The sequence below is a fragment of the Capra hircus genome, chromosome 2 (genome assembly GCF_001704415.2).
Source record: "Capra hircus breed San Clemente chromosome 2, ASM170441v1, whole genome shotgun sequence".
Taxonomy (NCBI): Eukaryota; Metazoa; Chordata; class Mammalia; order Artiodactyla; family Bovidae; genus Capra; species Capra hircus.
Window position 1 is genome coordinate 131,967,289 of NC_030809.1, and position 144,179 is coordinate 132,111,467.

The 144,179-nt window shown below is 42.1% G+C and overlaps 1 protein-coding gene across 7 annotated transcripts; it reads right to left on the reverse strand.

Moving 5' to 3' along the window:
• SAP130 (Sin3A associated protein 130) lies at positions 29,141 to 104,157 on the reverse strand. 7 transcript variants are annotated; one of them, XM_018065901.1, is made up of 21 exons: positions 103,976 to 104,157; positions 102,226 to 102,343; positions 95,062 to 95,297; positions 94,196 to 94,354; positions 92,890 to 93,001; positions 91,763 to 91,887; positions 90,092 to 90,216; positions 81,993 to 82,140; positions 81,739 to 81,829; positions 81,442 to 81,546; positions 77,692 to 77,833; positions 75,422 to 75,543; positions 69,608 to 69,910; positions 68,621 to 68,795; positions 62,361 to 62,465; positions 48,541 to 48,899; positions 41,830 to 42,078; positions 41,520 to 41,645; positions 31,519 to 31,622; positions 30,304 to 30,417; positions 29,141 to 30,078 (listed from the first exon to the last, which is right to left on the reverse strand). In XM_018065901.1, exons 2-21 carry the CDS (start codon positions 102,335 to 102,337, stop codon positions 29,920 to 29,922), a joined length of 3,171 nt encoding a protein of 1,056 aa, XP_017921390.1. In that variant the 5' UTR covers positions 102,338 to 102,343; positions 103,976 to 104,157; the 3' UTR covers positions 29,141 to 29,919. The 7 variants fall into 7 exon arrangements, with proteins under 7 accessions (XP_017921390.1, XP_017921380.1, XP_017921397.1 ...); XM_018065891.1 differs by having other exon boundaries at positions 68,621 to 68,798; XM_018065908.1 differs by having other exon boundaries at positions 41,830 to 42,075; positions 68,621 to 68,798; positions 103,976 to 104,118.

Consider the following 144,179-nt stretch of genomic DNA (forward strand, 5'->3'; position numbering starts at 1 on the left):
TGTTCTGGGCCCCACTCAAAGCCAGAATCTTTGGGGTCACTCAGTAAATGGGTTAGAGGAAAAGACCCTGATGCTGGGAAAGATTGAAGGCAAAAGGAGAAGAGGGAGACAGAGGAAGAGATGGTTAGATATTATCACCAACTCAATGCACATGAATTTGAGCAAACTCTGGGAGATGGTGGAGGACAGAGGATTCTGGCATGCTACAGTTCATGGGGTCACAAAGAGTCAGACATGACTTAGTGACTAATCATCAAAAACAACAAACCTGTGCATATGGAACCTTCTCCAGGATAGATCACATCCTAGGCCATAAATATAACCTTGATAAATTCAAAAAAATTGAAATCATTCCAAGCATCTTTTCTGACCACAATGCAGTAAGATTAGATCTCAATTACAGGAAAACAAAACTATTAAAAATTCCAACATATGGAAGCTGAACAACACACTGCTGAATAACCAACAAATCAGAGAAGAAATCAAAAAAGAAATCAAATATGCATAGAAATGAATGAAAATGAAAACACAACAACCCAAAACCTGTGGGATACTGTAAAAGCAGTGCTAAGGGGAAAGCTCATAGCAATTAGGCATACCTCAAGAAACAAGAAAAAAGTCAAATAAATAATCTAACTCAACACCTAAAGCAACTAGAAAAGGAAAAAATGAAGAACCCCAGGTTTAGTAGAAGGAAATAAATCTTAAAAATTAGGGCAGAAATAAATGCAAAAGAAACAAAAGAGACCACAGCAAAAATCAACAAAGCCAAAAGCTGGTTCTTTGAAAGGATAAATAAAATTGACAAACCATTAGCCAGACTCATCAAGAAACAAAGGGAGAAAAATCAAATCAATAAAATTAGAAATGTAAATGGAGAGGTCACAACAGACAACACAGAAATACAAAGGATCATAAGAGACTACTATCAGCAATTATATGCCAATAAAATGGACAACCTGGAAGAAATGGACAAATTCTTAGAAAAGTACAACTTTCCAAAACTGAACCAGGAAGAAATAGAAAATCTCAACAGACCCGTCACAAGCACGGAAATTGAAACTGTAATCAGAAATCTTCCAGCAAACAAAAGCCCAGGTCCAGACGGCTTCACAGCTGAATTCTACCAAAAATTTAGAGAAGAGCTAACACCTATCCTACTCAAACTCTCCAGAAAATTGTAGAGGAAGGTAAACTTCCAAACTCATTCTATGAGGCCACCATCACCCTAATACCAAAACTTGACAAAGATGCCACAAAAAAAGAAAACTACAGGCCAATATCACTGATGAACATAGATGTAAAATCCTTAACAAAATCCTAGCAATCAGAATCCAACAACACATTAAAAAGATCATACACCATGACCAAGTGGGCTTTATCCCAGGGATGAAAGTATTCTTCAATATCCACAAATCAATCAATGTGATATACCACCTTAACAAATTGAAAAATAAAATCCATATGATTATCTCAATAGATGCAGAGAAAGCCTTTGACAAAATTCAACATCCATTTATGATAAAAACTCTCCAGAAAGCAGGAATAGAAGGAACATACCTCAACATAATAAAAGCTATATATGACAAACCCACAGCAAACATTATCCTAAATGGTGAAAAACTGAAAGCATTTCCCCTAAAGTCAGGAACAAGACAAGGGTGCCCACTTTCACCACTACTATTCAACATAGTTCTGGAAGTTTTGGCCACAGCAATCAGAGCAGAAAAAGAAATAAAAGGAATCCAAATTGGAAAAGAAGAAGTAAAACTCTCACTGTTTGCAGATGACATGATCCTCAACATAGAAAACCCTAAAGACTCCACCAGAAAATTACTAGAGCTAATCAATGAATATAGTAAAGTTGCAGGATATAAAATCCACACACAGAAATCCCTTGCATCCCTATACACTAATAATGAGAAAATAGAGAAATTAAGGAAACAATTCCATTCACCTTTGCAACGAAAAGAATAAAATACTTTGGAACATATCTACCTAAAGAAACTAAAGACCTATATATAGAAAACTATAAAACACTGGTGAAAGAAATCAAAGAGGACACTAATAGTTGGAGAAATATACCATGTTTATGGATCAGAAGAATCAATATAGTGAAAATGAGTATACTACCCAAAGCAATCTATAGATTCAATGCAATCCCTATCATGCTACCAGTGATATTTTTCACAGAGCTAGAACAAATAATTTCACAATTTGTATGGAAATACAAAAAACCTCGAATAGCCAAAGCAATCTTGAGAAAGAAGAATGGAACTGGAGGAATCAACCTGCCTGACTTCAGGCTCTACTACAAAGCCACAGTCATCAAGACAGTATGGTACTGGCACAAAGACAGAAATATAGATCAATGGAACAAAATAGAAAGCCCAGAGATAAATCCACACACCTATGGACACCTTATCTTTGACAAAGGAGGCAAGAATATACAATGGAGAAAAGACAATCTCTTTAACAAGTGGTGCTGGGAAAACTGGTCAACCACTTGTAAAAGAATGAAATTAGAACACTTTCTAACACCATACACAAAAATAAACTCAAAATGGATTAAAGATCTAAACGTAAGACCAGAAACTATAAAACTCCTAAAGGAGAACATAGGCAAAACACTATCCGAAATATATCACAGCAGGATCCTCTATGACCCACCTCCCAGAATATTGGAAATAAAAGCAAAAATAAACAAATGGGACCTAATTAAACTTAAAAGCTTCTGCACAACAAAGGAAACTATAAGCAAGGTGAAAAGACAGCATTCAGAATGGGAGAAAATAATAGCAAATGAAGCAACTGACAAACAACTAATCTCAAAAATATACAAGCAACTCCTGCAGCTCAATTCCAGAAAAATAAACGACCCAATAAAAGAAATGGGCCAAAGAACTAAATAGACATTTCTCCAAAGAAGACATACAGATGGCTAACAGACACATGAAAAGATGCTTGACATCACACATTATCAGAGAAATGCAAATCAAAACCACAATTGAGGTACCATTTTACACCAGTCAGAATGGCTGTGATCCAAAAGTCTACAAGCGATAAATGCTGGAGAGGGTGTGGAGAAAAGGGAACCCTCTTACACTGTTGGTGGGAATGCAAACTGGTACAGCCGCTATGGAGAACAGTGTGGAGATTTCTTAAAAACTGCAAATATAACTGCCTTATGACCCAGCAATCCCACTGCTGGGCATACACACTGAGGAAACCAGAATTGAAAGAGACACATGCACCCCAATGTTCCTTGCAGCACTGTTTATGATAGCCAGGACATGGAAACAACCTAGATGTCCATCAGCAGATGAATGGATAAGAAAGCTGTGGTACATATACACAATGGAGTGTTACTCAGCCATTAAAAAGAATACATTTGAATCCATTCTAATGAGGTGGATGAAACTGGAGCCTATTATACAGAGTGAAGTAAGCCAGAAAGAAAAACACCAATACAGTAAACTAACACATATATATGGAATTTAGGAAGATGGTAACGATAACCCTGTATAGGAAAGTCGGTCAGTCGTGTCTGACTCTTTGCGACCCCATGGACTGTAGCCTACCAGGCTTCTCAGTCCATGGGATTTTTCAGGCAAGAGTACTGGAGTGGGTTGCCATTTCCTTCGCCAGGGGATCTTCCCGAGAGACACAGATGTATAGAACAGTCTTTTGAACTCTGTGGGAGAGGGAGAAGGAGAGGGTGGGATGATTTAGGAGAATAGCGTTGAAACATGTATAATATCATATATGAAACGAATCACCAGTCTAGGTTCGAATCATGATACTGGATGCTTGGGGCTGGTGCACTGGGATGACCCAGAGGGATGGTATGGGGAAGGAGGTGGGAGGGGGCTTCAGGATGGGGAATACGTGTATACCTGTGGCAGATTCATGTTGATGTGTGGCAAAACCAATACAATATTGTAAAGTAATTAACCACCTCCAATTAAAATAAATAAATTTATATTAAAAACAAAACACAACAACAAACCCCAATGAGAACTACGTTGCCTCCAGAGGGTAACTGGGCATTGCCTCTTTCTTGGTTATAGGAGAGGCCTTATTCTTTAACGTAGAAAGGGTATCTTGACAGTCTGCATGCAACTGGACTCCTAGCAATGTCACTGAGGCAGAAGGATCCTGGTTTTAATTGGCTACATTTATCCGCTGACACATGTCTTACCAATAGGCCCAGAGTAGTGCCTACACTTGTGCATGTGTTCTCAGTTGTGCCCAACTCTTTGCAACCCCATGGACTGTAGCCTGCCAGGCTCCTCTGTCCAGGGGAATCCCCAGGCAAAAATATTGGAGTGGGTTGCCATTTCTTCCTCCAGGAAATCTTCCCAACTGAAGGACTGAACCCATGTCTCATGTGTTACAGGAGGATTCTTTACCACTGAGCCACCTGAGAAGTCTGAATAGTGCCTACTTCCTACTTACTAGGTCTAATCAGCACAATGTTGTCAATGTAATGGCCCAGTGTGATATCATGTGGAAGGGAAAGGTGATCAAGATCCCTTGGACTAAACTGTGACACAGGGCAAAGAATTGATATACCCCTGAGGTAGGACAGTGGAGGCTGAAAGCAAGCTGCTCTGACAAGTCTTATGGACAGAGGGAGAGAAAAAGGCATCTGCCAGGCCACAAGTTGCATATCAGGTACCAAGGTACATGTTAATTTGTCCAAGCAATGTGACCATATCCACTATGCAGCTTCCGTTTGAGTCATCACTTAGTTAAGCTTGTGATAATCCTCTTTCATTCACCAAGACACATCTGTCTTCTGCACAGGCCACATGGGAGAATTTGAGTGACTGAACTGAACTGAACTGAACTGATAGTGGGAATCATCATCCCTTCAACTTTCAAGTCCTTAGTCATGGTACAGATCTCTGCAATCTCTGCTTGGATGTGGCGTTGTTTTAATTTACTATTTTCTTAGGATGAAAGTGAAAGTTGCTCAGTCATGTCCGACTCTTTGTGACTCCATGGACTATACGGTCCATGGGATTCTCCAGGTCAGAATATTGGAGTGGGTAGCCTTTCCCTTCTCCAGAGGATCTTCCCAACCCAGGGATAGAACCCAGGTCTCCCACATTACAGGCAGATTCTTTAGCAGCTGAGCCACAAGGGAAGCTTCCTATGATGAGGCAGTTCTAATTTGGCCTTTCCCACTATAATAGCTCTCACTCTGAAGGTCAGGGAACCAAAGTGGGGATTCTGCCAGCTGCTAAGTATGTCTATTCCGATTCTACATTCTGGAGCTGAGTAAGTAACGACAGGATGGGCTTAAGGACTTACCTGGCCCACGGTGAGATGGACCTGAGTTAAAACTCCATTGATGTCCAGAACCCCATAAACTTCTAATTTGGCTGGAGGGCACATGACATTTTGGGTCTCTTGAAATCAATGCCTATTCACAGCCAGTGTCCATGAAAGGTCTGATTATTTCCCTTTCGTCAATGCATAGATGATCTGCTAAAAGGCTGTATGTCCCTTTGGGAAAGCTGGGAATAAGATTAACAGTATATGTTTTTGGTGGTGTACTGGGGTTCTTCCTCAAGGGGTCTTGTGTCACCTCCATTCAAAAGATTCTGGGTCTGTCAACTGGCTCAAGTTTGGGAATTGATTAAGTGGGTGTGACTCTACTTTATGACTTGAGCTAGATCTTTATTCACCTGACCTAGAACTTTTCTTTTTAATTAAAAATTTTATTTTTGGCTGTGCTAGGTCTTTGTTGCTGTACACAGGCTTCCTCTAGTTGCAGTGAATGGGCTTCTCATTACGGTGGTATCTCTTGTTGCTGAGCATGGGCTCGAGGGCACTAGGGTTTCAAGCAGTACACAGGCTCAGTGGTTGCAGCTTGAAGGCTCTAGAACGCGGGCTCAGTAGTTGTAGCAGTCAGCTTTGCTGCTCAGCAACATGTGGGATGTGTCCCCTGCATTGGCAGGTGTATTTCTAACCACTGGACCACCAGGGAAGTCCAGAACTTTTCTGCTTATACAGATCAATTAAGAATTTAGTAGGTTTCCTACCTATTTCAATGTTTAGTAACCCCATGATTAACAAGCAAATGCCACAGGTTTGTGCACCAGAGTGAGTCAAACTATAGACTGTTGCTTTGTCTCTGCTGTCTACTGCGGTAACTATGCCTACCCTGGCTTCTGGAGTTATGAGGCCAGAAAAGCCCGCCTTTGGGGCAAACCATCATGAGTTCAGTAGAAAATGAATTATACCAAAAAACCACATGAGACTGAAAGAGGGCTCAGATGATATCCTACCCCTGGTGGATACCATGACTGCAGCCTCATGAGGCCCTAACCAGGGCTGCAGCTATATACTCTGCTGGGTCCCTGAGCATGGACACTGAAATAATACTGCTTTTAAATGTTTGTGGCAACTTATCATGAGCCATGAAAAACTATGAAAATGTGCACAAATGTAATGAGAGGAAAAAGCAGGGATGATTCACATCCTGAATGCAATAACTGTAGCACCCTGATAGCCACACATCCCTGAGAGCGCTTTAAAAGCAGCAATCACATGCTATTAAAATGGTAGAAATTAACTGATAAGTAAGCCTTTTAAAACACTTTTATGCTAGTTTGAATGAAAAGATTATATACACTTTCCTTGTAAAGTTTCCATTTACCCTTTATAAAACAAAAAGGCAAGCTGTATGTGAATCAAGAATTTTATTAAAATCAGTCAGACTGACAGTCAATCACAAAAGGTGTGGACAAAATTACTGATATACACAAAACTGAAGGAATATTGTACCTTGAGTCCTTCTTGAGGAACTCATTAGAGAACAAGTTTCAGACAACAAAATGAAAAAAAGACATTGGCATAAGGACTGGAGGTAGGCACTAAATGTATAGTTGCTGAACTAATACTGACTGAAGTTTACAGGGAGAGTGTAGTATGCCCCCTGCTGTTGATGTGCTCTGACAAAGCAGGAAGAGCACAGCTATTTAAAAAATGAGGGGAGACCCCTCAAGGAGCTGGAGCTTAGTCCCTCATCCCTTGAAGCGGGCTATACTTAGGGACTTGTTTCCAGAGTGGCTAATGAAAAGGAGGTGGGGCTAACTTTACAATTACACACTACACATAAAACATGTGTTTGTAACACCTGTCTATTTAAACACCTGTCTACTTAAAAAGTCCTAAAGACAATCACACACTCAATAGCAATAATCACCCCACTGCCTAGATTGTGATGTTTAAGCACCATTTTCCAGAAACTGAAACCAGGGACTCAGAGAAATGGCCAGTTTGAGAAGCAGAAAATATACAAGATGTGTTGGGAATATTTCGCTATACCAGAGAGCAAAATGATAACAAGAGTTAGGAGTCAACTTGAAGATACTTCTACTGCCTGCTAACATTATAAAAAGAGATAAAATCAGGCAGTAAGTAACTCCTATGGAGCGGAGAAGGCAATGGCACCCCACTCCAGTACTCTTGTCTGGAAAATCCCATGGATGGAGGAGCCTGGAAGGCTGCAGTCCATGGGGTTGCTAAGAGTCGGACACGACTGAGAAACTTCACTTTCACTTTTCACTTTCATGCGTTGGAGAAGGAAATGGCAACCCACTCTGGTGTTCTTGCCTGGAGAATCCCAGGGACAGAGGAGCCTAGTGGGCTGCTGTCTATGGGGTCTCACAGAGTCAGACATGACTGAAGTGACTTAGCAGTAGCAGTAGTAACTCCTATGGAGAGAATACAACACTGCACATAGTCCTACCAAAGTAAAAAATCAAATATGAAGTGACCAAGATTCTGGATCCAGAAAATAGAGAATCATGTCTTACTATACTATTAAGTATAATCGGCAAAAATTAGACTATGGGAAACTAAAAATTAAAAAATTGAGTCCCTTAAACAAATTGTAAGAAAAAAAGAACAGAAAGGCTATCTATAAAGATTTAAAAGGCATATCAAAGACAATAAGAATATAGGCAAGATAAACTGTAATGTTTAGATAGACAAAGTTTGTTATTAAAACCATAAACAAATGCAAAATTGTGATTAGTATAAATGTCAAGATAGAGGAGTCCAGTAATAGCAGAGTTGATTTACTAAGATAAATCACATTCTGGGCCATAAAATACATGTTAGCAAATGCAATAGAACAGAAATCATATGAAGAACATTTTCAGACTACAGTGAAATTAAAACAGAAATCAATAACAAAAAGTGAAAGTCACTCAGTCGTGTCTGACTCTGTGACCCCATGGACTATACAGTCCACGGAATACTCTAGGCCAGAATACTGGAGTGGGTAGCCTTTCCCTTCTCCAGGGCATCTTCCCAACCCAGGGATCAAACCCAGGTCTCCCGCACTGCAGGATTCTTTACCAGCTGAGCCACAAAGGAAGCCCAAGAATACTGAAAATTCCAAAATATTTTGAGATTAAACAATGTATTTCTAAATAACACATGGGTCAAAGAAATTTCAAGAGAAGTTAAATATTTCTGAACTAAATGAAAACGAAATACAAATTTTCAAAATTTCATCGCAGCACTGTTTATAATAGCCAGGACATGGAAGCAACCTAGATGTCCATCAGCAGATGAACGGATAAGAAAGCTGTAGTAAATATACACAATGGAGTATTACTCAGCCATTAAAAAGAAGACATTTGAATCCATTCTAATGAGGTGGATGAAACTGGAGCCTATTATACAGAGTGAAGTAAACCAGAAAGAAAAACACCAATACAGTATACTAATGCATATATATGGAATTTAGAAAGATAGTAACGATAACCCTGTATGCGAGACAGCAAGAGAGACAGATACATACAACAGTTTTTTGGACTCCGTGGGAGAGGGAGAGGGTGGGATGATTTGGGAGAATGGTGTTGAAACATGTATAATATCATATATGAAATGAATCGCCAGTCTAGGTTCGATGAATGATACTGGATGCTCGGGGCTGGTGCACTGGGATGACCCAGAGAGATGGTATGGGGAGGGAGGAGGGAGGGGGGTTCAGGATTGGGAATATGTGTATACCTGTGGCAGATTCATGTTGATGTATGCAAAACCAATACAATATTGTAAAGTAATTAATCTCCAATTAAAATAAATAAATTTATATTAAAAAATGTTAAGGAAGAATAAATAAAAGTCCTTTACAAATTCTTCCAAAAGGAAGGAGAGCAGGGAACACTTCCCAACTCATTCTGAGGCCTCTATTTCCCTGATACCAAAATAGACAAACACAAAAAAAGTACAGAACAGCATCTTTAATAAATATATAATAAAAACCTTAAAAATTAATAAATCACATCATGATCATCTCAATAGATGTAGAAAGAGAATTTTACAAAATGTAACACCCTTTCATGATTTTTATAAAAAAGCTCAACAAACTTAGAAGGGAACTTAATCTTTTAAATGCCATCTATGAAAAACCCACATCAAACACCATATGTAATGGTGACAAACACTTTACCCCTAAGATCAGGAACAAGACAAGGATGTTCTCTCTCACCACATTTATTCAATAGTTATGAAAGTTATAGCTAGGACAATTAGACCAAAAAAAAAAAAAAGAAAGAAAGAAAGAAAGGTGTCCATATTGGAAAAGGAAGAAGGAAAAGGAAAATGATCTTTCTTTGGATATGACATGATCTTGTATATATAAAATCCTAAGGAAACCAATTGTTTCCTTAGGAAAAAAATTGTTAGGACAAATAAGTTTAGCAAGTTTGCAGGACACAAGATCAATGTACAAACTGTATATAGATAAATACTAATTGTGTTGTGGGTGATATTCAGGAAGATGGCAGAGTAGGAAGCTCTAGGAATCTATCCCTCCACTGACCCAACCATCAAATTGCCAGGAACTGTCTGAAGCAACTCCTTTATACAGTTGCTGCAAGTAGAGCACTTGCAGCATCCAAGAGAGAGCTGGATGAAGAGGATGGTAGTTTTTGTCAATTTCAGCTTTAATGACATGGTGGCTACTATTGCTCATTCTTAAGCCCTGGAGCAGGCAGTGATGGAAAATAGCAGCCCATCCAAACTCCTCCTATGGCTTGCTGGACCCAAAGTGGGTAATAAGGGCTTTGTCCTCCAAAACTTGGAGTTGTCGGTTCTGCCTGCTGTTTTTGATCAGTGATTGGCAGCCATGGAGGGTGAACGTTGCTTCAACCCTCAGGCTGAAGTGCCTCCCAGACATGAGAGAATCTGAAGAAACATTTTCTCTCTCTCTCTCTCTGAGAGTCATTTAAGGTAATCTTTGTCAGGACACTGGCTGACTGTATAGACAACAGAAGGGAAACTTCAGTGAACACACACAACAAAGGATATATACTTTGCAAAATATAGTATGGAAAAGCTACAAAAGGATGGCTCCATCCATGAATGAAGAAAACTCCAGCAATCACTGATGAGTGGGAAAATCAGATTTCCAGAAAGTTACCACAGCATGATGCTCAGAGTACATACTTCTCAGCAAAAACTAGAAAAACATATGAAGAAATAGATCAGTATGTTCCAGTCATGGGAAATAAAGAGTTTGACAGAAACTATTCCTGGCGAAGTCCAGATATTAGAATTATTAGTCAAAGATGTCACAGTGTCTGTCTTAAATGTTAATCAGCTAAAGGAAACCATGAACAAAGAACCAAAGGAAATTAATAAGGTGATATCTGAACAAAATGAGGGTATGGATAAAGAGATGGAAACTATGAAGGGGAGTCGAAAAGAAATTCTGTAGCTGAAAATACAATAAGTGAAAAACTCACAGAGGGATTCAACAGTAAATCTGAGCAAGTAAAAGAAAGAATCAATGAATTTCAAGGTTAGACATTAAGAAATTACCTAATCTGAGGAGAAGAAAGAAAAAAAGGAATGAAGAAAAGTGAACAGAGTCTAAGGGACCTATGGATACTAGCAACAGAACAATATATACATTATAGGAATTCCAGAAAGAGAAGATACAAATGGGCAGAAAAAATATTTGAAGAAATAATGGCCAAAACTTCCTAAATCTGATGAAAGACATGAATACATACATCCAAGAAGCTCAACAAACCCCAAACAGGGTAAATTTAATGAGATCTGTATCTTTGTAAGGGATACAGTATAGTCAAATTGCTAAAACTCAAAAACAAAGAGATAATCTTGAAAGCAGCAAGACAGAAGTGACTCCTCATGTACAAATGATCTTCAATAAGCTTAACAGCAGATTTCTCACCTGAAGTCATAAAGATCAAAAGGCAATGAGAAGACATTCTTTAAGTGCTGAAATAAAAACCTGTCACCTAAGAATTCTATATCTGGCAAAACTATCCTTCAAGAATGAGGGAGAAAATAAGGCATTATCAGATTTTAAAAAAAGCTGAGGATGTTCATTACCAGTAATTTGCCCTACAAGAAATTCTAAAATGAATTATTCAGACCGAAATGAAAGCACACTAGACAGTAACTCAAAGACATAAGAAAATATTTAAAAACACTAGTGAAGGTAAAACTTCATAGGTAAAGAAAACAAGCCAGCGTTATTGTACTTTCAGTTTAGTTTATATTTACAGTGTCTCTATTTTCATGTGATTTAAAAGAAACATGCATAAACTAATTATAAATACATGATAATGGGTATATAATATATAAAGATGTAATCTGTGACAACAGCAACATAGCAACACAGAGAGGGAGGAGAGGAGATGTACAGGAGCATAGTGTATAGTATTATAATAGAACTATTATTCAAAACATATTATAATTTCAGGTTGTTAATTGTAATCCCCATGGCAATTCCTAAGAAAATAACTTTAACAATATGCAGAAAAAGAAAGAAGGGAATCAAAATGGTACACTGAAAAAAATTAACTTACAAAAAAGGCAGTAATGGAGGGAATGAGGAACAAAAAACATAGAAGAAACACAGAAAACAGTAAACCCTTTATATCAGTAATCATATTAAATGTAAGAGCTTTTGATTGAATGTTTGTGTCCTCCCCAAAATTGTATGTTGAAATTCTACCTCCTAATGTGATGGTATCAGGAGGTAGAGCCTTTCAGAGGTGATCATAAAGTGGAGTCCTCATGAATGGGATTAGTGTCCTTATCTCGATGAGAGGGCTTGCTTCCTCTCTCTCTGCTTCCTCCATGTGAGGATAGAACAAGAAGTCATCGGCAAGCCAGGAAGAGTGGTCTCACCAAGACATTAGGCATGCTGGCACCCTGATCTTGGACTCAGCCTTCAGAACTATGAGAAATAAAAGTTTGTTGTTTAGGCCATCCATGTGGAAAATTCACAGATAACATCAGTCTCAACTGGATGTGTTATAGCAACCCAAATTAAGATAGCATGTATGTGGTGAGGAGATTGAATTAGTAATGAAAAACCTCACAACAAAGAAAATCCCAGAAACAGATGACTTTACTGGTGAATTATACCAAATGTTTAAAGAAGACTCAATATCGATTATTCACAAATTCTTCAAACAAACTGAAGAAGAGGAAACATTTCTGAAACTCACTCTATGAGGCTAGCATTACTTTGATACTAAACCTATACAGCGGCACTACAGGAAAGAAACAACAGATGAAAATCTTTATGAATACAGATGCAAATATCCAACAAAATACTAGCAAGCCAAATCCAGCGGCATTTGAGAAGGGTCATCCCATGATCAAGTGGAATTTATTTCTGAAATGAAAGTATGGTTTGATATATTAAAACTAAACAATACAGTAAATCACATTATTAGAAAGAAGGAACAAACCCACATGATCATCCTGGTTGTTGAAGAAATAGCATTTAGCAAAACCTGGCTAAAGCTGAAGCTCCAGTACTTTGGCCACCTCATGTGAAGAGTTGACTCATTGGAAAAGACTCTGATGCTGGGAGGGATTGAGGGCAGGAGGAGAAGGGGACGACCAAGGATGAGATGGCTGGATGGCATCACTGACTCGATGGATGTGAGTCTGAGTGAACTCCGGGAGTTGGTGATGGACAGGGAGGCCTGGTGTGCTGTGATTCATGGGGTCGCAAAGAGTCGGACACAACTGAGCGACTGAACTGAACTGAACTGAATGTAAAAACAATAAACGAGGAATAGTAGGGAAATTCCTCAACATGATAAAAGCCATATGTGGAAAACTCACAGATAACATCATACTCAACTGTGAAAGACTGAGAGCTTTCCCTCCAAGATCAGGAACAAAGCAACAGTGCCAAGTTTCACCACTTTGATTCAACATAGTTCTGGAAGTTCAAACCAGAACAATTAGTCAAGAAAAACAAATAAAAGGTATGGAAAGGATGAAGTAAAGTTCTCTCTGTATGCAAATGACATGATCTGACATATTGAAAAACCTAACGATTTCACAAAAAACTGTTATAGCTAATATTAATAAATTAAGCAAATCTGCAGATATAAAACCAACACACAGAAATCAGTTTTATTTCTATATACTTGCAATGAACAAGTCAAAAAATTGTAAAAGCAATTCAATTTACAATAGCTTCAAAAAGAATAAAATATTAGTTAATAATGTAAAATGATACAGTCACTATGGAAACTAGTTTAGTGGTTCCTCAGAAAGCTAATGACAGAATCAACATACAATTCATAAATTCCTCTCCTAAACAAATATCGAGGAACTGCAACCAGGCATTGAACAGAGACTTATACATCAATTTTCATTACAGCATTATTTATAATAGGCAAAATTTGTAAATGATTCAAGTGTTCACCAATAGACAAGTGGACAGAATAAAATGTGTTATGTATATTTAACAGAATATTATTCAGACATAAAAAGGAATGAACTTCTGATGCCTGCTACAACCTTGATGACCTTTGAAAAACTCATGTTAAACAAAATAATGCAGACACAAAAAGACAAATATTTTACAATTCCATTTATATGATGGCTTCCCCAGTGGCTTAGGGATAAAGACTGCCTGCCAATACAGGAGACACAGGAGATGTGGGTTCAATCCCTGGGTCAGGAAGATCATGTGGGGGAGGAAATGGCAACCCACTCCAGTATTCTTGTCTGGAAAATCTCAAGGACAGACGAGCCTGGAGGACGCTATGGGGTCACAAAGAGTCAGATACGACTGAGCATACAAGCACACACTTAAAACAGGAAAAACCATAAAGACAGAAAATACTTTAGGGATTACCAGGGGCTGGGGAAAGGGGACTGAAGAGTTATCACTTAATGCTGACAAAAGGGTAGAGAAAATATTTTGGAAATAGGGGTGAAGTTTGCATAACATTGTGAATGTAATTAATGCCACTGAATTGTATCTTAAAATGGCAAATTTTATGCTATATATTTCTTACTATAATTTAAAAATTAATAATTTAAGATATAAACAATGAATTATACACTGAGTGAATTGTATGGTATGTGAATTATATTTGTCAGGCTGTTCCAAACTAAATAAATAATATGTACAATATCTAAAAATCAATTGTATCTGTATAGCAGCAATGAGCAATCAAAAAGTGAAATTAAGAAAGCGGTTCTAACTATTCCCATTTACAACAACATGGATGGACTTGGAGGGTATCATGTGTCGTGAAATATGCCAGACAGAGAAAGATAAAAACTGTATGATACAACTTATATGTGGAACCTAAAAATTAAAACTAGTAAATATGACCACAAAAAAGACACACTCACAGATATAGAGAACAAGATAGTGGTTACCACTGGGGAGAGCGAAGAAGAGGCAAGATAGAAGTAGGGGGTTAGGAAACAGAAACTATTATTTATAAAATAAATAAGTTACCAGGATATATCGTACAACACAGGGAATACAATAAATTAAGAATAACCTCTAAAACTGTGAATCAAAATACAGTATACCTAAAACATATAATATTGTAAATCAACTATCAGTTCAGTTCAGTTCAGTCGCTCAGTCGTGTCCGACTCTTTACCTAAATAAAAATGATAAAATAAAAAAATGTTGTTGTTGTTGTTGTTCAGTCACTCAGTTGTGTCCAACTTTTTGTGACCCAATGGACTGTAACAAGCCAGGCTTCCCTATCCTTCACCATCTCTGGGACCTTGCTCAAACTCATGTTGATTGAGTCGGTGATGCCATCCAACCATCTCATCCTCTGTAATCCCCTTCATCTCCTGCCTTCAATCTTTCCCAGCATCAGGGTCTTTTCAAATGAGTCAGTTCTTTGCATCAGGTGGCCAAAGTACTGGAGCTTCAGCTTCAGCATCAGTCCTTCCGATAAATATTCAGGACTGATTTCCTTTAGAATGGACTGGTTGGATCTCCTTGCAGTCCAAGGGACTCTCAAGAGTCTTCTCCCACAACACAGTTCAAAAACATCAATTGTTCAGTACTCAGCTTTCTTTATAGTCCAACTCTCACATCCATAACATGACCACTGGAAAAACCATTGCTTTGACTAGTTGGACATTTGTTGGCAAAGTAATGTCTCTGCTTTTTAATATGCTGTCTAGGTTTGTCACAGCTTTCCTTCTAAAGAACGAGTCTTTTAATTTCACGGCTCCAATCATCATCTGCAGTGATTTTGGAGCCCAAGAAAATAAAGTCTGTCACTGTTTTTATTGTTTCCCCATCTATTTGCCATGAAGTGATGGGACCGGATGCCATGATCTTCCTCTTTAACGTTGAGTTTTAAACCAGCTTTTTCACTCTCCTCTTTCACCTTCATCAAGAGGCTCTTTAGTTCCTCTTCAGTTTCTGCCATAAGGGTGGTGTCATATGCATATGAGTTAATTGATATTACTCACAGCAATCTTGATTCCAGCTCGTGTTTCATCCAGCTGGTGTTTTTCATGATGTACTCTGCACATAAGTTAAACGAGCAGGGTGACATTACACAGTCTTGACATACTCCTTTCCCATTTTGGAACCAATCCTTTTTTCCATGTCTAACTGTTACTGCTTGACGTGCATAGATTTCTCAGGAGGCAAGTAAGGTGATCTGGTATTCTCATCTCTTTAAGAATTTTCCACAGTTTGTTGTGATCCACACAGTCAAAGGCTTTAGCATAGTCAATGAGGCAGAAGTAGAGGTTTTACTGGAATTCTCTTGCTTTTTCTATGATCCAACGGATGCTGGCAATTTGATCTCTGGTTCCTCTGCCTTTTCTACTCCACCATCTTTAAGTCATAAAATAAAAAAATAAAACTAATTAAAGGGGCCTGCCACAAATATTTTTTCTATATGGAACAGATCACATTTTCCCTATACTTACTGATGTCAGCAATTATATGTCAATGGCAGGAAGCTGCAATGACATGAAGTCTCCTATGAAAAGGATTGTATCTTAGACTATAATTCCATCTGAATGTGTTAAATGAGTTGTGTAATAAATAGCTAACATAAAAAAAAGCTATTCCATTTAGAGTAGCATGAAAATAATATGTTAGGAATGAGTTTGACAACTGAAAAACTTTTACTCTGAATGTTATAGAACTGAAAGAAATTAAATTAGAACTAAATAAATGGAAAAACAGTCCATGTTCACAGATTGAAAGGCTTAATATGAAGGGGGAAATTTTTCCAAATTTATCTATAGATTCAACACAATACCTATCAAAATCCTAGATGATTTCCTTGTAGAAACTGACAGTCTGTTTCTAAATTCACCTGGAAATTCAAGGGACTCAGGACAGCCAGGACAATCTTTAAAAATAATTACAAAATGTAGAACTCACACTTTCCGATTTCAAAACTTATTGTAAAGTTTTAGTAAGTAAGACACATGTGGTAGTGGCCTAAGGCTAGATCAATGGAATAGACTCAAGTATCAAGAAATAAGCCTTTACAAATACAACTCACTTACCTTTGACATATTTCCAGGACAATTCAAAGAAGTTCAGTTCAGTTCAGCCACTCAGTTGTGTCCATCTCTTTGTGATCCCATGGACTACAACATGCAAAGCTTCCCAGTCCGTCACCAACTTTCAGAGCTCGCTCTAACTTCTGTCCATCGAGACGGTGATGCCATCCAACCATCTCATCCTCTCTCATCCCCTTTTCCTCCTGCCTTCAGTCTATCCCAGCATCAGGGTCATTTTCAATGAGTCAGTTATTCTCATCAGGTGACCAAAATATTGGAGCTTCAGCTTCAGCGTCTGTCCTTCCAATGAATATTCAGGACTGATTTCCTTTAGGATAGACTGGTTTGATCTTGTAGTCCAAGGGACTCTCAAGAGTCTTCTCCAACATCACAGTTCAAAAGCATCAATTCTTCAGAACTCAGCTTTCTTTATGGTCCAACTCTCACATCCATACATGACCACTGGAAAAACCATAGCTTTAACTAGATGGACCTTTGTCAGCAAAGTAATGTCTGTTTTTTGTCATGCTATCTAGGTTTGTCATAGATTTTCTTCCAAGGAGCAAGTGTCTTTTAATTTCATGGCTGCAGTCACCATCTGCAGTGATTTTGCCCATGAAAATAAAGTCTGTCACTTTTTCCTTTGTTTCCCATCTATTTGCCGTGAAATGATGGGACCAGATGCCATCATCTTATTTTATTTATTTCTAAAATAATAAATGCTGCATGATTTCTTTATTAGAGGAGCCACATAAATGTGGCAGCTTCAACTTTAAAAAAAATTTAATTGGAGGCTAATTACTTTACAATATTGTATTGGTTTTGCCATACATCAACATGAATCTGCCATGGGTGTACACATGCTCCCCATCCTGAACCCCCCTCCCACCTCCCTCCCCGTACCATCCCTCTGGGTCATCCCAGTGCACCAGCCCCGAGCATCCTGTATCCTGCATCGAACCTGGACTGGCGATTCGTTTCTTATATGATACTATACATGTTTCAATGCCATTCTCCCAAATCATCCCACCCTCTCCCTCCCCCATGGAATCCAAAAGACTGTTCTATACATCTGTGTCTCTTTTGCTGTCCATTACCATCTTTCTAAATTCCATATATATGTGTTAGCATACTGTATTGGTGTTTTTCTTTCTGGCTTACTTCACTCTGTATAATAGGCTCCAGTTTTATCCACCTTATTAGAACGGATTCAAATATATTCTTTTTAATGGCTGAGTAATACTCCATTGTGTATATGTACCACAGCTTTATTTATTTTAATGTTGAGTTTTAAACCAGCTTTTTCACTCTCCTCTTTCATCAAGAGGCTCTTTAGTTTTTCTTCACTTTCTTCCATAAGGGTGGTGTCATCTGCATATCTGAGGTTATTGATATTTCTCCCAGCAATCTGGATTGCAGCTTGTGCTCATCCAGCCCAGTATTTCTCATGATGTACTCTGCATATAAGCTAAATAAGCAGGGTGACAATATATGTCCTTGATGTATTCCTTTCCCAATTATGAACCAGTCTGTCGTTCCATATCCAGTTCTAACTGTTGCTTCCTGACCTGCATACAGACTTCTCAGGAGGCAAGTAAGGTGCTCTGGTATTCTCACCTCTAAGAATTTTCCACAGTGTGATCACAGTCAAAGGCTTTGGCATAGTCAATAAAGCAGAAGTAGATGTTTTTCTGGAACTCTCTTGCTTTTTCAATGATCCAACAGATGTTGGCAATTTGATTTCTGGTTCCTCTGTCTGTTTAAAATCCAGCTTGAACATCTGGAAGATCTCAGTTCACGTACTGTTGAAGCCTAGCTTGGAGAATTTTGAGCATTACTTTGCTAGCGTGTGAGATGAGTGCAATTGTGCAGTAATTTGAACATTCTTTGGCATTGCCTTTCTTTGGGATTGGAATGAAAACTGAACTGTTCCAGTCCTGTGGCCACTGCTGAGTTTTCCAAATTTGCTGGCATACTGAGTGCAGCACTTTCACAGCATCATCTTTTAGAATTTGAAAGAGCTCAACTGGAATTCCATCACCTCTACTAGCTTTGTTCATAGTGATGCTTCCTAAGGACCACTTGACTTTGCATTCCAGGATGTCTGGCTCTAGGTGAGTGATCACAGCCTCATGGTTATCTGAGTCATGAAGATCTTTTTTGTCTAGTCCTTCTGTGTATTCTTGCCACCTCTTCTTAATATCTTCTGCTTCTGTTAAATCCATACCATCTCTGTCCTTTATGAGCCCATCTTTGCATGAAACGTTCCCTTGGTATCTCTAATTTTCTTGCAGAGATCTTTAGTGTTTCCCATTCTGTTGTTTTCCTCTATTTCTCTGCATTGATCATCGAGGAAGGCTTTCTTGTCTCTTTTTGTTCTTTGGAACTGCATTTAAATGGGTATTCCTTTCCTTTTCTCCTTTGCCTTTCATTTCTCTTCTTTTCTCAGCTATTTGTAAGCCCTCCTCAGAGATCCATTTTGCCTTCTTGCATTTCTTTTTCTTGGGGATGGTTTTGATTATCATCTCCTGTACAATGTCACAAACCTCTGTCCATAGTTCTTTAGGCACTCTGTCTATCAGATCTAATCCCTTGAATCTATGTGTCACTTCCACTGTATAATCATAAGGGATTTGATTTAGGTCATACCTGAATGGTCTAGTGGTCTTCCCTACTTTCTTCAATTTCAGTCTGAATTTGGCAATGAGTTCATGATCTGAGCCACAGTCAGCTTCTGGTCTTGTTTTTGCTGATTGTACAGAGCTTCTCCATCTTCAGCTACAAAGAATATAATCAATCTGATTTCAGTATTGACCATCTGGTAATGTCCACGTGTAGTCTTCTCTTGTGTTGTTGGAAGAGGGTGTTTGCTATGACCAGTGTCCAAACTCTGTTAGCCTTTGTCCTGCTTCATTTTGTACTCCAAGGAAAACTTGCCTGTTACTCCAGGTGTTTCTTGACTTCCTACTTTTGCATTCCAGTCCCCTATAATGAAAAGGACATCTTTCTTTGGTGTTAGTTCCAGAAGGTCTTGCAGGTTTTCATAGAACCATTCAACGTCAGCTTCTTCCACATTAGTAGTTGGGGCATAGACTTGCATTACTGTGATATTGAATGGTTTGCCTTGGAAACGAATAGAGATCATTCTGCGGTTTTGGAGATGGCACTCAAGCACTGCATTTTGGACTCAAAAACTGTGAGGGCTAATCCATTTCTTCTAAGGGATTCCTGCCTGCAGTAGTAGATATAATGGTCATCTGAATTAAAATTCTCCCATTCCAGTCCATTTTAGTTTGCGGATTCCTAAAATGTTGATGTTCACTCTTGACATCTGTTTGACCACTTCCAATTTACCTTGATTCATGGATGTTGCATTCCAGGTTCCTATGCAAGATTGTTCTTTACAGCATCTGACTTTACTTCCATCACCAGTCACATCCACAACTGGGTGTTGTTTTCACTTTGGCTCTGTCTCTTCATTCTTTCTGGAGTTATTTCTCCACTCCAGTAGCATATTGGGCACCTACCGACCTGTGGAGTTCATCTTTCAGTGTCATATCTTTTTGCCTTTTCATACTGTTCATGGGGTTCTCAAGGCAAGAATACTGAAGTGGTCTCTCATTGCCTTCTCCAGTGGACCATGTTTTGTCTGAACTCTCTAATGGTGAATGAATAGTCTTTTTGGAGGGTGGGGGAGGGATAAATAGGGAGACTGGGATTGACATATGCACACTAATAAATAAAATAGATAACTAATTAGAACCTATGGTATAGCATAGGGAATTCTTCTCAATTCTCTGTAATGACCTCTATGGACAGGGAAATAAGGAAAGGAATCTAAGACAGAGTGAAAGGATTTTCCTGATGGTTCAGTAGTTAAGATTCTGCACTTCCACTGCTGGGGGCACAAGTTCGAACCCTGGTTGGAGAACTAAGTTCCCACATGCCACATGGTGTGACCAAAACAAACAAACAAACAATAAAGAGTGGATATAGGTATATAGAGAACTGACTCACTTTAGTGTACAGCAGAAAGTAACACAACATTACAAATCAATTATACTCCAATAAAAAGTTAAAATATGACAAATAAATCCTCCATAAATTAACCTAAAAGGAAAAAAAGAATAGTCTTTTCAACAAATGGTAGTGGGACAACTGGCTGGGTACGTGCAAAAGAATAAAGTTCAATAAAATCCCTAGAAGAGAACACATGTAAAACATTCTTAGGTCAGTCTTTGAAGGCAACAGAAATAAAAGCAAAAATAAACCAATAAGATCTAATCAAACTTACAAGCTTTTGCACAGCAAAAGAAACCATAAACAAAATGAAAAGACAACCTATGGACGAGGAGAAAATATCTGTGAATGAAGCCACTGACAAGGACTTAATTTCCAAAATATACAAACAGCTCATACAACTGAATAAAAAAACAAAACAAAACTCCATCAAAAAATGGGCAAAAGACCTAAATAGGCATTTCTCCAAAGCAGACATACAGATGGCCATTAGGCGCATAAAAAGATGCTCAACATTGCTAATTATTGTGTGCGTGCCAAGTCACTTCAGTAGTGTCTGACTCTTGGCAACCTTTATAGACTGTCGGTGTGATTCTCCAGGCAAGAATAGTGGAGTGGGTTGCCGTGCCCTCCTCCAGGGGATCCGCCTGACCTGGAGATCAAACCAGTGTCTCTTATGTCTTCTGTATTGGCAAGTGAGTTCTTTACCACTAGCACCACCTGGGAAGCCCCACTAATTATTAAAGAGATTAAAATCGAAACTATTATGAGGTACCACCTCACACTGCTCAGAATGGCCATCATTAAAAAGTCTACAAATAACAAATACTGGAAAGGATGTGGAGGGTGTAGGTGGGTACACTGTTGGGAGAGAATGTAAATTGGTATAGCCACTATGGAAAATAATATGGAGGTCCTCAAAAAAGTAGTCACCATATGATCCTGAAATCCCATGCCTGGGCATACATCTGGAGGAAACTATAATTCAAAAAGATATATACACTACAGTGTTCACAGCAGCACTGTTTACAAAATCTGAGACATGGCAATGATCTAAATGTCTACTGAGAGATGAATGGATCAAAATAATTTGGTATACATATACAATGGAATGGACTTCTCTGGTGGCTCAGATGGTAGAGTCTGCCTGCAGTACAGGAGATCTGGATTCAATACTTGGGTCAGGAAGATCCCTTGCAGAAAGGAATGGCAACGCACTCCAGTATTCTTGCCAGGAGAATTCCATGGAAAGACGGGCCTGGTGGGTTATAGCGCATGGAGTTGCAAAGGATCGGTCACAACCGAGCAATTTTCACTCATACAGTGGAATATTCCTCAGCCCTCAAAAAGAATGAAATAATGTCATTTGCAGCAACATGGATAGACATAGACATTATCATACTAAGTCAGAACGAGAAAGCCAAATACCATATGACATCACTTATATGTGGAATCTAAAATGTGACACAAATGAACTTATCTATGAAACAGAAGCAGATTCACAGCCATAGAGAACAGAACTGTGGCTGCCAAGGGGGAGGGTGTTGGAGAAAAATTAATTGGCAGTTTGGGGATTAGCAGATGCAAATTATTATATACAGTATAATATACAGTATACTTGGATAAACAAGTCCTCCAGTAAAACACAGGGAACTGTATTCAGTATTCTGTGACAGGAATATGAAAAAGAGTATGTATAACTGAATCACTTTCCTCTACAGAAGAAATTAACATATCATTGTAACATTAACATAACACTGTAAATCAACTATACTTCAATTTAAAAAAAAAGAATGAAGTTGGACCCTCTACTTCATATCATACATAAAAATTAACTCCAAACAGATTAAACACCTCAGTAGGAGTAATGGTTACAGGCTTCAGGGCTTGTTTGGGGGGCAATGAAAATATTCTAAAACTGATTATGGTGATGCTTGCACAACTCTGTGAATATAGTAAAAGCCACTGAATTTCACACTTCAAGTAGGTGAATTGTATGTTATGTGAGTTTTATCTTAATACACATTTTAAAAAATGAAACAAAAGATTATCACTACTATTCCCACAGACAAGGGAAGAATAATTAAGGAATACCAGGAACACCTTTATGCTCACAAATTTAATAACTTAGATGCAATGCTCCAACTCCTGGAAAGATAGATAGGAACTACCAAAGCTCACACAAGGAGAGACGATCTGAATAGGCCTATGTCTATTTTAAAAATTGGATCAATAATTAACAAATTCCCCCGAAAGAGAGTATACCAGGGCCAGATGCTTTCACTGCTGAGTTAGACCAAACATTTGAGGAAGAAATTGTATCAATTCTTTGCAATCCTCTCCTGAAAACAGGAGAACATTCCTGAACTCATTCTATTACCAAGACATTGATATAAGACTAAGACATGTACAAAAAAGAAGCACAAACCAGTCCTTCTCATGAACACAGATGCAACGAATTGATGGCAAGTTGAATCTAACTATGTGTAAAAAGAATTATACACCATAACCAAGTGGGATTTATTTCAAGTATGCCAGTTTGGCTGGTTCAATAGTAAAAAATTAATTAATGTAATCGAAGATACCAACATGATAAAGAAGATAAGTCATGCGATCATATTAGTGATGCAGGAAAGAATGACAAAATCCATAATTGAAAACTTTCAGCAAACTGGGAACAGGGAGTGACTTCAACTTGATAAAGAACATCTACTAAAAAACCCTACAGCCAATCTTACACTTAGTGGTGAGAAACTGGACCTTTACCCTATGACTGAGAACAAGGCACGCATATCCCCTTTTACCACTCCTACTCAAGACCTTACTGGAAGACCTCCGGGAAGGAGGGCATGGCAACCCACCCAGTATTCTTGTCTAGAGAATCCCCATGAACAGAGGAGCCTGGCAGGTTCATAGGGTCACAAAGAGTCGGACATGACTGAAGTGAACTAGCACAGCACAGCACAAGGAAATAAAAACTATACAGAGAAAGAAGAAATAAAACTGTATTTGTTCAGAGACGGAATCACTGTTTATGTAGAAAGTTCTGAAGAACCAACAAAAAAACTGTGAATATAGCAATATCACAGCACACAAGGTTAATAGTAGATAAATGGGGACCGCTCTCACACACACCACAAAAGAACAATTAGAATTTGAAATAGAGAATTCCCTGGAGGCCAAGTGTTTAGGACTCTGTGCTTTTACTGCCGAGGGCCTGGGTTCAATCCCAAGCCGGGGAACTAACATCCTACAAGCCATCCCACTGACATCCCACAAGTGTGGCATAGCGCCCTCCCACCAAAAAAAAAAAAGTGAAATAAAAAATACAGCACCATTTACAAAAGCACACACACAAACGAAATACTTAGGTATAAATCTAATGAAATATGTACAGGCTGTACATGAGGAAAACTACAAAACTGATTAAAGAAATCAAAGATCTAAATAAACGAGATAGTCCAAGTTCACGGACTACAACACTCAACATTAATTATTAAGATGGCAATTCCTTCCCAACTTGATCTATAGAGTCATGTAATACTAGTCACAATTTCAGCAAGCTTTTTGTAGGTATTAACAGAGTCTAAGGTTTATATGAAAAAACAAAAGACCTAGAATAGCCAACGTAATACTGAAGAACAAAGTGGGAGAACTGATATTTCCAACTTTAAAACTGTAAAGCTACAGTAATCAAAACAAAGTGGTACTGGCAAAGGAACAGACAAGTAGGTCAATGGGACAGAATACAGAACCCAGGAAAAAACCTCCACAATTACAGTCAACTGACCTCTGGCAAAGGAACAAAGGCAATTTAATTAAGAATAGTCTTTTCAAGAAATGGTTATGGAACAATTGGTCATCCATGTGCACCCTCCCATACCCAAACCAAAAAACTCCACACAGATGTTACAAATTTCACAAAAATTATCTCAAAATGGATCATGACAGCCTAAAGGTAGAACACAAAACTATAAAACTACTGTATCAAAACACAGGAGAAGATCTAGGTGACCGTGGGTTTGGCAGAGTCTAGATATAACCCCAAAACACAGTTCATAAAAGAAAAAACTGATGTTGTATGCATTAAAATTTAAAACTGCTCTTCAAAAGGTACTATTAAGTAAATGGCAACCTAAGCCACAGACAGGGAGAAATACTTGCAAAACACTTACCTGAAAGAGGACTGGTATCCAAAATACACAAAAAAACCCTTAAAACTCCATCAGAAAACAGAGAAGCTAATTAAAATACAGGCAAAAATGTGAACAAACACTTCATCAAAAATGATATAAAGGTGGAAAATGAGCATTTGAAAAAAATGCTCAACTTCATGTCACGAGAAATCACTACACACCTGTTCGAATGGCTAAAATCCAAACACTGACAACACTAAACGCTGGTGAGGATGTGAAACAGCAGCAACTCTTATTCTGCTGGTGGGAATGTAAAGTGGCACAGCTGCTTTGGAAGACAGTTTGGCAGTTTCTTATAAAACTAAACCTAGTTTTACTTTATGACCCAGCAATCACATTTCTAGGTTTTTACCCAACTGATTTGAACACTTGTTTCCACATGAGAACCTGAATTTGAATGCTCACAGCAGCTTTACTCATAACAGTCAAGAGCTCGAAGCAGCAAGACGTCCTTCAGTGGGATGACAGGTAAACAGACTGTGGCATAGTCACACAGCAAAACAACTCAGGATACACTTAGCAGATGGAAGAATCTCAAATTATGTGGATCAAAATAGCCAGATACAAACAAGTACATGCTCTCTGCTTCTATTTACATGAAGTTCCAGAACAGACAGAAGCAATGAATGATAAGGGGGAGCAGATCAGTGTTTACCTTAGGGGTCGAGGGTGGGTGCAAAAGTGTATGGACTACAAAGGAGCACTCTTTCTAGGGTTATATAGTAATGCCATGGCTCTTTATTTGGATCTTAGCCATGGTTGTATGTATGTGTCAAAATACACGAAACTAAATTTAAGATGTGGGTATTTAACTCTGTAATTGTATCACAATAAAATTGATTATTTTGGAGTAAAAGTTAAGATGGTTATTTTAGAGGGAAGAAGAGGGCTGGGATTGGGATATAGCAGTTTGTGACTAGCAAAGTTATATTTCTTACCCTGGGGGATCATTTCAAAGTTGTTCTTTTAAGAACTTACAAGGCTATATATTTGTTTCCTGTACTTTTATCTGTGCTGTGAAAGTGAAAGTGAAGTCTCTCAGTCGTGTCTGAATCTTTGCGACCCCATGGACTGCAGCCAACCAGGCTCCTCTGTCCATGGGATTTTCCAGGCAAGAATACTGGAGTGGATTGCCATTTCCTTCTCCAGGGGATCTTCCTGACCCAGGGATTGAACCCGGCTCTCCTGCCTTATAGGCAGATGCTTTAATGTCAGCCACCAGGGCGAATTTTATAATAAAAAAGTACATCCTTTCAAAGGTGTCCCTTTCATCACAGGTTAGGTTGGACTATATAACCTCTAAAATAACTTTAAACTCTCAAACTGTGACTTTTAATTACTATGATAAAGAAAAAAAGGTATTTTCTAGTTAATGATCTTTTGTAATATCCAGGTTTTAAAAAATAATATGATAAACTTGTGAGTAATAGTTTTCTGGACCAGGAGCCACTGGGTGTCTGGACTTCTCAGCACCATCTCCTGGTCATAAATCCCTAAAAAATACAACTAAGATAAAATCACCAGTTAAGTTGTATACCAACATTTGTTCATACATCTGTAATAACAAAAATCTGACAACGAAAATCTGTGGACAGAGAAGCAACTTGTGGAAGGAACACACATATTCAGATGACAAAATGCTTGCCCTTTAGCAATAAAAAGCATTGAACCATTAAAATAAGCCATAGGAATAAATTTCAGCATAAATTTCCACTATACTGAGTAAAAGAAGCCAGACTCCCTCCCTCAAAACATAATATAATGTATGATTTCATTCATATGAAATCACAGAAAATGGAAACTAGAGTGGCAGAAAGCAGATTAATGTTTGCCTGGAGATGGGTGGAGGGGCAGGTAGGGGTGAGAGGCAAGATGTCACAGAGGCAACAAGGAATCTTTTGGGTCTGATTTCTTCCCTCTCTGGATTGTGGTGAATGTTTCACAGGTATTTACATAGGTTAAATCTTATCAAATTGTATACTTTAAGGTGCTCAGTATGTCAATCCGTGCTCCATAAAGCTGTTTTAAAATAAGTGTATACACAGATGATTCACTCCCTCCTCCATCCCCTCCCACCTTCTGATCACATTGTTCTCATAAGGTGAGGGAAGACAGAAAACACCACTGTTCTCACCTGCCCTGACATCAAAGCTTACACTGACAAGCTTCTTTTGACCAGGGTTATCGAACTGCCGAAGTTTTGTTTAAACAGAGGTAACATTGCAGCCATGAAATTAAAAGATACTCCTTGGAAGGAAAGTTATGACCAACCTAGATAGCATATTCAAAAGCAGAGACATTACTTTGCCAACAAAGGTCCGTCTAGTCAAGGCTATGGTTTTTCCAATGGTCATGTATCGATGTGAGAGTTGGACTGTGAAGAAGGCTGAGTGCTGAAGAATTGATGCTTTTGAATTATGGTGTTGGAAAAGACTCTTGAGAGTCCCTTGGACTGCAAGGAGATCCAACCAGTCCATCCTAAAGGAGACCAGTCCTGGGTGTTAAGGACTGAGGCTGAGGTTGAAACTCCAATACTTTGGCCACCTCATGCGAAGAGTCGACTCATTGGAAAAGACCCTTATGCTAGGAGGGATTGGGGGCAGGAGGGGAAGGGGACGACAGAGGATGAGATGGCTGGATGGCATCACTGACTCGATGCACATGAGTTTGGGTGAACTTTGGGAGTTGGTGATGGACAGGGAGGCCTGGCGTGCTGCGATTCATGGGGTTGCAAAGAGTCGGATACGACTGAGCGACTGAACTGAACTGAACAAGTCCTTGGGGTGGCAAGGAGTCACACACAACTGAGTGACTGAGCACACACACAATACTTGTAGAGAGACCAGGTCTCTGATGTAGGATCCCAAATACCCGGGTCCTGTCCTTCACAAGCCAGCGCACCATGCATCGCTAGGCAACATGTACCATGAGAAACAGAGGCAAAGGAGCCCTGTTCTAACATCATTACTGGATTGCACAGAACACTATACTGGAGTCTAGTGCACAGTCAGCAATGGCTTCGGGTCAGAACACTCTAGTGAAGCAGCCTTAACTGTTCTGAGGACCTCATTAGCCTAGACTATGCAGGCCATGCGGCCACATTGGAAGAAGACAGAAAGCCTGCTTCGTTTCTCTTCCCCGGTCCCATTTGAGATGAGTTTACCACTCCAGTTCAAGGAAGGCTGTCTCAGGGGAGCGAGACTCTAGTTGTGGTGCACAGGCTTAGTTGCCCTGTGACAGGTGGGATCTTAGTTCCCCTGCCAGGGTTCTAGAGATCCGGCATCTCAATGAAGATCCCCTGTGCTACAACTAAGACCCGACTCAGCCAAAAAAAAGGAAGCAAGCAAGCCTAGGCTAACCTTCCCACTCCAGCGAGGTCACAGAAGGTAACCTCGGAAAGAAAACCCCCTCTCCTGGAAGTCCTTCCCCCATTACTGCAGCCTTAACTCCTATAACATGCCCAATTTATCACAGTGGTTCCAAAGACTGGATCAGATTTGGCACCGACTCTCAAGATTTGTTGAGGACAAGGCAAAAAGCCAGCCTGGGGACTTTACTGGTGGTCTAGTGATTAGGAGTCCACCTTCCCCTGCAGGGGATGCCGGTCAGGTCCCTGGCTGGGGAACTAAGATCCCACACGCCACAGGGCAACTAAGCCTGTGCACCACAACTAGAGATCCCACATAACAGAGATCCCCTGTACTACAACCAAGACCCAACGCGCAGCCAAAAAAAGAGAAAGCAAGCCTAGGACACCTTCCCATGCCAGCGAGGTCACAGAACGTAACCTCACAAAGAAAATCCCCTCTCCTGGAAGTCCTTCCCCGATTACCGCAGCCTTATTTTTTGTACTATAAAATGACCAATTTATATTTACAATGAGGTACAATGTAGTCTCATATTTAAGATAATCAAAAGCCCACAGGCTTCACCATCTGCGACATCTTCAAGATACCAAGGTAAGTGGAACTCTGTGTGGAGCAACCAAACTTTGTCAGGGTAGACTCAACCACGTGAGAGAAACGCCAGAAGGGTGACCACTCCAGTGATGTGCAGTACAGCACTGATGAGCTTCATAAAAAGATGCAAACTGCTTATGTACAAAACCTCTTTGAGTCCTTTATTAACATTTGGAGATGTGCCATATGTATAATTAACAGCATCACACCAGCTACAGAAGTACAGATAACCAAGAATGTACTTCGGAACAAGGATCTAAGAGCAACTTATGGTGTTGCCTGCTCTGCACCTCCACAAAAACCCAACTCTGACACACGCAGGACAGACAGTATAACAATTTCACTTTGAAATGGTTCTTTAGAAAATGACAAGAATTGGCAGTTCAAACCCTTTAGAGTGAGACGTGGCAGTCTCTCAAGTGCCATGGCACTGCTTTAGAAGGCCAGCGTGGGCATCTGAAGGTCAGACAGAGTAAGAACCGACCAGGGCGAGGGCAAGAGGTTTGATTTTCAGTGTAGAGAGAGAACAGATGGTCCAAGTGGATACTTTCCGTTCAGGCTCAGTAAGGGTCCTGCAGGAATCCATCAGATAAATAGTTTATCAACTGGAAGGCTGAAAAATGCCAGCCTGTCACTTGTGTCACTGACTCCAACCAGGAGACCCTGTGGCAACAGGAGTCGGGCACAACACAGTCAGCACAGGAGGGAGACGCCTGAAAGAAAGACTGGAGTTCCCCGTCAGGTCAGTTCTGACCCTTCCATATCACTGGGTGTTCCGGGTCCCTCTGCTTTCACGCGTGAACTAAGGAACGCTTTCCTTTATCTCATTGTTCCACTTTGAAAATAACCAATCCCTTCCCCCACCCCCAGCATCATTCTCCATAAATTCTTTTTTCAAAGTCCTGATTCGGGGTCTAGACTTTTTCCTTTCGCTTCAATTTTGACACCTTCTTGACAGTCCCATTCTTGTTTAGAAGCTTCAGGACACGATCTTTATGATCTAAAACTTTAAGCATGGAGTCTCTGGCCTCACTGATTTGATCCATCACAAGTTTACACCTCTGCATATTTCCCTGAAACAAAAGACATGACATCATCCATCAGCAATCTTCAAGACAGTGTGGCTTTTAAAGAGCTTCTCACCTTTGAACTGAGCCATTTTGAGGCTTTCACATAGGAAAAAAACACTTTACTGTTTCTGGATAATGCAGGCTGAAGAAAATAATTAGTTTTTGCCAAAGATATTAATGGAGAGAGGGGAAGGGAGAAATAAGGGGAGGGAAAGGGCTCCTTCAAACCTGTATTAGTTCATTTATTCGGTGTAAATCATCATCAGTTGCTGCTTTTTTCTTTGGGATAATCCCTTCCTGCAGGTTGGTGAGTCTTTCGTAAACATCATGTTCTAGATTCGTCTGCGACAAACAAGAAGGAGGGAATCATGACCTCAGAAATACTTTTCTTCATCAAACTCAGGCAAAACACCCACCTTGAATCACCTATGTAAACTGGTATCAGGTCTGTTCGGGTGATAAACTAGTTTCTCCCAATGACTAAGATGCAGTACAGTAAGGAAAGTTAATCAACAATTTACATCACAATTTGCTGTAATTCAGAGTATCTTCTAGGATAACTTTTTTTTTAGCTGCACCACGCAGCATGTGGGATCTTAGTTCCCTAAGATATCCAACCTGATCTCCTTGCAGTGGAAGCTCAGAGTCTTAACCACTGCACCACCATGGAAGTCCAAGGATAGCTTTTAAATTCTCCTCTAAATTCCCAATTTCTCTGAAAAGCAAGTCTATAAGTTCCATAAAAATATACTTTTATGCTAAATTTAAACCTAGCCATGGCACTACTTAAAAAAAAACAAACCACTCATAAAAAGACAATGTTCTTCAGATCATGACTACTCCAAAGACAGAAAGACTTTGTGAGATTATTTTGATCGGCTCCTCTTTATTTTGCTGAAGGAAGGAGTCTTGCCCAGGGGTTATGGAAAGGGCTGAACACAGAACGCACTGGACAGATGAGATCAACAGCAGTTTACTAGTCAGTATACTTGCGGCCCAGGGGAGGAGGGCACTGCACGTCACGCCGAACCACAGAGCGGGTGCCCTCCATGACAGAGAGAGCAAAGAGGGAACCGGTAGGGGCTGAAGGAGGCAGGCTCTGTAGTGTAAGAGGGCGTGGCGCCCCCTGGTGCCCCCAGGAGGACATCACTGGCTTATCTGAGTATCTCAAGCTGGAGGAAAACTGAAGTCCACTACTCAGGGAGAAGTGCGAACTAAGCCTTACTCCCACAGTGAGGAGCAGTGAGAATGTGTTGACAGGCCCCCTGAGGCCCCCTCTGTTTCAGATGTCACAGCAACACATAATATGAACCTTAACTGTAGGTCTTGACACATTAAAAACTCCACCATGACCCATGTTAACTGGGAGCGCTTCAGAAAGAAAATGCTCTATGAACTCAGGTGTCCTCAGCGGGACATCACAACTGCTAGAGCGCCACCTACCAGCTGCAGCAACTGGGCTGCACAGAGGTGAACCTTCCAGCCTTGGGCTCGACACGAGACTCCTTTCTGATTAGCTATTTCCTGCAGCATAGCTTTCTTCTCCTCTGGAACCAGAAAAAAAAAAAAAGTCACTGAGAATGTAAGTCACAATATGAATAAAAGCTCTTTTGGTTCACTCCAGCAAAATAAGACTTACTTTGCTAATCTAATGAGTTCAAAAGAGAGTAAGCTAATACTCTAAAGTTTTAAGTGAGGTAAACAGTCTTTAGTGGGTTGGAGCCTTGCTCATGTGTGATGTCTGCAAGCACGTGGAGAGTCTGGGCACGAAGCTTAGAAGCTCTGTGGTGTTATCTAGATCTTGGAAGAAATCTTAGGGCTCCAACTTGAGTAACATTTAAATTCAGGTGGAAAAGTCCATGAATCAGCACTGTAGTAAAATAAATACGAACTTTATCATTTGGACTGGGGAAAGACAAACTAGGATTGAGGAGTACCTGTCAGAGGTGAGTTTAGATATATCTGTGAAGTTTTAATATTACTGCTCACCAGGACTTACAATGGATTTACACATTACATGGATAATCAAAAACTATTAAAAAAAAATCTTCTTATTGAAACAATTAATATTTTTTCTGTTTAGAACTTTGGCCGCACTGGGCCTTTGCTGTGGCACTCAGGCTTTCTCTAGTTGCAGAGCATGGGCTCTAGAATGCGTGGGCTCAGTTGCTGTGCTATGTGGGATCTCAGTCCCCCACTAGGGACTGCACCCTCATCCCCTGCACTGGAAAGTAGATTCTTGACCGCTGGTCCACCAGGGAAGTCGCTAAAAAATTAATCTTGAAAAAAATTCTATCTATATATTTGTTGAAACTGATATAATGCATAAGACCAAGACTGAACCTTAATGTAAATGATAAACTCTGGGTGATGATTATTTCAGTGTAGGCTCACCAAATGTGCCACTGTGGTGAGGGACGCTGAGAGTGAGGGAGGCTGTGCATGTGTGGGGACAGGGGATGGGGGGCAGACACGGGAAATCTCTTTACCTCCTGTTTAATTCTGTTGTGAACCTAAAACTGATCAACTTTACTTCCTAGAACAATTAACAACAACACAAAACCCCCAAACTTATCTGGTAGGCAAATATTAGCAAGAAAGTAATTTAAAAATCTTAAACTTTTTGAGATAATTACTGATTCATATGCAATTGTAAGAAATAATACAGAGAGGTCCCAAGTATTCTTTATCCAGTTCCCCTCAGTGGTAGTATCTGGCAAAACCACAGTGTAACATCACAACCATGCTACTGACAAAGTCCACTGACTCTCTTCAGCTTTCATCAGTTTTATGTGGTCTTGTGTCTGTCGTTACGAGCATTATAAAAAGACTTTTCAGCTCAAAATAATTACAGAGTCACAGAAGCGGCAAAGATAGTATAGAGATATATCTGGCAAGAGACCTGTCTGTAGAGTGTGGGAAGAATTCTCACCACTAGACAATAAAGACAAACGAATTAAAAAGGGCAAAATATCTAAACACACATTTTTCCAAAAAACATATACAAATTGCCAACAAACATGAAGATATTCAACATCATTAGGCATTGCTGCTGCTGCTGCTAAGCTGCTTCATTCGTGTCCGACTCTGTGTGACCCCATAGATGGCAGCCCATCAGGCTCCCCTGTCCCTGGGATTCTCCAGGCAAGAACACTGGAGTGGTTGCCATTTCCTTCCCCAATGCATGAAAGTGAAAAGTGAAAGTGAAGTTGCTCAGTCGTGTCTGACTCTTTACGACCCCATGGACTGCAGCCTACCAGGCTCCTCCTTCCATGGGATTTTCCAGGCAAGAGTACTGGAGTGGGTTGCCATCACCTTCTCCGTCATTAGGCATTAGGGAAATGCAAATAAAAACTGCAGTAAGTACCATTTCAAACCCCGTAAGATGCCATGATAATAATAAAAAAAGAGTAAGTATTGGTGAGGATGTGGAAAAATCAGAAGTTGTATGCATTCCTGGTGGGAAAGTAAAATGTATTTGGTTTGGGAAATATTCTCAGAGTTCCTAGAATGTTAAATAGTTACCAAATAACCCAGAAATTCCATTCTTAGGTGTATGTACAAGAGAAATGAAAACAAATGTTCCCACAAAAATGATGATAGGAACATTACTCATAATACCAAAGTGGAAACAACCCAAATGCCCATTGAGTGATGAATGGATAAATAATATGTGTTATACATCCATAAAATAGAGTATTATTTGGCAGGAAAATCGACTGAAGTCCTGATACATGCCATACGGATGACTCTTGAAGACATTAAGTGAAATAAACCTGTCACAGAAGACCGCATGGTATATGCTTCTGTTTGTAGCAAATGTCCAGCAATGGGAAATTTAAAGAGATGGCAAGTAGATAAAAGAGGTTGCCTAGGGTTGGGCGTAGGGAGGAGTGAAGATGGCAGGACTGGTGACGATAGCTAAGGGTTGTACTTGTTGGGCTAATGAAAATGTTTTAAAACTAAATGTAGAGATTAAACACGCAACTTTGTGAGTACACCAAGAATCACTGAGTTGTACGTTTTAATAGGTTAATTGCATGCTACATGAATTATAGCTCACTAAAGCTTTTGTTGGGGAAAGAATAAAAAGACAGTAACGAGAGGTCCAGTATCTCCCTTCACCCAGTTTCCCCTCACTGCTTGCATCTCAGTAACTGCAGTACAGCCATCACACCCAGGAGACTGCCACTGATGTAAAGTGAGTGCATGTCATCGGATCACATGCAAGTTTGTGTGACCGCTGTGCCGGTCGAGGTTTAGAGGCGCTCATCACCGTGAGAGGCCGCCTGCGCCACACCTTTACGGTCACACCACCCCTTCCGCACGATTAACCCTTCATCAGCTCACTTCTTCTCTCTGTGTATAACTTTGTCACTTTGAGATTATATGAACAGAACTGCACGGCATGTGTCTTTTTTCTGGGGAGGGAGGGGGTGCGTGTTTTGAAAATTGATTTCCCCGTAAGCCTAAGCACAATGCCTAAGCTGTTACATAATCAATAGTTCTTTCCTGTCCATTGCTGACAGGAGTCAACGGCTCATTTGTTTAACCATTTGATGCCATCTGTGTTGCTTCCAGCTCTTGACTATTATCAAAGACGCTGCTATGAACACTTCTATTCAGATTTCTGTGTGGACAGAGGGTTTTCATTTTTCTGGGATAAATGCCCAGGAGGGCAACTGTCGGGTCACATGGTAAGTATATGTTTAGTTTTTATGAAACTACCCAACTGTTTTCCAGAGTAGCTCAGTAATGTGTGAAAGACAGCTGAATTGTGATATGCCAGTGTTCTGCTAAGCAGTTTCCTCAGTGGAACTGGAGAAATTAAAAAAAAAACCCTCTAAACCTCTGGGAAAAGGTCCTAATGGTTAACAGCACGGCAGAAACATCTATTCAAACAAATCTACTAAAAGGTGAAAGACCAGTAAGTCTGTGGCATTTGAACCAAGACTGATCCCTTTCTGCTTCTCACTCTAGCTTGGAAGGTGGAGACTCTGTTCCAGATTGCTGTAGCCTACAGGGTTCCCTCTCCTCCAGTTCCCAGAGGGAGCAAGGCATTTCTGCATCCTGCTCCCTGTTGCTGAGGCTGTCTCAGGCCCTGAGTCTAGTCGACATGTGGGGGCTCCCTCCTTTTGCTCAATCGCCACTTGTAGAAGGGAGACTGTACCTTAGGCAAGGTGAGCTGAAAACACTGGGGCCCAGGAGCCCCTCTCCTGGCTTGTGAAGTGGTGGCATCACCCTAGGAGAGGCAGGCCAAGTGGAAGACAGGCTGCTCACCCCACCTCCCTTCCAATGAGCACTCTTGTCATTGGCCCACCCCCACCTCCAGAGCCCCAGGCTCAGAGATTCTGCCTGGAGAAAAAAACAGGCCATAAAACAGGAAATTTCTAATCTCTTTCCAAAGGAGTTGGCTCCAATTTCAACAGAGTGTGAAGTTCAAACCTAAAGGCGCTCCCGAGAGCAGTGGAGGGTGTAGGTGAGGAAATGTGCAGACACAGTGAAGACACAGCCTAGACTGTGGGCTGACCCATTTGCAGGAGAGAACAAGGAGCAAGAGAGCTGGCAGGAGCTCTCCTTGGGGGCAGAATGATTATCAAACACTGACCTCAGAAACCATTCTGGCAAGGAGCTACAATACAACTGGATTAGTCTGCAGAGGAATTTGTGTTTAAGGGCAATCCAGTACTGTGTTTTTAACAGATCAAACGGCAAGCAGTAAGTGGGGTTTATCAGTTGGACGTGGTCAGGGAAACAGGAGGAGAGAGGCCTGCCCATGCCACTGTCCTCCCACGGTGGCTGTGGGCACACTCAAAGCTATGTCTCCCCAAGGAGTAACATCAGAGGCTTCCCACTTGGCGGTGCTGGTGGGATGGAGCTGATCAGACTTCACTAAAAGAATCCAGCCCGTAACTGAACAGCTGAAAATGCAAATCACTACAGCAGGTCTTTGAGGAGGCAGTGAGACCAGTGCCTGGAGTCGCTGCGTTGCCTGAAATGTCCAGTTTCCAACAAAAATCATGAGGCATTCGAACAAACAGGGAAATATGACCCACACAAGGGGAAAAAGAAATAGGCACCAGAAAATGCTTGACAAGAGTGACCAGATGTCAGATTTAACAGAAAAAGATTTCAAAGTAGCCATTCTGAATAAATTCACGGAATGAAAAGCAAGTATGAGTGAAGAAGTAAAAGAAAGGATGATGATCATGTCACATTAAACAGAGTATCAACATAGAGACAGAAATTGTACACCATTAGGGGCACCAATGCATGTATAATGGCGTACCAAAAGGAAAAGAGATGAAGCAGAAGAAATACTCAGAAAAAATGACTTAAGATTTCTCACATTTACTGAAAAACAGTAAAGTATGTATCAGGAAGCTCAAGGCTAACTCCAAAGAAGATAAATGTATACAGACAGACGTATCATAGTAAAAATGTTGAAAGTCAAAGCTGAAAATATCTTCAAAGAAGTAAGATAAAACATGATGCATCACTTACAATATAATCCCACTAAAATCAACAGCTGACTTCTCAGGAGAATGGCGTCTAGAAGGCAGTCGGATAACAATCAAAATGCTCCAAGGAATATATGAGAATCTGGTGTCTCTACATCCTCAGCAGCATGTGGCGTTCTTAGTGTTTCTAATACTGCATTTCCTTACTGATTTCGCCTGGATGCTCGGTCCACTGATGACGGTGGAGCGTTAAGGTCCCCCACTATGACTGTGTTACTGTCAATTCCTCCCTTTACAGCTGTTCGTATTTGCCTTGCATATTGAGGTGTTCCTGTGTTGGGTGCATGTATTATTTACGATTGTCACACCTTCTTGGGTTGATCCTTTGATCATTACGTAGCGTCCTTTGTGTCTGTAAGTCTAATTTTGCCTGGTATGAGTACTGGTCCTCCAGCTTTCTTTTGATTTCCATCTGCACAGAATACCTTTTTCCGTTCTTTCACTTTCAGTCTGTGTGCACCCCTAGATCTGAAGTGGTTCTCTTACAGACAGCGTACTTAGGGGCCTTGTTTTTGTATCCATTCGCCAGTCTATGTCTTTTGCTTGAAGCATTTAATCGATTTACATTTAAGGTAACCATTGATATGTATGTCTTACTGCCATGTTATTGTTTTGGATTGTTTCCATCGGTCTTTTTTCTTCCCAGGTCTTCTTTTGTTCTCTTGTCATTTAATGACTAACTTTAGTGCTGTGTTTAGATCCCTCTTCTAAGTGTTTATCTGCTGTCAACTTTGTGGCTACCACGAGGTTTTGACACAGCAGTCTATAAAATAGACGAGATTGTTAATAAGCTACTGGTTTTTAAATTTCAAATGCATTTCCAATATCCTACATTTGTGGTCTCCTCACAACTGCTGGTTGTGATATCATATTTGTGTGGATATGACTTCCTACCTTTACTGAACATTTGCCTTTGCCAGTGAACTTTTCCATTTGCAATTTTCTTGTTTTTAGTTGTGGTCTTTTCCGCTTAGAGAAGTCCTTTAGAATTCGTTGCAAAGCTGGTCTGGTGGTGCTGAGTTTTCTCAGCTTTTACTTGTCTGTAAAGCTTTTGGTTTCTCCATTGAATCTGAATGAAAGCCTTGCTGGGTAGAGTATTCTTGGTTATAGGTTCTTTCCTTCCATCACTGTACATATATTGCACCATTCCCTTCTGGCCTGCAAAGCTTCTGCTGAGAAATCAGCTGATAACCTTATGGGAATTCCCATATATGTTACCTGTCCCTTGTTGCTTTTAATGTTTTATTTTTGTCTTTTTGAAAAAAATTACTGTCTTGGCGTGTTCCTCCTTGGGGTTTTCCTGCCTGCCACTCTGCTTTCTGGAGTCGGGTGACTGTTTCCCTTACCATGTTAGGGCAGTTCTCAGCTATTATGTCTTTAAGCATTTTCTCAGGTCCTCTCTCTCTCTCCTCTGGGACCCCTTTAATGTGAATGCTGGTACATTTAATGTTGTCTCAGAGGTCTCTCAGATTGTTTTAATTTCTTTTCATTCTGTTTTCTTTATTCTGCTTCATGGCAGTGATCCCACCGTTCTGTCTTCTACATCACTCATACACTTTCCTGCTTCAGTTGTTCTGCTATTGCTTCCTTCTAGTGTAGTTTTCATTTTAATTACTGTGCTGTTCACCTCTGTTCTTTAGTTCTTCCAGGTCTTTGTGAAACATCTCTTGTATCTTCGTGATCTATGCCTCTGTATTTTTCCTGTGCTGGATCTTCTTTACTATCATCATCTCACTCTTTTCCTGGTAGGCCGCCTGTCTCCACTTGGCTGTTGTCCTGGCGTTTTGTCTTGTTCCTCCGCCTGGGACATGTTCCTCTGCTGTCTCATTTTGTCTAGCTTCCTGTGATTGTGGTTTCCATTCTGCAGGCTGCAGTACTGTAGTTGTTGCTTCTGCTCTCTGCTCTCTGGGGGATGAGGCCGTCTAAGAGGTTTGTGCAGATTTCCTAATGGGAGGGACTGGCTCCTGCCCTCCCATTAGGGGTGGGTGGAGCTGGGTTCTGTCTCTGGTGGTCAAGGCAGTGCTCAGGAAGACTTACGCTGTCTGCTGGATGGCACTAGTGGTAAAGAACCCGCCTGCCAATGCAGAAGATGCAAGGGAGGCAGGTTTGATTCCTGGGTCAGGAAGATCCTCTGGAGTAGGAAATGGCAACCAAATCCAGCATTCTTGCCTTGAGAATCCCATGGACAGAGGAGCTTGGAGGGCTATACTCCACCAGATCACAGAGTCAGACAGGACTGAAGTGACTTAGCACAAGCATGAGCTGGTGGGTGGGGCTGTTTTCCTGCCCTGTTGGTTATTTGGCTTGAGGCATTCCAGCACTGGAGCCTAGAGGTTGTTGAGGGGAGCTAATGGCAGCTTCTGGGAGGGCTATACCAATGAGTACTCCCCAGAACTGCTGCCGCCAGTATCTTTGTCCCTGTAGTGAACCACGGCCATCCCATGTTTAATTTCCATGGGCTGGAGGTTTTTCTGTTATGTGTCATTGGTTTCTAGTTTGAGTCTATCATGGCCAATGAAGATACTCTACATGATTTCAACTCTCCCCCAATTGTTGAGGTTTATGATCCTAAATAAGGTCTATGTGCATCTTGAGAGAATATGTATTCTGCTGCAGCTCAAGTGCCCTATAAATGTCTACTAAATGTTGGTTTGTGGTATTCACTTCTTGCATATTCTTGCTGATTCTCTATCAAGTGCTTCTATCAATTGCTGAGACGAGTATGTTGATGTTCTAACCATAACTACATATTTGCCTACTATTTCTTTCAGCTGTTTTTGCTTCATATTTCTGAAGCTCTTGGTTTTTGTTGACTATTTTTTAAATCAGTATGTAATACCTTTCTTCATTTCTGGTTATTTTCTTTCCTCTGAAGTCTATTTTATTTGATATTAATATAGCCACTCTTTTAAAATTAATTTTTGCAGTGTTTGGTCTTCCATCCTTTTCCTGTCATTCTACTGATACACTGTATCTGAAGTTTCTTACAGATAGAATATGGCTGGATCTTCTTTTCATTCTCTCTGCCGATCTGTGTGTTAATTGATATGTTAGATTATTAACACTTAAGACAATTACTGATATGTAAGGCTAAGTCTGCCAGGTTATTATTTGTTTTCTGTGCTTCTTTGCCATTTCTTTTTTCTTTTCTTCAAGTGAATTATCTGTTTTCAGTATTCTGTCTTTACTTGTTTATATGAATATGACTTTACAGTTTAGGCAAAACAATTCAATTAAAGTTTAACAGTCAAGAGACTTGGCACAAAGTGATTAATACATGCATATTTGAACAGAAGATTTAAGAATCATCATTATTTTCAGCTGTCAAATTACCTTTCTTGAGATAGCTTATGAAGAGTGAATTCCAATAAGCAGTAAGTATTTTCTTATAAGGCTTAAAATGTTACCAGGGAAACTGTAAATATTTTCCTGCTACAATATGGAATTCTGTGGTGTGAAGAAATGTTTGGTGGCTCATATCCTACTTTCACCAAAGGCCCACATCCTCTGATTTCTCTTTGGAAGTCTCACCCTCTTTTCTAAACTCAGGGTACACTCATGAGGAAGAAAAGCTGGGCAGTGCAGCCACCTCTGTGCTCCCATTCAGAGACTGAACCGTCAGGATCTTCACTCCCGCTCATGGGCTTTAGTCCGCACCATCTAACTTGGACTCATCTTGAGGCTTCAAGGGAACCCTTGGAGAAGCTTCCAAATACAATTTATTTGAAGGAATAGGAAATATGGCCAATTCTCTGAAAACTCACACTTCTCTATGAAATGATTATATTTGAGATTCAGTTCAGTTCAGTTGCTCAGTCGTGTCTGACTCTTTGCGACCCCATGAATTGCAGCACGCCAGGCCTCCCTGTCCATCACCAACTCCCAGAGTTCACTCAAACTCACGGCCATTGAGTCGGTGATGCCATCCAGCCATCTCATCCTCTGTCATCCCCTTCTCCTCCTGTCCCCAATCCCTCCCAGAGTCAGAGTCTTTTCCAAGGAGTCAACTCTTCGCATGAGGTGGCCAAAGTACTGAAGTTTCAGCTTTCCAGGACTGATCTCCTTTAGGATGGACTGGTTGGATCTCCTTGCAGTCGAAGGGACTCTCAAGAGTCTTCTCCAACACCACAGTTCAATAGCATCAATTCTTCGGTGCTCAGCCTTCTTCACAGTCCAGCTCTCACATCCATACGTGACTACTGGAAAAACCATAGCCTTGACTAGATGGACCTTTGTTGGCAAAGTAATGTCTCTGCTTTTGAATATGCTGTCTAGATTGGTCATAACTTTATTTGAGATTAATAACACTTAAAATCTATCCACAGAAATATTTGCTGATTCAAGCAAACTGCTATCAGCCATTTTCACTATAAGTGTGTTTATTAGAATGTTATTCTCAAGTTCAACAACCACAAAAACATTTACTGTGTGCTCATGCTAGATCATCCCACATAGGTTTGAACAAATGTTGAACAAAAGATCTTTTGTTTCACACATGTTAAACAAAAGGCCTTTTGGAAAATACACTTTCTAGGGCTCCTACTGAATGCACATCTGAGCATCCTGCGACTACTGTGGTCTATGTCGCATAACAATCTAGTATAGCTCCTCCTCAGCTACTTTAGGGGCTAAGGAGGTCATCTGTCACTACTTGGGGAGGTGGCAACACAGGCAGTCTTATTCATTAGACTGTGTTTCCAGTAAAGTACATATAGCTTTCTAAGGCAAAGGATAATTCTCCAAATTTTATGCTCAACTGTATATTATGCTTAAGAGTAAACAATAAATTTATAACAAAACTGACAGGGTTCTTTTTGAAGCAGGAAAACTATGATTCTGTCTTTTCATTCTACTGTGACTTTAACAAGCTGAGTGAAAGACCAACTGCATGAGTCAACACTAACCATTTCTGGTAAAACTGACCTTTGACCCGGACATCACTGTACCGCTGAAAGTGGTGGTAAGCAGCTTTCCAGGGGTTCCGATAGTGACGGAGCAAAGTAATGGGAGGTCTTGGACGAACTGGGACATACCTTACACCTTCTTCATCTATTTAAATGAGAAGAAAAAGAAAACATTATATAGCTTACTATATATTTGCAACAATATTCCTGGTATAATTTCTGCAGATGAGCTGTAAGTGAAATCTAGCTATTGTAAACAGCCTCAGGGATAAACTCCTAGCTTAAGTGGGAAGCTTTCCATGACAAAAGTTAACTCAAGTGAGCGTTACCAATATACTCCTTGGGAGGAGACTTGCGCTTCTCTGCCTTCACCAGAAGACTCTTGGCAGTGGACTTCTCGTCATCAGTGCTGTTTGTTTCCATCATATCCCCTTCTTCTGTTGAAATCACATGCTGCTGCTTCCGAGGCTTTTTCCTTGGCGAAGCACCAGGGGGTAAGTCACTTGTAGGCATGGACAGGTTGTTAGCCAGCAATGCAAGAGATGGAGACGCGGTGTTGGCAGCCAGAGGAGGAACTGCTATCATAGGAAACAGGGTGTACATGTATGAGAACCCAAACACGGTGGAGTGTCCGCTGACTTCCATCAGGGAGAGTTAACAAAGATAGAAAGAGAGCCGGCATTACTAGGGCTCTCTACAGGGCATTACTACAGGACAGTGCTAAAGCACGCTAACTGCGGCAGAGGTTGCCCACTGCTGACACCTCACACCTTCATCTCCCTTAGTCCAAGTACTCCTCACCCTGAAATGGGCACATTGCCACTCAGCTCAAAGACCGTATACTAGTTTCCCTTGTACGGTATGGCTATTTGAAATGAAAATCCTAGGGCTTTGCAGAAATTTTAAGAACTTTCCTTAAAAGAAAGAAGGCCTTACCCACTCTGTGTCTTCTTCCTGTGACCCTAGAACTCAGATGGGATAGCTGGAGTTCCAGCAGCTATCTTGAATCAAGAGCATTAGGGTCAAATGCTAGGGGTGGTAGAAGCCTGGATCCCTAAAGATTTAATGTAATCCACATACCATGCCTGGACTGTCTGCCTCAGGATTCACTTCAAGGGAAACAATAAAAACTTACATGTTCAAGCCACTATATTTCAAGTCTTTCAGCAGTGAATTCTAGGCGATAACCCATCACCTCAATAATAAACTTCAATAATAATCTGAGTAAGTGGACAGTATTGCCCCTGAACTTAACAATGGGAAAATGCAGCACACATCACACAGAGAGCGATGGAGAGCTGGGCACTGAGAGAGGCGGTCTGGCTTCAGAGCACAGCCAGTCAGTGCCTCTAGACAAAGAGCATGCTAAGCACAAAGGCAACAGCGTTTGTTTGGGCTTGTATGGGTCATACACCTGGTGGCTTGCAATTCATGATGAAAGTGCACCTCAACTCTCCTACTGCATCCTTGGTTCGTCCTTTCCTTCTACCATTCCTCAGCCATCCATTCCCAACATTCACAGCCTCAACTCTGCCATCAAATCTCAATTTCTGACATCTGACCTTCCAGTCAAAAGCAACTCTCTTCCCAGGTCACTTCTCTTGGCAACTCACCTCCAATCCCTGTACACCGTTAACAACTATTTCCCACCAATCACAGTAGTTTTTTGCTGTCATTCATCCCTCTAATATCTCCTCACTCCTATCACTGGGTTTTAGCTCTCCTATCAATTTTATCCACTTACTGTCCCTTCTCATGCTGTACTGCACTCACTGAACAAAAAGTACAGCAGGTTAAACCCAACTCTCCAACCAAGTCTACACCTATGCAGCTGAGGGCAGCCAGAGGAAAACACACAGCAATGAAACAGGCATCCTGATAGCATGCTTGCTAAGCTCAAGCAGGCCGGCACCGCTGCTGGGAGGCCCTCCTGCCTCTGCCAAGTCCATCTGCCCTCCACAGTTCCCATACTGCCCTTTCCCTCAGCTAACGCCTACGCTTCCTATTTGACAGAAAGACACAGACACCCTCAGAAGGAAACGCCCACAAATCCCCACCACATATACCCACTCACCTGCACGGTGGCCCGGCACTTCCTTTCTCTCTGCGCTGTCAGGAAAGGCAGACTCCCTCACATTCAAGGTAGGGCCCACCCACTCTCACCTCCTCAGACATCGCCGCAAGAATTCACCTTTTTCCTGCATCATCAGTTGTCTCCTCTTCATTGGCTCACTCCCACTAACATACCAAACTCATCTGTCCTGTCCTAAAAATAGCTTTTGGGACTTCCCTGGTGGTGCAGTGGTTAAGAATCCACCTGCCAATGCAGGGGACATGAATTCGATCCCTGGTCGGGGAAAATCCCACCTGCCACAACTCCTGAAGCATACATGCTTAGAGCCCGTGCTCCAGAAGAGAGAGCACCACAATGAGAAGCCTGTGCACCACAACGAAGAACAGCACCCAGAGAAAGCCCGTGTGCAGCAACGAAGACCCAGTGCAGCCAAAAAGAACACTCTCTTGGTATCAGTTCCCTTCAGATACTGGCCCTCCTTTTTCTGGTGCTTTGCAACAAGTCCCTCCAGGGCTGTTTATACTCAGTGTCTCTCACAGTTACCTCCCAGCGTTCTCCTGAACCCACACCCACCGTGCTGTGGCCCAATATGACTACATGGCAGCTGCTCTTCTCAAGATCCGCATGACCTTCACGTTGTTATACCCAACGGTCGCTGCTCAGTGCTTTCCTCACTCGATCTCTCAGCAGCTGTGACCCTTGTCCTGGCTTTCCAGGACATCACACACGCCACGTTTTATTCCTGTCACTGCAGCCTGTCCATTTAGTCTCCTTTGCTGGTTTCGGACTCTTCTTCCTTCTCAAAATGGTGCAGTGCCCCAGGGCTCGGTTTACAACTGCTTCTGTTTCTTACCAGCACTCACTCCTCAGAGGATCCTATCCATTACCCAGCCAGGCTCATGGCTTTATACATAACTCATACATACAATGGCAACTCCCCAATTTACAGCGGCAACCTAATTTTCTTCCAAAAGCTAGGCTTACAGATCAGACTACTTGATGTCCACGTGAAAGTCTAACTCAAACTCACCCGAGCAAAAGCTAACTCCTAATCTCTCCCCACAATGGAGTCCCTCTGCTGTACTGAAGACGAGGGTTTCCAGTTTTGTGTTTGTACTTGGTCGCTCAGTCATGTCTGACTCTTTTGAGACTCCACGGAATGTAGACTGCCAGGCTCCTTTGACCATGGAATTTTCCACACAAGGATACTGGAGTGGGTGCCATTTCCTACTCTAGGGGATCTTCCTGACCCAGGGATCGAACCTGTGTCTCTTGCTCCTCCTGCGGTGGCACGTGGATTCTTTACCACTTTGCCACCAGGGAAGTCCTATGCTTCCAGTTACTAAGATCAAAACGTTTAGTTTCCTCTGATGCTGTTCCTCACGCACAATATCCCTCTTTAAAGAAATCTTCTCAGTTCCTCAATAAAATATCTACACTCTCACCACTTCACACCACTGGTACTACTATCTTGGCTGAAGCCTTCACTGGTCCCTGCTGTTTAAGCAGTAGCCTCTAAACACATCTCCGTAATTCTAATCTTGTTCCCAGTTCTTTTTTCTACAGTCACCAGAGTGGTCTATTAAAAACAGAAGTGGCTCAAGTTCCTCCTCTACTCAGATCCCTCTCATAGCTCCCAGCTCCCTCAGCAAAGTCAAAGTCCTTCCAGAGGCTCCTAAGCTCTCACAGTCCCGACCCGTGTCTCTGGCCGTCTCTCCCACTCCCCTCGTCTACTCAGCTCCATCTGTCAACGCCTCTGTGCTATGTGTTGAGCACAAGAGGCACGTCCCTGTCTTAGGCTTTCACATTCGCTGCTCTCTTAGTCTGAAATGTCTTTTTCTAGATACTCTCGTGGCCAGCACCTCATCTCTTTAATGTCTCTTACTCAAAGATCAGTTCTTTGATACAGCTTTCCCTTTAAAATTCTTACAAAAAATCACATCTCCAGCCATAACTTTCCCTTACATTTTGTCTTTTATTTTACTGTTTACTACAATAAACTGTGGAAAATTCTGAAAAGAGATGAGAATATCAGACCACCTGACCTGCCTCTTGAGAAACCTGTATACAGGTCAGGAAGCAACAGTTAGAACTGGACATGGAACAACAGACTGGTTCCAAATAGGAAAAGGAGTAGGTCAAGGCTGTATATTGTCACCCTGCTTATTTAACTTCTATGCAGAGTGCTGCTGCTAAGTCGCTTCAGTTGTGTCTGACTCTGTGCGACCCATAGATGGTAGCCACCAGGCTCCCCTGTCCCTGGGATCCTCCAGGCAAAAACACTGGAATGGGTTGCCATTTCCTACATCATGAGAAATGCTGGGCTGGGTGAAGCACAAGCTGGAATCAAGATTGCTGGGAGAAATATCAATAACCTCAGATATGCAGATGACACCACCCTTATGGCAGAAAGTGAAGAGGAAGTAAAAAGCCTCTTGATGAAAGTGAAAGTGGAGAGTGAAAAAGTTGGCTTAAAGCTCAATATTCAAAAAACTAAGATCATGGCATCCGGTCCCATCACTCCCTGGCAGATAGATGGGGAAACAGTGGAAACAGTGGCTGACTATCTTTCTGGGCTCCAAAATAACTGCGGATAGTGATTGCAGCCATGAAATTAAAAGACGCTTACTCCTTGAAAGGAAAGTTATGACCAACCTAGATAGCATATTCAAAAGCAGAGACATTACTTTGCCAACAAAGGTCCGTCTAGTCAAGGCTATGGTTTTTCCAGTGGTCATGTATGACTGTGAGAGTTGGACTATAAAGAAAGCTGAGCGCAGAAGAACTGATGCTTCTGAACTGTGGTGTTGGAGAAGACTATTGAGAGTCCCTTGGACTGCAAGGAGATCCAACCAGTCCACAATAAAGGAGATCAGTCCTGGGTGTTCACTGGAGGGACTGATGTTGAAGCTGAAACTCCAATACTTTGGCCACCTCATGTGGAGAGCTGACTCATTTGAAAAGACCCTGATGCTGGGAAAGATTTGACGGCAGGAGGAGAAGGGGACGACAGAGGATGAGATGCTGGATGGCATCACTGACATGATGGACAGGAGTTTGAGTAAACTCCGGGAGTTGGTGACGGACAGGGAGGCCTGGTGCGCTGCAGTTCATGGGGTCGCAAAGAGTCGGCCACGACTGAGCGACTGAACTGAACTCTTGCCAGAATGTAATCTCCAAGAAGATGGGAGGTGTGCATGATCTGTACAAAGTGCTTGGTGAAGAGCCTGACAGAATCAAGGCTGGTGCTGAGCCCTGCAAGTTGAGGAAGAACTAGGGTCAGGCCCCTAGTATGGAAAGGTAAGAGGAACTGTCTAGAAGGGTGGCAGAGCAGATGAACAGCATTTCATCTCCTCTCCAGGGTGACCCATAGCATCTTTCAACAGAAGTGCTGAGGTATCACAGGGTGTTACCATAGGATGTTTCATGGCATTATACATGAAAATAAATAAGCAAATAAATACACAGCAGATTTACAGACTGTAGGCACAGCATGACTACACCACTTAACTGAATGAATGTTATGGGAGGTGGGGCCTTCATGCCCCTCGAAATGGAAGAGGGTAATACTAGGTAACTACAGCACAAAATGACTTGTTTTTCACTTTGGCTTTGTCTGTATTATATAAATTCATACACTGAATGTTACTTTTATAGTCAGGAAAAGTAAGACTCCACAATAAATTATGAAAAAACCCAGAAAACAGGGACTTCCCTGGTGGTCCAGTGGTTAAGAACCTGCCTTCCAATGCAGGGGACTGGGTTTGGTTCCCTTGGCAGGGAACTAAGACCCCACATATCGTGGGGCACCTAGGCCATGTGCTGCAGTGAGAGATGTGGCAGGCAACAACGAAGATCCTGAGTGCCTAAACAAGGACCATAGCCAAAAAAATGCCCCAAAACAACAAAAACCAAACAAGCAAACGAATGCCCAGAAAACCAAGCAAACAGAAAGAAAGCCTCTCAAGTGACCTGCTTTTTCACAAATGGAAGTTTAGAGTTGAAAAGAAAAGAAAAAGGGATAGTGGTACTTTCGAGATTTTACTAATCATAAATACGTTTATCAAGAGACTATTTTTTTAATGCAAATCTTACTTTATTGCATAAACAAGGCAAAAAATGCTGGCAGGAAATAAATCATAAATTAATCAGTACTTAGCTATAATCACATTGAGAAATGGAGTATTACCTGCCATATCAATCAGCAAGGATGTCACACTCACCTAGCTCTCCAAGATAACCAGGAAGGAGAACTATATCTGTGCTTTAGCAGCCGTCAGGCTGCAGCCACTACCTGCGGTGAGCACTGAGGGAAAATGAAGGATCCTGGCCACAGAGAGCTGAGATACGTATGAAAGCAACGACTTCAGTGAGCCGGACTCTCTCATCTTCCTACATACAGAAAAGTGCTGAATTCCTTAACTTGACATATCTGGTTTTCTTCAATTCACAAAAATATCTTCACAGTTCAGACTACCTGTCCCATGTTACAAACTTCTATATAACCCGACTCCTCCCCCTGCCTCCTCAGAGCAGTTCTTGAAGGGTCACTTGAGATGCTGTCTCCCAGGCTAAAAGTCCTAAAAATTTCCACTGAATAAAACATAACTCTTAACTTTTAGATTATGACTATTTTTTAAGTCGACAGTATGGTGATCCTCTTCATATGGTAATACTTCCTTAATGAATGTAAGAAGCTATGTTTAAAAATACTCTTGGGGAAACAATCTTTTCATTGATTTGGGTGAGAAATAAAATTAGTTACAAAAATGGCAGCAATATGGTTTTAGTTTTAAAAAGGATGCTTTCTTCTATTTATTAAAAACTAATGAAATGGAAATTTCAAATGGGCATCTAGGAGTCAGGCTTCCAGACTGAGGGGCATACAAGAGTTTGGACTCTTGAGGAGAGTAAGAAAAGGGGAAGAAGCAATTGCCAGCAAAGAGTACCCTACAAATGGACTTACCAGAAACTGGCCTCATGATGTCCATTGGTTCCACTTCTTCTTTAACTTTTATCTCTGGTACAGGAGGGCCCAAAACAGAAGAGAGACTGCCACCCACAGCTGCTGACGGCGGAGGGGCAGCAGCAATGGTAGTGATGGGTGGAGTGATGGGAACTGCTCCAGGAATGGCTGGAAGGGCAACCGCTGGTTGTGACGGGGGGCTAGCTGCTGCAATCATAGTTGGAATGGCTGGTGGAGGCTGCTGAGTGGTGGGTGGGACTGCAATGGTGGGCTGATCACTGTTTTGACTCGACATGGTCTCCATAGACACAGTGACTGGAGTGGCCATTGACACGTGGATTTCTGACTTGGGTTTGGCACTGAAAAACAAAAGCAAAGATGACGTAGCAAACAACAGGAACTTTACTTAACCTGGATCGTCTCAGACGTGAATATTTGTCCACCACACAGTACAACTAAAACTCTATTCCTTGATTTTAGAAGCTGAACTTAAAGGTCACTTTTACAGGGAATTCAAGTTTTAGAACCACTGCCATCAAGTTTTTATAGGCAGTAACGAAAATTAACTTAGAAAACAAAGGGCAGCTTAAGCAAATCGCTGAAAGTCACTTCACTGAAAGGCAGGCAGTCTTCATCAAGCTAGTGTATTTTCTCCCCAAGAATCTGTTACTGTGCACGTTGCCTTGGGAGCTTTAAAACCTGAGTAGATGCAAAACAATACAAACTGAGAATAACTTCCCTCCACTTTGCATACCCAGCCCTCTACCCACAGGCACCACTCTTATAACTTTCCAGTATATGTTTCATCAGAGATACTTCGGACATCTACAAATATAGTGTTCAAAAATGTATTGATTTTTGTCAGTTTTATATGACAAAATTAATGTCCTTACAAATTCTTCTCATTTTTTAAGTCAAATATTTCATTTAACAGCTGTAAAAGTTTGCCTATTTATATCACTACTACTGAAAATCCAAAAGTATCAAAAGCAACACAAGATAATACCCCTCAAGCTCAAGGCCAAAAACAACTGGACTTGTATAGGCAAAAAATTCAATATTGACTGAGACCTCAGAAAATGAACTAAACAGGAATCAGAAATCTAAATGCAAAAATGTAAAACCGTGAAACTTTTATGATCAGAGTTCTTTAGACATGATACTAAAAGCATAATCTATAGAAGAAAAAAAAAGCCAGATAAATTGGGCATCATCAAAATTCAAAAATTCTGCTATGCTAAAGACCATTACAAGAGGTTGAAAAGACTAGGCCTAGATTGGAAAAAAAAACCCAAAAAACCATCTGAGGGGTGCATCTCAGGACAGGGTACTAAGTAAAATAAGCCAATCACGAAGACAAAGAGAGCTGGCACTCTATAAACCTGGCAGGCTCCACATCTGCGGATTCAACCAGCAGGAAATGGAAAATATTCAGGGAAAAAAAATTCCAGAAAGTTCCAAAAAGCAAAACTTGAACTTGCTGCTTACTCGCTAAGACATACACAGCAATGACACTGTATGTATTGTTAGTAATCCAGAGATACATAGGTTACATGCAAATACTGTGCCATTTTATATAAGGGGCTTGAGCTTCTATGGATTTTGGTATGTGCAGTGGTGTGGGTTATGGAAGCAATGCCCCAGGGATATTGAGGGGTGATTGTTCTGTAGGACTCCATTTATACAAGGTACCTAGAGTAGTCAAATTCATTGTAAAAGAAAGCAGAATGGTGATTTCCAAATGTGCACTCATCTCCTGTGGGAACACCAAAATCACAACCAGCTGCTGAACAACCACTGACAAGACGATGTTTGAACCAAAAAAACGATACCCCATGTCCAAGGACAAAGGAGAAGCTGCAACGAGATGACAGGAGGGGCGCAATCATGTTAAAATCAAATCCCATACCTGCTGGGTGGGTGACTGGAGACCCAGAATACCAAAGAAGTTCTCCCACTGCAAAGGATCTATGCCCCACATCAGACTTCCCAACCTGGGAATTTGGCAAAGGGATGGGAATCCCCAGGGAATCCGACTTTGAAGGACAGCGGGATTTGATGACAGAACTTTCACAGGAGTGGTGAAAACAGAGATGCTTGTAGGGCACAAACAAAGCAATGTGCGCACCAGGACCCAGGAGAAAGGAGCAGTGACCCCATAGGAGACTTGAGTCAGACCTGCCTGTGAGTATCTGAGGGTCTCTGGTCTGCCACAGGGACAGGGGCACCGGCAGCAGCAGTCCCGGGAGGTGCATGTTGGCACAGACTATTCTGAAGGTAGCCGTTAGCCTTACCATAGAACCTGTAGGACTCCGGGACTGGGCTGCCTCAGGCCAGACAAATAACAGGGAGAGAGCACAGCCCCACCCACTAGCAGACACTGGATTAAAGATTTAATGAACACTGTCTTGTTGAACATTAAGACCTATAGGACCTTTTAGAACTAACAACCAAAAAAGATGTCCTTTTCATTCTGGGGGACTAGAATGCACAAGTAGGAAGTCAAGAAACACCTGGAGTAACAGGCAAATTTGGCCTTGGAATGCGGAATGAAGCAGAGCAAAGGCTAGCAGAGTTTTGCCAAGAGAACGCACTGGTCATAGTAAACATCTTCTACAAACAACACAAGAGAAGACTCTACACATGGACATCACCAGATGGTCAACACCGAAATCAGACTGATTATATTCTTTGCAGCCAAAGATGGAGAAGCTCTATAGTCAGCAAAAACAAGATCGGGAGCTGACTGTGGCTCAGATCATGAGCTCCTTATTGCCAAATTCAGACTTAAATAGAAGAAAGTAGGGAAAACCACTAGACCATTCAGGTATGACCTAAATCAAATCCCTTATGATTATACAGTGGAAGTGAGAAATAGATTTAAGGGTCTACATCTGATAGATAGAGTGCCTAGTGAACTATGGACGGAGGTTCATGACACTGTACAGGAGACAGGGATCAAGACCATCCCCATGGAAAAGAAATGCAAACAAGCAAAATGGCTGTCTGGGGAGGCCTTACAAATAGCTGTGAAAAGAAGAGAAGTGAAAAGCAAAGGAGAAAAGGAAAGATATAAGCATCTGAATGCAGAGTTCCAAAGAATAGCAAGGAGAGATAAGAAAGCCTTCTTCAGTGATCAACGCAAAAAAATAGAGGAAAACAACAGAATGGGGAAGACTAGAGATCTCTTCAAGAAAATTAGAGATACCAAGGGAACATTTCATGCAAAGATAGGCTTGATAAAGGACAGAAATGGTATGGACCTAACAGAAGCAGAAGAGATTAAGAAGAGGTGGCAAGAATACACGGAAGAATTGTACAAAAAAGATCTTCACGACCAAGATAATCACAATGGTGTGATCACTCACCTAGAGCCAGACATCCTGGAATGTGAAGTCAAGTGGGCCTTAGGAAGCATCACTATGAACAAAGCTAGTGGAGGTGATGGAATTCCAGTAGAGCTATTTCAAATCCTGAAAGATGATGCTGTGAAAGTGCTGCACTCAATATGCCAGCACATTTGGAAAACTCAGCAGTGGCCACAGGACTGGAAAAGGTCAGTTTTCATTCCAATCCCAAAGAAAGGCAATGCCAAAGAATGCTCAAACTACCGCACAATTGCACTCATCTCACACACTAGTCAAGTAATGCTCAAAATTCTCCAAGCCAGGCTTTAGCAATACATGAACCGTCAACTTCCAGATGTTCAAGCTGGTTTTAGAAAAGGCAGAGAAACATCAAATTGCCAACATCCGCTGGATCATGTGAAAACCAAGAGTTCCAGAAAAACATCTATTTCTGCTTTATTAACTATGCCAAAGCCTTTGACTGTGTGGATCACAATAAACTGTGGAAAAGAAAGAGATGGGAATACCAGACCACCTGACCTGCCTCGTGAGAAACCTATATGCAGGTCAGGAAGTAACACTTAGAACTGGACATGGAACAACAGACTGGTTCCAAAGAGGAAAAGGAGTACATCAAGGCTGTATATTGTCACCCTGCTTATTTAACTTCTATGCAGAGTACATCATGAGAAATGCTGGGCTGGAAGAAGCACAAGCTGGAATCAAGATTGCCGGGAGAAATATCAATAACCTCAGATATGCAGATGATACCGCCCTTATGGCAGAAAGTGAAGAGGAGCTAAAAAGCCTCTTGATAAAAGTGAATGAGGAGAATGAAAAAGTTGGCTTAAAGCTCAACATTCAGAAAACTAAGATCATGGCATCCAGTCCCATAACTTCCTGGGAAATAGATGGGGAAACAGCAGAAACAGTGTCAGACTTGATTTTGTGGGGCTCCAAAATCACTGCAGATAGTGACTGCAGCCATGAAATTAAAAGACACTTACTCCTTGGAAGGAAAGTTATGACCAACCTGGATAGCATATCCAAAAGCAGAGACATTACTTTGCCAGCTAAGGTCCGTCTAGTCAAGGCTATGGTTTTTCCTGTGGTCATGTATGGATGTGAGAGTTGGACTGTGAAGAAAGCTGAGCACCGAAGAATTGATGCTTTTGAACTGTGGTGTTGGAGAAGACTCTTAAGAGTCCCTTGGACTGCAAGGAGATCCAACCAGTCCATTCTAAAGGAGATCAGTCCTTGGTGTTCTTTGGAAGGAGGGATGCTAAAGCTGAAGCTCCAGTACTTTGGCCACCTCATGTGGACAGTTGACTCCTTGGAAAAAGACTCTGATGCTGGGAGGGATTGGGGGCAGGAGGAGAAGGGGACAACAGAGGATGAGATGCTGGATGGCATCACGGACTCGATGGACGTGAGTCTGAGTGAACTCTGGGAGATGGTGATGGACAGGGAGGCCTGGCGTGCTGCAGTTCATGGGGTCGCAGAGTCGGACATGACTGAGTGACTGAACTGAACTGAACTGTCTTGCCCATCTGAGTAAGACCTAGTTTTCAGGATGGTTGCACAAGCCTCTTATCCTTATCCATCAGAGGGCAGACAGAAGAATCAGTGCTACAATAGCACACCCTCCAGAACAAAAACCACATCGCAAAAAGCTAACAAAAATGATCACAAGGATCAGAGCCTTGTCTAACCCAATGAAGCTAAGAGCCACGACATCTATGCAGGGCCGACCAAGGTGGACAGGTCATGGTGGAAAGTTCTGACAAAGCCTAGTCCACTGGAGAAGGCAACAGCCAACTACCTCAGTATTCTTGTTTCAAGAACCCAGTGAAGAGTATGCAAAGGCAAAAAGATTGACACAGGAAGAAGAGTGTATATATACATACACACCCCAGGTTGGCAGGTGTCCAGTATGCTACTGGCGAAGAGCAGAGAAACAGCTCCAAAAAGAATGAAGAGGCTCGGCCAAAAGAGAAATGCCACTCAGCTGTGGATGTGTTTGGTGGTGAAAGTAAAGTCTGATGCTGTAAAGAACAATACTGTATGGGAACCTGGAATGTCAGGGTCATAAATCAAGGTAAACTGGAGATGTCAAGCAGGAGATGGACCAGAGTGGGCAAATTTAATTCAGATGACCATGATATCTGTTACTGTGGGCAAGAATCCCTTAGAAGAAATGGAATAGCCCTCTTAGTCAATAAAAGAGTCTGAAATACAGTACTTGGGTGCAATCTCAAAAGTGACAGAATGATCTTTGCTCGTTACCAAGGTAAAGCATTCAGCATCACAGTAATCCAAGTCTATGCCCCAAATACTAATGCTGAAGAAGTGAAGCTGCACAGTTCTACAAAGACCTACAAGACCTTTTAGAACTAACACCCCCAAAAATGTCCTTTTCATTGTAGGGGATTTGAATGCAAAAGGAGGAAGCCAAGAGATACCTGGAATAACAGGCAAGTTTGGCCCTGGAGTACAAAATGAAGCAGGGCAAAGGCTAACAGAGTTTTGCCAAGAAAAAAACACTGGTCATAACAAACACCCTCTCCCATCAACACAAGAGATGACTACACATGGACATCACCAGATGGTCAATACTGAAATTAGACTGATCATATTCTTTGCAGTCAAAGATGGAGAAACTCTATACACTCAGCATAAACAAGACACAGAGCTGTCTGTGGTTCCAATCATGAGCTCCTTATTAAACAATTCAGGTTTGAATTGAAGAAAGTAGGCAAAAACCACTAAACCATTCAGGTATGACCTAAATCAAATCCCTTATGATTATACAACAGAGGTGACAAAGAGATTCAAGGGATGAGACCTGCCAGACAGACTGCCTGAAGAACTAAAGATGGAGGTTTGTAACAAGGTACAAGAGGTGGTGACCAAACCATCCCAAAGAAAAAGAAGTGCAAGAAGGCACACTGGTTGAGGTCCTATAAGTAGCTGAAAATAGAAGAGAAGTGGTAAAGGGGAAAGGGAAAGATACACCCAACTGAGCGCAGAGTTCCAGAGAACAGCAAGGAGAGAGAAGAAAGCCTTAAATGAACAATGCAAAGCAACAGAGGAAAACAACAGAATGGGAAAGACCAGAAATCTCTTCAAGAAAATTAGAGATAGCAAGGGAACATTTTATATAAAAATGGGTACAATAAAGGAGAGAAAGGCAAGGACCTAACAGAAGCAGAAGAGATTAAGAAGAGGTGGCACAAATACACAGAAGAACTATACAAAGAGGTCTTTAATGACCTGGGTAACCATGATGGTGTGATCACTCACCTAGACCTAGGCATCCTGAAGTTTGAAGTCAAGTGAGTCTTAGGAAGCATTACTATGAGCAAAGCTAGTCAGGTGATGAAATTTCAGCTGAGCTATTTCAAACCCTAAAATATCATGCTGTTAAAAAGTGTTGCACTCAATATACCAGCAGATGTGGAAAACTCAGCAGTGGCCACAGGACTGGAAAAGATCACTTTTCATTCTAATCCCAAAGAAAGAAAATGCCAAAAATGTTCAAACCACCATATAATTGCACTCATTTCACGCACTAGCAAAGTAATGCTCAAAATCCTTCAAGCTAGGCGTCAACAGCACATAAATCAAGAACTTCCAGATGTACAAGCTAGATTTAGAAAAGATAGAGGAACCAGAGATCAAATTGGCAGCATATGCTAGATCACAGAAAATGCAAGGGAACTCCAAAATAAAACGTACTTCTGCTTCACTGACTTTGCTAAAGCCCTTGGCTGTGTGGATCACAACAGACTATGGAAAATTCTGAAAGAATACCAGACCACTTCACCGGTCTCCTGAGAAACTTGTTTGCAGGTCAAGAAGCAACACTTAGCAATGGACATGGAACAATGGACTGGTTCAAATTTGGGAAATGAGTACATCAAGGATATATAATGTCACCCTGCTATTTAATTTACAGGCAGAGTACATCATGCAAAATGCTGGGCTGGATGAATACCAAGCTGGAATCAAGATCGCTGGGAGAATTACCTCAGATATGCAGATAATATCACTCCAATGGCAGAAAGTAAAGAACTAAAGACCTTCTTGATGGAGGTGAAAGAAGAGAGTGAAAGAGCTGGCTTAAAACTCAACATTCAAAATATTAAGATCATGGCATCAGGTCCCATCACCTCATGGCAAACAGATGGGGAGAAAGTAGAAATAGTGGCACAGTTTATTTTCCTGGGCTCCAAAATCACTGAGGACAGTGACTGCAGCCAAGAAATTTAAAGACACTTGTTCCTTAGAAGGACAGCTGTGACAAACCTAGACAGTATATTAAAAAGCAAAGGCATCACTTTGCCGACAAAGGTCAGTGTAGGCAAAGCTATGGTTTTTCCAGTAGTTATGTATGGATGCAAGAGTTGGACCATACAGAAGGCTGACACCGAAGAACTGATGCCTTGAAACTGTGGTGCTGGAGAAGATTCCTGAGAGTTCCTTGAACTGCAAGGAGATCAAACCAGTGAATCCTAAAGGAAATCAACTCTGAATATTCATTGGAGGGACTGGTGCTGACGCTGAAGCTCCAATGCTTTGGCCACCTGATGAGAAGAACTGACTCATTTGAAAAGACCCTGATGCTGGGAAAGATTGAAGGTGGGAGGAGAAGGGGACAATAGAGGATGAGATGGTTGGATGGCATCACAGACTCAATGGACATGAATTTGAGTAAACTCTGGGAGGTGGTGATGGACAGGGAGGCCTGGAATGTTGCATTCATGGTGTTTCAAGAAGTCAGACAAGACTTAGCTACTGAACCAACAACAGAATCATATAAATTAATAATTGCCTTTGAGTAAATGGATTAAATGCACCAATCAAAAGACAAAGACTGGTTGGGCGAAAATAAAAACAAGACCCACGTGAGACCTAGGGACACTTACAGACTGAAATTAAGGAGATGGCAGAAAGTATTTCATGCAAATGGCAATCATAAGAAAGGTGGAGTAATAATATCTGTATCAGACAAACTTTAAAACAAATATTGTTATAAGAGAAAAAGAAGGACACTGCATAATGCTCAAGGGTTCAGTCCAAGAAGACAATATAACAACTATAAATATACATGAACTCAACATACGAATACCTCAGTATGCAAGGCAAATACCAACCACCATAACGGGATAAATCGACAGTAACACAACAATAGTGGGGTAGGTTGGCACCCCACTTTCAACAACGGACAGATGATCTGGTAGAAAATTAAAGAGGAAACTCAGGCTTTAAATGACACGTTAGACCAGATGGATTTAATTAATATTCATAGAGCATTCCAACCAAAAGCAGCAGACTACATATTCTTTTCAAGTGCACGTGGAACATTCTCCAGGATTGACCACTTGTTGGATCACAAGGTGAGCCTTGGTAAATTTATGAAAACTGAAATCATATCAAACATCTTTTCTGATCACAATTGCTATGAAATCAGAAATAAAGTACAAGAAAATAACTATAAAAAACACAAACACATGGCAGCTAAACATTATGCTACTAAACAAGCAATCGAATCACTGAATAAATTTAGAGAAAATAAAATAATACTTAGAGACAAATGAAACTAAAGCACAATGGTGCAAAACTTATCGGATGCAGCAAAGGGAGCTCTAAGAGGGAAGTTTATAGCAGTACAATGTAACCTCACGAAAAAAGAATAATCGCAAATAAACTACATAACCTTACACCTAAAACCCCTAGAGAAAGAACAACAAACAAAATCTAAAGTTAGCAGAAGGAAAGAAATCACAAAGATCATAGCAGAAATAAATGAAATAGAGACAAAACAATCGCAAACATCAATGAAATTCAAAGTTGGTTCTTTGAAAAGATAAAATTGATAAACTTTTAGTTGGACTCATGAAGAAAAAAAGGGAGAGGACTTACACCAATAAAATTAGAAATGAAAAAGGAGACATTACAACTGACTCCACAGAAATACCAAGAATCATGAGACTACTATGAGCAACAATATGCCAACAAAATGGGCAACCTGGAAGAAAAGGACAAACCAATCAAAAGCAGCGAAATTGAAACTGTGATTAAAAACCCCCCAATAAACGAAAGTTCAGGACCTGACTGCTTCACAGGCAAATTTAATCAAACATTTAGAGAAAAGTTGGCATCTATTCTTCTGAAACTGTTTCAAAAAACTGCAGAGGAAGGAACACTTTCAAACTCATTTTTGAGGTCACCATCACCCTGATACCAAAACCAAAAAGTGGGCAAAAAGGGTACATATCTTAACATAATAAAAGCCATATATGACAAACCTACAGCTAGCATCATATTCAATGGTGAAAAGCTGAAAGCATTCCCTCTAAAACCAGGAATAAGACAAGGATTCTACTCTCACCTCTTTTATTCAACATAATTTTGGGAGTCTTAGCTACAGCAATCAGGAAAGAAAACAAAGTAAAGGGAATCTAAATTGGAAAAGAAGTTGTTAAACTGTCACTGTTGACAAAATGACATGATACTAAACACAGAAGATCCTAAAGATGCTACCAGAAAACTCCAAGAACTCATCAATGAATCTGGTAAAGTTGCAGGTTACAAAATTAACATGTAGCAATCTGTTGCATTTCTATATATTAACAACAAAAGATCAGAAAGAGAAAATTCAGGAAACAATTCCATTTACCACCACCTCATAGAGAATGAAATACCTATGAATAAACCTACCTAAGGAAACAAAAGTATAAGTACTCGGAAAAGTATAAGATGTTGATGAACTACTCTAGGCAATTTACAGATTATCAGTGCAATCCCTATCAAATTACCAATGGCATTTTTCACAGAACCAGAACAAAAATCTCAAAATTTGTTTCGAGACACAAAAGACCCCGAATAGCCAAAGCAATCTTGAGAAAGAAAATAGAGCCAGAGTAATCAAACTCCCTGACTTCAGATTACACTACAAAACTACAGTCATCCAAACAGTAAGGTCCTGGCACAAAAACAGAATTACAGATCAATGGATCAGGACAGAAACCCAAAAATAAGATCACGCACCTGTGGTCAATTAATCTATGACAAAGGAGGCAAGACTGCACAACGTTGGAAAGACAGTCTCTTCAATAAATGGTGCTGGGAAAACTGGACAGCTACATACAAGTTTAAAAAAATGAAATTAGATCATTCCTTAACTTCATACACAAAAATAAGCTCAAAATAGATTAAAGACCTAAATGGGAAACTGGACACTATGTAACTCCTAGAGGAAAACAGAGGCAGAACACTCTCTGACATAAATCACAGCATTATCTTATTTGTCTCCCACAGTAATGGAAATAAAAACAAAAATAAACAAATAAACAAATGGGACCTACTTAAACCCAAAAGTTTCTGCACAGCAAGGGAGACAACAAACAAAATGAAAAGACAACCCTCAGATTGGGAGAAAATATTTGCAAATGATACGACTGATAAATTGCAAAATTTACTAACAGCTCACAACACCTAACAGCCTAAACACACATTTCTCCAAAGAGAAATCTTTATCTGCACTAGCAAGGATAAAGACGCTGCTATGAAATGTGCACACTGACTCCAAGGATTAGTTAAGGTAGATAAGCTGTCCCTGCAAGTGATACTGGCAGAAACCTCACATTAAAGGAACTCTTAGAGAAAATTTACAATATTGAAAATACAAAAGATAAAATGTCAGGGCAGATCCAAATTTAGAAAGCAATATGACAATGCACTAAAGCATAGAAGGACTCTTGCACAAATTATATAATATGGATAAGGCAAGCACTGTTCCAACTACCGTTGCCCCTTGGTACTCATCCCCTAGGGGATACGAAAATACAGATACCAAAACCTGTGGATGCTCACCATGTGTTTAAACCCTCGGACAGAGAGGGTGAACTCTTGATGAGTTTTTAGAAAGAAATAAAACATTTTAATGTTTTAATGTCTCAGTGCGTCTGATGTTCAAATTACAGCGTACTAAGTAAATTTTAGGTTTTTTTTTTCCACTTCCCTATATATTATGGGCTTCTCTGGTGGCTCAGATGGTAAAGAAGCTGCCTGCAGTGCAAGAGACCTGGGTTTGATCCCTAGGCCAGAGAGATTCCCTAGAGAAATAGGAAGAGCGTTTTCAATATTTTCACAAATGTTTTTAAGGTCACAAAAAAATTATAAGTAACCATGTACAGTTTCTGATTACATGGTTATTTGTACATTTTTGCACTAATGTACAAAGTGGTGACCGCAAGTACTCCAACATCAAAGTCCAGGTCCCTGCTCTTTCCTCTGCCCAAAACAGTCTTACATCAGGGAACACGTGGCTCTTAAAACCTGTGCTCAGAGAAACCTTCCTGGAAGTCATCACCTCTTCTCCCATCACTTATATTCCTTTTACACTGGTTTCTTTTTCTTCACATATTTATTATTTCTCTACATTCACTAGACAGTACGCTTAAGGAATGGACCCTTTGTTTCAGTCACTTTTATTTCCCTGGATTCTGAAATGATAGTTAGTACACATATGGCATTCATAATTTTTTGAATGAAGTTTTATGAAGTTCAGTTCTATTCAGTCACTCAGTCGTGTCTGACTCTTTGCGACCCCATGAACTGCAGCACGCCAGGCCTCCCTGTCCATCACCAACTCCTGGAGTTCACTCAGACTTACATCCATTGAGTCAGTGATGCCATCCAGCCATCTCATCCTCTGTCATCCCCTTCTCCTCCTGCCCTCAATCCCTCCCAGCATCGGGGTCTTTTCCAATGAGTCAACTCTTCGTATGAGGTGGCCAAAGTATTGGAGTTTCAGCTTCAGCATCATTCCTTCCAAAGAACATCCAGGGTTGATCTCCTTCAGAATGGACTGGTTGGATCTCCTTGCAGTCCAAGGGACTCTCAAGAGTCTTCTCCAACACTACAGTTCAAAAGCATCAATTCTTCGGCACTCAGCTTTCTTCACAGTCCAACTCTCACATCCATACATGACTACTGGAAAAATCATAGCCTTGACTAGGTGGACCTTTGTTGGCAAAGTAATGTCTCTGCTTTTGAATATGCTATCTAGGTTGGTCATAACTTTCCTTTCAAGGAGTAAGGAAATTAATTTCCTTTTAATTTCATGGCTGCAGTCACCATCTGCAGTGATTTTGGAGCCTCCAAAAATCAAGTCTGACACTGTTTCTGCTGTTTCCCCATCTACTTCCCATGAAGTGATGGGACCAGATACCATGATCTTAGTTTTCTGAATGTTGAGCTTTAAGCCAACTTTTTCACTCTCCTCTTTCACTTTCATCAAGAGGCTCTTTAGTTCTTCTTCCCTTTCTGCCATAAGGGCGGTGTCATCTGCATATCTGAGGTTATTGATATTTCTCCCAGCAATCTTGATTCCAGCTGTGCCTCTTCCAGTCCAGCATGTCTCATGATGTGCTCTGCATATAAGTTAAATAAGCAGGGTGACAATATACAGCCTTGACATACTCCTCTTCCTCTTTGGAACCAGTCTGTTGTTCCATGTCCAGTTCTAACTGTTGCTTCCTGACCTGCATATAGGTTTCTGAAGAGGCAGGTCAGGTGGTCTGGTATTCCCATCTCTTTCAGAGTTTTCCACAGTTTATTGTGACCCATACAGTCAAAGGCTTTGACACAGTCAATAAAGCAGAAATTTATGAATAAGTAGATCTAAATATGTTAACACAGTAAGCTATTACTGACATAAGTAAAAAATGCCATATAATAAACAATCAATAAAGTCTTATTTCTAAGAATGTATCAGCCTATCTACATATGTATGTGGAAAAAGATGTGGAAAGATACTTAACAAAACTTTAACCAATTAATATTACTCTGGGGGTGCTTTCCAAGTGGTTCAGTGTTAAAGAATCTGCCTGCCAATGCAGGAGATGCAGGTTCAATCCCTGGGATGGGAAGATCCCCTGGAGAAGGCAATGGCAACCCACTCCACTATTCCTGCCTGGAAAATGCCATGGACAGAGGAGCCTGGCAAGATACATAATCCATGGGGTTAACAAAGACTCAGAGGCTAAAACAGTAACAAATTACTCTGGGGAGGGGGACTAGAGAGGTGAGTGGAGAATGGCACAAAGATTTTTACATTATACTTTTTATATTGTCTCATTTTCTTTTCCAAAACACTATTTTTAGAATTAAGAAGATGAATAAAATAGCATGTATTAACTGTCATCATGCCATTTTTGACAGCAACAGGAACTGGGTGTTCACTATAGGCAGGCTCTATTCTGAGTGCTATGAATACACAGGAATCCTATGAGGAAGATGTTACAAGTATGCCCATTTCAAAAATAAGGAAATTAAGAACCAGAGAGGTCGAGAGATGTGTCCAGATCACACAGCTTAGAAAATGGGTTTTCAGATGCACACAAACAAATTATGTGAAGTTTGTCTCATGTTACTAGACTTTCCTGTCCTCAATTATGTGCTCACCCTGCAGGCCTGGGCGACCCAGACGTACTCCGCATAGAGCTCTCCACGCGAGGGCTGGCCACGTCAGGAGGCTGAGGGGGAATGAGGGTTTTCCGCACTGCCATTCTAGAAGAGACAAGAGACAAACCCAGAATACAAGAGTCTGTGGGCATTCCAAGGGTAAGAACAACACATCTGCTACGTGGATCTACGGTGAAATTAAAGCACCATGTTGCCAGGTGCTTTTTAATGCATTGAAAAGTTTTGTCAATGTAATAAAGGCACATTATTTAAAAAGTCAAATAGTACTAAAGAGCTTTTAACAAAACACAGCCGATCTCTTTCCCATCCTTCATCACTTCCTGCCTGTCTCTCGTCAGGAAGCAACCATTTTGACTCTTATCTGCTTCTTCTACTTTCTACCTACACATTTCCTTTGTACTTAAAATTTAAATTCGTTTAGTATTCATAGTCATTATTACACCTATGTATTCATATTGACCTAAGCAAGTTAATGGAAGCTGAGTGAAAAAAGTCGATTAAGACAGCTAGCTAGTGATCAAATATGTCATGTAGTAGAGAGGCCACCTGCGGCTCAGACCAGAGCTTAGTGATGTGGAAATCATAAATGATCCCGATGTGTAATTTTGGCAGAGTGGCAGAAGCAAATACTAGAAGAGAACTGGTTTGAGAGAAAATGTCTAGAATGAGAACACACCATTCTGCAATGCAATGAATTCAGATACTGATCATCAAGCCTGTTAATATCTCAAAAAAGGGTGACCAGCAGACAGCATATTTCTCCTAGTATAATACTAAAATCAGGCTTCTCAGGCGGCCCGCGATGAAGATCCACCTGCCAGTGCAGGATATGTGGGTTTGATTCCTGGGTAGGGAAGATCCTCTGGAGAAGGAAACGGCAACCTATTCCAGTATTTTTGCCTAGGAAAATGCATGGACAGAAGAGCCTGGTGGGCAACAGTCCACTGGGTCACAAAAATAGTTGGATGTGACTTAGCAACTAAACAACAAAACACTAAACTGCAAACTTATGAAGGGATTTTGCTAAAAGGGGAAAAGAATCAAGCCTTTAGATTAAAGTAACAACTTGGAAAATGTGGAGGAGAGAGTAAGTGAAACTAGGTGGCGGGAGACAGGGGCATGGATTGTGTTCCCTAAAATGAGCCACTGGGGTCCTAATTCCCGGTGCTTGTGAATGCCAAAACAGAGGGTCTCTGCAAATGTAACTAAGGTAAGGGTCTTGACGTAAGATAATTCTAGATTTAGAGTCTTTTAGAAAAGACCCTGATGCTGGGGTAAGACTGTAGGTAAAAGGAGAAGGGGGAACAGAGGATGAGATGGTTAGATGGCATCACCTACTCAACGGATATGAATTTGAGCAAACTCCGGGAGACAGCGGACGTCAGAGGAGTCTTGCGTGCTTCAGTCCACAGGGTCACAAAGAGTAGGATACAACTTGGTGTCTGAACAACAACATAAAAGTTACAGGGCAGGTCCTAAATCCAATGGCTGATGCAACAGAAAGGAGATGGAGATCTGAGACAGGCCGAGGCAAGGGCATGTGAATACGGAAACAGAGAGTGGGGCGGTGCATCCACAGGCAAAGCAGCTCCAAGGCCTGCCAACTGCCACCAGGTACTGGGAGAGAGGCACAGAGCGCTCTCCCTGAGGAGGGACGCCTAGTCATCGTACTGTGAGAATAAACTCGTGCTGCTTCAGACCACCAAACTTGTGATAATTTATCATAGCAGCCCTAAGGAAACTAATACAATGGGGCTACAACTGAATTCAGGGAAAGAGATGGCGGGGGAAGGGAAAACTCCAAGGGACAAAAGAGCCGGTAAAAAAAGGGAGTGGATAGGCATACAGATAAAACATGAACTAAGTTAATAACTGAAGTTGGATTATGGGAATAAATTCTTATGTTCAAATTTGTATTATGTTTAAACTTTCCACATTAAAAATGAAAAAGCAAGACCAACTCCACTCACCCCAGAAAACAAACCACCCCCCCCAAACCCATAAAGAGATATACTATAAATGTACAGAATGACCAAACCTACAAAGAGTGCCAAATAACAAGTGTTGGTGACGACAGAGGCAATGATTCCACCGCCAGTGAGCGTGCAAATGGGTGTGACACCTGAACAAATTGCTGGCGTTACCTGTTAGGTCTGAACATGAGCACAGACCACATCCCAGCAAATCCCTTCTGGGGCACTACATTATGGACACATCAAAGGTGATGTACAAAGATGTTGGGATAACATTACAGCCCCAAACTGGAAAAAACCCACAGATCCATGGATAAATGATGCTATTCTTTTATAAGGGTATTTTAAACAACAACTGAAAAGTTACAATCACATGTAGTAACATGGATGAACTGTCCAAAACCAAGTGAAAGATGACAGAGTCACAAAAATATATATATGATTCTATCAGAAAGAGGCAAAAGAGGGTAAGAAGAGAAACTGGTCAGTAACCTTTGGGAGGAAGTACTGGTAATCACACAGATGTACACTGGGTTCCCTTTGTGCTAACTCATTATACTGTACCTACATTATCTGCACAGGCAAAGAGATAACTCCTTTATTTCCATTGCAAACAGGAGAAATAAAATGGGGTAGAGAATGGAGGAAAGTGGCTTAATAGAAGAATTTTTTTTTAAGATGGAAGAACTGACAGCAAGATTATACTTTTTATGTGAATAACCCACTTATAAGAAAAAACTGATGAAGGAGGAGAGAGAGAGAAGAACTGGAGCTGGAGTGGGTAAAGAAGGTTGTGATCAGAGCTCTGAAGAGGCTTCCCTGGAGCTCACCTATACTGGGAAATGGAGGTGGAGTGGGGAAAGAGGCTGGTAGGTAGCATGAGTAAGAAAAAACTGATGGAGGAGGAGAGAGAGAGAAGAGCTGGAGCTGGAGTAGGTGAGAAAGGTTGTGATGGGAGCTCTGAAGAGGCTCCCCTGGAGCCCACCTGTACTGGGAAATGGAGGTGGAGCAGGGAAAAGAGGCTGGCAGGTAGGATGTGACAGCTAGTTTGTGAAGTTCTCTTGTGCTTGTTGCCATTTTCTCAAGAAAGTAGGTGGCACTTTCATTAGCTACTAGTGAATGTGGAGAGAAGCTGTGGAAGCCTGGAAAAGAACAGAGGCACCTGGTTGTCTGGACGGGTGGTGGAAGCAAGCAGACAGTGCTGGTCCACCATGATACCCCAGTGGAGGTGTGTGAGGTTAAGCAGGACCAGGCAGTGTGGTGCTCCCTAACACTGCTGCACATATGCAGGCAGCGTAACACAAATTAGGATTTAACTCTGGTTTTGACAAAGCGAAGAGGAGGGTAAGGAACCTGAGGACGGAGGCAAGGAAATGATCACAAAGGACCACAGACTCTGAACCAGGGAAAGCAGACAAAGATGTCAGGAAAGCAGTTAGAAGAGTGAAAAGGTGGTTAAGGACCAAGAGACTGCAGGCTTCCAGCGGGGTCTTGATGAGTCACAGTTCTGCTGCCAGGGGCGTGGAAGGAGGCAGGCTGTGGGCCACTGGGGTACAGAAAATGCTGCTAAACTTCTGAGCTGTGGAATGCTTGTGCTCCTGGGGGTGTGCTGCTACGGGAGGGTGGATGCAAGGGACACATTCAAGCAACTGAGAGGCCACAGAGCTGGGAAATGTCAAATTTCTCTTTACCTTAAAGATAGTATGACAGCCAGCCACTGTGTACCTTCTTAAGGACACACACAGTCTCCAAATCAAACCTGACTCTGTCCCAACAAGGTGGCTGCCAGTCACATGGGGCCACTAAACACTCGAAAGGCAGCAAATGCAAGTGACCAGCAGGACTTTTAAGAAAGTTTCATTAGGGGCTCCCCTGGTGGCTCAGACGGTAAAGAATGTTTCACTGAAGTTAATTTGAATTTAAAAGCTAGTATTTGACTAGAACAGTCAGATTCACAGAGTTAGAAAGTACACTGGTAATGCCAGGGGCCAGGGGGTGAAGGCACTGTAAGGTGAAGGGACGGGGGAATGGGGAGTTAGTATTTAATGGAGACAGAGCTTCAGTTTAAGAAGGTGGAAAACCTGGGAGGTGATGACGGTGAGAGCTGCACAACAATGTGAATGTATTTAATGTCACTGAAATGTACGTTAAATATGGTTGAAATAGTATGTTTTATATTATGTGACTTTTACCATAATAAGAAAAAACATTTGAGGAGGAGTGGATGAAAGTGGTGATGAGGCACCAAGAGGACGGTCACCCCATCTCCGGGCACAGCGACAGGGAGGGATGGGGAAGAGAGCCACCACTCTGGGGAGAGTCGAGGAAAAGGCCACTGAGACCCCAAGAAGAGCTAGGACCCAATTAGAGCAAAAAGCCACGCTCAGAGAAGTCAGGCCCCAGAGGGCCTGGATGGTAACAGGTCATCACAGAAGGTGAGCAGAAGGGCCTTTGTACACGACAAAGCACGGGAAAAAGGCAGGTCTTGCTGCGTCCCGTGTTGTGAAGTCTCAAAATATTTTATCCTGGCACCAGTGTGTGTCCACTGCACCTACTGTGCCAAGCATTTTGTGGTTTGTTAAATCAGGGAACTCTTACTCTTCAGTTTTGGTAATTTACTATGATCCCTCCTCTTCCAAGGCAGGACTCTCTTGAACTGGTACTTTTTTCTCCCCTTTTGTCTTTTTGCTCTACTGGGAGATTTCCTGTTTTACCTTTCAACTCCTCTACTGAATTTTCAGTTTCTGCTCCCACACTTTTAACTTCAGGACAGACTCTTGTTCTCTGACTGTTCCCTTTGAGAATCATGGCCTTCCCGTCTGATAGATGCAGATTTCTTTGGTCCTTTGAAGATGGCACTGACGGTGTCTGTCTCTGTTCATGCTTTCTTAGGTTTTGTTTTTAGTTTTATTCTCTTTGCCTAGCCTTTGCATCTTCCAAACTGCCTTTTGCAGTGGTTCCTGTCTTGTACTGTTAGAATCCCCAGCAGGCACCTGATATGCTGGGCTGCATGCTCCTGATGAAGGAGGACTAAAAAGCTGATGGGATGCTCTGAGCGTGTGGCAGGGTTTGTCTACCTTAAGGGTGATGTGATCCCTGTCTGAAGGGTCCTTCAACGCCCAGTGTAGGTATTTTTAGATCTTTCCCATTGGGCTGATGGGCCCTAGGAGATTAGAGTCCTCTTCTCGATTTCTCTTCTCAAATGGGAGAAGTGGACAGGCAGTCTCAACACGCCACGCTGGCCAGGCCACCTAGTCTGCCTTTGGTACAGCGCCCTGTCCTCTGCAGTGCTGGCTGCTCCCAGTGGGCCGCCTGCAGAGTGCCCCGGGGCTGGGAGGCGCAGCACAGATCCACCGTGTGGGCAGACAAGGCAGGGCCCTAATCACTTTTCAGACAGATTTCAGCCAAGCTTCCTTTCACCCTCAGTTCTTCCTGTTTCCGGTTCTTCTGAAGATTTACAATTTAAATGAGGATGGTTCTCAATTGTTCTCTGCAGACTTAACATCCACCATTCTCACTGCTAAGGGAGTGAGTGCTTGCCTATCTGCTTTCTAGCCTTCAAGTCTTGTTGCTTTTGAGTCCTCTCTTATTCTCCCCATCCTTGCGTATTTATGATCTTTTAAAAAAGCCTCTTTACTAAAAGTTCAGTAAGGTTTTGACAGGAGGAGAAATTAAGAAGAGCGTGTTCAATCTGCCATCTTCATTACAAGCTCTGCCTTGCGTTTTCCTTGACAAGGTTACTTTGTCATGAACCGACTTAGTGTTAAAAGACAGAGACTTGGATCTCTGTGTCACAGCAGAGCACCTATCTTCTCGCCGATGACCCACCAACTCAGAAGCTTCTATGACAACATGGAACATCATCCGCTACTAAATGTGACCCTTAATACACCTGGAGCACTGCTTGCCTGAAGCAACAGTTCATTTAGGATAGCGAGGAAAAGACAGACAGCACACGTTACTGTGCCTAACTAGATAAGCCTGAAAAACTCAGTACAAGCTAGGGGTTCCAGCATTAAACTCTCAGAACCACAGAGAACTCTCCAAGTAATTAATATGCAACAGATGTTTACAAACTGACACCCAACTGAATCCTGGATTCTTACTGTCTTACAGTCTGAACTCAGCAAGGTTCTACTGAACAACCTGTTCGGCAAGTTATTTTGGCAGAAATTGAGTTTGCTACAGCACTGGATTAGTGCCTACTGTTTATACCAATGATATCCAGAACTAGAGGCGTCATTTGACACTTCTGGGTCTACTCACCCATCTGTGGCAGGTTTCTTTCGGAGTATACTTGGCCGTGGGGATGAGCCCTGGGCTGGAGCATTGGTGCTCACACTCTGGCTGTGAGTCTGCACCACAGTTGTTGCTGCTGGAGCAGCACTGAATGGGTTGTTGATAGGGTTGGCTACAATTGTGGCTCCATCCGCCAACACCACTGCTAGAGGACATGGAGGGGACAGGAGAGAACAACGAGAAGAAGGAAACAGAAGTAACATTACTAAAATGTCGCACGAGACAAAGAACAATGATTAGACTACCACACTGAACAGTACCCACGTTAGGACTTTCCAATTTCAAGCACAGGGATAAGAGCAAAAGCAGATGGCAAAATGGGAGAAGTTATAGAGCCTACTGATCAAAAACCACTTTTCTTTGCTCTACAATCATAGTTACTAATAAATAAGATACATAAAGTACATACCACACTTCAAGAAATGTTCTCCTACAGACTTTTTGTAAAATATCACCACTTCTCAATTCCTAATAATGGTACTAACATTTCAGTCTATCTTAATTTTATGCTCTACAAACAACTCCAAAAACAATCTTAGGAAATTCCTTGGCTGTCTAGTGGTTAGGACTCTGCGCTTCTAATGCTAGGGCCTGAATTCAATCCCTGGTTGGAGAACTAGATCCCACAAGCTACACAGTGAGCCAAAAAAATTAAAATGAAAAGGAAAATCCTAAAATGGAATGTACATACTACCTTTATAAAGGTGAATGTACCCTCTCAACTAAGAGTGCTTCTCCCCCTGTGCAAATGCCTATTAAGTTATTTACATATGCAGTTTCTAATGCTTACAATGATCCTGACAAGTAAGTTCTAAGCAACTCATGTTCCAAAGAGGAAACTAAGGTTTAATGAGGTTACTTGAGAACACAAAGCCAGCAAGTGGCAGAACCATTATTTAAACCCTACGTATCTTTTCTCTTCATACCAAGTTCCATGTAAAAAATTAAAATTACCTGAAGTCTTTCCTTCGGGCTGAGGCTGCTGGGTCCCTATTGGTGCAGGCTGAAGTCCTTGGGTGCTGATGGGGGTTGCTGAGTGAATTCCCTGTGTCCCGATGGGGGCTGGCTGGATCCCCGGGGTGCCAATGGGGGCTGGCTGGATCCCCTGTGTACTAATGGGGGCTGGCTGGATCCCTTGGATATGTCGAGCGTGAGATGCATCCACTGTCATCAACTGCATGGGGTTCAGGTGGACTGTGGATGCCACCCCTACTCCAGTCTGAGCTGTGATAGCAGAGTTTGGAGCCTGAGCTGAAACTACAGATGATGCAGAAAGTGACAAGAATGTTAGCTCCCTGGTGGCTTAGACAGTAAAGTGTCTGCCTACAATGTGGGAGACCTGGGTTCAATCCCTGGGTCGGGAAGATCTCCTGGAGAAGGCAATGGCAACCCACTCTAGTAGTTTTGCCTGGAAAATCCCATGGACAGAGGAACCTGGTTAGGTTACAGTCCATGGGGTCGCAGAGAGTCAGACACGACTGAGTGACTTCACTCAAGGAGAAAAACACTCAAAAATCAAAACAATTTTTCCACGTTCAAGATCTAAACTCTCAATTAAAAAAAAAAGTGCTATATAAATCTCTAAGCATTGATGTTTTCTCCAACTTACTTTCTACTAATTTGAGATGATCTTTCTGCAGAAATAGCATTAAAATGAGAAAAAACCATTTATTAAAAGCCAAATGTGAGCCAGGCAACTATGAAATAATTAATACAAACTTTTGCGATCTATCCATGCCTCCAAGTCAAGAATCTTTGCTTTAATTGATAGAAGAACCACTATCAGAGGAATTTCTGAAATATAGTAGTTATTAATTTTAAATTCTAAAATATGCACTTGGGAGAGAGAACAATCAACCTGTCCTTTTTCAATCATCTACCCATGTACATTAAAAACTGACTCAACAACAAAACTGAAAACACAAACATTCCCAGGAAGAAACAAAAAGAGAAGGGATTTCTCACTATTTGTGGAAAGAAAACAAACAAGACCTTTCTTCTCAGAAAACAAATCTGGAAAAAGATATACGTATCTTCCATGTTCCCTGCAGTGTTACTTACAACAGGCAAGATATGGAAACAATCCATGTCCACTAGTGGATGAGTAGACCAAGAAGACATGGTATACACACACACCATGGAATAACACTCAGCTATTAAAAAGGAAAGAAAAACGGAAACACTGCCATCTGTGACATTATGAATGAATCTCAAGGGTATTGTGCTCAGTGAAGTCAGTCACATAGAGAATGACAAACATCATCTGACCTCACATACATATGGAACCCAAAATGCAGAAAATCACAAACTGAGCCCCTGGATAAGGAAAACAGACCGGAGGTGCCACAGGCAAGGGCAGAGGGCGGGTGAGACAGGCTAAGGTAGTGAGAAGGCATGAACTTTCAGTTAAAGACATTAAGTTATGCGGATATAACGCACAGCAGAATGATTACAGTTAAATATACCGTATTGTAAATCTGGAAGTTCCTAAGAGTAGATCTTAAAAAGTTCTCATCACAAGAAAAAAACCAATCTGGAATTGTATAGTGACAGATGCCAGCCAGACCTGTGGTGATTGTTCTGCAATATAGACAAATAATGAATCATTATGCTGTACATGCGAAACTAAGGTATGTCAATTATATCTCAACTTTGGAATTTTAGAATTTCTTGGCAGAAAAGCTATGACAAATCTAGACAGCATATTAGAAAGCAGAGACATTACTTTGCTGACAAAGGTCCATCTAGCCAAAGCTGTGGTTTTTCCAGTAAGACATGTACAGATGTGAGAGTTGGACCATAAAGAAGGCTGAGTTCTGAAGAACTGATGCTTTGAAACTGGTGTTGGAGAAGACTCTCAAGAGTCCCTTTGACAGCAAGGAGATCAAACCAGTCCATCCTATTGGAAATCAATCCTGAATATTCACTGGAAGGACTGATGCTGAAGTTCCAATACTCTGGCCTCCTGATGTGAAGAGCTGACTCAATGGAAAAGACCCTGATATTAGGAAAGATTGAGGCAAGGCAGAGAAGGGGATGATTGAGGATGAGATGGCTGGATGGCTCAATGGACATGAGTTTGAGCAAATTCTGGGCAATAGTGAAGGACAGGGAAGCATGGCATGGCAGTCCATGGGGTGGCAAAGTGTCAGACACGATTTAGTGACTGAACAACAAATACTTCAATTTTAATAATAAAAATGTTTTATAAATGACAAATAAAAAGGTAAATTATTATGCATTAAGAATAATGAAGTGATAGAACACATAAACTTAAAAGTCCCTGTTCTAGTACAATTCTTCCTTTGTAGAATACACACATAGACAATTTCCAGAGCATTCTAGTTTCTTCCTGAGAAGTATACCCATGGTATTTCTGTTACACAACAGTTTTTGGTCACTTGCCTGCTATAGAACCTGCAGTCTAGTTACTACTACAAGCCTTTTTAAGACCCAATCTTATTTCACACTTTATATTCTCACCCACACCGTGTGTGCGTGCGTGCTCAGTCGTGTTTGACTCTCTGTGACCCTGTGGGCTATAGCCTGCCAGGCTCCTCTAGCCATGGGTTTCTCCCATGGAATACAGGCTGCCATTTTTCCTCCTCCAGTGGATCTTCCCACCTCAGGGATTGATCCTGTGTCTCCTGCATGGGCATTAAGATTCTCTAGTACTGAGCAAGATCTAATCTTATTCCACACTTTGCATTCTTACTCACACTATGCTTCCACCAAAACGAAACCACTCTGTTTTTTCAAGCACATATTTTAGTTAATACCTTATTCACAGACAGAAATGTGCTTTTCTCCAGTCCTACCATGGCTCTGCCCTATCCACTCTGAAAGATGCTTCCCAAATGGCATTTCCTTTAGGAAATCATTCCTGACCTCCAACCCGACCTGCTCAAGTAGAAATAACCTCTTAACTCAGAAACAGCGTGGCTTTGCTCAAGTCTCTCTTGTGAGCTTGAGCATATTATAGTATCTTTTCACACCTCATCTCCTTACTAGACTCTCAGCTTGTTGAAAGCAACATCTGTTTATAAGTCAATTTTAAAGCAGAGCTAGCACAGGATCTCACATAGAATTTCAATAAATATTTGTAGAATTAATAAATGAATGAATAAACGAATGAATGAAACAGAAAACACCTCTGCAACAAGTGAATTTTCAGGAACAATATGAGAGGGAGCAATTCCTTGCAAAATATATAGATTATATACCTATGCTGCTGCTGCTGCTGCTGCTAAGTCACTTTAGTCGTGTCTGACTCTGTGCGACCCCATAGACGGCAGCCCACCAGGCTCCCCCGTCCCTGGGATTCCCCAGGCAAGAACACTGGAGTGGGTTGCCACTGCCTTCTCCAATGCATGAAAGTGAAAAGTGAAAGTGAAGTCGCTCAGTCGTGTTTGACTCTTCCCGACCCCATGGACTGCAGGCTACCAGGCTCCTCCTTCCATGGGATTTTCCAGGCAAGAGTAACGGAGTGGGTTGCCATTGCCTTCTCCGTTACATACCTATAGTCACACACATATATATACAGTTACATATACGTGCCGTCACTTCAGTCATGTCCTAATCTTTGCAACCCTATGCACTGTAGCCCTCCAAGCTCCTCAATCCGTGGGATTCTCCAGGTAAAAATACTGGAGTGGGTTGCCATACCCTCCTCCAGGGGATCTTCCTAGCCCAGGGATTGAACCTGAATCTCCAGCACTGGAGGCAAATTCTTTACCCCCGAGCCACTGGGGAAGCCCTATGGTTATATATAGTTATATATCTAGACTTATATATTCATCTCTGCACCTAACCTATAATAGACCAAAAAGACCTCATCTGTAAAAGCAACCAAGACCACGAACAATTGTTCTAATTACCAAAAACTATATAGTAAAGTGATCCATATTTGGCAAGATCAGAGCCTATTATATACCAATTTTCCTGTTCTGTTCTTGACTTAAAAATATCTGTTTAAAAATAGGCTAATAAATTCATGATACTTGAAAACAGGATACTGTTAGCTGGTTTCTAAATGACTTATTCATTTGTGTCCATCCATGTGGAGACTTACATGTTTGACAAATACTACGCTACCTCTCATCTGCACCAACAATGACGGTTTGATATGGGAAGAAATACAGTCCTGACTGTGCTCTTTATTCTTCTGGGTTAGTGCCCATCAGGGCTACTGCAGAGGTGAAGGAAGAATGCTGCAGACACAGACGACTGGCAGGAGCCCCAGTACTTCACAGTGTTCTTATGCAGGAGCTTTACAAAGTCCATACGTAAGCGACAGTATCTGCACAGTCACCGTTAGCTCGAGAGAGCCTGCATGCTCTTTTCAGTTGGTTAGCGTTCAGAGAAATACCCAGTGGTCATGAATGATTGATGCCTTCTCCAGAAAGGCGAAACCACCGCACTGTTAGGGAAGTAACAAGGGGCTGAGCTAGTGGATGGAGGAGGGTACCTGAAGGCAAGTGCTATTACTGATGAAGAGACTCAGAGTTTTCAGCAATCAGTGTAACACATACTCACACACAGACATGCTTCTACAATACTTTTAGCATCCCACTTGTGGCGACAATCAATTAAACAAGGTTTTACTTTATAAGATTGCTAATAAAGAACAGTTATGAATTCCTTTTAAAAAGAAAGTTTTTAAAAACAAGTATCTCCTCCCTCACCCTCAGGGGAAAAAAAAAAAAAAAATCAAAGCACACACACAAAAAATGTAGAGGTGGAGGAACCTGTTTCCAAAGCTGTTTAAACATCCCAGTGTTTGAAAGCTTTAGATTAGTGCTGTCCAACAAAAATATAATACACGCTATTTTAGATTTTCCAGTAGCCACATTAATATAATAAAATATAGGCCAAATTAATTTTTAGGATACATCTCTTTTAACTCAATATACCCCCAAAATGATAATTTTACAATAATCATCTTAGTAAGAGTTATTAGTAACATGTTATAAATTCTCTTTTCCATATATGTCTTCAAAATTGAGGGTATATTTTACTCTCAAATCACATTTCAATTCAGAGACTAAATTTTTATCAGAAATACTTGATTTCTATTTTGATTCCATAAAATCAACAATTTTGCAAGAAGTAGTTTCATACTGCTAAGTTGTTCCAAACATATTTGAAATTTCTCTCATTTTAATTTAAAACAAAAAATTCAGTTCTTCATTTGTGCTAGGTCCACTTCAAATGCCCAATGGCCACAGGCGGCCCTGGCTGCAGCCCCGGAGGCACGTGAGAAGGACAACGGCTACAATCTGATAACCTGGCTTTCTCAGGCCTACAGTGAGCTCAGGGTCTCACAGCAAAAGATTACACAAACCTTGCAGTTTAAGTATTGTTTACTTTGGACTGGCAAAAAGAACACTATTAACAAGATTGGACGGTTAATGTTGAGCATAACTGGGCTAACATTAAAAACACAACAAATAACCCATGAAACAGACACTCCATAAGAGTACAGTTTTATTCATTTTTAACTGCACTACCATCTTAAGGGATAATAAAACTTCATAATTATCCTCAGGGTGGGATAATATCATGCTAATATCACTAATAAGTAACAACCTTTTACAGTCATAGAAACGGTGCTTCACAACCTTAAAGCTTTAATCTCCGCCTTATCCGACTCTGAAAATTGAAGCTAGAATCTTTAAATTCATACTAGTAATACCCACCGATCAATTTCTATCTCACTGCTTGCAAAAACTAAAATGTTAAAAGTCACCGTAACAGTGGGGTTCATACCTGGATACTGTCGGATGGTGGACACAGAGCTGGTGATTGGGGTGTAGGTGTGAGCAGCCAGTGGGTATGCAGAAGGTGGGTACGTTGGGAGAAAGTACTGGAACTGAACAGGAACAGATGGTCTACAGATGGAACACAGATAATATGAACCAAAATGGTCTATTTCCTTCTTTCCCTTCAAATGGCCCTATCACCTACAAACTCTTCATACTTTTAACTGCCTTACCAACATTTCTCAAATTGTGTCCCAAACAATTATATCAAAGGACACAGACCTAGAGAAAGTAGTATTTTAATATTGATGGACCTAGAGATTATCAATATTAAGTGAAGCAAGTCAGAGAAGACCAATGTCATATATCATCGATATTTGGGATCTGAAATATGACCCAAAGGAGCAAAATGGAAACAGGCTCACAGAGGTAGAAAACAAACCTGTGGTTACAAAAGGGGCGAGGGGGTGAGGAGATGTAAACTGGGAGTTTGGGATTACCAGATACCAACTACTATATACAAAATAAACAACATGGTCCTACTATGCAGTGTAGGGAAACATATCCAGTATTCTATAATAAACCATAATGGAAAATAATATGGAAAAAAATGTATACATACACATCTAACTGAATCACTTTGCTATATACCAGAAACTAACACATCACCGTAAATCAACCATACCTTGATAAAAACAAACAAAAAATCCCCAAGCTGAGAAGCGTTTCTAGGGGTGGGATGGAGAGGGAGGTGGGAGGGAGGTTCAAGAGGGAGGGGACATACGTATGCCTATGGCTGATACATGTTGATGTTTGGTAGAAACCAACACAATATTGTAAAGCAATTATCCTTTAATTAAAAATACAAAAATTTCATTATAAAAAAATTAGCATTTCTATACACCACAGTAATCAAACACGAGTATTTAAAAAGGATCCAATCATGAAATCACTTCATATATGCTGCCGGGTTCTCACTGGGAGGCAGGAGACATGAACCACAAACACAGAACGTTGGAGGCAGTGGGGTTGGACCAGAGGCACCTGGATGTATTAGTGTTAAAAATGCTATCTACTTCCTACGTCTCCTGCTAAAGCATCTAGAAGAAATGACAGTCCAGTCAAGATAAACAGATCTAATGCCTAGATCTTGGTTCTAAATGATGAAAAGGAACCAGGGCTCAGAGAGATCAAGTTCAAGAGGAGCTTCAAGTATTTTGTTGTGGTGAGAAGTAAGGAAGGGCTAGAATGACCAGGACATAGTAAAACCCACAGGAACTAGCCTGAAGGGGCTCCCAAAGACCAACCTGGAGACAATTTGAGCATTAAAACAGGTGACAGTAATGGAATATAATTATGAATAAATAAAACCAAGTCCATGAGCCCATGTGGACTTTGAAAAATAAAATACACAACAGAAGAAATAAGTGAGCATTGATAAAACTTCTTTACATGAGGATGCCAGTCGATAAACATACAGGAAATGATAAAAAAAATCACTATCTTGCAACCATCATATTGCAAGCATCACCACATCCAGCCAATAATCAACGGAAGCAAAGCCTACTGAGTAAAAGCTTACTGGGGAGTAGGATAGCTATAGTCTCAGGTATTCCCACACGAATTAGTTATTTACAAAGAAGAAAAACACAGCTTTACAGGAGAAAAATCTGACAAACATCAACTTCATGAAGCAATGCTGACACCACCAATAATGGGAGGACAGCAGAGCAAGAGCCCTGTGATACATGGCCACGAGAAGAACTTATCCCCTAACGGTGTTCAGCCCCAAAACGCACAGGCTAAGTCTCACTGTGCGGAGCAGCCCAACAAGCGCAAACTGAAGAATACTCTGCAAAAACAACTGGCCAATCCATACTCTTCTAAAATGTCAATGTTGAAAGAGAATGGAATGCTAAAGGATCATTTCAGATGCCCATACCGCGGTTAAATAAGAACAGTTTTGTTCCCTGGAGGAAAATGGGAAATTATACTTAGGTATAAAAGGGTCGTGATGCTGTCACCCTTACATTCAAAACGGCTCAAAATAAATTAAACCGAGAAAAACACAAGGCAAAAAAAATGATACTAGAACATTCATCAAAAGGAGAATAAGTAAATACAGCACAGCTTCATTCATAAAATTAAAGAAATTAAAGAAATTATTGGATTTTCAGGGGTAAATTTGAAAATAAGGAAATATATGCCATATTTGTGGGATACTTTTACTGGAAAATCAAAACAACTGGTGACATGATGGGGCACATTCCCTCCTACCTATTATCATTGCGGGTTTCCATGGCCACAGGATTTGGAGAGGCTCGATGTCCTGAAATGGGAATCAGGCTACTCCTCTCTGCAGGGTAGTCAGGCTGGATCCGAGGAGACGTGTGTGTGATTTGCTGAGGCACCACCTTAGCTACAAAAAAGTATTATCCAATTACATTACTGCTCAAATGCTTCTACTGGCATGCCAAAACATTCTCAGCCAGGAAGAATCTTAAGAATGCACATAGTAATAAGAAGCCTAGATTTTTAATCAAAATAAAAAATGAAAAGATGAGTACCTATGGGTTTAACTGAATTATTTCAACCTGATAATACACTGATACGTTCACAACTGTTACATGTCAAAGCAGGATTCAATATTAATACTTTATCAAAAACATCAGCAAGCAGGCCCTCTCCCCCTGACCTGGCTTCCTGGAGACTTTTTTTTTTTGAAAAAGGAGAAGACTTAAAAAAAAAGTGAATACAGAAATGGCAAATACTTTTGATTCTTCTCCAGGGCCCATAACTAATTAGTAATAATGTAGCTAATTAGTAATGAGATCATTTCAAGCTCAGTTTTCTCATCTATGAGGAAGTCTTCTTTGGATGACCACTTTATTGTTAAAGTCTCTTGAGTATCCTGTGATTTTGCATATTTTATGGCAAAAATAAAAACAGTTTTCACATTTAATTCCACCTGTATAAAGACCCAACCCACAGCAACGACAGGCACACAAACACCTGTGTGCCTGGGAGATGTGTGTCAGCACATCACCCAAAGAACAGCACACTGAACACCAGCACCCTGCCACCGCCCGCATGCCCAGCTATCTTCCGAGGAGGCAGCTGGGGACGTCTCTGGACGGGTGGATGGGTGGGATGCCAAGTTCACCACTGAGGATGGCCCCTGATGTCTAATGCAGACAGAAGTTGGCATGGTGCACTTTTCATCAGTAGTAAATAGAGTCTGTGCTGAGTAAAAAGCAACTAAGCCTTGTTTTGTCAGTATGCTCATAAAAGGGAGGAGATAAAATGCTTCCAATAGGGAAGTAGCTGTCATTTGGCAGAGTAGCTAAGCAGAGGTTGGTTACTACAAACACATACATGAATAATATTTTTACTTTTTCCTAATTAAAAATCATGTCTTCAATTATTAAAAAAAAAAACAAAAAACCCTTCAGGAAAATCACAAAGCAGAAATCATAAATTGGGGCTACTTTCAAAGATAATTCCTGTTTTCTGAACACCATGATCACCTAATTCTGAGACCACTGTCACGTGTAGAGAAAGATAAGAATGTCATTCAGGTGGAAACAGGTGTTTATGGCAGGAAGGAACCCTATGCTTACGGTTAATCAGACTTTTTTCCCCTGACCCAATACTCTCCTGTTAATAACAATGGCTGAATACGATACTTAATCTCACCTGGAGAAAGCAAGTGACACAAAAAGCCACTAGGTGGCTTTAATACACCTCTTATGCCCCTAACTTCAAAATTAATACTCCGAGGGTTCTGATCAGGTATCCCTTCTCAATCGAGGCACTTCTATACAGGAATCCTATTATGATGTAACAAATATTTGGATTATCACACAAGAGGAAAACAAAACTAGAGCAAAAGTCCTGATGGAACTTAGACAGAATCACAGTAAGTGGCAGATGTTTAAATCTGTTAGGACACGTCTGTCGAATGATTTTCATATCTAGAATTTGGTAAATGGTAAAACGTCGAAGACAAATGAGCTAGAGAATATAACCACAGACTAGAGTTAGAAATATAACCACAAATACTCAGGAGAGGCAGAAAGTTGGTAGGTTCAGCCAAATGAATGAACACTATTTGTCTCCTAGTACTTTTGGTGAGTTTAGTTCCACAGTATTACTCTTAGGAAGATACAGTGATATTAATAAAAACTGATCTCCAAATAATTCTTCACAGAGAGGGTTCAAGACACAACCAGAAGGGCCCCTCTAGGGTACACAGCTCGTCTTTACTGGTCTGATTTTCTTCATAGCTACACATTCCCTAGTGAGACTCTCGACTATGACAATGAAAAGAATGGGCTTGGCTCTGACTTTATACAGTGCTGAGGACGACCGATGACACTGTTAGGTATAGCCAGAAAACAATCTGAAATGACGACATGGAGCAGTCAGCGATCTTCTTCAACATAAGCGCTTTAATGCTAGATGCACCACCCCCAAACTTCACAGAAGTGATGTTAAATTCAGAGGGGTGGGAAAGAAGTTTGGGCTCTCTAATGCCAAGCCACAGTGAGCAGGAGCGCGAGAAAGACCACAGTGATCTTTCACTAAGAGCGTTCTGTGGGGCTGGGCACCAGTTAAGGGGCTGGCAGCAAGTTTCCTGGGTCCTACTGATTTTCTGGAAATGTGCCCTCAAAGCTTGCTAAGAGGGCTGTGGAAGCTCTAGCCTGCTACATGCACAAGGGAAGGACGTGGGGAGGGAGGGCCCACCTCAGAGCTGGGGCACAGCAGGCAAGGGAGTCCCACTTGTGTGTCTGGTCACCAGGTCTCTACTTTGAAAAGTACAGCATGTTATAAATCCAGCAGCTGTCTCACATCTTTAGGAGTGAAGGAAGATAGGACGGCACACTCACTGTTACAGAACCAGGGCACAGTCAACACTACCAACCTGAAACCTGTGACTTGCAGGTTAAAGAGGGGTGTGTCCTGCCTCGCACACCACAGTTTCTGCTTTGGAAGCTCTGAAGTGAGCTATCAGCTCTGAGGATGAGTGTTGGCAACTCACAGGCCAAACCTTGCTGATGCCTGTTTTGGCCCATGAGCAAACAATGGGTCTACATTTTTAAATGGTTGGGGGAAATGAAACAGAAGAATACTTTGTGACATGTGAAAATGATATGATATTCAAATTTCCATGCCCATTAAAAGTCTTACTGAAACACAGCCACACTCATTTGTTTATATATTGTCCATAGCTAGGTGGCTGCACATACCCATGAGGCCTGCAGAACCTGAAGCATTTATGATCCGGCCCTATGGAAAAAGCTTGCCAGTCTCTTCTCTCCATCACTCAAGTCTGGCTGCCAAAACCTTCACAGATTTTTTTCCTGGCTACACTGAATGGCTTACAGGATCTTAATTTCCTGACCAGGGATCCAACCCAAGCTCTGAAAGTGAAAGCGCTGAGTCCTAACCACGAGACCACCAGGGAAACCCCTCAAAGATTTTTTAATAATGAAAATATAAACGTATGTAAAGGGGGAATAAACGAAGCCTGGAAGGAATTTTAGGATGGTCATGAAGTACTCTGGGTGTCACTCAAGACAAGAACCTCAGGGAAGTGACTTGAGGTTTAGGATTCTTCCCACTGCTGCATCACCCAGAGATTTTTCCCGAACAACCTATCAGTGTACAGGTTCCTTCCATTCCTGATTTTTGCTTCTCTCTCGCTTTTCCTGTTGTTCCTCTCAAACTTTTATCAGTGAAGTTTATTTTAAAAGGTACACACAGAAGAGGCAAAGTTTGATAAGTAAGTCCAAAGTGGAGCTAAAATAGTTTATTTTGAGCTCTCAAAGACTGTTACCTTTTCTTGCTCTACCATCAAAATGCCAAATCTGTATGTCAAATAATATTCAAAGTTTAAAGTCAGTGTTGCTTTGAAAATTAACAATTAAAAAAAAAAAGTCAACACTAGCCATCTATATGAAGACCTGGTCAGATGGGCTGAAAAATTCCTTGTAAGCTTCTGTCTGCACGTTGCACGACACTTACCAACTGGTATGTTTGAGGTGGTCACGGCAGTAGCATGGGACGAATGTGAGGGCATTGTCATGGTAACAATTGTACTTGTGGGAGCTTGTGTGTGCGACACTGATCCTGGAACAAGGGAGAAAGGGAAATTCTTCAATAATGGCCTCTCTGCATACATGACACACTCTCAAAATCCCAAGATTTTGGGAAAAGTTAAGAGAATTTTTCTAGCCCAATTCTCATTCTCTGCCTGAAACTGAGAAGTAAAAATGGAACCCTCCTCCTTACCTGGCAGAAAGGGCAGGGCTGCTGACTTACCGGCCGTGGTTGCAGAAGGAATGGTGTTGGTTGCCAAAATAGGAGCTACTGTGGCTGCAGCCACTGGGGTGCCAGTGCTGAAGATCGTTTTCTGTGTGCGGAACAGCCCACGACACAATTACAAGCAAGAACTCCTCCCACTCATGGCCTTTACAAGCAGCCATTGCCCGCAATGCGCCAGCCTTTGCGCCAGCCTTGCACAGCTCTGGCCTGGCCCACGGAGCACGCAGGCGGCTCCTCCCCTCTGGCTTTACCTGCGCCATGGTATGCAGCTGCTGCTTCGGCGTCCCCAGCGCAGGGTGAGACGGCAGTGTGATCCTAGTTGTCACATCCCGTGACTGGGCGGGGCGCTGAATACTGATGGCTGCAGACGGCGGATGCTGGAGAGACAGAGTTGGCCGACTGGGGAGACAGAAAAGACATGCCCATCTATGACTTTTCTCCAGACACGGAGCAGGCAGTCTCGTGCAAGATCCTAGTCAGAATGTTACTTTTTCACATGTCCATGAAGTCCACAGGTGAACCAACAAGCCTAGCTGCCCATCGATTTTCTCTCTTTAAACTGCCATAACCTTTCATCTGGAAAGCTATCAAGATGTGTGCGATCTAAGTCGCTTCAGTCGTGCCTGACTTTTTGCAACGCTATAGACTGTAGCCCACCAGGCTCCTCCGTCCATGGGATTCTCCAGGCTAGGATACTGCAGTCAGTTGCCATGCCCTCCCTCCAGGGGATCTTCCCCACCCAGGGACCGAACGCATGTCTTTTATGTCTCCTGCACTGGCAGGTGGGTTCTTCACCACTGCTGCCACCTGGGAAGCCCAGGAGCCAAATAAATTAATCCTTAATCATCTGAGCATCTTCAACATTAATAATCAACACTCTCTGACAATCTTGAGCAAGTATTATTGCAATAAACACACTTCACTCTGTGAACAAAGTGAAGATAAGGTTCTGTTATGAGGAAGATTACAGAAAACCCTGATTAACAGAGGTTTAACCTTGTTCCCTGAAGCACTTCTTTCTTCCTCCAGTTTTATATCACCCCTTACCACACGATAAAGTTACAGCTATGAAAGGCTAATAATTGAAAAGGATATCAACACAGACAGCATGTCAAATTAACTGGCAGCAAGCTACTGAAATTGCAAAAATGGTAAGATAATTGAGGCTGAATTCCAATCAGAGAGAGGGAGAACGGGCTATTTAATAAATGATGCTGGGAAGACTATGTAGTCATTTGAAAAAAATAAGACTGAATCCCTACCTTCACACAGTACACCAGGATAAATAAGAAAATAATGAAAGGTTTAATGGAAAAAAAAAAACAACACATGAAAAAAAGATAGAATTTTTTTTTATAGCCTTGGAGCTGGGGAGAGCTTTCTAACAATCTAACAAAAATTTGAGATTTTTGGTCTCAAAATCCAAAAGCTATAAAAGATCAATAAACTTAACTCCAAACAAATAAGCAAACTTCCTAAAACAACTACAAGCAAAGCATCATAAAGACTCATAGATGAAAGTGTAGTCTTATATACTAACAGCTCCTAGAAATCCACGAGAAAAATAACAGTCCAATAAAAAAAGAGGCCAAGGATATGAATATGCAGTTTGCTAAAAAGAAAACAAAAATGGCCCCTTAACAAAGCGCAAAGACTCTAAGTCTTAATCAGAGGAAGAGAAATGTAATTTAAAAGACACTGATATAGCATCATCCACCTATCACATTGGCAAAAATCCCCCAAACTGACAGTGTACTCTTACATTGTTTAAGCTGTAAGGGAACAGGAAATTTTAAATATTCTGGAGGCAGTGTAAATTGGTACAAACCCTAAGGAAGGCAATTAAGACACAGGTATCAAAATTACAATCACACTCACCTTGTGATCACTTTTGGGAATTTATCCTACAGATTTCTTGCACACAAGCATAATGACCTAAGTATAAAGTTATTCACTGTAATATTATTTATGATAGTACAGGACAGGAAACAAACCTCAAATTCTTTTATACAATTAATCATCATATTGCTCCTGAAAGAACAATGAAATTCCACATACTGAAATGGAAAACTTTCAATATATGTTGCCATATATATATATAAACCAAACCAAAGAGGAATATATGAATTATGAGACTCACACGCAGCCAGCTGCAGTAAGAGAGCAGCTTAGGAATCCACGAGTTATACAATTCTGGGGGTAAAAGGATAAACGTTAAGAACTGCATTTGAGTTCGACTGCAGTTACGAAACACTAGACGGATACCTGAAAAGCTATTAACATGTCACTTTTCAAAGGCAAAGGGAAAGGGTCACAGGAGCTAAGCAGATGGGGGAGAGGAGCGACACTCCTTACTGCACGCCTTTTTATGCTTTTGGAACCATGTGAATATAGATTAGCAGGAAGAAGACACGAAAATTTGCTGTAAAGGTGATGTGACTAGGATCTCATGTATCCAAACTAAGCAATGGTTTCACCATAGGGATCCTCTCTGAAAATGCTTTAAAATCAGACCTGGTGGGATATTAGTGAATAGATTTACAAACTAAATTTAAGAGAGAAGATCCAGTATCGTTCTTTAAAGTGAGGAGCATACTCTGACCCAGTAAACCAAAATGGTCTGTAACAGTGGGAGATGACATTAAAGTAGAACCTGGACCCTGCCCAGTTTCAAGATCCAAGAGGCAAGGCATGAGCTAGGACTTACACAGATACAGACGAGCTCCACAGGGAAACTGTGTTGTGAGACTCAGGAAGAGAGAAACTGCCATCTGCAGCGGTGCATTTTCATTGGCAAGAGAGAAGTAACGGCCAAAACCCCTCAAAACAGCATCCTGAGTCTTCAGGAAAACTTCTAACCCAGTAGAGAGCTCAGCCTGTAAGAACCAACTACAGACGGCTGGTTGGTCCAGAGTAAGGTCATCCAAAGATTAGGATTCAGAAAAGAACCAGCACAGTATCTACTTAAAGATGGTGCCAGAAAAAAGGTGGACAGAAGTGGGGGTGTCCACTGTAAACGTTCTCACCAGGCAGATGGAAACTGTGCCATGAATTAAGAAACTGAGTGACATACCTGCTTCTATGGAACGAAAACGCAAAGCAGAGGCCTAGGAGCTCAATGGGAGAGACGACGACGACAAAAGCAGACAAAATAAAAGGGCAGCACTCAACAGAGAACCAGAAACACACTCAGCTGCGTCAGGAATGAAGGCAGAATCTGCAGCAGAGCTTGAGACGCAGTGCTGAGGGTTTGGTAAGGGGCAGAAAAACCATGAGAAAAGTAAGCAGTCAAGAGAGAAAAAAATAGTTTAAAAGCGTTAGACAAGGGAGTCATGCAAAAAGATCCAACAAGCACAACATCGGATGTTCCTCTCCACCCCCAAAAAATAGAACAAAATCGAAGAAATATAAAAAGATACAATTCATGAAAACTTTCATAAATATAGTGTTATCATGCAGATTAAAAAGGCACATCATGTTCCAGAACAAACCGATACATAATGGTAATGGTGAAACATGTCCTAATGAAGTTCTTGAAATTCAAAGACAAACAAGGTAAAAAAAAAAAAGCAGGCTATAGACTACTCAGCTCTAGAAAGCAGAGGGAAAATGTCTCATGAAAATACTCATGGGAAAAAATACGGAAACCAGGACTTCCCTGGTGGTCCAGTGGTTAAGCACCTGCCTGCCACTGCAGGAGAAACAGGCTCGATCTCCGGTTTGGGAAGACTGTACATGCTGCAGGGCACCCAAGCACATCTGCCACAACTACTGAGCGCACACTCTAGAGCGCTCAGCTTCGCTTTTTTGGCGCACACTCCAAAGCCTGTGCTCTACAACAAGAAAACCCACAGCAACGGGAAGCCTGTGCATCCCAACTAGCGAGTAGCCCCTGTTTGCCCCAACTAGGGAAAGTCCATGTGTAGCAATGAAGACCCAGTACAGCCAAAATGAATAGACAAATAAATAAAATTTAAAAGAAAAAACAACACAGGAACCAAAAAAGTTCTGTATCAGCCAAACTATTTTTTAAGTAAAAGGATATCTGGGAAACAATTTAAAGCATGTGAAAATTCAAAATATTGGATCTCCAGATCCAATATTTTTTCAGCCCTTGCCAAAAGAGAATAAATTTTGTTCAAGTAAGTGATGAAGAACAGCAAAAAAATGATCAAAGAACTGGCAGACAGGACTGAATTTATTTAACAGATGAAGACATACCACTTAAATTTCTTTGGAAACTTCCTTTCTTTTTCCAGTTCTTGAACTAATTTAATTATCTTCAGTTTACTGGATCTTTTAGAGTGTGGTAGAATTCAATGAAATCATCTGGGCCAGGTGATTTTCTGGGAGATAGTGCTTTGACATTTTCTATTTTTTTCTATGGAAATCGGTCTGTTTAAAATTTGTCTCTAGAATTTAAATATTTATTTGGCTGCATCGGGTCTTAGCTGTGGCACGTGGGACCTTCATTGCGTCATGTGGGTCTCATTGCCTAGTTATGGCACACAGGCTCAATAGTTGCTGCTCTGAGGCATGTAGGATCCTAGTTCCATGACCAGGGCTCAAACGTGCATCCCCTGCATGGCAAGATGAGTTTTTAACATTAGACCACCAGGGAAGTCCACCATCTATCTCTAACATTTAAAGGGAATTAGACATTAGAATTGGTTTCACAAAAGGCAGAGGAACCAGAGATCAAATTGCCAACATCCGCTGGATCATGGAAAAAGCAAGAGAGTTCCAGAAAAACATCTATTTCTGCTTTATTGACTATGCCAAAGCCTCTGGTTGTGTGGATCACAATGAACAGTGGAAAATTCTGAAAAAGATGGGAATACCAGACAACCTGACCTGCCTCTTGAGAAACCTGTATGCAGGTCAGGAAGCAACAGTTAGAACTGGACATGGAACAACAGACTGGTTCCAAATAGGAAAAGGAGTATGTCAAGGCTGTATACTGTCACCCTGCTTATTTAACTTATATGCAGAGTACATCATGAGAAACACTGGGCTGGAAGAAGCACAAGTTGCTGGGAGAAATATCAATAACTTCAGATATGCAGATGACACCACCCTTATGGGCAGAAAGTAAAGAGGAACTAAAGGGCCTCTTGATGAAAGTGAAAGAGGAGACTGAAAAAGTTGGCTTAAAGCTCAACATTCAGAAAACTAAGATCATGGAATCCAGGCCTATCACTTCATGGTAAATAGATGGGGAAACAGCGGAAACAGTGGCTGACTTTCTTTTTTTGGGCTCCAAAATGACTGCAGATGGTGATTGCAGCCATGAAATTAAAAGACGCTTACTCCTTGGAAGGAAAGTTATGACCAACCTAGATACCATATTCAAAAGCAGAGACATTACTTTGCCAACAGAGGTCCACCGAGTCAAGGCTATGGTTTTTCCAGTAGTCATGTATGGATGTGAGAGTTGGACTATAAAGAAAGCTGAGTGTCGAAGAACTGATGCTTTTGAACTGTGGTGTTGGAGAAGACTCTTGAGAGTCCCTTGGACTGCAAGGAGATCCAACCAGTCCCTCCTAAAGGAGATTAGTCCTGGGTGTTCATTGGAGGGACTGATGTTGAAGCTGAAACTCCAACACCTTGGCCACCTCATGCACAGAGTTGACTCATTGGAAAAGACCCTGATGCTGGGAAAGATTGAGGGCAGGAGGAGAAGGGGATGACAGAGGATGAGATGGTTGGATGGCATCACTGACTCAATGGACATGGGTTTGGGTGGACTCTGGGAGTTGGTAATGGACAGGGAGGCCTGGCGTGCTGCAGTTCATGGGGACACAAAGAGTCGGATACAACTGAGTGACTGAACTAAACTGAGACATTAGAAATTTATCATAGTTATGGATCATTTAAACAGAAAAAAATCATTACAGTTTATGTCTGTTCAACTCCCTAGTGCACTCCTAACGCCTGGAGTAGTGACTGGCACAGAGAGGGTACACAGTGCATACTTGCTTTAAGAGTGAAGAGACAGTGTTATATGCTGAAAATATACCTGACAAAGCTCAGCATCCATTTTTTTAGTAAAAACACAATACACTGAATAAGACAGATAATTCAACATAAAGAAAAAATCTAACCCTAGTTTTTATTGTGTACACATTTACACCCTGTGAATTTTATCACACCATCTGAATGTATTAATTTTTTAAAGGTACTATAAAGTTAACATGAATAACACATAGTCTATTTTATGGTGGGTAATTACATCTCTTTGTACCTCAGACAATATAGTCTATTACCAAAAAGCAAAGTGTCTTCATTTTATTGAAGAGGGGACTAAGGATTAGATTAATTTTAACACTTGCCGAAGTTTACACACGGAGAAGGAAATCCACTCCAGAGTTCTTGCCTGGGGAATCCCATGGACAGAGGAGCCTGGTGGGCTACGGTCCATGGGGTCACAAAGAGTCAGACATGACTAAGTGACTAACACACAAGTCACTAGTAAATGACACAGCTAGTAAATGGCAGAGCTAGTGGGTAAAGTTAAGTCCTAGGCACATTTTTGCATTTAAGTGTTGCCTTCTTCTCATTGTATTTATTCCCCCTGGATAGACTCAGTTACCTAAAGCTTCAACTACAGCCTGTGTTAATGACATCAAAATCCTGTATCTCAGGCAAAGACATCTTTTCAATAACCTGTTGCTACAGCCACTTGATTATTTCACAGATAAACTCAGTATCCCAAAACTCAACCTTCTCTCTAAAGTCTGCTTTCTTTCCCTTGCCTCCTTTTCATTTACTTGGTCAAACAAGGAAGAAACCAAGAAGGCTTCTCAGACTGTTTCCAACCGATAGACAAGTCTTACAGATGGTCTCTAGTTCTTGACAGCTCTGCCCTACACATCCACTATCTCTTCTTTTGTTCAGCGAATCACTTCTTGTTTACACTGCCAAAGCCCCTTCCCTGGCACCCACATAAGCAATGGCAAGAACCAAGGAAGACTAGAATTCTGCATGCTCCCAGGAAGACTCACCCCACTGCCTTCCCCCATGGCCCTACAAGCATATTAATGGTGAAGGCTGTGTGGACAAATAACATCGTGTCTTATCCCTACTGAGTCATTCACAAAAAGCACTGGTGACCATCCCTCACGGACCAGACTCTTTCCCTGTATGGCCTGTAAATCAACTGTACTATCTTCATTTTTCAAACGTTGAATCTTTCCGCTATACCCTCTGGACTCACAATCGGTCTTTAGCTAAATCCCCTATACCCTCAACCTCTTCTGTGAATATATCCACTATCTTCCTGCCCTAATGAATCTTGGTTTTCCCTCAAGAACACTGCCTCCCTCAACAGACCTCTCAACTGGGAGCCATTTTCTCTCTCAAAAACTTCTTCCTCATCCATGCTTTCTTCCTGAATTATATCGTCCAGAACATTTCCATGGACTCCAGATTCATATATTGACTTTTCTCAACATCTCCACTTGGGGGGCTCAGAAGTCAGAACAACCTTAAAATGCTCCAGATCAAAGTCTGGAATTCCTGCCCCAAACCTGCTCCTCACATTGCTCCTCATCTCAAGTTAAGGCAACTCCACTCTCCCAGCTGCAGAGCCAACCAGTGCTGGCATAATCCTGACTGTTCTCATTCTCCCATAACCCCATATGTAATTCCTCAGAAACCCTCCTGACTACCTGCAAAATTCTACTCAGAATCTAACTATGTCTTCTTACCTCCAACTATCATCTCTCTGGATTCCTGCCATCCCCTTCTAAACAATGTTTCTAACTTGGCCTCCTCGCAGCCTACTCTCTCCAGCAACCAGGCTGATCCAACTAATTTAGATTGTGGTGATGCTTTGCTCCAAACTCTGCTAAGGCTTCCCTTTAAATATACTCCTGTCTCAGGCCCTTTGCTTTTACTGTTCCCACTGCTTAGAACACTCTTATCCCAGACATCCAGAGGGCTCATTTACCGTATCTTTCCATTTTCTGTTCAAATGTATCCTTATCAACAAAGCCCTCCCTGATCACCATATATGGAATAGTTAAGCCCCTTGCACTGCCTACCTGTCACTCCAAATCCCATTTGCCTTACCAAATTTTTCCCCAAAGCACTCTCTGCCACTTAAAAAAACATGTATTTTTCAACTGCATGTCTCCAGTCATAGTTTCAAAAAGAGAAACTCTATGAGGGCAGGAATTTCTTTTTATTTGTTCATTGCTTTAACCTCAGGACGCAGAACACTACCATGGCTCATTAAAAAAAAAGCACTCAAGAAATATTGAGTCGAATGAAGGAATGAAAGAAGGAATAAAGAAGAGATAAGAAGGGAAGATGACAAGACGGCTGATCCTCAGATCCCCAAATATACCTAAGTGTGGAATCAGTGGCATGGGCTGCTGTCGTAGTAATGACTGGAGACTGAGCTCTCGTGGCTGACACGGTTGCTACCACAGCAGGAGGGATGGTATTAGAGGTGGTCACAGGTGGACGAGACTAACAAGAGAAGAGAAAAAAAAATACTTCACTTAAAAAGCGAAATAAAGTATGCCAAAAACCTCAAGTACAATGTGAAACCCGGGTCTCTAAATAAGTATGTTTATATCCAAATGAAAGTAAACGCTAACCTTTCTCATTAAGGAACTCTTTTCAGATAGGTTGTTAGAAGGCAAAGAGTCAGAATTGTCCCAAAAAACCCAATTCTGACTGGACAGTACACGAGTCCCTCCTCTTCCAATATGACCAGACTCAAAATTCTGTCTTACAATTAGCACAAACTGGAAGCTAACCCTTCAGCTCTAGCTACCACAGATCTGGTGCTGGTCCGAGTAGACACTTTCCATGACTATAGAATCTTTCACAGAACTAGACGGAACTGCTGGCTCGCACGCTAGAAAAGCGAATACCTGGAAACAGCATTCTTTACCCGCGGAAAATGCAGGTCCCAGGCGCTCTCATGTGGATACACTTCCCTCACTCCTATGTCCGAGAGTCCAATCCTCACCTGCAAACTAACTCCACACCGGACTGCCCCTGTCTGCTGCCAGTTCCCTCCATCGGCTGAGCTCCAGGGTAGTCCCTCTGTCCCGATCCTGACGCGTGCAGGTAACCCGGCCAGCTGTGCCCACTCCTGCTCCGCTTCCCACCGCAGACCTCGGCCCACCGCACTGCTCTGACGGTCTGTCGTCTCACACCAGGTCTGCTGAGCTGTCCTCCTCACTAGCGAGCTCCTTACCGCGGTCCTCTTCTTTTTCCAATCCTTCTTAACATACACTTCTGGGGCCCTAGTCTAGTCTCCAAATGTTTTTTATTAGCCAGCAAGATCGTTTAATGTGAAAGCTCTAGGCTAGATATAGCTTACCCCGCCTTCTAATCAGCATTTTCTCATACATCTTAAAGCTGTTTCACACATGCTGCCAGCCTTCCCCCTAGAGGCACTGAACTTCCATGTCCTGTACACAGCTCAGCCAAATTAAACTTTCAGAGATATTCATATATCGCTATACTTAAAAAATGAAGTAGCTCTCTACCGTGTAAAAAACCAAGTTTATACTCTTAGAGTCTCAAACTTAGAGACATGGTATCACACAGTAATACGTTATACTGAGGCCACAGATTTCCTTGAAAAACGTATCTTCTTCAAACTAGATATGTATGTGCATAAAAATGTGCTTAAAATGTTTACAGGTTCACGTATCCCTATCCAAATCAGAATTACTTAGTTCTAACTAGTGTTTACTCCACACTGTGTACAACCAACTGCCAGCTCTCTTGCCTTGTTCAGAACACTGCTCCCTTCACTCCGCGTCACTTCTCTGAATCCCCACTGCCACACCCATCCCAACAGAAAGCCTGGCCTCCCTACCTCTCTCCTAAATTCTCACAGCAGACCACATGACACGTATATAATTCAGCCTGCTCTACATCCTGGCAACTAGATCGAAAGTCACTGAAAGTTTAAGGACTCATGCAGTGCCCAGCAGAGCGAGCAGCTTAGAGCGGCCCTGACACTTGCTGGCCGGCTCCCCGCAGCCCCGCGTGCCTGGATGGGCTGGTGGATGATGTGCTGCACTGCCGGCTGAGCTGCAGCAGCGTTTGGCAGCTGCGAAGTGGGTCTCAGGACCGTGGTCACTTTAGAACTGGACATCACTGCAGCAGCAGCTGCTCCTGGAAAAAGAGCATTTTTTCATTAGTATGGCTTCTGGGCTCACAATTTAAACAGCTGCAATTCTATTCCCCAGAAGCTCGGTATGTCAGTATTTAGCTTGGGTGCTTTATGTGTATTTCCCATTTCATCACATAGGAAATTAAGAAATTAAGAAAACGTGCACTCAAGGGCTGAAGTTGAGGTTAACAACCTGTATTGCTTCTTCAAGGATGTTCTTTAATGAAACTGGCTTCTTGGTTTGACTACAGGTGCACAGCAGTGAGGCACAGCACAGCGCTGCTGCCCTGGCTCAGGCCGAGGCTCCGGCAGGTAGGCCAGCAGACAGCTGCATTCGCGCGAGCCACCACAGCCTCTGAACCATCAGTGCCCATGTCAGCACTGAGAAAAGGGCACATGCACTAGCTTCGACCTCACCAGACTCCCCTGCAGCATCTGAACCTCATTCTGAGAACCGCTAAGGGATGTTAAGAGACAGCATCCACTAGCATGCTTTTGCCAAAATAATTTTATCCTTTCTCATAGGAGATGACAATTTCTGACCAAGTAGTTGAAAACTCTCACTAAACTTAACACTGTACAAACTATTAGAATGTAATTGCAAGAACAAATTCAGCTTATTGCCAGATGAACAGAGATTTGAGTAACCATTTCCATTAAACTTCAAAAATGCTCAGTATTAACATTCGTGAGTTATTTATTAAAAATGGAGACCATATTTAGATTACCATAGCTTTTAGGAGCTCCTCATTACTAAAGGACAGTTTTTAGACCATACTAAAAATCTGAATTGCTTTAAGTTTACACACAGACACATACTTGTTATTTAGACTATAATAAGCAACTGTTAGGTCATGCTAAAAATGTGCATTTATCTAAGTTTATTTTTCTTGTCCTGCAGCTTTAAAAAGCTCATTCTGGATATGCTTTGTGTTACTGTATCTTTTACCAAATGTATACCTGTCATTGCATTTCAAGAGTCTGGACAAAACATGCAGCCTTACCTCGAGGTAAATGAGACGCTCCAATGTGAAGAGGGGGCCCAGGAGCATTGCTGCGGATGATAGACATCTGTACGTTTGTGGTCATGATGTGATGCAGGTTACTGGGATGTCCCTTCAAAAAATAGGATGGGATGTTACTTCCAGGTGTCTGGTCTTAGCCATGAGTGCTCAGGCATTGCTTCTAGGAAGCCAGCTGCCTCTAAATGTGGGCTGGGTTGCTCCTTATAGACAGTGAGCACTCAAGGGACAGGACATTAGCTTTCTTTACACAGCACACTGCACGATGACCTGGGCCAGCAGGCATGTGGTGACGGGGGGACCCATCGGCTGCCTCGGGTCCTAGCTACTGCTACGTCTCTGTCACTGATGACACATTTGACCGAATCCCTACAGACACCCGCGTTTCCAGCAGTGGTCTTTCACCCTTGTTTTCTCTGTCTTGGCCAACAGCTTACTTTTTCTTACTCTCACTATTTCCTTTGCATGCCACTACATTCACGGATTCTGTATGCCAGCCAGGATTTCTAAGTAAATCCAGTCAACATCCAATGGGCATTCCCCTGCGAGTTCTTCAGCTTACCCCTCAGCGTCCCTTCCTCACACTCGCCCAACCCTGATGCCAGTGCTTCTCAGGTGGACGTTTCAGCACTTCTGGGAGTATTCAGCAGTATGACAAAATGAAAAAACCACAGTGCATCTTTTTGGAACACCAATTTTTTTCTTGTAAACTTTAAGGAGAAGTTCTGAGATTCAGTTTTCATTGGTAAGTAATTTAAAATATTTAAAGAAATAAAATGCATATAGTGGAGGAGGATTACAATTAACAAAATGAAGCTAAATGTGAGACTTTAAAATAAATGTTCACGACTGGTAGGATGCTGAGGGAACCTGTCGTTGCCCAACAAGATATGCATTACTCTCCCCAGAGGATAACCTAAAGAAGCACTGCTACTGCGAGGCTGCTCTTAACCCGCTGGAGTTCAGTACCGATAAACCAAGCACAACTGGACTCTGAGCTCAAAGTCATGGGCTGTCTTATCTAGGTTTGTTTCTCACACTGCGGATAGAACCTCGCACACAGCAGATACTCAATACATATGGGCTACATGACAAGACCACTGTGCGTGTTGGTCTCACTCCCTATGCCATCCCTCTCTGTCAACTCTTCTCTCGTCCCCTTGCAGATACTGTGACTAGTTAATTTTTTAACTTAGTCCAGTGCCTAATGTACTGCTGGCATTCAATAAATAATGCTGAACACTCTGGCAGCTCAGTTTGAAAATCAGCAAATTAAGAGGAAAAAGACCTGTTGTCCACTGATTGTTGCCACAGGAATGGCTGAAGCTTGAGGGATGCTACTCTCCATGGTAACGGTAACCTGCCCTGGAACCTTGGGGGGAAGTGACAAGGCAGAAGGTGGAGCAGGAGCAATGGGACGGCTAGGCATGGTGGGCTTCGGGGGCGGCTGCGAACAGAAAACCACATGAAACATATCAATAGCTTTTTACTAGTGATGCGTTTCATTCTATATACACACACAAACCAAACCTGGAGAATGCCAGGAAAGATGCTAGAAGCCTTGTATGTTTTATCTCTTAGCATCACAGCCTCTCCACTGAAGTACTACCATTTCCATTTTACAGATGTGCAAACATACAAAGCAAGGCTAAGTTTCTGGCTCAAAGCCACACAGACAATAAAAACGAGAAATGGGAAGAAAGCCCAGGTCTGTATGGCTCACCCCACATTCTTTCTTCTATACTGTGCTGCTTCCCCAAGTCTGGGAGGAAGTAAACAAAACTCCCAGTAACTAAAACATATCCACAAGGTAATACACACAAGGCGATGTTCTCAGATATCCCCAGATTAGCAAATAAAACCTTGGAAAAGAATGCCACTCCAAGATAAAAGCTACACTAGTATGCCCGTAACTTCTGAATAAAATCTATGTCAATATGGATACTAGAAAAGATCCTGTGATGCCAACTGCCCCGTGGCACTGGACTAGGCACTGCAGAACAGCGGAACTCTGAGTTACAGGCAGGAGCTGGACTGACGGGTCAACAAGAAAAAGCTACAATCCTAGATCTAGCCTACGACTTTGTGAGCATTGTCAGAAATACTAGCCAGTCTAGCTGCGGTTTAATGCGAAATTTTAAACCTCTCCATTACCTTCATAAGTCCCTCCGAAAATGAGAGTGGCACTGCTGGCGTCAGGTGTGCTGGTGGGGCTGCCACTGTGACAGGCGTGCCCGAGGCGACAGCATGGTGTGTAGACAACATCTGCACCTGCGGGTAGGGCCTTACCACAACAGGTTCCTGCTTCTCTTCACGGGACTGTAAGGAGCTGCTGGAACCCAAGTGCTCCCTGGCAGCGACTTCAGCATCTCGACTAGATTCATCGTTGACTAGTGAAGACATGAAGGAGAAAGAATGAGCTCAAGTAGCTGAAATTCTAATAGGAGATGTAAGACAATTTCATTTAAAATATTTATTTAAAAAGTTATAAAAACTTAATATTAAAAAGATTACTTTAGTTCTTAAGTCTAGGAACATATAATATTTAAAAACAAATTTCTCAGTCCATATCCCTACAGAGTGAACAAGTAAAGCTCTACTGTTACTATGATGTATGCACTCTCTGAGATTCAACAATCCCACTTGTAGGGATGTATCTTATAGAGCCTATGTATAAAATGAGTTGCTGATGCTGCTAAGTCGCTTCAGTCGTGTCCGACTCTGCGCGACCCCATAGACGGGCAGCCCACCAGGCTCCCCCGTCCCTGGGATTCTCCAGGCAAGAACGCTGGAATGGGTTGCCATTTCCTTCCCCAATGCATGAAAGTGAAAAGTGAAAGTGAAGTCGCTCAGTCATGTCTGACTCTTAGCGACCCCACAGACGGCAGCCCACCAGGCTCCCCCATCCCTGGGATTCTCCAGGAAAGAACACTGGAGTGGGTTGCCATTTCCTTCTCCAATGCATGAAAGTGAACAGTGAAAATGAAGACACTCAGTCATATCCGACTCTTAGCGACCCCATGGACTGCAGCCTACCAGGCTCCTCCGCCCATGGGATTTTCCAGGCAAGAGTACTGGAGTGGGTTGCCGGGTACAAGTTATTTGTTTCAACATTTTTATACCAGGGAAGGAACTGAAAAAAACCTACATGTCCATCAACAGTGATCTGGTTATATAAATTATGGCACACTCACACACTACACCAGCACGCAAATATAAACAAAGCAGGAAAATTTTTTAGGTACTCTTATGGAAAAAATGGATAATATCTATTATGAAAAGGATGTATGAAAATAGCCAGGTATAGCACAGAGAAAAAATAAAATACACACAAACATAAACACATTAATATTGGAACAGTGATAACGTATCTCCAAATCACCTTGGTTGCCTGAAGGGAAAGAAAGCGGTGAGTAGGGGACAGGGAGAAGAGATACTCTTTAGTGTATACTCTTTTTTTTTTGGAATTTTGGACCATGAGCACTTGCAACGTATTTAAAAGTTAAAAAAAAAAAATTCAAGGAACTAATGTAAATGAATGAGGAGAGACTGTGAAAATATTAATTTGACTATCATTTTCCTAAAACAATGCTATTTTTCTGAATATAAAGATTACACTTAAAAAATTTTTTTTAATTATTTGGAAAACTATACAGAAGGTAAAACTGCTCCTAAAGTCTATCCCCTAAAAGCTCCAAGTTACTCTTTTGGTAAAACCTCAGACACTTCTCGGCTCTTTGATTTTAGGCGGGTTTTTATTTATTTTTGGTGTGCCGCATTGCATGTGGGGTATTAGTTCCCTAAGCAGTGACTGAACCCATGAACCCTGTAGTGGAAAACAGATCTTAGGCCCTGGGCTGCCAAGGAAGTCCTTATTTAACTATAACCTTCATAAAACAAGAGCACAAATATTAATTTTATAGCTTAGTGAACTTTCACAAACGGAATACACTTGAGTTACCAGCACCTGGATCAACCAGCAGAACACTACTGGCTCCCCAGAAACCCTCTGTCAGCCTGATTCCAGTCACTGCTCCTCCCAGTGACACTCACCATGCTAACTCCTAACACTACAGGTTACTGCTATCTTATTTCTGAGCTCTATATAAATACACTTTTATACCAAATGGTTGTGTCCTGCCTCTTTCACTTACAGGTATGAGACTTCATCCATGTTACTCCATGTAGCTGTAGATCTTTCATTCTCAGTACAGTATGCCAACTCTTGAATAAATCACAAATTATCCATTTTACTGCCAGGAGGCAGTTAGTTTTCAGTTCTTTCACTATTTATGAATAGGAATGCTAGGAATATTCATGTACATCTTTTGGTGGACATTCATATCATTTCTATTAAATACATATATATACCTAAGAGAGAAATCACTAAGTAATAGATGTATACTGTATCATTTTAAAAGGGCTAAATGGAATTTCACTGCATAGCTGTACTACAGTTTTTTAAACCATTGTATCACAGATGAGCTTTTAGGTAATTTCCAAATTTCTGCTATTATCAACGACTATGGAATAAATAACCACATGCACTCTGAGTCCTTGTTCAATGACCTGCTCAGGAAAAAATCAGAATTTTTTTTCTTGTAGGAAAAATGTGCTGGGGGAAAAGATTAAAGTATATTTTATATTTTGTTACATATTGACTTTTCTCCTAGATTTTAAAAAAATTTAATTTTTATTTTTAAAAATTTTGATTTTTAAAAGCATTTTATTGAGGTATAATTTGCATACAATAAAACAGCTATTCTAAGAGAGTTCAATGTTTTTTTTTAACATTCCCAGCAACATTTGGTGGCACTAGTGGTAGAGAACCCACCCGCCAATGCAGGAGATGTAAGAGAAACGGGTTTGATTCCTGGGTCGGGAAGATCCCCTGGAGAAAAGCATGGCAACCCACTCTAGTATTCATGCCTGGGGAATCCTATGGGCAGAGGAGCCTGGCAGGATACAGTCCATAGGGTCGCAAAGAGTCAAACACAACTGAAGTGATTTAGCATGCGTTCACCAACAAATTAGCAGATTGGTTAGGTCAAATAGTAAACTTCATATGAAACTGTCAAATTACTTTCCAAAGTGGCTGACTCATCTGAAGTTTCCACCAGCAGTGTATTAGTGGTCCAGTTGCTCCTCATCCTCACCAATTCCTGATATGCAGACATTTTAGTGGGTGTGTACTGGGTATCTTATTGTGGTTTTAATTAACATTTCCATGGTGACTAGTAATGTTAAAGTTCTTTTTATATGATCACAGGTCATATTTCACAAAAGGAAATATATGTTCATATCTCTCGATCTTTTTTAATCAATCGGCCTTACTGAAGTATAATTTACATATAAAATCTACTAATTTGTTCTATAAAAGTAAATGCACATAAACGTATTCAGTATTGTAATCACAACACAATCACGACACAGAACACTGTCTATTACTCTAACAAGTTCATTCACGCCCCTTTGCAGTCAATTCCCTCCCCTCCCATCCCTACTCCTTAGAAACCACTGATCTTCATTCTATCACTATTGTTTGGTCTTTTCTGGAATTTCACAGAAATAGAACCACACAATAAGTGGTCCTTTGGGTCTGGCTTCTTTCTCTCAATAAAATGCTTCTGACGCGCCTCCATTTTATTACATGTAATGCTAGTTTGCTTCTTTTCATTACTGAGTAGAATTCTACTGTATGGATTAAACCAAACTTTGCTCATCCAGTCACCAGTTGATAAAATCTGGGTTCTTTCCAGTGTTTGGCTATCATGAATAAGGCTTCTATGAACCACTGAGAAAGTCTCTGTATGTGTGACACATTTATCTTGGGTAAATACCTAGGAATGAGATTGCTGGGTTGTATGGTAAGCTCTTGTTTAATTTTTTAAGACACTGTATCAAACTGTTTTCCAAAGTGGCTACAGTATTTTGCATTCCCACCAATACATGGTTTCTACCTGCTCCACAAACACGTCAAAACTTGGTACTGCCAGTCTTTTTTAGTCATTCTGGTAGGCGTACAGTAGTTTCTATTGTTTTTAATTTACATTGCCCTGGGAGTAATACAGCTTAATTTTTTAATGTGTTTATCTTGCTTTTATAGCATCTTTGATGAAGTATCTATTCAAATATTTTGCCCATTAAAAAAAAAACCAAGCCAGCTGTTTGTCTTTTTGCTTTTGTGTTACAAGAGTTTTTTTAACGTATTTGGGATGTAAGTTCTTTGTTGATACATTTATCACAAATGTCCTCTCTCACTTGGTGGCTTGCCCTTTTATTTTACTTAATGATATCTTTTGCAGAGCAGTCATTTCAGTACAACATATTAGTTGTCTCCTTTATAATCAGCATTTTTTGTGCCCTAAGCAATTTTTACTTACTCCAAAGTAACAAGTAGTTTCTTCTATGTTTTCTTTTATAAATTTTAAATTTTATATTTAGGTTCACAATTAAACATTGAGTTAATTTATATGCATGGTGGACATAGAGGTCAAGGTTCATTTTCTTTTCATATGAATATTCTAGTGTTCTAATACTATTTTGTCAATACCCTATTGAATTCTCTATGTACTTTTATCAAAAATCAATTAACCATCATGTGGTTAATAAATCACTGCAGTTTGTTTCTGGATCCTCTAGTGAGTTCCAATGACCCAGCGATTTATGCCAATTTAACAATGTCTTCATTAGTGCAGCTTTATACCAAGTCTTGTAGTAAGGCAGCAGAGAAAAGGCAGCTTTCTTCTTTTTTGTCCAAATTGCTTTGGCTATTCTAGGTCCTTTGGTTTCTACATAAATTTCAGATTCAGCTGTCAGTTTTTAGAAAAGTACCTGATGTGAATTTGATTAGGATTTATATGAATCTACAGGTCCCTCTGGGTAAAAGAAAATACTGAGTTTTCCAATCTATAAACGTGACAGATCTCTTCATTTACCTAGATCTTTAATTTCTCTCAGCAATGTTTTACATAGTTTTCTAACCCCAGGTCATACACATATTTTGTTAATTTAGTCCTTAGTATTTTTTAGTTTTTTTTAATGCCACCGTAAATGACATTTTTAAAATGTCACTGTTCACTGCTGCTGCTGCTGCGTCGCTTCACTCGTGTTCGACTCTGTGCGACCCCACAGACGGCAGCCCACCAGGCTCCCCCATCCCTGGGATTCTCCAGGCAAGAACACTGGAGTGCGTTGCCATTTCCTTCTCCATCACTGTTCATTACTAGTATTTAAAAATATAACCGATTTCTATACACTAAACTTTTATCTTACAACTTTACTAATTTCACTTATTAGTTCTGACAGCTTTTTAAAACATTCTTTAGTATTTTCTGTATATACGATGACCGTGAATAAAGACCACTTTACTTCTGTCTTTCCATTTTCAATTGATTTTTAACCTTCCTGACTACCCAGATTTTCCTCTAAGTAAAATTTTAAAGAAAATGTACAATTTCATAACTTTCTTCCAAACCTATTTGTCCAGGAAGACTTTGATTTTTAACACTTTCATTAAGTTATAATGCACTGATCATTTTCCATTAAGCTCTTTTTGAAATCATTTATTGTTTCCTTCTAGGTATGTGGAGTTATTTTTATCAGAAAGAAAAAAAAAGTCTTCAAGCAGTAGTTAAGACAATTGATTGTAATCTATACTTTTGAACTGTGAACATGTACTTAAAATCTTGACATGCTTAGGATCCCAAGTTACTTCTTTCAATAAATGCAACAGGAACTACAGAAAGACATCTAACCGCCTAAGGAAAACTTTTGTTTTCTTTCTTAGACCAATTGAAGGAAAAAAGATACACATTTCAGAAGTAAAATTACAGACAATTTTGGCCTAAGTCAATGATTTCCTTCTCAACAAAATCTGAGGGCAATTATTGCTAATTGATATCCTTCTTAATGAGCAGTAGTATAATTCTTACAAATTGATGTTCAAAAATATTCTCTTCACTATGCTCCTTTAAATTATTCTGCTGTGTGAATTCCCTGGCAGTCCAGTGATTAGGGACTTAGCGTATTCACTGCCATGACCCAGGTTAAATTGCTGGTTAAGGAACTAAGGTCACGCAAGCCACACAGCTCGGCGAAAAAAAAAAAATTCCACTGTGAATTTATACGAGAGAAAACACTGTCAAAAATATCTGTTAAAGGGTAAAGAACTTGAGGCAGTTCTATAATAATTTGTTGATGTCTATACTGTAGCAAGAATAGCACATGCAAAGGAATATGGCCAGATAAGTCCTGGCTTTCTTTCTAGGAGGAGGATGCTGAACTGCTGTGGATGATGGAGTCAGTAAGGACTTCCCAAAGAAAAGTGATATCTGAGATGAAACCTCAGGAAAGAACAAAGAATACCTAGATAAGTAACTGTGGAGAGGAAGAAGTAAGACCGTAGCCAAAAAAACCCACACACAAAAAAAGCACAAAAACCAGACTATGTAAAGTCCCAAGGTCGAGAAAATTGGGAACTTATCGCTTATTCAGAAAATGTCAGCAGCTACTGTTAAGTAGGAGGAATACCATGATAAGGAGCACAGAAATCAGGCACTAAAGAAAGGAATAGAAAAAGGAGTACTTTATTTCACTTTGCCAATACAGAAGTAATACTACTTTTTACTTGATATATATAATATACAGATTTGAAGGAGTAACTCAACTTCAGCACTGCTGATTAGACTGGATACTTTGCTGGGGGTGGGGGAGGGCTGTCCTGCATCATGTAGGATATTCAACAGCTTCATCCAAGGCCTCTAAATAAATACCAGATGCCAGTAGCACCCCCTACCTGTGAGAACCAAAACTGTATTCAGACATTGCCAAACATTCCCTGGCCAGCCGAATCATTACCAGCTGAGGCCACTCACTGATCTACAGCATTCAGAGCACAGTTAAAACCCAAGCTGCATATGTGTGTGCATACACATTTTAGAGAAATCTCTTTTCCTGAGCAGTAAGTTACTAAAAGGCAAGTTTCTAAAAGGTAAGTTCCTATGCCTCTGCCCACCCTCATGGCACTGTTATTATACTTCCGAGCCTTAGTTAAATAACAACACATTAATACATTTAAAAAACGTATCTTATAAGCATGCTTTAGGTTTCACCTATACTCTGGCACATGTGAATCAAGTGAGTAAAACAGGACGGAAAAAAAGCCTTATTTACAGTAGAATTGTAATATATCCTTTCTTCAAAGTCAATAACCTAGTATTTACTAAAACCCCACCAAGAATTTGCTATTTTTTAAGTTGGAAAACCTGCAATATTTTAAAAGCAGAAAGCAATGCAGAAAAATGTCACACATCTCACCTGTTGCAGCTGGGTTTATCAATCCTGCAGAACCACTGTTGGCTATCTGTGAAGGAGCCTGGCTTAGCCCGGTGGAAGGGGTTCCTAACCGAGGAAACTGTTGAGAACTCATTTCCACCTGCAGTGCATAGTCACATGGTTATTACTGGATTCTGAGATTAGAACCAATAATGAGAAATTAAAGCATTTTTAGTACCTATGCCTTCTTTTAGGAAAGCAAATGCAGCATCATTGATTGAAAATAATACTTGTGTTCAATATACAGTGCAGAAGTGGTCTAAATCGTTTAAGTTTTCCATGTACATAGGTTCAGTTAATGGTAAAATCGTTTATGTGATACTGAGGGATATAATGACTCCCCCCCCCAAATACTTGTGAACTGCCAAACGAAAAAGTCGACACTACATCGTGTGCAACAGCCACATGACATGTATTAACACAACACATATATTCCTCTGTAAAGTTTCATGACAAATGGCTTGTGCCTTTGAAAGCCAAGCCTCCCACCAAGGTGTACAAAACTGTCATCCGTGTGTCAGGGGAGGAATCGGAAGCAGATGCCCTGTCCTAAGAAAGGATTAGAAACCTTACATCAAGACCTGATCCAAAAGGAATTCTCATGTTTTTCTGCACAGGCCTTCAGTGACGGATTTCATCCCACCCCTTTCACAGACGGCCATCGAGCCAAAGGGAACCGAGTACCTTCACCACCTTCCCTGAAATCGACCCTCACTTTCCCCTCAGGAGCCAAGCTCTGCCGATATCCTCGATAGCCCGCAATCCTACCCCTACCCAGAAGCCCACAGCTGAGATCGGAGAACACGGGTCTCCAGACACATGGGGTCTCTAAGACTTCTCCGGAGAGGGGTTAGGCATTCTGAGGAGCTCAGGACCAGTATGCCTCTTTACCTGCAGCCGCCGCCCGCCGCCCGCCGCTCCCGATTCCACCTCGCCAGGCTGAGAGGGCCGCGGAGGACCCATCTCGCTGGCAGCGCTGGGTTCCGAGGTCGCCGGGAGGGCTCGCGCCGCAGCGCGCCTCGGGCCCGCCGCTGTCCAGCTCCTCTGGCCCCGCTCACCCGGGCCACCCGGCCACCGCTCCGCTCCAGTCCTCTTCCCCCGAACCTGCCCCTACCTCCCCAGTCTGCCCATTGGCCCCACGCCGGGCGCGTCACTCCAGTGCCCGGGCCAATCCACCGCGGTCTGCCAGCTCTGATCCCGCCCCACCCTCCCGCCGACTGCCAGCCAATCAGGCGCGAGCCTCGCCGGGGCAGCCCAAGGCCCTCGAGGCTAAGCCAATAGCAGAGGAAGACAAGCGCTGCCGGCGAAAGGGGCGGGGAGCTAGGAGGCCCCGCCTCGGTCGGGGTCTGAAAGCGGCGGGCGCAGGGCCCGGATGTGGAGAGTCACTTTAAACTGCTCCAGGAGCCAAACTCCTTGGGCCGCCCGCCCGCCCGCGCTCCCCCGGCCTCTCAGCTTCCCCGCCAAGGCCCACGCCCGCCACGCCCCCACGCCCGGATCAGCCCAGCCCTCCCGACGCCTCTCTTTTCCTTGCCGCAGGACACCGGGCCTTTGCCGCCGAGCTAACTGCCATGCTCAGCTCGCGAAAGAGCCCAGATCTACGCCGCAGGAGACGAGGCACCGCTGCCCTTCCCCGGGGACGCGCAGCGGGACGGACGCTGCAGCCCGGCTCGGCCGCCCCGCCCCCTCGTCTCCTCCCCTCCCCTTCGCTCCCGGGCGCCCGTCCCGCCATTACTTGAGTGCTGCGCCAAGTGGCCGCCGCGCCACTTCGAGCTTGCTTCCGTGCGCTCTCCGCCTGTGGAGCCGACGTCCTCGGGCTCTGGGACCGGCCGCCGCCGCCGAGGCGCTAGCACTCTGCCCCCCACCCCTCAACCCAGCGCCGCTGCTTCCGCCGCCGTAACGAGCCCCTCACCCATTGGCTGGATTAGGCCCCGCCCTCCCCCGAGGAAGCCAGTCGCCGCGCAGTGTGAGCGGAGAGCGGACCGGCCAGCCCCTCGCGGCCGCTGAGACCTCTGGGAAATGTAGTCCCTGATGCCTAGAAGGCGGGCCTGGGCGGGGCGTCCTGGTGACCCGGCCCGGGCTGCACACCCCTTTGCTGTCTGGAGTCGATTCTGCCTTTTCCGTGTGCCTAGTAAAAACGTCCCACCCTTTTGCTTCAGCTGATGGCACCAGGTTTCATTTTCTCGAGGGAGGTGCCTCGCGGGAAAAGAGTAATGGAGGCCGACTACAGTGGGCCGAAGGAGCTGCAGGCAGGGCCGAGGGGTTTTCTAACTGTACTTGGTGTTCGCACCGAGGCCATGGCCCGCGAAGCCTGAGCGTCGTGGGAGGATCAGATGCAAGAAACTGGAGCGACTCTGTGGGGTTTACGCTGGACTCCGCGTCAGCAGCTGCTCATCGGGCCGGACCCACCAGAGAGCTGAGCTGAGCACTCTCAGGTTTAAAGCCGGCTCGGAGAGGCGAAGGACTCGGACACGTTGTACCTGCTTAGTTTTTCCAGATTACGAAGAAGCGGAGGGAGTGGTGGTGGTTTGTTGTTTTGTTTAGAATGGAGGGATGGCGTTTATACGGCTGTGCAAGACTTAGTCAAAACTGCCGAAGCAAAATCTGAGTCTGATAAATAGAGATTATGTCTCCCTCCTTCCGTCCCAGATGGTAATTTAGGTCTGGAGTTTTGTGTTAAATAAAAAGGGCTCACATCCTTCCTCCTTTCATGCACAGCTATGTTCTTGCTAGGAAGAGCGTAGCCTGTGGCTACAGGAATGAACCTAAAATACCCCTCTTCTTCCTCAAGCCACTTTCGTTTCTCGCTCTCTTCCCTTCTCGAATTTCTTCTAAAAGTAACTGATGTGATCTACCTTAGCCTCTTCTCCTTAGGCAGTTGATTCTGCTTCTGCCACTGCTTCTCAAACTGCCCCGCTTAAGCTGCCGGTGACTCTCACACCTCACCCAGTAGTCATTGCTTAGTTTTCAGCTTGTCTAGTTTACCAACAGTAGTTCCTCCTTAAAATCTCCTTCCCTATGGGAAAAGAATACTGAAGAATAGATACATGTATATGTGTAATTGAATCATCTTGCTGTTCACCTGTTACATTTAGTCTTTTTCAACTATACTCCAAAAAAAAAACAAAAAAATCTGACAACCTTGTAAATCAACTATAAACTCCTTTGGTCTCCAGAAACACACTCTTTCCTGATGCTACTTCTGTCTCTATTAAGCTCCTTTATGCCTCGCCTTTCTCACATGTACAGCATTCTCCAAGGCTCTAGACCTCTCTCAATGCTATGCCATCGTCCTGGCTAGTTTAATGCGCCCTCAGAGTTTCAAATATAATTTTCAAAAATGACTCAGTTTCATTGGTGTGGTGACCTCTCTCATGCTTTGTACACCTACAGTTCCACAAATATGTCTTCCAAACCCCTGAAACTTAACATATTGGACACTTTTATTGACTTGCCTCACCTCTGTACTCCTGATTTCTGGGTTTGGTTAATGGCAGTGGCATCACCATCCATCCTTTCTGCCTTTGGTTTTATTCTTGTTGGTTTCCACTCTTCCATCTTCCAGAGTCAGCTTATGGATTTCTGTACTTCCTTTCCTGTTGCATTCATAGACTTGGCTCAACATTTCCTTAATTCCTGTCTGGACTTTACTAGTGTTGCCTCCACTTAGATCTCTTCCTACCCCCAACCTGTCCTCCATAGAGTTCTTTTTCTAAAGCATTCCTCTGACTCTGTTATTCCTATCCACGATGTTCTGGTGACTTTAGAATCTATTAATATTCCAAATCCCTAAACCCAGTTCAAAGGCTGGGTTTAGTCCCTCCTGCCTCTCACGTATGGTTGAGTACTGTCTCAACCATAATTTCCACCTGTTCTCCACACAGCTTGGCTTCCAAGCTTTTGCTTAAGCTTTGCCTTCTGTAGGCCCCGCCTTTCAGCCGGCATATAGTGGAGTGCTGCCCATTTCACAGTGCCTAAGTGGAAAAAAAAATGATTTATCTTCTCCAAGAAACCTTCCTTGAATTCCTCTCTTTCCCATAGACTACAGGATACTTCCTTAGATATTTCTTCAGTACCTCTGTTATAGCACTAATACATCTACCCTGTCTTCTTCCTGGATTAGGCAGAGAGATAAATTATTCCTCTTTATATCTCCCATCAGCAGGAAGGAGTCGATAAATACTTGCTAAGTATAATCTCAAACACATCCATAGTACATGAATGCAATCCACATTTTCATTAGTTACTGCTTTATTTGTTTATGTCTCTAGTCCACATAACGGATACTTGAAGGAAAATAGATGTTTCACCCCTGGTTGAGTTGCTAGGGTTTAGGATTCCCCTTCACTGAACGTGGTGTGCTGAAAACAGCCTCTGTGTAGCACATCCAGGTTGAACTTTCCACACTTTGCAGGTCTTCAAGCACCCTCTGCCAGTTGCAGGGGCTTATTAGTATCTTGGGTTCTTGAAGAAAGTAGTTTGGATGGATTGAACAGAGACACCATTAGGCACCACATCTGCTGGGTGGTTCTCTGGTAACAAAGAAGATTCTCAGTGCAAGTGTTCTGTAGTCAGTCAGATATCGGTGGGTGATCTGCACCCTCTGGTCTGCAGGTATCAGTGAAGCTCTCTGTGGTCTCTGCCACTGAACCCAGTTGGTTCTCAGTCCACCTTGTGGGGTCTGATGATACTGACTCTTTGGTTCCTGAAAGTCTAGGTTCTGCCTTTGGTCCAACAGCCAATAAAGTATAGTTCCTTCCAGTTAACTCATCTGAAAAATGAGAGTATCATTGTTTTTGTTTTTTGTTATTTGATCACTAAGTCGTATCCAACTCTTTGTGATCCCGTGGACTGTAACCCTGTGAGCTTACTCACAACCATTGTTTTTATTACCTTCATCTGGTTTGTTATCCAGACCAAACTCAGACTGTCTCCTCCAAAGTATGGTGGATGGACTCTAAAAGTGAAGTGAAAGTTGCTCAGTCGTGTCCGACTCTTTGTGACCCCATGGACTATACAGTCTATGGAATTCTCTAGGCCAGAAAACTGGAGTGGAATCCAGGTCTCCTGCACTACAGGTAGATTCTTTACTAGCTGAGCCACAAGAGAAGCCCAGACAGACTCTAGGACGACCTCTAATGATCCCACTGTTAGCGCTCATGTCCTTTTGCAATCTCTTTCCATTGTATGTGACAGGACCTGTGACTCTTCTAATAAATAGAATATGGCAAAGGTCACTTCCTTGACCACGTTACATTGTAGAAAACTTTCTCTTGCTGCAAGACAGTCTCAGTTCAGTGCAGTTCAGTCACTCAGTCGTATCCGACTCTGCGACCCCATGAATCGCAGCACGCCAGGCCTCCCTGTCCATCACCATCTCCCGGAGTTCACTCAGACTCACGTCCATCGAGTCCGTGATGCCATCCAGCCATCTCATCCTCTGTCATCCCCTTTTCCTCCTGCCCTCAATCCCTCCCAGCATCAGAGTTTCTTCCAATGAGTCAACTCTTCACATGAGGTGGCCAAAGTACTGGAACTTCAGCTTTAGCATCATTCCTGCCAAAGAAATCCCAGGGTGATCTCCTTCAGAATGGACTGGTTGGGTCTCCTTGCAGTCCAAGGGATTCTCAAGAGTCTTCTCCAACACCACAGTTCAAAAGCATCAATTCTTTGGCGCTCAGCCTTCTTCACAGTCCAACTCTCACATCCATACATGACCACAGGAAAAACCATAGGCTTGACTAGACGGACCTTAGTTGGCAAAGCAATGTCTCTGCTTTTCAATATACTATCTAGGTTGGTCATAACGTTTCTTCCAAGGAGTAAGCATCTTTTAATTTCATGGCTGCAGTCACCATCTGCAGTGATTTTGGAGCCCCCCAAAATAAAGTCTGACACTGTTTCCACTGTTTCCCCAACTATTTCCCATGAAGTGATGGGACCGGATGCCATGATCTTTGTTTTCTGAATGTTGAGCTTTAAGCCAACTTTTTCACTCTCCTCTTTCACTTTCATCAAGAGGCTTTTTAGCTCCTCTTCACTTTCTGCCATAAAGGTGGTGTCATCTGCATATCTGAGGTTATTGATATTTCTCCCGGCAATCTTGATTCCAGCTTGTGTTTCTTCCAGTCCAGAGTTTCTCATGATGTACTCTGCATAGAAGTTAAATAAGCAGGGTGACAGTATACAGCCTTGACGTACTCCTTTTCCTCTTTGGAACCAGTCTGTTGTTCCATGTCCAGTTCTAACTGTTGCTTCCTGACCTGCATACAGATTTCTCAAGAGGCAGGTTAGGTGATCTGGTATTCCCATCTCTTTCAGAATTTTCCACAGTTTATTGTGATCCACACAGTCAGAGGCTTTGGCATAGTCAATAAAGCAGAAATAGATGTTTTTCTGGAACTCTCTTGCTTTTTCCATGATCCAGTGGATGTTGGCAATTTGATCTCTGGTTCCTCTGCCTTTTCTAAAACCAGCTTGAACATCAGGGAGTTCATGGTTCACGTATTGCTGAAGCCTGGCTTCAGAATGTGGTCCACCGGAGAGAGGAATGGCAAACCACTTCAGTATTCTTGCCTTGAGAACCCCATGAACAGTATGAAAAGGCAAAATGATAGGATACCAAAAGAGGAACTCCCCAGGTCAGTAGGTGCCCAATATGCTACTGGAGATCAGCGGAGAAATAACTCCAGAAAGAATGAAGGGATGGAGCCAAAGCAAAAACAATACCCAGCTGTGGATGTGACTGGTGATGGAAGCAAGATCTGATCCTGTAAAGAGCAATATTTCATAGGAACCTGGAATGTCAGGTCCATGAATCAAGGCAAATTGGAAGTGGTCAGACAAGAGATGGCAAGGGTGAACGTCGACATTCTAGGAATCAGCGAACTAAAATGGACTGGAATGGGTGAATTTAACTCAGATGACCATTACATCTACTACTGCGGGCAGGAATCCCTCAGAAAAAATGAAGTAGCCATCATGGTCAACAAAAGAGTCTGAAATGCAGTACTTGGATGCAATCTCAAAAACGACAGAATGATCTCTGTTCATTTCCAAGGCAAACCATTCAATATCACAGTTATCCAAGTCTATGCCCCAACCAGTAATGCTGAAGAAACTGAAGTTGAACGGTTTTATGAAGACCTACAAGACCTTTTAGAACTAACACCCAAAAAAGATGTCCTTTTCATTATAGGGGACTGGAATGCAAAAGTAGGAAGTCAAGAAACACCTGGAGTAACAGGCAAATTTGGCCTTGGAATGCAGAATGAAGCAGGGCAAAGACTAATAGCATTTTGCCAAGAAAATGCACTGGTCATAGCAAACACCCTCTTCCAACAACACAGGAGACGACTCTACACATGGATATCACCAGATGGTCAACACCGAAATCACATTGATTATATTCTTTGCAGCCAAAGATGGAGAAGCTCTATACAGTCAACAAAAACAAGACAGGAGCTGACTGTGGCTCAGATCGTGAACTCCTTATTACCAAATTCAGACTCAAATTCAAGAAAATAGGGAAAACTGCTAGACCATTCAGGTATGACCTAAATCAAATCCTTTATGATTATACAGTGGAAGTGAGAAATAGATTTAAGGGCCTAGATCTGATAGACAGAGTGCCTGATGAACTATGGATGGATGTTCGTGACATCGTACAGGAGACAGGGATCAAGACCATCCCCTTGGAAGAGAAATGCAAAAAAGCAAAATGGCTGTCTGAGGAGGCCTTACAAATAGCTGTGAGAAGAAGAGAGGCGAAAAGCAAAGGAGAAAAGGAAAGATATAAGCATCTGAATGCAGATTTCCAAAGAACAGCAAGAAGAGATAAGAAAGCCTTCTTCAGTGATCAATGCAAAGAAATAGAGGAAAACAACAGAATGGGAAAGACTAGTGATCTCTTCAAGAAAATTAGAGCTACCATGGGAACATTTCATGCAAAGATGGGCTCGATAAAGGACAGAAATGGTCTGGACCTAACAGAAGCAGAAGATATTAAGAAGAGGTGGCAAGAATACACGGAAGAACTGTACAAAAAAGATCTTCACGACCCAGATAATCATGATGATGTGATCACTTATCCAGAGCCAGACATCTTGGAATGTGAAGTCAAGTAGGCCTTAGAAAGCATCACTACGAACAAAGCTAGTGGAGGTGATGGAATTCCAGTGGAGCTATTTCAAATCCTGAAAGATGATGCTGTGAAAGTGCTGCACTCAATATGCCAGCACATTTGGAAAACTCAGCAGTGGCCACAGGACTGGAAAAGGTCAGTTTTCATTCCAATCCCAAAGAAAGGCAATGCCAAAGAATGCTCAAACTACCGCACAATTGCACTCAACTCACATGCTAGTAAAGTAATGCTCAACATTCTCCAAGCCAGGCTTCAGCAATACGTGAACCGTGAACTCCCTGATGTTCAAGCAAGACAGTCTCGGGGTTCTCATATCTGGCCTGAGGAGGCAGCTATGCAGCTCACATGGCAAGGAACTGTGGGTGGCCTGTAGGGACTGCCAGCAATCTCTAGCGGTTGAGGGTGGCTTCCACCCAAACACCTGCAAGAAGCTGGACCCTCAGTCCTACACATCAAGGAAATTAGTTCTGCCAACAACCTGAGTGAACTTGGAAACTGTTTCTTTCTTCATTGAACTTCCAGATAAGAACCTAGTCCATATGATACCTTAATTGTAGCCTGTGAGGCCTGATCAGAGGACTGACGTAAAGCATGCCTGGACTCCTGACATACAGAAACTGTGAGATAATCAGTGTGTGTTGTTCTTAGTGCTAAGTTTGTAGTGATTTGTTATGTAGCAATAGCTAACTAATACACCCAGATAGGATGGCATTTGATCCTAGGGCAGCTGTTCTTACTACAGGCTGTCTGGAAGGAAAGTTCTGTCCAAACTAGAAGGGATGCAATTAACCAACCTTCTCAATTCTCTCTAGAATGGGATTACTATCTTCTGCTCTGCCCAATCTCACCTACTGCCTCATCACCCAAGTCGGCAGCACCAGCTCCAACCATGTAGTTTGCTTCTACTCCAAATGGTCTAATGCTGAGTGGACTGTAGTGCAGTCCTGATACTAACCACCCAGAGTTAGCACAGGCCCAAAGATTGAGAACAGAGTTCTCCACAGGGTTGCCTTCACTTCAGGTGTCAGCCACAAGTCTCAGGGGCTCCCCAGGCCACCTATCCTTCTGGCTCACTGGCTGCAGCCATGAATTTGTTCAGTAGTTCACTTGAATGACTCACAGAACTCACAGAAGCACTATACTTACTATTACAGTTTTATTATAAAGGGTACGCATAGGGTGAGGTCTGAGAGGGAGCATAGAACTTCCATGCCATCTCCTCAGAGAACTGGGTGCATCATGCTCCCAGCACATCAGTGTTTTCACCATTCCAGAAATTCCTTTGAACTTACAGAGTCTCTACTGAAATTTCACTTTAGGCGTGATGAATTAAGTTATTGGCTATGTGGCTGAACTCAATCTCCAGCTGTCTTTTCTTCCTTGAAGGCTGGGCAGCTGAAAGTCCCTACCTCTCATTCTAAAGGTATCTAGGTACTATATATAAAAGAGATAAATAATAAGGACCGATTGGGGCTTCCTGGATGGTTCCATGGTAAAAAAAAAAAAAAAAAAAAAATCCACTTGCCAGTGCAGGAGACGCAGGTTTAATCCCTGGGACGGGAAGACTCCCTGGAGGAAGAAATGGCAACCCACTCCAGTATGCTTGCCTGGAAAATTCCATGGACAGAATGGCCTGGCAGGCTACAGTCCATAGGGTTGCAAAGAGTCAGATACGACTGCGCAAGTGAACATGCAAGAATAGCCAATCAACAATGTTGTGATAGGTTCAGGTGCACAGCAAAGGGCCTCAGCCGTATGTATACATGTGTCAGTTCTCCTCTAGACTCTCCTGCCATCGAGGCTGCTATATAACGTGGAGCAGAGCCTCTGCGCTGTACAGTGGGTCTCTGTTGGTTGTCCCTTTTAAATACAGCAGTGTGTACATGTTGATTCTAAACTCCCTAACAATCCCTTCCCCTGACCCTACCCCCAGCCCCGGGTAACCATAAATTCATACTTGAAGTCTGTGGGTCTGCTTCTGTTTTGTAAACAAGTTCATTTGTGAAGATATTATTTTTGAGAAAGGAGGAAAAATTTGCTATTGGGTAGGCAACCAGTAGTATTTGCATAGACCTTACCCAAAGTGAAAGTGAAGTCGCTCAGTCATGTCCGACTCTTTGCGACCCCATGGACTGTAGCCCACCAGGCTCCTCTGTCCGTGGGATTTTCCAGTCAAGAATACTGGGGTGAGTTGCCATTTCCTTCTCCAGGAGATCTTCCCAACCCAGGGATTGAACCTGGGTCTCCTGCATTGTAGGCAGACGCTCTACTGTCTGAGCCACCAGGGAAGTCCAGACCTTACTCAAAGGATAGGATAAACACAAAAGGTAGAGAGTTCTTTGACTTTGTGGGAAGTTGAGATATCAAGGAACTGCTACACGGGAGCATCGTGTCCTGGAGCAGTGGCCTGGGCCCCCTTCCCAAGAATGGCTGCCAGATCAGAGCCGAGTGTGCCCTCATCAGAGCCTCGGTCACTGCCTGTGGTGTGACAGGGACAAGAGAGATTATCCTAGCGGCCAGAGGGGAGGACGGCACATGTCCCGCAGAGCAGACAGGGAGAGTCTCCCACTCGCTGCACCAGCAGACTGAGCCGCAGGGGTCCCACAGAGGCTGGGTGTGCAGAGCCCAAGGAAACAGGTCCATCGCCACCCGTAGGAACCGCTACATACGGACAAGACCTGCCCTACAGAGAGGTGAAGCCAGGCTATGAGAACTGACAATTCACGACCATTGCTGTAGCAACGCTTTCACTCCCAGGCCTGTGTGGACTTGGAAATCCCAGCCAAGAGCCATGATTGAATGTTGCAGTGAGCAACTGGGGTTTCAGACCGATCCATATTCCTCCCTGTTAGAAACTACTCATCTTTGCAACCCTTGAGTGTAATTCTGACCATCACTTGGCCCTGGCCCCTGACCACAAGGAGGAGTGTGGGCCACACTGGAAGAGTGAATCCTTTCTCAAGAACTGGAGACTTGCATGGAGCCCAGTCACCCATGGCAACCCCTCAGGGTTCTGGTACGCAGAAAGCAGGGGCTGCCTGGGCTCCTGCTCCCACCCCCAGCCCCGCCCCATCCACGCCTTCCGCTCTTCCTTTGGTTTGCGTGCTCTCTAGCATGCATCTAGTTTTCTACTGCTGTTAAAACAAAACCCCACATTGACTATCTCATTGTTCTGCAGGTGATCCAGGAGGTACCAGTCAGGCTGCTTTCTCTTCTGCAGAATCTAGAGAAGTCCATGTCCTTGATCCCTAGGACATATACTACCTGATACGATGCCTTTCAAGACCTTACTATAAAGCTACCATAACCAGGCCCATGCTGCTGCTGCTGCTTAGGCACTTCAGTTGTGCCTGACTGTGCAACCCTATGGACTGTAGCCTGCCAGACTCTCCTGTCCTTGAGATTCTCTAGGCAAGAATACTGCAGTAGGTTGCCATTCCCTTCTCCAGGGGATCTTTCCGACTCAGGGATCGAAGCCTGGTTTCCTGCATTGCAGGCAGATTCTTCACCACTGAGCCACCAGGGAAGCCCAATCAGTACCATATGGTATTTTATTTCAGTAAGGATAGATGTGGGGGCTTCCCAGGTGGTGCAGTAATAAAGAATCTGCCTACCAATGCAGGAGACGCAGGAGATGAGGGTTCAGTCCTTGGGTCAGGAAGATTCCCTGGAGTAGGAAATGGCAACTCACTCCAGAATTCTTGCCTGGAAAATTCCATGGACAGAGGAGACTGGCAGGCTACAGTCCATGGAGTCACAAAGAGTCGGACATGACTATCAATGGATCAAGTATGCAAGTTTAAATGTGCCATTTGTGGAACAGAATAGAGTCTAGAAATAACTGCCCCTAGCCTGGAGAATCCCAAGGATGGCGGAGCCTGGTAGGCTGCCATCTATGGGGTCACGCAGAGCCAGACACGACTGAAGTGACTTAGCAGCAGCAGTATATGATTAATTGCATTTCAGAATGGTGCAAAGATTATTCAATGGGGATGTATTTGGTTGGCCAAAAAGTTCCTTTGGTTTTTTAAGTAAAACTAAAAGACACATTTTTCATTTTCACCAACAACTTTATTAAACAACATATTTTCCATTTTGTTCCACTACCTTATGCCATTCTTCAGGCAATCTCATAATTCCCTCTTCCCCCAACTTTTTATCTTTTGAGCAAAGCATTGTTCCAAGTGCCTTTTATAGTCTTCCAGGGAATTGAAATGTTTTCCATGTAGAGAATTTTGTAAAGACCAAAAATAACTGGACATCCAAAGGTGCAACGTCTGGCGAGTATGATGAATGAATCAGATCTTCCCAGCCACACTGTAACAGCTTTTGCATGGTCATCAAAGAAACATACGATCTCGCAGGATCCTGACGGAAAATTATGCATTTTTTGTTGACTAATTCTGGACGCTTGTAGTAGAGTGCTGCCTTCAATTGCTCTAATTGGGAGTGGTGCTGGAACAAATTATTTGGTTTTTATGGAAGAAACTCATAATAAAGGACTCTCTTCCAATCCTACCATATACATAACATCACTTTTTCTGGATAAAGACTGACCTTTGGTATGGTTGGTGGTAGTTCATTTCATGGAGAAGGCAATGGCACCCCACTCCAGTACTCTTGCCTGGAAAATCCCATGGATGGAGGAGCCTGGAAGGCTGCAGTCCATGGGGTCGCTAAGAGTCGGACACGACTGAGTGACTTCCCTTTCACTTTTCACTTTCATGCATTGGAGAAGGAAATGGCAGCCCACTCCAGTGTTCTTGCCTGGAGAATCCCAGGGATAGGGGAGTCTGGTGGGCTGCTGTCAATGGGGTCACACAGAGTTGGACACGACTGAAGTGATTTAGCAGCAGCGGCAGTTCATTTCACTGGCTGCACAATCTCTTCCATTCCACAGTATTGTGCAATATCCACTTTTAATCACCCTTCACAATTTGCTTTTAAAGTGGAATTTTTACATTTAAGTAGAGAATCACTTGAGAAGGCAATGGCAACCCACTCCAGTACTCTTGCCTGGAAAGTCCCATGGATGGAGGAGCCTGGTAGGCTGCAGTCCATGGGGTTGCTAGGAGTCAGACGTGACCGAGTGACTTCACTTTCACTTTTCACTCTCACGCATTGGAGAAGGAAATGGCAACCCACTCCAGTGTTCTTGCCTGGAGAATCCCAGGGACGGGGGAGCCTGGTAGGCTGCCATCTATGGGGTCGCACGGAGTCGGACACGACTGAAGCGACTTAGCAGCAGCAGCAGCAGCAGAGAATCATTGGCAGGAATACAATCAAGAAGGTTTTTTTCACTTAACTTCTGTGGAATACACACATCAAAGCAATTAGCATAACCGAGCTGGCACAAATGACTTCCAATGCTTGCCGCCGATATTTTGAGTATGTCAACTGTCTCCCTCATGGTAACACTGATTGTTTCAATTAATGTCTCAGTTTTATCGCCATCAACTTCAACTGGCTTATCCCACCATGGAGCATTGTCCACTGAGAAATCTACAACACAAAACTTCACAAACCACTGTTGATGTGTTTAATTATTCATAGCACCTTCTCCATACACTGCAAAAAAGTTTTTTTTTACATTTCAGTTGTGCTTTTACCTTTCTTGAAATAATAAAGCATAGTGTGCTGCAAATGTTGCTTGTTTCTTCTATTTTCAATGTTAAAATGGTGACACAAAAGTTCACCAATTTTGATAACTTAAAAAAAATTGCATGCTGATATGACAGCTGTCACAATAGTTTCAAATGAAGTCAAAGACAACTAAGTGGTGCTAGAATCATCTTACAGGAAAAAGAAATGAATGAACCTTTGGCCAACCCAATAATAATCTTTTCAATAACAATTGCTGGAACAATTGAATGTTTGTATGGAAAGAAAAATGAATCTTGACTTCTACCACAGCATATAAATAATTAACTCCTGTTGAACATATGGATAAGCCCTTTAAATATCAATACATTAAAAGAAAGAAAAATAAAATAAAATTACGATCCCAATTTCTTATCAGTTATATAAATATTAGTGAAAATACCCTTTAAATGTCACATTTAAACATATTCTGTGGCAAAGAAGAGAGAATATAAAGAACTACTCTCCCATCATGCATGGATATAAGACATTTGACCTTTTATGAACAAAGCGAGTGGAGGTGATGGAATTCCAGTTGGGCTGTTTCAAATCCTGAAAGATGATGCTGTGAAAGTGCTGCACTCAATATGCCAGCACATTTGGAAAACTCAGCAGTGGCCACAGGACTGGAAAAGGTCAGTTTTCATTCCAGTCCCGAAGAAAGGCAATGCCAAAGAATGCTCAAACTACCGCACAATTGCACTCATCTCACATGCTAGTAAAGTAATGCTCAAAATTCTCCAAGCCAGGCTTCAGCAATACGTGAACCATGAACTTCCTGATGCTCAAGCTGGTTTTAGAAAAGGCAGAGGAACCAGAGATCAAATTGCCAACATCCACTGGATCATGGAAAAAGCAAGAGAATTCCAGAAAAACATATATTTCTGCTTTATTGACTATGCCAAAGCCTTTGACTGTGTGGATCACAATAAACTGTGGAAAATTCTGGAAGAGATGGAAATACCAGACCACCTGACCTGCCTCTTGAAAAACCTATATGCAGGTCAGGAAGCAACAGTTAGAACTGGACATGGGACAACAGACTGGTTCCAAAGAGGAAAAAGAGTACATCAAGGCTGTATATTGTCACCCTGCTCATTAAATTCTATGCAGAGTACATCATGAGAAATGCTGGGCTGGAAGAAGCAGAAGCTAGAAGCAAGATTGCCAGGAGAAATATCAATAACCTCAGATATGCAGATAATACCGCCCTTATGGCAGAAAGTGAAGAGGAACTAAAAAGCCTCTTGCTGAAAGTGAAAGAGGAGAGTGAAAAAGTTGGCTTAAATCTCAACATTCAGAAAACGAAGATCATGGCATCCGGTCCCATCACTTCATGGGAAATAGATGGGGAAACAGTGGGAACATTGTCAGACTTTATTTTTCTGGGCTTCAAAATCACTGCAGATGCTGATTGCAGCCACAAAATTGAAAGACGCTTACTCCTTGGAAGGAAAGTTATGACCAACGTAGATAGCATATTCAAAAGCTGAGACATTACTTTGCCAACAAAGATCTGTCTAGTCAAGGCTATGGTTTTTCCAGTAGTCATGTATGGATGTGAGAGTTGGTCTGTGAAGAAAGCTGAGCACCAAAGAATTGATGCTTTTGAACTGTAGTGTTGGAGAAGACTCTTGAGAGTCCCTTGGACTGCAAGGAGATCCAACCAGTCCATTCTAAAGGAAATCAGTCCTGGGTGTTCTTTGGAAGGAGTGATGAAACTGAAGCTGAAGCTCCAGTACTTTGGCCACCTCATGTGAAGAGTTGACTCATTGGAAAAGACTCTAATGCTGGGAGGGATTGGGGGCAGGAGGAGAAGGGGACTACAGAGGATGAGATGGCTGGATGGCATCACTGACTCGATGGACATGAGTTTGGGTGAACTCCGGGAGTTGGTGATGGACAGGGAGGCCTGTTGCTGCTGCTAAGTTGCTTCAGTCGTGTCCGACTCTGTGTGACCCCATAGACAGCAGCCCACCAGACTCCCCTGTCCCTGGGATTCTCCAGGCAAGAATACTAGAGTAGGTTGCCGTTTCCTTCTCCAATGCATGAAAGTGAGAATGAAAGTGAATTCTCTCAGTCGTGTCCAACTCTTAGAGACCCCAGAGAATGAAAGTGAAGTCTCTCAGTCGTGTCCAACTCTTAGAGACCCCATGGACTGCGGCCCACCAGCCTCCTCCGTCCATGGGATTTTCCAGGCAAGAGTACTGGAGTGGGGTGCCATTGCCTTCTCCACAGGGAGGCCTGGCGTGCTGCAATTCATGGCGTCGCAAAGAGTCGGATGTGACTGAGCAACTGAACTGAACTGAAACAAAGTAATAAATTTAAAGATATCTTTAAGAGACAGTGAACTGTTTTATCTCATCCGTGCCACTGATAAACATTTAAAAGAATACATATAGAATTTTCTGTCCAACTCGATGAGAACAATGAGGGTGTAATTTGTACAACTCTTTCAAGTTAGTATCTGATATGTGTGGCAAAGCTGTTGTATGGAGTATTTATTTGTATATTTATCACATATTGAGTACCTAGTGTGAGCCAGGCCTTACTGCAAGTGCTGGGGATATAGCAGTGAACAAAACAGACCTCTTCTTATGGTGCTTGTTAGTTAGTACTATCTACAGTTAACCTCACAACATTGTAAATCAACTATTGGTTCAGTTCAGTTCAGTCCCTCAGTCATGTCCGACTGTTTGCGACCCCATGAATCGCAGGACGCCAGGCCTCCCTGTCCATCATCAACTCCCAGAGTCCACCCAAACACATGTCCACTGAGTCATTGATGCCATCCAGCCATCTCATCCTCTGTCGTCCCCTTCTCCTCCTGCCCCTAATCCCTCCCAGCATCAGAGTCTTTTCTGATGAGTCAACACTTTGGCATCAGGTGGCCAAAGTATTGGAGTTTCAGCTTTAGCATCAGTCCTTCCAATGAACACCCAGGACTGATCTCCTTTAGAATGGACTGATTGGAATCAATTATACTCCAAGATAAAATAAAAATTTAAGAATAAAAAAATACTAGATGCTTATGATAGGGAGTATATTAGAAACCACCCTATGGGCCGCCTAATCCTTTCTTCAAAGCCAACTCAAACATTCTCCTTTATGATTTTATCTTTATTGTTGCTCTAACCATGCATCTTGCACTTTATCTCTTATATTTGCCCTAAGATAAAATCAATAAACACAGTAAAAAGGTAGAAAATTAACCTTAAGTACAAATGGAAATTTATAGAATTGGAAAAGTACAATGTTGAATAATACACATTAAATTTAAAATGTAATAAAAGAATGAGAAGTTAGGTAAACTTGGAACTAATACAATCTTGTTAATCAACTATACTCCAATATAAAATAAAGATTTAAGAAAAGAATGAGAAGCTATGGCGTGGCAAATATCATCAAAGAACAAAGCGTAGATAACTAATATCTATCGCTAAGAGTCAGACAGGACTGAGCGATGTCACTTTCACTTTTCACTTTCATGCATTGGAGAAGGAAATGGCAACCCACTCCAGTGTTCTTGCCTGGAGAATCCCAGGGATGGGGGAGCCTGGTGGGCTGCTGTCTATGGGGTTGCACAGAGTCGGACACGACTGAAGTGACTTAGCAGCAGCAGCATGCTGCTAATACCAATGCTGATCAGAATCACTATTTTATGCATCATAAAATTCTGGTATCCAATGGGATTTTGCCAAATTCCTGGATGTACTGACTAATGACGTGGCGTTGTTAATTTTATTAAAGTAAGGTTGCTGAGCAGCCAAATTTAAGACACATTCTCGTAAGAAGCTGGGGCAAATCAGACCCACTCATTATATCTCAGTCAAGTCATTGTTAGAAACAGTTCTAAGCATTGGCTATGAGTGCTGGAGAGCAAAGCACATTTTCTAGTTGAAAATCAGTCTGTTTAGACAAATACTATAAAGATGACAGTTGGCGACTTCCTGCTTGTGCAGTGGGTGGAAATCCACCCGCTGATGGCAGGGGACGTTGGCTCGCTCCCTGGCCTGGGAATGTTCCTCACGTCACAGAGCGATGAACCCGTGTGCCACAACCACTGTGTCCAGGCTCTGAAGCCTGTGAGCTGAAACTGAAGAGCCGGTGCTCCCAGAGGCTGTTCTCTGAAACAAAAGGAGCCACTGAAATGAGAACCCTGCGCATGGCGACTAAAGAAAGCCCTTGCACAGCAACAAACACCCAGCACCACCAAAAATAAATAAATAAAACTTAAAAACGAAGCCAAGTTTTTTCAAAAGATGATATTTGGGCAACAAAATTGGAATATTTAATTTTTCCATTCTTTTAAACTAAATTTGAAACCACAGAGAAACATGATTTCAACAAATTCAGGATTTGTTTAAGGTGCCAAGTTTTTAAAACTTGTTACAAGTTAAAAAAAAAAAAGGGGGGGGATTGCCCTGGCTACAATAGTAAGAAAATGTTACAAAGAAGATAGTGTGAACAAACAGTTAGAGAAATTGTTACATCTCACGTCATATGTCTCGAACTTCTGTTCCTTACTTTCCAAAAGAAAAATCTGAAATGTTAATGCAAACTATTTAGATAAACTATCCATTTGCTGATAATTGAATTAGTTTACACCGAAGGATGCTAAGACATTAAGATGAAAAAAATTCAATTATCCAGTGCAAAAGAACAGATTATCATCATAATCACTGTTCTTGGGAACCTATTAGCATGAATGACGACTTTCAACCTGACCTGATAAAAATCAGAAGATAGACCTTGACAGCGCATCAGCTGTGCATGTCAGATCGTCCGAAGCGTTTAAGGCTGTACTGAACTTATCAACAAGCAAGCACATCCACCGTGATATACATAACATCTTTCTTAATTTGTTTTTAGGGGGAGAATTTGCTTATTATATTTAATTATTAGTAAATAACATTTTATATAAATATTGGTATGTTTTTACTATATGTCATGAGCTGAATTGTGTCTTCCCTTTTCCAAATTCATACTCTGAAATCCTAAAACTCTCAGTACCTTAGAATGTGACTATATTTGAAAGTAGGGCCTTTAAAGAAGAGATTAAGTTAAAACAAGGCCATTAGGATAGCTCCCCGTTCAAACTGATTTGCGTTTTTATAATAAAGGGGTTAGGACAGAGGCACCAAGGATATGCTCGCACAGTGAGATGGTACCCATCTGTAAGCCAAGCAGGAACCCTCAGGAGAGACCTGCTGACACTTTGGCCTTGGACTTGCAGCCTTCAGAATGGAAAGGAAAGAAATTCCTGCCGTTTAAACTCTGCGGTCTGTCATATTTTGCTATGGCAACCTTAGCCAACTAAGTACTACACATATACTGTGCATAGTCAGGTATTGTTTTGTGAAATTTTAGTTGCCGTTGTGTGTATGCGCGTTGGGTCTCATTGCAAAATGCATTTCTTATTACGGGCTGTAGGCCAAAATGTTTGAAAAACACTGAGGTGAAGGAAATGAAGGATTTTGCCTCCCAGTTCTGAAATAAGTCAACTGAACTAAAACTTTCTACTAGGCAAATCTAGAGAAATCCTAGCTCCACTTTTCCCAGGAAGGCTCTAAGGAAAAGAAATGGTCTCTAGGACTTTGGGTTCCTCGTGAAAATAACTCTAGAACAGCGTTCTGGAGTGGAGTCTGGGGACAGAATTTGCAGCGTCTGTGAACTTGGACAGAGAAAAGGTACATGTTTATTCTCACTGATGTGTACCTGAAAGTGACTGCTTCCTTTCACTGTAAGTAGAAGTAATAAATTTTAGTAATATTGGTAGTACTTATAACTCTGTCAGCAATTGAAATTATGCATATTTTCATATCACATTACCCAAACTCTACTTTAAAATACAAATTGCAATCATTCCTGTATTGAAAGTATACTGGTTATTAGATTTATTATTTTCATATCACGTTACACAAACTCTACTTTAAAATACAAATTGCAATCATTCCTGTATTAAAAGTATATTATTATTTTCATATCACATTACACAAACTCTACTTTAAAATACAAACTGCAATCACTCCTGTATTGAAAGTATATTGGTTATTAGATTTATTGACAGAGCCTGTTATTTAATATATTGATAAAGGAGTACATGTATTATAATGCACAAATTTGGTTTTAAAAATGTATTTTGGTAATAATCATGTTCGTATATAATGTTTCCCCTGAGACCCTAGGTACTTTACCTTATGTGTTTAAGAACATTTTTCTGAGAAGAGTCCATAGGTTTCATAAGACTGCCAAAGGCGGTCTGTGGCAGATAATTGGTTAAGAAAATCTCTACTTTTTAATAGACTCAGGTCCTACCTTTGCTACATTTCATCTGAGGCCTTTCTTACCTGTTTCTCTCCACTTCCATCCTTTTGGTTACGACCCAGACTGTCATTCTGACTGGTTTCTTTTAACTGAGGGTTTCTTTGATTCTGACTTTTGCTTCTTTGCTTCCACTCCTGCTCTGCAGCTCGCGGGCAGTGGCTCTGCCCTGATACCTGGCCCAGGAAACTGACCCACCTGGCAATGACTTCCGGATTGCTGAGGACCAAGGAGGAGGTGTCTTCTCCACCCAAGGTCACAAGGCCACCCAAAGAGTTTATGACCGCTAGAAAACCAGATAATAACATAAGCAGCACAGAATGGGAACCCTTCAATCCAGGCCTCGTAGACCTGTTCCGACCCCCTGAGGGTGTCCCGCTTACATTTGCGGCTTCCTTCATCACCTCATTTCCTATGAAGACTTCCAGCTCATGACCTGAATTTGTGGCTCCAAAGGCCATCCAGACCCAGGAGGTCCACATTGCCAGTGCCCACCATCCATGGCCACGTGAAGCTTCACTCCCCACGGTGTGGAATCCGTCAGTTCACAGTAATTGGGGTTTTCACTCCCTGTGGATTCCCCAAGCACACAGCTCTCTTATTCTGGGCTCACCCACCTGGCCAACACTGGGGGAATTCCATGCTCCCACAGGGAACAGAATGATGTCTTGCAGGGGTGAGCAAGGACCACACTAAATCTCCTCCTCCCACCCTCTTCTTGAGAGGGATGGAACATCACGAGCAGTTGGCCCCTGCTGGCCATTGTGTCAGGAGCACACGCCGGCCTCTAGAGGGAGCCCCATGAACGACGAGGAAGGGGAGCCGCAGCTCTGAGCATTTAGGGAATGGGGCGGTGGAAACCTTGAATTCCACCTGTCCTGGGGAATGGGGCTCATCTGAGCCACATACCCTAGGTTCACGAATATCCTTTAGTGTCCTTTGGGCAGGAATGCCCAACTTAATTTACTCTGTCTGGTCTGGCCTCCAGCCAGTCCCTGCCCACAGCCACTGTTTATCTATGTGGGGATCATGATCCAGATCGGTTTTTAAAAATCCCTTCTATTTTTATTTACCACTAGTAAACAATTAGGAATTAAAATAGGAAGGTATCTACAAACAATAAATGCAGAGAGAGTGTGGAGAAAAGACAATCATCCTACACTGTGGGTGGGAATGTAAATTGGTACAGCCACTATAGAGAACAGTTTAGAAGTTTCTTAAAAAGCCAAAAATAGAGCTACCATATGACTCAGCAATCGCATTCATAGGCATATATCCAGAGAAAATCATAATTTGAAAGGATGCTTGCACCCTGATGTTCATTGCAGTAGCCAAGATACAAAAGCAATCTAAACTAAATGTCCATTGACAGAGGACTGGATAAAGATGTGCTATCTATCAGGCAGTTCAGTCGCTGAGTCGTGTCTGACTCTTTGCGACCCCTATGGACTGCAGCACGCTTCCAGAGCTTGCTCAAACTCATGTCTGTTGAGTCGGTGATGCCATCCAACCAGCTCATCCTCTGTCATCCCCTTCTCCTCCCGCCTCCAATCTTTCCAAGCTTCAGGGTCTTTTCCAGTGAGTCAGTTCTTCCCATCGTGTGGCCAAAGTGTTGGAGCTTTAGCTTCAGCATCAGTCCTTCCAGTGAATATTCAGGACTGATTGCCCTCAGGATGGACTGGTTGGATCTTGTAGTCCAAGCACTAGGTTTTCTCTAGTGGCTCAGTTGTTAAAGAATCTGCCTGCAATGCAGGAGACCTGGGTTTTATTCCCAGACTGGGAAGATCTCCTGGAGAAGGAAATGGCAACTCACTCCAGTACTTTGGCCTGGAAAATTCCTTGAACAGAGGAGCGGGGCAGGCTATAGTCCATGAGATCACAGAGTCGGACACGACTGTGCAGTTTTCACTTTTCCAACACCACAGTTCAAAAGCATCAATTCTTTGGTGCTCAGCTTTCTCTTTAGTCCAACTCTCACATCCATACACGACTACTGGAAAAACCATAGCTTTGACTAGACGGATCTTTTTTGGCAAAGTAACGTTTCTGCTTTTTAATATGCTATCTAGGTTGGTCATAGCTTTTCTTCCAAGGAGCAAGCGTCTTTTAAATTCATGGCTGCAGTCACCATCTGCAGTGATTTTGGAGCCCAGCAAAATAAAGTCTCTCACTGTTTCCATAGTTTCTCCATTTATTTGCCATGGGACCAGATGCCATGGTCTTAGTTTTTTGAATGTTCAGTTTTAAGCCAACTTTTTCACTCTCTTCTTTCACTTTCATCAAGAAGCTCTTTAGTTCCTCTTCATTTTCTGCCATAAGGGTGGTGTCATCTGCATATCTGAGGTTATTGATATCTCTCCCAGCAATCTTGATTCCAGCTTGTGCTTTATTCAGCCCAGCATTTCGCATGATGTACTCTGCATGTAAGTCAATGAATAGGGTGACAATATACAGCCTTGATGTACTCCTTTCCCAGTTTGGAACCAGTCTGTTGTTCTATGTGGTATCTATATCTATACCTAAATCTATATATGGCTTCCCTGGTGGCTCAGATGGTGAAGAGTCTGCCTGCAACACAGGAGACCTGGGTTCGATCCCTGGATCAGGAAGATCCCCTGGAGAAGGGAATGGCAACCCACTCCAGTATTCTTGCTGGGAAAATCCCATGAAAGAGGAGCCTGGCAGACTGCAGTCCATGGGGTCACAAAGAGTTGGATATGACTGAGCGACTTTCATTTCATTTTCATCTATATATAATGGAGTATTACTTAATCATTAAAAAGAATGAAATAATGCCATTTGTAGCAACATGGATGGACCTGGAGATGATCATACTAAGTGAAGAAATTCAGAGAAATATCAAATATCATCTGATAGCCCTTATATGCAGAATCAAAAAAAAAAGATACAGATGAACTTGTTTATAAAACAGAAACAGACTTACAGACTTAGAGGATGAACTTGTAGTTACTGGGAACAGGGGAAGGGTGGGGAGGAGGATAGACTGGGAGTTTGGGATTGACATGCGCACACTGCTATATTTAAAATAGATAACCAACAAGGACCTACTGTAAAAAAAAATAAAAAATAAAATAAATGAAGAAAATAAAATAGGAAGGTATCACTTTTTACAACTTTTAAAAATCAGATATGATTTAGATGGCAAGGTTTATACTCTAAATAGTATAATTATACACCAAATATTATAATACAACGTTGAGAGAAATTAAGGCAGACTTAAAGGAGGTACATGTCACCTCCATGGACTGGAAGATGCTGGGTGAAAACATCTATTCTGCCCAAAGTGATACAGACTGGCTACCATCCTGGTCAAAATCACAGCAGGTTCCCCCTGCCATCCCTGCTGTGTGGGTAACTATAACAAACTGATTCTAAAAATTTTTTTTTGTTATGGTAAAGTGTATTTAACAAAATTTACCATTTTAGCTGTTTTAAAGTGTACAGTTCAGTGTTTTGAAGTGTGCAATGGTGTTCAGATAGATTCTTGACTGCTCAGGCTAGCCTGGTCTCACCATCAGAACTCATGCACTCCCTTAAAGGAGACACTGGATTTTAGCAAAGGGTGGCAGTGAGTGAATGTAGAAAGCAACCATTCTGGGACAGATGTGTATACCGACTCTCACCCAGGCTTCTGTCTAGGAATAAGCAATGTTTATAATAAACAAAGCTTCATGTTTAGCTTTTTTTCCCTTTAAACTGATTGTTGGAAACACTTCACCACTGTGTTATTTTTCTTGTCTCACTTTTTAATTTAGGAGTATTTAAAAAACACATAGAGGGATTGACATTGTTGCATAGTGAACAGCTAGATTCCAGCCACCTAGAGTCAACAGTTGGCAGCATTTTGCACAGCAGTGTTTCATGTCAGCTTTCTTGTCCTCTCACCCATTCTCTTACATGTGATTTGTTTGTTGACAAACATTTTTTCCCTCCTAGACCATTGGACGGAGAAGGCGATGGCACCCCACCCCAGTACTCTTGCCTGGAAAATCCCATGGACGGAGGAGCCTGGTGGGCTGCGGTCCGTGGGATCACGAAGAGTTGGACACGACTGAGCGATGTCACTTTGACTTTTCACTTTCGTGCATTGAAGAAGGAAATGGCAACCCACTCCAGCGTTCTTGCCTGGAGAATCCCAGGGACGGGGGAGCCTGGTGGGCTGCTGTCTATGGGGTTGCACAGAGTCGGACACGACTGAAGTGACTTAGCAGCAGCAGACCATTGTCAGGCATCAAGATGCTTTACCTTAAAATACCTCAGTATGCATTTCCTAAGAATAAGAAGTTTCTCCTAAGGAAATTTAACACCATAGAAGTTGCTCTGATGAACTCCACGTCTCCCAGGGCCCTCAGCAGTTTGTTGCTCAGATGGGAGAGTGGCCTTCCCCACACCGCGTCAGCAGTGACAGACTCCCGGTGCCAGGCTGTTGCCAAGGGCCTGCCTTTTATGGTTCACCTTCCAGGCTTATTTGTTCTGGACTTCCCAGGTACAAATAACCCACAGGCCCTTATATTTTATGTTTTAAATTTTATTCCTTTGAATAGAAAATACATTCACACATTATAAAAAAGTGGACAGTGCAAAGTCTCCCCCTTCCCCTCTCTGTCTCCCCCTCAGGTTCCCTGCATGAAGGAATCTTACTAGCTTAACATGTGTTATTCCTAGGATAGTTTATATGTTTACAAGCATAAACATAAATGTCAATGGTTTTCCTTCATTGCACTCTCTTTTGGGCCTATTTCCATCTATGTTTGAAAATATATAACTCAATGTAAAAGCAAAATTTTATGCCTAAAATGTGCCTTAATTCAAGCTCTTCCATAGTAGTCAAGCTTCAACAACAAGCTTCACATCCAGGGGCTAGAGCTTTCCACTGTATTAGGAGGGAGTTTTGTGGTCACAAGAGTAGTGGTTGCTCAGGGAGCCTCTGTTCTTACAAAAGGGTTTCCCTGGAGACTCCTACCAAGTCCCATCAATTCTGTCTGATATGAAAGACAGTTCTATCTAGTACCAAACATATTCTTAGCAATACAGTATTGACACTGTCTCTTCCTAGCACAGTGTGTATCATATTAGAAGTACCTCTTCTAATATTATGACTCCCTGGTGGCTCAGATGGTAAAGCGTCTGCCTATAATGCGAGAGACCTGGGTTCAGTCCCTGGGTCGGGAAGATCCTCTGGAGAAGGAAACGTCAACCCACTCCAGTACTCTTGCCTGGAAAAATCCCATGGACAGAGAAGCCTCGTAGGCTACAGTCTATGGGGTCACAAAGAGTCAGACATGGCTGAGTGATTTCACTTAGAAGTAGTAAACAGCACAAGGCAAAGACTAATAGAATTTTGCCAAGAAAATGAACTGGTCATAGCAAACACCCTCACCCAACGACACAAGAGAAGACTCTACACATGGACATCACCAGATGGTCAACACTGAAATCAGATTGATTACATGCTTTTCAGCCAAAGTTGGAGAAGCTCTATACAGTCAACAAAAACAAGACTGGGAGCTGACTTGTGGCTCAGATCATGAACTCCTTATTGACAAATTCACACTTGAATTGAAGAAAATAGGGAAAACCACTAGACCATTCAGGTATGACTGTAATCAAATCCCTAACAATTATTCAGCAGAAGTGAGAAATAGATTTAAGGGACTAGATCTCATAGACAGAGTGCCTGATGAACTATGGATGGATGTTTGTGACATTGTACAGGAGACAGGGATCAAGACCATCCCCATGGAAAAGAAATGCAAAAAAGCAAAATGGCTGTCTGGGGAGGCCTTACAAATAGCTGTGAAAAGAAGAAAAGCAAAAAGCAAAGGAGAAAAGGAAAGATATAAGCATCTGAATGCAGAGTTCCAAAGAATAGCAAGGAGAGATAAGAAAGCCTTCCTCAGTGACCAGTGCAAAGAAATAGAGGAAAACAAGAGAATGGGAAAGACTAGAGATCTCTTCAAGAAAATTAGAGATACCAAGGGAACATTTCATGAAAAGATGGGCTCAAGGACAGAAATGGTATGGACCTGACAGAAGCAGAAGCTATTAAGAAGAGACGGCAAGAATACACAGAAGAACTGTACAAAAAAGATCTTCACGACCCAGATAATCACGATGGTGTGACCACTCATCTAGAGCCAGATGTCCTGGAGCGCAAAGTCAAGTGGGCCTTAGGAAGCATCACTACGAACAAAGCTAGTGGAGGTGATGGAATTCCAGCTGAACTCTTTCAAATCCTAAAAGATGATGCTGTGAAAGTGCTGCACTCAGTATGTCAGCAAATTTGGAAAACTCAACAGTGGCCACAGGACTGGAAAAGGTCAGTTTTCATTCTAATCCCAAAGAAAGGCAATGCCAAAGAATGTTCAAACTACTGCACAATTGCACTCATTTCACATTCTAATAAAGTAATGCTCAACATTCTCCAAGCCAGGCTTCAGCAGTACATGAACCATGAACTTTCAGATGTTCAAGCTGGTTTTAGAAACAGCAGAGGAACCAGAGATCAAATTGCAAATGTCCACTGGATTATCAAAAAAGCAAGAGAGTTCCAGAAAAACATCTACTTCTGATTTATTGACTATGCCAAAGCCTTTGACTGTGTGGATCACAATAAACTCTGGAAAATTCAGAAAGAGATGGGAATACCAGACCACCTGACCTGCCTCTCGAGAAATCTGTATCCAGGTCAGGACGCAACAGTTAGAGCTGAACATGGGACAACAGACTGGTTCCAAATAGAAAAAGGAGTACGTCAAGGGTGCGTGCAGGGTGTATATTGTTACCCTGCTTATTTAACTTCTATGCAGAGTACATCATGAGAAATGCTGGGCTGGATGAAGCACAAGCTAGAAGCAAGATCTTTGGGAGAATATCAATAACCTCAGATATGCAGATGACACCACCCTTATGGCAGAAAGTGAAGAGGAACTAAAAAGCCTCTTGATGAAAGTGAAAGAGGATACTGAAAAAGTTGGCTTAAAGCTGAACATTCAGAAAACGAAGATCATGGCATCTGATCCCATTGCTTCGTGGCAAATAGATGGGTAAACAGTGGAAACAGTGTCAGACTTTATTTTGTGGGGGCTCCAAAATCACTGCAGATGGTGACTGCAGCCATGAAATTAAAAGATGCTTACTCCTTGGAAGAAAAGTTATGACCAACCTAGAGAGCATATTAAAAAGCAGACACATTACTTTGCCAACAAAAGTCTGTCTAGTTAAGGCTATGGTTTTTCCAACGGTCATGTATGGATGTGAGAGTTGGACTATAAAGAAAGCTGAGCGCTGAAGAATTGATGCTTTTGAACTGTGGTGTTGGAGAAGACTCTTGAGATTCCCTTGGACTGCAAAGAGATCCAACCACTCCATCCTAAAGGAAATCAGTCCTGGGTATTCACTGGAATGACTGATGTTGAATTTGAAACTCCAACACTTTGCCCACCTGATGTGAAGAGCTGATTCACTTGAAAAGACCCTGATGCTGGGAAAGATTGAGGGTAGGAGGAGAAAGGGATGACAGAGGATGAGATGGTTGGATGGCATCACTGACTCAATGGACATGAGTTTGGGTGGACTTTGGGAGTTGGTGATGGACAGGGAGGCCTGGCGCGCTGCAGTTTATGGGGTCGCAAGGAGTCAGACACGACTGAGCGACTGAACTGAACTAAACTGAAACAGCCTGTATCCCACAGAGCCTGCTGAAATTATGCACACGTGCAATCCTAAATGTGCTTAGCCTGCTGAGCCTGCTTTACCAACTCTTTCCTCTGGGAATGGCAGTAAAGAGCTCTGCTCCCATTTCCCCTTGCTCTCTCTCTGCCTCCTGGCTGACCCTGGGGCTTCCCATGTGGCCCTGCTTGCTGCAGCATGTCCTCTCACCTGGGAACTGTGGGAGACGATCTCTTCAGTAGCAACTGTTTCCTGACCTGTTGGTTTCACCAGACCTGAGTGATATTTAAACCTACATTTGAAAACAAGTTTGCGGTTATAATTGAGGAATGGTATGGTAACATAAGGGCTCCCCTGGCGACTCAGTGGTAAAGAATCTGTCTGCAGTGCAGGAGACCTGGGTTCAATTCCTGGGTTGGGGAGAGTCACTGGAGAAGGGCATGGCAACCCACTCCAGTATTCTTGCCTGGAGAATTCCATGGACAGAGGCACCTGGCGGGCTACAGTCTGCTGGAGTGTACAGAGTCAGATACGACGGAAGCGACTAAACAGCAGCAGCATGGCAGCATAAATAAATATGAATTTGAGCAAACTCCGGGAGATAGTGCAGGACAGAGGAGCCTGGGGTCAAAGAGAATCAGACATGACTCAGTGACTGAACAGCAACATGGTAACACTGTGGATGAAGTTTAACCTAGAAGTTGAGTATCTCTGTCAGTCCATTTAGGAAGAATTGCAATGGCTTGTCTAATACTAGATGCATTCAGTTAAATTCCTCTCAAGACTAAATGGCAAACTGAGATTTGAAGTCAATGAATATAACACGTGGATTTATCAGGTAAACTGATCATTTAAAAGATAAAAAAGAGAGCTAATCATTTGATTTATTTACTCATAAAAGGGAAATGTAACTCATAAAAGGGAATTTAATAGTTAAATCTTAACAGATTTTCTTTCTGTTAAGACCAGTACAGAATATGGCAGCTAGTTCCATTCAGAAATGCATCTCACTTACAGGTTCAACATCATCTGTATCAAAATCCCAGCTGTCTTCTCCCCAGCCAATCCTAAAGGAAATCAATCCTGAATATTCATTGGAAGGACTGATGCTGAAGCTGAAGCTCCAATACTCTGGCCACCTGATGCGAAGGACTGACTCACTGGAAAAAACACTGATGCTGGGAAAGATTGAGGGCAGGAGGAGAAGGGGATGACAGAGAATGAGATGTTTGGATGGCATCACCAACTCAATGGATGTGAGCCTGAGTAAACTCTGGGAGATAGTGAAGGACAGGGAAGCCTGGCATGCTGCATTTTGTGGGGTCACAGAGTTGAACTTGACTTAGCTTCTGAACAAAAAGAGCAAAGCTATTTTAAAAGTGTGTAACTTACTTATCTTAGATGCATGAAAGGTATATTCACACCAAAGTGAACCATTTCCATTTCATGATGGAAAAAATATTTCAAATTCAAGATAGCCTTTAAGTTTCTGTATTATTTCCCATTATATTTTAGACATAATAGGTTATTACATACAACATACTGTTTTACTTTATTATCTTGTAGTTAGGAAAATAGTAATAGTTGCTTGAGAGATTATCATAATAAGTGAAATAAGTCAGAAAGAGAAAGACAAATAGTATATGATATTGTTACTTATATGTTTAATCTAAAATATGAGACAAGTAAACCTGTCCATGAAACAGAAACACACTCCCAGACAGAGAGTAGCCTGTGGTTGCCAAGGGGATGCAGCATGGGAGTGAGACGGACTGGGAGTTTGGGATCAGCAGATATAAACTGGGATATATAAAATGGGTACGCAAGGTCTGGAGAAGGCAATGGCACCCTGCTCCAGTACTCTTGCCTGGAAAGTCCCATGGGCGGAGGAGCCTGGTGGGCTGCAGTCCATGGGGTTGCTAAGAGTCGGACACGACCAAGCGACTTCACTTTCACTTTTCACTTTCATGCATTGGAGAAGGAATTGGCAATCCACTCCAGTGTTCTTGCCTGGAGAATCCCAGGGATGGGGGAGGCTGGTGGGCTGCCATCTATGGGGTCGCACAGAGTCGGACATGACTGAAGCGACTTAGCAGCAGTAGTAGTAATAGTAGGCAAGGTCTTACTGTACAGCAGAGAGCTATACTCAATATCTTGTGATAAACCATAATGGAAAAGAATATGAAAAAGAATGTATATTTATGTATAACTGAGTCACTTTGCTGTACAGCAGTAATTAAAACATTGTAAATCAACTATACTTCAGTTAAATTAAAAAAAATCCATTATACTTCAAAAAAAAGTTGCTTGTAAAAAGCTATCCACAGTAGCCATTTAGTTTTTATTCTGAAAAACTGAACCTTGTAGAGCTACCTAGTGCAAATCCATCAGCACAGCTCAGTATAGCACAAAGGCAACCGAAACCCAGGTACCATCTACCACGCCCCAGACGGGCCTCTTCACTTAGGATACTAGGCAGGTTTACTTCCTCTGGTGTTTTCCCATTTTTGTCTGTATTGTCTTGCTCTCTTTATTATAGGTTTCTATGCTAAATCTAAACCGTCTTCCGGGCTTCCTTGGTGGCTCAGTGGTAAAGAGTCTGCCTACCAGTGCTGGAGACACGGGTTCGATCCTGATCTGGGAGGATCCCACATGCTGCAGGACAACTAAGCCCACGCGCCACAACCACTGAGCCCAGGAACTGAAGCTACTGAGCCCGCGTGCAACTACAGAAGCTCGCATGCTCTGGGGCCCATGGTCTGCAACGAGAGGAGCCACCACAAGGAGAAGCCCCCACCACACAGCAAGAGAAAAGCCTGCTCAGGAACAAAGACCCAACACAGCCAAACACAGACAAACAAATAAATAAAAGGATAAAAAAATTTAAACCGTCTTCTGAGAGGTATAGGAGGAGGAAGTTCTGGAGAAGGAAAGTCTAAGACAGGGGTATTGGCTATTGGAATGTCCTTGAATTTCTCTATATTTGCTGCAGAGTTCTTCCAGGAAGCTTGATGCACCTCTTTGCACTTGTGATCTAGGTTGCCTGTTTATCTTTTCCTTTTTCAGGATTTGCCCTCAGTGTGTGATGTTGGTGCTCATTCTTTTTATGAAGCAAGTATAGTAGTGATTCTTAGGCCCCTTTCAAAGAGTCTAGGATTTTTCTGGCAGGTATTTATCTGTAAAAAGGCTATACTTCTGAAAGAAAAAGAAAGAGGCCTAAACGCCAATAGCTTTGCCCTTGACTACATTCTTCCGGGCTTTTTTCCGCGGTTCTGTGTTGCCTTTTTCCACTTTCTTGGTTCTGAGATTTCGTTTCATTCTCTCTCTAAGTTAATATGTTAGCCTGTCCCTATTTCATGGGTGCTGGCAGAAATTACCAGACTCTTGGATCAAGTTTCATTGCATGGATTTATTACAGACAGCATAGCAAACAGCATCAGCATTATATATGCGTGATGTTTTTTCTCACCACCGCCTCCACAAGCCCCACGGGGGTGACGCGGTGTGGGCCTGATGGCTTTTGTGCACACAGTGAGTTTTCATGACAGCTGAGATACATGGAGCTTGGAGAACTCACTATTTTATAGCAAGCAGAATGCAAACCTGCTCTCTGCCCCAGAGAGAAGCAGTCTCATATCTCTTAGGGCTGCTTGCCGCAAACACAGTCTCAAGAAATGGCCTGGGATTCGTCAAGGTAGTCAGGCACTTGTGTTCTTGACATAGTGTTATAGTGTTAGTGACTCAGTTGTGCCAGACTCCTTGCGACCTCATGGACTTCAGCCTGCCAGGCTCCTCTGTCCATGGGATTTTCCAGGCAAGGATACTGGAGTGGGTTGCCATTTCCTTCTCCAGCGTTTTTGGCATACCCAGCAAGAAAGGTGAGAGACACATGAAGAACTGTCTGTCTCAACACACTGCCCTTATTTCACATATGTGTTGACCTCCCAAAAGGGCTCCCCTAGGTAATCCACCATCTAGGAGCTTCCTGGATGGCTGTGCTAATGATAGCCAACAACAAGCATAAAAGATAAACCTTCATTAATGCTCCCACCAGTGGGGACTGTCAAAGGAGAAGGGGCTTCATCAGCTGGAGGCAGGTGACAGGGTCTTGGGAAGGCAGCCCGGTTGCAGAAGCAAGACTATCTATGTGTTAATTAGGGTTGAGTTACATTTTGCACAAATTCTTCTCTGACTGGCTGGATTTGGATCCTAAAAAGCTCTCACAGGTGCCACCGAAAAGGGAGCATACATGTGAGTTCAATACCTGTGAGGCACAGGGGTGTCAGTGGGTGAAGCAACGGAGGGCATGCAGATTGGGAGGACATTAGTGGGCATCCCAGAGTTAAGTGGGACTTAACCAAGCTGAAGTGGGTCTTAGGAAGTGCTACTGTGAACAAAGCTAGTGGAGGTGATGGAACTCCAGCTGAGCTAGTTCAAATCCTAAAAGATGATGCTGTTGAAGTGCGCACTCAATATGTAAGCAGATTTGGAAAACTCAGCAGTGGCCTCAGGACTGGAAAAAGTCAGTTTTCATTCCAATTCCAAAGAAAGGCAATGCCAAAGAATGTTCAAACTACCGCACAATTGCACTCATTTCACATGTTAGCAAGATAACTCAAGATCCTTCAAGTTAGGGACTTTCCTGGTGGTCCAGTGGTTAAGAATCTGCCTTGCCATGCAGGGGACACAGGCTCAATCCCTGGTCAGGGAACTAAGATCCCACGTGCCATGGAACAACTAAGCCCATGCCACAACTAAAGCATAAGTCAACAAAGATGCCACATGCTGCAATTAAGACATGTCACATATATTTAAATAAATAGATATATTTTAAAAATTCGTCATCTTAGGCTTCAGTGGTACATGGACCAAGAAATTCCAGATGTACAAACTAGATTCAGAAAAGGCAGAGGAACTGGAGATCAAATTGCCAACATCTGTTGGATCATAGAAAAAGCAGGGGAATTTAAAAAAAAATTTGCTTTGTTGATTACATGAAAGCCTTTGACTGTGTGGATCACAACAAACTGGAAAATTCTTAAAGAGATGAGAATACCAGGCCACTTTACCTGTCTCCTGAGAAACTGTATGCAGATCAAGAAGCAACAGTTAAAACCAAACAAGGAACAATGAACTGGTTCAAAATTGGGAAAGGAGGCTGTCAAGGCTGTATATTGTCACTCTGCTTATTTAACTTCCATGCAGAGTACATCATGTGAAATGCCAGGCTGGATGAATCACAACCTGGAATCAAGATCACTAGGAGAAATATTAACAACCTCAGATATGCAGATGACACCACTGTAATGGCAGAAAGTGAAGAGGAGCTAAAGAGCCTCTTGATGAGAGCGAAAGAGGAGAGTGAAAAAAGCTGGCTTAAAACTCAACATTCAAAAAACGAAGATCGTGGCATCCAGCTCCATCACTTCGCGGCAAAAAAAGAGGGAAAAAGCAGAAGCAATGACAGATTTTTTTATTTCTTGGGCTCCAAAATCACTGTGGACGGTGACTGCACCCATGAAATTAAAAGACGATGCTTCTTGGAAGGAAAGCTATAACAAACTTAGTGTATTAAAAAGCAAAGACATCACTTTGCAGATAAATTTCTGTTTAGTTAAAGCTATAGTTTTTCCAATAGTCATGTACGAATGTGAGAGTTGGACCTTAAAGAAGGCTGAGCCTTTACTGAAGCCTCAGTAAATGACAAGAAATTGACTTTCCATTTCCCTGCAGCGCATGATTGGTCTGCTCTCCTGCTCTGTTGATAAACATGGAGTGAATTGGGTGCTTCTCTTATTTTTGGAGATGTTAGGCATCACTCCCCTCTCCAGAAAGGCATTAAGACATCAAGACATATTCACAGAGTTATGACTGTCTTATGTAGAAGGTTTTGCAACCCCTCATTGATTGTCTAACTATGCAGAACCAAATTAGGCCCTTGGCTTACGTCCTAGTCGATCAGTAATTTCCTCCAAGCCTGCCTGTCTATTGTTATAGAAGGCATATTAGAAATTCCTCTCGTAGAGATAAAGTAGCCCAATGAATACTACTACATGAGCAGGATTAAAAGCAGTGAGGGGACAATTCTCAGTTCCTGCAGCCTCCTGTGTCCTTCATTCCATGCCGTTTGCTGGGACGACTGACTTTGGGGAGGAGTCTCAGGGGAATCAGGCGGGCATGGGGAGTGGTGCAGCCTACACTGCTCTGTCTAGACCACACTGCTTCACAGTTGACGTGAGAAGAACGCAAGTGAGGAAAACTTCAGCTAAGCCTGGATTAGCCTCTGTAAGTTGGCTGAGGCTCAGTCACGTATCACCCAGAATCCTGGGCTAGATAGAAAGAACAAAAGAGAAGCTGGTAGAGCTCGGAGGCCCACGCCTCACGCGGAAAGATGATGGGCCATGTGGCTTGCGACTGCCCTGTTTCTCATAACTATCTGTGCTCACAAGCCAAAATTACTTTTTTTTTTTTTGACTTCACACCTTACAACAGTGAAAGCTTGAAGTCCTGACCACTGGACTACCAAAGAATTCCCCCAAATTACTTTTTTAATGGCAACTGTGGTTCTCCCTGTTGCTAGTTTCCAAGGGGCCAAAGACCATTATAAATAGAATTGCAGCAGAGTGGACAGTGAGCATGGATGGAGCAGCAAGCAGAACGGTTTCCCTCAAGAAATCCTTGCTGATGGGTTATAGAACATGACATAATAAGGAATAAAATCTATGAAAACTCCACTAAATTTGTAGTTGCTATTAAGAAGCAAAAATGTTTTAGTTGTGGCCTCCACAGACCTGATTTGAGCCAAATATTGTAGGGTCATTTTCCATCACCCGATTCACACACTGAGGCAGTTTACAGCCCCAGGGCCTCTTAAATTGAGGGAAAGGAAATCTCTCTGAGGAAAAACCTTGCGAGACTTCCCTGATAGTCCAGTGGCTAAGACTTCACACTCGCTATGCAGCAGGGCCTGGATTTGATCCTTGGTCAGGTAACCACTAGACCATTCAGGTATGACCTAAATCAAATCCCTTATGATTATACAGTGGAAGTGAGAAATAGGTTTAAGGGCCTAGATCTGATAGATAGAGTGCCTGATGAACTATGGAATGAGGTTCGTGACACTGTACAGGAGACAGGGATCAAGACCATCCCCATGGAAAAGAAATTCCAAAAAGTAAAATGGCTGTCTGAGGAGGTCTTACAAATAGCTGTGAAAAGAAGCGAAGTGAAAAGCAAAGGAGAAAAGGAAAGAAATCATTTGAATGTAGAGTTCCAGAGAATAGCAAGGAGAGATAAGAAAGCCTTCCTGAGCAATCAGTGCAAAGAAATAGAGGAAAACAACAGAATGGGAAAGACTAGAGATCTCTTCAAGAAAATTAGAGCTACCAAGGGAACATTTCATGCAAAGATGGGCTCGATAAAGGACAGAAATGGTATGGACCTAACAGAAGCAGAAGATATTGAGAAGAGATGGCAAGAATACACAGAACTGTACAAAAAAGATCTTCATGACCCAGATAATCATGATGGTGTGATCACTAATCTAGAGCCAGACATCCTGGAATGTGAAGTCAAGTGGGCTTTAGAAATCATCACTATGAACAAAGCTAGTGGAGGTGATGGAATTCCAGTGGAGCTATTTCAAATCCTAAAAGATGATGCTGTGAAAGTGCTGCACTCAACATGCCAGAAAATATGGAAAACTCAGCAGTGGCCACAGGACTGGAAAAGGTCAGTTTTCATTCCAACCCCAAAGAAAGGCAATGCCAAAGAATGCTCAAATTACCGCACAGTTGAACTCATCTCACACGCTATTAATGCTCAACATTCTCCAAGCCAGGCTTCAGCAATACGTAAACCGTGAACTTCCAGATGTTCAAGCTGGTTTTAGAAAAGGCAGAGGAACCAGAGATCAAACTGTCAACATCCACTGGATCATTGAAATAGCAAGAGAGTTCCAGAAAAACATCTATTTCTGTTTTATTGACTATGCCAAAGCCTTTGACTGTGTGGATCACAATAAACTGGAAAATTCTGAAAGAGATGGGAATACCATACCACCTGACCTGCCTCTTGAGAAACCTATATGCAGGTCAGGAAGCAACTGGACATGGAACAACAGACTGGTTCCAAATAGGAAAAGGAGTATGTCAAGGCTGTATCTTGTCACCCTGCTTATTTAACTTCTATGCAGAGTACATCATGAGAAACGTTGGACTGGAAGAAGCACAAGCTGGAATCAAGTTTGCTGGGAGAAATATCAATAATTTCAGATATGCAGATGACACCACCTTTATGGGAGAAAGTGAAGAGGAACTAAAAAGCCTCTTGATGAAAGTGAAAGAGGAGAGTGAAAAAGTTGGCCTAAAGCTCAACATTCAGAAAACAAAGATCATGGCATCTGGTCCCATCACTTCATGGCAAATAGATGGGGAAACAGTGAAAACAGTGTCAGACTTTATTTTGGGGGGCTCCAAAATCACTGCAGATGGTGATTGCAACAATGAAATTAAAAGATGCTTACTCCTTGGAGGGAAAGTTACGACTAACCTATATAGCATATTCAAAAGCAGAGACATTACTTTGCCAAAAAAGGTCTGTCTAGTCAAGGCTATGGTTTTTCCAGTAGTCATGTATGGATGTGAGAGTTGGACTGTGAAGTAAGCTGAGTGCCAAAGAATTGATGCTTTTGAACTGTGATGCTGGAGAAGACTCTTGAGAGTCCCTTGGACTGCAAGGGGATCCAACTAGTCCATTCTAAAGGAGATCAGCCCTGGGTGTTCTTTGGAAGGACTGATGCTAAAGCTGAAACTCCAATACTTTGGCCACCCCATGCGAAGAGTTGTCTCATTGGAAAAGACTCTGATGCTGGGAGGGATTGGGGTCAGGAGGAGAAGGGGACGACAGAGGATGAGATGGTTGGATAACATCACTGACTCGATGGCCGTGAGTTTGAGTGAACTCCAGGAGTTGGTGATGGACAGGGAGGCCTGGTGTGCTGCGATTCATGGGGTCACAAAGAATCAGACATGACTGAGCGACTGAACTGAACTGAACTCAACAGGTGACTAGATCCCACATGCCTCAGCTAAGAGTTAGTATACCACAGCTATAGATCCCGCATGGTGCATCGAGATAGAGGATCCCAACTGTCACAACTAAGATCTTGTGCAGCGAAGTAAATGAATTAAAGAAAATAAAAAGACCCTGCCATGTGGCTACTTTTCTTCCTTGCTTTCCACATGCACCTGTGGCCAGTTACCAGAGTGATTGTGTACTGTAGGAAGGAAAATGCTCAGAATTTTCAAGGATTACTGGATGCTGTCACCTAACTGATGTTATTTTCTTGTTTTTTAAAAAAATATTTATTTAGGCTGAGCTGGAGCTGTGTTGCTGCATGAGAGCCGTCTGTAGTCATGGGAAGCAGGGGCTTCTCTGTTGCAGAGTGCGGGCTTCTCGTTGCCGTGGCTTCTCTTGGTGAGGATCATGGGCTCAGTAGCTGTGGTGATGGGTTTAGTTGCCTCTCAGCATGTGGGATCTTCTGGGACCAGGGATCGAACCCTCATCCCCTACATTGGCAGACAGATTCTTAACCACTGGACCACCCAGGAAGTCCCAAGTGATGCTTATTTTCTGATGAACCTTTGAGTGGTAGGCTGAATAATGGTCCTACCTAAGTAGTTCACTTCCTAAGCCCCAAAATGGAACCTGTGAGTAGATGACTTTGCTGATGTCCTTAAAGATCTTGAGATGGGAAGATTATCCTGAATTATCCAGCGGAATCTAAGGGTCTTATAAGAGGGAGACAAAGGGTCAGAGAAAGAGGAGATATGATGACAAAAGCAGAGGTCAGAGTGTGCAGAGCCATGATCCAGAGAGAGTGGGAGGCTCTGCTGCTGCTGCTGCTGCTGCTGAGTCGCTTCAGTCGTGTCTGACTCTGTGCGACCCCATAGACGGCAGCCCACCAGGCTCCCCCATCCCTGGGATTCTCCAGGCAAGAACACTGGAGGGGGTTGCCATTGCCTTCTCCAATGCATGAAAGTGAAAAGTGAAAAGTGGAAGTGAAGTCGCTCAGTAGTGTCCAACTCCTAGAGACCCCGTGGACTGCAGCCTACCAGGCTCCTCCATCCATGGGATTTTCCAGGCAAGAGTGCTGGAGTTGGTTGTCATTGCCTCCTCCGGTGGGAGGCTTCTAGGGGCTGAGAAAGGCAAGAAACTGATTCTCCCTTAGAGCCTCCAGAAGGAATGTGGCCCTGCTGACCCTTTGTGAACGTTTGACCTCTGAAACTATAGTGGAGTTCTCTGGTGTCCTAGTGGTTAGGATTCTGGGCCTTCACTGCCATGGCCCTGGGAGATCCCTCAGGCTATGTGGCCAAAAAACCTCCAAAACAACAACAAAACAAAAAAAACCTAACAAAACCATGTAAGACGTTGCACTTCACTAGTCAAAATGGGTACCTACAGAGTCACAGCATACCAGAAGTTTTTATCCAAATCTAGTGGCCTGTCAACTCACTCTATTTTTTTCTGTCTATACACAATAATAGAATCCCAGTAGCTTTCTGACCCATAAAACAAAGTTTGCTATTGAGGTCAGAAGTGCCAAGTGGAAGCCTAGGAATTACTCCACACATCACAGCAAAAATATAACAACCTCCTGGGAAATTCCAGGGATCAGCATCATCAGTTAAAAAAAAAAGAAAGATGTAGGGGTACTCCTGCCCCATTCATCTTGCCCACTAGTTTTGTGCAGAAGACTAATTTCAGAGAACAAAGGATTATTGTAAATTTAATTGCAGCTGCATCTGATTTCATAATATTGTCTCTTTAGAGCAAATTGTCCTATTTGGTAACTGGTTTGCAGCCATCATATCAACTGGAAATTGATGTGGCAATTTTTTTTCTAAACACCAATTAAACAAAACCTACTAGAATTTGTTTTCCTCTGGCGATGAGAGCAGTAGTAGTGTGCCTTCATCATCTTTCCTCAAAGATGTCAAATCTTTGGCTCTACGTCATAATCTCATCTACAGAAAACAATCTGTCATTAAGTCATCATCCTGTTCTATTACAAGGCATTGAGTAAGTTACACTGGATCTGACAACGAGGATACTTCAAATGCCCTAGATTTCTTTTTTTAAAAAAAAAATATTAAAAAAATCTTCACTCAGTATATTTATTTACTCTTATTTTTGCCTACTTTTTTGGCCACATGGCATATAGGATCTTAGTGCCCTCTACAGTGAAAGCACGGAGTCTTTTTTTTTTTAAATGTCAAACTTTATTAAAGTATAGTTTACATAAAATAAAGTACAGGTGGATTCGTTTTGACAAATGTATATTGCCTTGGAGTTATCCCCACAGTGTAGATAAAATATTTTCATCACTTCAAAAACTCTCATTAAGCCCTCTGTAGCCAATCTCCTTCCCCAACTCCTGGTCCACAGAAGATTACCTTTTGAATCCTACTGGATACCTACTGGATCCAGTGAGTTTTATCATTCAAGAATTAGAACTCGCTGCATGTTCAAAACAGAAATCAATCATTTAATCCACCAAACACGAAATATACTCAAAAAAGGACTACAATAAAGGAATTCTCAATATACAGCATGCCAATTTGTGACCTTGGAGCACCATTACCGAGGTTGAATCCAAGTGTTAGTCATTCAGTCGTGTCGGACTCTTTGTGTTCCCATGGACTGTAGTTGGTCAGGCGTCTCTGTCCATGGAATTCTCCAGGCGAGAACACTGGAGTGGGTAGCCATTCCCTTCTCCAGGGGATCAAACCCCGGTCTCCTGCATTGCAGGCAGACTTGTAACCATCTGAACCACTAGAGAAGCCCAGTTGAATCCAACATCCATAAAATTTAAGCCCCCTTCATCCTTTAAGGAAGAACAGAATTTTAACCACTGGACCACCAGGGAAGTCCCTGGATTTCTTTTTAATACTCTTGCATGACTGAGGACTGGAGAGAAACCTCATAAAAATCCAGAAGTTGATCACTTTGTTAAAGTTTCTAGAGGTTTTTCGGTCTGGGGTATGTTGAGATGCCCCCTCATGAATGAAATGAGTTACTGTAGCTTGTGCCTCTGTCACTAATACAGAGACATAGTGTTTTGGTGGGTCACTTTGGATTCCGGAGGCAACATATATATTTGGCCCATCTACTGAATAATATGTGACATTCAGGTTTGAGTGAAAGTTCTGAGCAAGAAGGCACTGCAGTCTGTTCAACTTTACTACGAGCTACTCTGTCACTTGAGCCTAATGACCCAGCAAATTCAATAATTCCAAAACATCTCTGATATTTTGATGGTTATGATGGGGCTTCTGGAAAACCCCAATAGAGAAATGTCAGTTCAAACTTCTAGGGGTTTTGGACCAAAGTAATGCCATTTCCGGAAGATAGATATTCCCTTTTTACGAAATACCTCCTGATTTACTCTTCAGCCGTAGCAGAAACCAAAGGGAAACTAAGTTATTACTCCACCTTTGTTGGTTACTATGATCTGGGTGTTTGTCATTGGATCTACAAAGCTAAAGAGTCTGTCATGCACACCAATAATTCCCCTTCAAATGGAAACAGTACATACGAGGTTGTGCACGAACATTTCCTGAAGACACGAGCGAGTTGTGTGAGCAAATGGCTTTGACCCCATGGTAGCTACTGCTGCTGCACTGACACTGCTCTCTCAGCCCACATCGTGGCCTCATGGGGAGTTTCCTATGACCCATCCACCTAGAGAGGGCAGTTTTGATGCTGATCAGGGTTCTTGACCTTCCCCGGTTTATAGAAATTGGCTAGAAGCCAGACAAGAAACTCAGGCAGGGCTTTTATGGGGCCACTGCTATAGCAGCAGGGAGCCAGAACAAGGAACAGGTTCTCTTGCTTGATTGCTCCCTGGGCGGGGGTGAGCTGGTTCCTTACGCAGGGGAAGGTGGGGTGTGTCTAGGGATCGGACTGGAGGAGTAGCTTGTAGGTGGTTTGTCCACTCCTTGGATGGTATTGTATGCAGAGAGCATGGGCAGTACCCTGCTTTTGCTCCAGAAGTGGCAGTTGTTTTTTTTGGTTTCTTTGTATCATTTGTCTAGAATTTGTCCCAACTGCACACTCATGCAGGCTTTTTTATTTTTTTTGGCCCATATAATTTCTTTGTGTTCTTCCCAGGTGCCTCAGTAAGTAAAGAATCCACCTGCCGGTGCAGAAGATGCAGGGTTCTCCTGGGTCGATCCCTGAGTCGGGAAGACCCCTAAGAAGAGGAAATGGCAACCCACTCCAGTATTCTTGCCTGGAAAATTCCATGGACAGAGGAGCCTGGTGACCTCCAGGCGGAGGTGGAAAAGACTTAGTGACAGCATGCACACACACACAGTTCTTTTGTGTTCTGTTGCTCAGGGAGATGTGTGTCCAGGTGCAAATACTGCAGCACTGCAGCAAAGGGTCCCAGGTCCCAGACTGTCTCAGTGTCCCCTCAGGCTTGGTTTATAGATGTTTCCGTACAAGGATGGCTCAGTAACAAAGAATCTGACTGCCAATTCAGGAGACACAGGTTTGATCCCTGGGTCAGGAAGATCCCCTGGAGAAGGAAATGGCAACACATTCTTATATTCTTGCTTGGGAAATCCCATGGACAGAAGAGTCTGGTGACCTATGGTCCAAGGAGTTGCAAAAGAGTTCACACCACTTATTGACTAAACAACAACAAGGAGATTGTGCCTGCATGTCAAGACTTTGTCTTTGAAAAAATGTAGACTCAGCAATTTGTGAAAAAATCAACTTTGTTTTCTGCGACCAGTTTCTTTGTTGACCTTAGATTCTTAAAGCTCCTGGCCAGTTTTGTATGATACATTTAAGTTTAGCCAAAGGTATACACAGAGCTCCCTTAACAGTGATTTCAGTTTCCTGCAGATTTGCGTTGTAGGTTCTATGTAACTCCTACTGCCACCTTTATAAAAGTTGTCTTTAATTTGTATAGATTGGAACTGCTTTTTTCACATTTATTTTATTGATATGTACTTGAGTTACAATGTTAATTTGCACAGTGTTAATTTCTACTGTACAACAAGATGATACAGTCCTCTACATATATATATTCATATTCTTTTCCATGATTTTTTAAAAAGTCTTTATTGAA

What these genes read in the sequence shown, in the direction of transcription:
- SAP130 (XM_018065918.1), bottom strand. Translation starts at nt 103,206, where the DNA reads ATGGGTCCTCCGCGGCCCTCTCAGCCTGGCGAGGTGGAATCGGGAGCG. An exon ending in GCCACTGATTCCACACTTAG is followed by an intron (nt 82,141 to 90,091) that starts GTATATTTGGGG and finishes CTGTCTCCCCAG; the next exon opens with TCGGCCAACTCTGTCTCTCC. An exon ending in AAGAAACCTGCCACAGATGG is followed by an intron (nt 62,466 to 68,620) that starts GTGAGTAGACCC and finishes TGTCTCTTCTAG; the next exon opens with AATGGCAGTGCGGAAAACCC.